Here is a 139,788-nt window from a genome sequence, read left to right as displayed (position 1 = left end):
AACGGTCTAGAAATGTGGTAAGAGGTAACCAATAAAGGTCCACATTATGACGTGGTTTACAAGAAGAAGCAAAGGCAACATCAAGTCTGTGAAAATGACATAAGGAGTTCCACCAATGTTGTATTGAAATGCTTGAGAGGGATTTACAGTTGGAAGAAATGTGTTGGAATGCGAGTGCTAGCATGAGATCATAAAGTCCATGTGAATGCGGAGGAAGATCTAAAGAATCTGAGAGACTGCCCAGAAAGAGATGAATGTGTGAACAAGAAATAGAAAGTGTGAAAATGCGAGAGAGATAAGACCATATTTTATTCCAAAAGGAAGATACAGGAGGACAGAGAAAAAATAGATGGAAGAGATCAGCATGTAAAGAACCACAGGTCCAACACTTAGAATCAGAGGAGGAAGAGAACCGAGATAGAGAAAGACGAGAGATATAAAGTCTATCGTATAGAAAAAATAAAGATTGAGTGAGAGAAGCAGAGCGAGAAATCTTCAAAGATCTAGACCAAATCTTGTCCCAAAGAGTAACAGACCAAGTACAATCAAAATCATGTTCCCAAGAAAGTTCCACTTTGGTGTTAGTGCATTCCGGGTTGGGAGAAGAAAAGAACTTATAAATTAAAGACGCTTTAGGAAGAGCAAAAAGAATAACTAGAAAGGGAGATTGAGGAGTTATTGAAGCCACAGAAGAAAGAGAGTAATAACGATCAAGAATGGTCTCCATGAGAATAGTAAATGTATGTAAGAAAGAGTGAGGGCATTGGAATAAAAGTTGAAAATTGAGGAAAAGAACGGGGTGAAACACCGTCAAAAAGATGATTAACCCACATAATACCTTTTAATCTCCAAGATGTCCAACAAAGGGATCTATTATTAATAAGTATAAGAGAATGATACCAAATTGGAGTATTTAGAAATGATTCTCACGAAATGTCACGTGGAAAAAGCAAAGGTTTTAAAAGAGAAGAAGCATGTTTAAACAGAGGAAGGGAGGTATAAGGAGTTTGGGTAGAGAAACTCAATATTTCTTTAAAAGTAAAGGGTAGCAACAAAGTCCGTTCAACATCGAGCCAAAGAGGAAAGTATGGGGAAGTGTCGGAAGAAAGCCATCGGGAAGCTTGTCGCAGAGAAAAAGATTTATGATAAAGACGAAAGTCTGGAAAATTGACACCACTATTCAATTTGGACCTACGAAGAGCAGCCAAAGAAATTCTAGATGTTTTACCTTTCCGGAGAAATTTGGAAAGAGAAGAATCAATGGGTTTAAAATAAAGAGCAGGAATATGAACAGGTAACATAGAAAGGGTTTTAAGAAGAATAGGGGCAATCATCATTTTTATAGAATCAAGCCAACCCCACCAAGAAAGGGAAGGAGGATTCCATGAGGAAAATAGTTTCTCAATTCGGGATAACATAACAGACATATTAAGTGTAATGGAAGAAGAAATAGATTTGGAAAATAAAATTCCAAGATATTTGATCTTTGTGCTATTCCAAGCAAAGCCAGACAAGGAGAACATATGTGGAAGACAACTATTGGTCAGGGTTAGCATTTTGGTCTTATCGGAATTAATCTTATAACCCGAGACGGAAGAAAAAGCGTCAAATTCGGACAGTAGGGGGGGAAGAGACAATTCTGGGTTGGAAATAAACAAAAGGATGTCATCTGCATATGCAGAAAGTTTCAAGTGATCATCACCGTAGGGGAAGCCAGATATAGATTTATTATTCCGAATAGAAGTGAGAAACGGTTCGAGAGCTAGAATAAAGGGAAGCGCAGAGAGTGGGCAGCCCTGACGTACACCTCTGTGGAGAGTGAAGGAGGAAGAAAGCTGACCATTCACAAGGACTGAGGATTTGGGAGCAGAGTATAACAAGGAAATAAGAGAAATGAATTTGGGGCTGAAACCATGCCAGCGTAAGGAAGCAAACAAGAAGGACCAATCTACTCTATCGAAGGCCTTCTCCGCATCAACAGAAATAGCAGCTAAAGGAATAGAAAGTGAAGAGGCCTTATTTAAAACATTAGGAAAGAGCCGGGAATTGTCAGAGGTAAGTCTACCCTTAACAAAACCGCATTGTTCCTTGCCAATAAGATTAGGCATAAGGGGATCTAAACGCAAGGCAAGTAATTTGGCAAAAAGCTTATAGTCAACATTAACTAATGAGATTGGACTGTAATTTTTACAATACTTGCTGTCACGGCCATCTTTTGGAATCAAACAAATGGTAGCATCTTGAAAAGTGCCTTCAGCCCTGCCAGAAGGATAAAACGACTGGAAAAGTGACAGAAGTTTGGATAATAAAAGATCAGTAAAATGCAAATAAAACTCGACAGGAAAACCATCAGGGCCTGGTGTTTTACCTTTCGTAAGGGATGATAAAGCAGTAAAAAGCTCATGTAAGGAGAGATCCAGTTCAAGAGCAAGAAAGTTAAGATGGGAAGTAGTAGGTGTGGGCACTTTCTCAAAATAAGATTGGATATGGGAGGAGGAAGGAGGAGATTCTGGAGTATAGAGCTGTTGGTAAAACAATTGGATTTGATCAAGTATATCTTTATCTTTATGAAGAAGAATATTATCAGAAGAGTAGATGGATTCTATAAGAGTGCGTTCCCTATGAGATTTAAGATAGTTAGCTAAGATTTTACCTGATTTATTGCGACCACCATAATAACGGGCGCTACTGCGAAGAAGAATAGAATATGCATTATCAGTCGTGAGTTTGTTAAAGTCAAGTTTAGCACGGAGAAGATCTGGTGACATACATTTATCAGAAGAGGTGTAAAATTGATGTTCTAATTGTTTTATATGTGTTAGGGAAAGTTTACGTTTCTGAAGAAACTGTCTCTTCTTTTTGGAAACAAAATAAATAATAAAACCCCTTGCAGTAGCTTTATAGGAATCCCAAAGAATATAAGGAGGAGTATTAGGGTCAGAATTAAGTTGAAAGAAATCATTAGGAAAGGAGCGAAATAAGGAAGAAAAGTTAGGATCGGAAAGGAGAGCACAATTGAAACGCCAACGAGAAGATTTGGGATGAGGCGGGAGCAAATCAAGGTCTGTTACAATGGGAGCATGATCAGAAATAACTATAAGTTCAATCGAAGAAGAAAGTACGTTCTGAGATAAGGATTGAGAGAGAAAAATATAGTCCAGTCGAGAGAAAGAAGCATGAGGAGGTGAAAAAAAAGAATAGTCTAAAGTGTCAGGATGTAAGAGTCTCCAGGAATCAGTGAGATGTGTCCGCGAAATAGTATCGAGAAATTGTTTATGAGATTGGTGGGGAGTAAAACGAACCGTGGATTTGCGGTCAAGAAATGGGTCCATAATTTCATTACAATCTCCACCTAAGAGGAATAAGTCATTTTTATGTTGAATACATTTATTCGTAACTAAAGGCCAAAAAGTACAATCAGGTTGGGTAGGGCCATAGACATTAAAAACAGTTAAAGCAATTGAGTTAATTAATAGATTAACAAGCACCCATCTGCCATCGTCATCTTTTTCTTCTGACAAAACTTTACATTTCAACTTTTTATGAAGAAGGATGGCAACTCCATTCTTCTTGTTATTAGAGGGAGAGAAAAGAACTGTTCCGACCCAGCTCCGTTTTAATTTAAGGGATTCAAGTTCATTAAGGTGAGTCTCTTGTAGAAGGACGATATCAGGGTTATAAGAAGCTAAATGAGAGAGAACTCTCTGCCATTTTATAGGATTAACAAAACCCTTTACATTCCAGGAAATATCTCTAAATGTTAAATAGGAAGAGGTCAATTATAACAAAAAGTGCTAAACAATATGTATACAGTATAGAATCAAAAAAAGAAACAAATAGGAAAAATAAATGTGATAACATTGGAAGGTGCAAAAAAGAGGATAAATAACATATAGCTGAAAAGAGAAAAGAATAAGAAAGGGAAGGAAACAAGCAAATACCTGCAATAAGAAGGAGGTAATGAAAAAGGGTAACAAAAAGGAGTATAGACAAAATAGAATTGGAAAGAGCAAGGATAGGTAGGAAAATGTTAAGGGAGAGAGAGGGAAGGAAAAAAGAAAGAACAAGAAGAGGCAGTACATACCCAAAGGGAAGACTGCAAATAACATACCTGGGGGGATTTTACAAAAGAACACTGGGGCAAGGACAACACTTAACAAGACGGACCGCCAGAAGGGTGAAGGTCCAACCACACCCGGACGGGAATGAGGGAAGGAGACCACATAAGATGCTGAGGGACACAGAAATGAACCTACAGAAGAAACAAAAAGAACTATTAACAACAGGAAAATACATTACAATGCATGCAACAAACAAGCAACATATGAAAAGTTAATGATAGGGCTGCAGTCACTAAAAAGAATCAACACCAAACAAGGATGAAACAGTGAAAACGATTAAGCTAAAACTTGCTGAAACGTGAAGACAAAAGAACGTCAACAGGATCACAAATAGAGATAAGACCACATTTGAGCACTCAATCAGCCACTCGAAGAAGAAGTGGAAGGAGAAGTATCCATGCCGTCATTGGAGTGCATATGAATGAAGTTCTTAAGTTCTCCAGGGTCTTGAAAAGTCCATGTACGATTCTGGTGAGTGACTTTAAAAATGCACGGATGGAATAAACTATAACGAGCTCCCAAAGTTCGGGTCCGGAGGCAGAGAAACTCCTTCCTTTTCACTGCAGTCACATTAGAGACATCTTGAGATAGATATACTCTTTGACCCAACAAGGATATCTGACGTTTGGCTCTAGCAGCAGAAAGAACCAATAGAAGATCTGTAAATCTCAAAAAAAAGGATAATGACACCTCTTGGTTTGGTTGAAGCAGCTGAGCGGGGGCCAAGTCGGTGAGCTCTTTGAATATTGAGAGAGGTGGAAGGCGACATGTCTAGTTTTGGGAGAAAAGATGTAAAAAATGTCACAGGATCATCACCCTCCAGAGTTTGCGGCAAGCCATAAATACGAAGGTTATTCCTTATATTCCTGTTTTCCACCTCCTCTGTATGCTGCTAAAGAGCAAGAACCGATTTTTCCAGAGAAGTAATGCTTTGAGCATTATCTTGTATTGATGAAACTTGTTGCTGCACAGATGTGATTCTGTTCTCCATAGTCGAACATTTCTCTTCAAGAAACTGCATCTTGTTATTACATTCCTCCACGAATGGTTGTAAGGCACGAATCTCATCCAGAAGTAGCTCCATAGAAATAGAAGATGATGACTTCTCTGGAGATGGAGGATCGTGTTTTAAACGTTTAGTAGATGTAGACATTGTAGGAGGAGAGGACTTACTTGATGAGGAGGAATGCCTTGGGGGAGTTCCAGCCATTTGGTTGACAGAGGAGGAAGAACCAGGAGCTGAGGAGGGAGTCGACACAGAAGCACTCTTATTGGGAACAAAAACAAATGTAGGATTACGCAATCTGCCCATGAGAATAAATTGCCAATAGCTGAGAGAGCAAGTATTTCTTACAAGGCAACCTGTGGTACAAATCCCAATAAAACACTATAAGTCCGGTAAATGGATGAGCCGTCCAGTATAGTGCAGTTCCAAGGAGAAGTACAACGTTCTCACAAATGCGGCAACAGCGACAAAAAGAGTCTTGTGTGAAGAAAAACTATGCAGAGCTGAGCTGAATGGCACACAATGCTGATAAACGTTAGACACTTCCCGAACATAGGAAAAAATGCCTCATAAAAATAAAATGAGGGCTACTTTGTTACTGAGAAACTCTGCACTATACTGCTGCAGCAAACATGAGTTGGACCTCAGCCTGAAGAGGAGCGAAGGCCGTGTGAAGAAACGTAGATCATCAAAATAAGGAGCTCAATAAGCAGGTGAGGAAAGAAGAAAATCGCCAGCAGAACCATTATCCTTATATGTATCGATATAACCGAATGGTGACAACAGCTAGTAAACAAATTCTTCTTATTAGAGGAGAAGGCAGCAAAACAAACAGGAAACCCTCTGTTCACGAAGAAGTCTTCCGAGAAATCATTGCAGCTAACAGGAACCATAGCACAGCATGTGTAATTATAAAGAGGCTTCCAGGATAGATGTTTTATCCATAAATAAAGTGTAGAGATGGAGCTGAAAGTTATGCATTTAATGGGAAGCAAAAACCCCAGGGTAACGCGACATAAAAGTCACCTGAGGAGCCGCGGGCATCGTCAGAGGAGATGCGCACATTCAAAATGGCGGGCGCAACCGGGAGAAAGTCAGCAGCATCAGACTTCATCAGGAAACAGTGCGTCCCCTGTCCAAAAGAGGTTCACACATAATAGAAGAATCTCCGGTTCAAGGAGAAGGCATTCTGGAGGTTCGCGGGGTCAGGAATCCGCGGTTACAGGACAGCAAACCTCCCGGCACGGCGTAGCAAACACGCTAGGAGTCCATCTTGTGCGATGCCGTAGCCACCTCAAAGGTGTCGTTATAGAAAGTGAAAGTTCCATTGGGATGTCATTCCCCTCGTAATATTTTTGTATCACTCGTTGAGTAAAACGTCTGCTCTGGGAAGTCAGCCTTATGAGCCTGGTGGAAAAGTATGAGAGCATTATCATCCATAGATAGATGAGTGCATGGTCATGCATGTATTTGAGTACTGATCTCCGCTATTTGGGGAGGTAGCCAGTGGTGTGAGTCAGCAGAATCAGTTCACCAGTCTACACCTTCAACATCGTTCACCCCTGGGTGCTTCAGATGGCATAGTTCTACAGTCTTTAGAACTTGCCTACTGTTCCAGTAGGGCCGCAGCAGCTTACCCACAGCATGGTTCCGCAGTGGATAAGGAATAAGGATGTAAAACCCACGTTGTTCATCTGAGGTATAAATGGTGTTCATCGACTAAGGTGATCATTCCCAGATCAGGACACATCTGTGGAGGCATTGAGAGGAGGGAGTGACACACAGACCACTGGCAGATACAGACCTGCCATTTATACCTATTAAGATGGCTGAGAGAAGTATAGTGGTTCACAGTGTCCAAAGCAGCAGTACCACTGCTGTCCAACATTGTAACCACACTTTATGTAATCCATGACCTGTCATACCCCCCTTCCTCTTCGGTTTGCCCTCACTATGTCATTAGACAAAGTCAGAACACTTTGTAACTCCAATTGTTCAATATAATTATCCCAGGCAACTGCAAATATGCATTGCAACTTCACTGTGCTACGTAGTGCCTCCCTCCTGAGAAGACTTTGTGTATGTTGTCTTGCTGGGAAGGCTACCTCTCCAAGCATCATGGAATCAACTATGCCAGACAGCCAGGAGTGTCCATTTCACTCCTCCTCTACTTTCAGTCAGAGCTGAATACTGGCATAATCACAAAGTGCATGACAGACTTTGTAAGGTAGATGTATGTGTAGCATTCAGGTTTTTAGAAAGACAGAGACTGCCCCAGGGACTGCCACCTCCCAGAGGCTTTATGCAGTAATATGATGGGGGCCATGTAACCCCCCCTCTGTAGGTCTTAATAGGCCCTGAGGACCACAACCTCACAGGGGCTTGAGGCATAAGCAAGAGGGGGCATACTGACTCCCCTCCTATATTCAAAAATGCCTCAGGGACAGCAACTCCCCAAGGCACAGAATTTGCCCTATTTCCCCCTCCCCAGGGCATGGCTACATTAAAAGTGGGAGGGTGGCTATGTGGCCCTCCCTTCTAGGACATTCTTGGCCCCGGGGAGCAAAACCTTCTTAGTGTAGGCCCTTCAAACAGAATGGAGGGGCAGTGCTGCTCCATTCCTAGAGCCACTAATAGCCCTGAAGACCGCCACCCCCTAGAGTTTGCTCCCAATTTCCTGTAGTGCCCACGCTCAGTAGATAGCAGTTTCTCTTCCACTTGGCAGGAGCTATGACAGCTCCCTCCAAGCAATATCAAACTGTAAATCTGCTCCCAGTGGGCAGAAGCAGGAAAACTGCTCCACTCTCTGTGAACAGTTTTTTCATCTGTTTTGCTGCTCTATGTGTGTGGGATCAATGCCAGCTCCTGCTGGAAGCAGGGAGCCAGCAGAGACCGCAGGGCCATTGAGGCTCCCCTCACGGTTGACAATGTAGCACACTTGGTGACCTGGGCGGTGTCCAGGGCACCCAGCATAAAGAGGTCTGGCCCTTGGGAATTGAGTCCTTGGGGCTGGGATTGACCTGGAGAGGGGAGCCTCAGAGTCCCCATACCCAATAAATAATAAAGAAGAGGCCGGGACGTCGATGTATTGAATGGTCTTCACACCTTTTAACAGGATGATGGAAGGCTTACCAAAAGGCTCCCCAGCGCGTTTCACACAGATTTTAGTGATGGGTTCTTGAAGCCAAAGAATATGAGAACAGTTTTCTGGCCAGGATTGTGGTGTGTGACCCCTGCAGATCCCGCAGCCACCTAGGGACTCCATCCCTCATTCCTACACATGCCAGGAGGCACAACTCTAGGCTCTTTCCAAACGGAGTGGAGCCTCTTATATCCCCTCTTCAAACGTGTTGTCGGGACAGTTTGTAGGCCAGTTTTAGCATGTATGACCCCCACAGACTATGCAGCCACCTGGGGACTCCATGCCACATCGCTACACGCCCCAGGATGTGCATCTGCAGCTTCTTCCCAAAGGGGGCAGGGCCTCCTATATGAACTCTGCAAACCTGCTCTGCAAAGACCCATACAGCCACTCACACACTCAGTCACCGGCCTATACACCTAGGGCCCGATGTAGGTCGGTCGGTAATGGCCGAAAATCGGTATTTTCGGCCGTTACCGATCGGTAAATAGGTGATTGGTATGTAGGGGGCATTATTTTACCGAATCGGTAAAATTACCGATTCAGTAATTTTACCGATTCGGTAAAAAAAAAAATCGGTAAATTTACCGAATCTGAGCCACCCATATGTAGGTGGGACTCTTCAGAGTCCCAGGAGCCTTACTGAATCGGTATTTTACCATCAAATCCAATTTGATGGTAAAATACTGATTCCGGTGTGCATGCACATGTGTGCATTCACACCTATGCCATGTGACAGACAGACCTGCCCTTAGGGCATGTATGCCTGCCACATGGCACCGAGCCTGTTTTGGGGGTGCCAGAGGGTGTCAAAGTGACACCCTCTTCTGAAAATCGGTATTTACCGATTCGGTAAATACCAAATCGGTAATGCCCATTCATTCCTATGGGCTTCAAAGCCCATGGGAATGAATGGACATTACCGATTCGGTATTTACCGAATCGGTAAATACCGAAATCATCCGATTCGGTATTCCAGCACATCTGGAATACCTACATGTCGACCCCATAGATTTACCGATTTTTAATTACCGAATCGGTAAAATTCGGTAATTTAAAATCGGTAAATCTATTTCACCTACATCTGGCCCCTACTCACCCACCCACTCACAGACATACAGCCAGTCACACACTCAGAAAAACACCCACACCCACTCACAGACACATACAGTCACTCACACATCTACTCATTGACCTGTACAGCCTCACATACACCCTCTCTCAAAGGTTACAGGTTACAGTTAGAATAAAAAAAACAAAAAACCTTTAAAAAATCACTAAACAACCATAGGTTACAGGGATGTTATTATAGAAATCACATAAACAAACATAGAAATTCACTAAAAGAAGCAAAGGTTACAGGGACATTAGAGCTAGAAAATATAATTTTAAAAACCTTAGAAATTCACTGAAAAAAACAAAGATTAATTGCACATTATGGTTAAGCTCAGATTTCACTCATACAAAATTATTGAAATTCAGCAGTTATAGTTACCTGAGCTAACTATATCTTACATCCCCACAATGCACTGCTTATGACCTCACATATCACATTACTCATGACATGGTCAGTGATATCACTGATAACATCTCAACTCACAGCACTGATGACATCATCCATAGAACCACTCACAAACCCACTCACAGATCCAAACAACTACTCTCACACCCAGTCACACACCCATACAACCATTCACTCGCACACCCACAAAATGACTCACATACCCACTCACGGATCTGTACAACCACTCACAGACCCAGGTACATGCCCATACAACCACTCACATTGCCACTTATGGACCCACCCGGCCCCTCATACCCACTGCCATACAACCACTCCACACCTACTCAGACATCCACTCTTAGACCGGTATACCATTCAGTCACAAACGTACACACCCATACTACCAATTACATACCCTATCACACACCCACACACTTCTTACACCCCTCTCAACCTCTCACACACCCACTCAACCCCTCACATGCCCACTCACTCACCCACACACCCACTCACACATCCATACAACCACTCACACAGATACTCAGAAACCTATTCACACACTCATGCAACCTTTCACACACCCATATAGTCAGTAACATACCAATAAAACCACACATACCCATACATCCACTCACACACCCACTTATACACCCATACATCCACTCCCACAGCCACCTACATACCCAGAAAACACTCACAAACCCATTCAAACACCCATACAGCCACTCACATAATGCCACTCACACACCCTCTGACAGGTCCATACAACCATTAGCACACCCAGTCACACACCCATACTGCTACTTAAAACCCCACTCACACACTGATACAATCAGTCATACAGCCACTCAGATGACATATGTTAGTAATAGTTTTACTCATTAGTAGGACAGAAGGAACAGTCATTTAACTTGCACAGTAGCTTAGTATCTATATTTAAGTCTGAGACACTTTTATGAAACATACTCACTGGATGATGTCATCAGTGATGTTATCAGTGATATCATTTGAGATATAATCAGTGGTGTCATCAGCAATGTCAATGACCATGTCATGAGTGACGTAAAATGTGAGGTCATAAGCAGTGCATTGCTGGGCGTAAGTTATAATTAGCTAAGTTAATTTCTGTTTTTCAGTGAATTTCCAAGTTTTTTAAAATTCTATTTCCTAACAAAAAAGCCCCTGTAACCTTTGGCTTTTTCAATGAATATTATTTCTCCAATAGGTAGTTATAGTATATTTATTCAAAAGGGTTTTTTCATTTGCCAATATCTTTGGCGCCGTTTGAGGAATCTTAGTGAAATTTTTAAAACTAATGGGATGCTCCGCTCAGCTCCTGTCTTGTTTGGGGTGATTTGGTGAGCGGGGGCCAAGAAAAAATCGGGGTCCCTGTGAACTGCTGAAAGGGTTGAGGTCCACAACAGAGCTTATATAGGGTTCTTTTTTCTTTATATACACAGCATCTCAAGTGTGCCAGGGTTCGAGAAGGAGGATGCTTCTCATCCTTCCTCAGTACTCCTTTTCTCAGGGTCCAGACTTCGTGGTGCTCCGTTTTCTCCCTCGTGGATTTAACTTTTCCTCGGAAGAAGAGAAGCACAATTTTGGTAAGTGTGTCTATCTGAATACCTCTACCAGGGACAGGGAGTGGGGGTACACCCTGTGCTAATCAAGGGCTATAGACGTTCGGTTTTCGAGGAGAGAGGGATGGAATAGACAGGGGTTATGAAGCAACTCGCCCGCTGTTGTAGACTTTCTCCCTCCTCCCAGCCCTCCCCAGGAGCCTTGCATGTACCTGTGGGAGCATGTAGTGTGGCCGGGTGAAGCATGGGTTTGTTGGCCTCCTAGCTCTCCCGGCGTCCCTGGACACTCGTCTCTCACAGATAAACCCAGCAGCGGAGTACTCTTGCCTGATGTTTCTTTCTCCTCCTCCTCCTCCGAAATCTGGGGATCAGCGTCTTCCAAACAACTACGTCTTCTGGAGTCCATTCTCTCCTATCTCAAAGACGGGCTTTCCTTTTCAGTGATTGTCCAGCAGTCAATGACAAATGGTCCGGGCAGGGTCCTCTGGTTGGAGCTCCCAATTAAAGGAACCTCCTCTGGAACAGGAAGGTTGCAACCCCTGTCGGGGGCTTCGATACACAGTCTCGCGAATCCTCCGGCTTAGGAAAACGGAGAGGATCCCCACTGTAAGGAATATGCCACCATTCCTCAGAGTCATCTGTTCCTATACTTGGGACAGGCTAAACATGACAGTCCCAAAACGTGTTTTCTCCATGTTAACTTCTGTATGAAAATTTAGACAAGGCTACATCCCGAACTGCTGAGCTGAATTACACCAAATTTGGTAAAATGGTAGTTTTTGGTCCAGACAGTGCTCTTTTTTTAAAATGGTGTTAATCCTTTTAGTAGTTTTTAAGAAATGTAAACATTTACAGATATTGGTATTTGAGAATTGTGAATTCTGATTGGCTGAACCCTCCTGATCTCGAGCTTGTTTCTAATTGGCTGCCAACATGTCAAACCAGAAAGTGTTGGCAGACATCTTGTTACTTGGTTGAACCCAGTCCCAAGCAAAAAGGTAAGAACATTAAAAAACAAGAAAAGGGGGCAGGGTAGAAACACTCTGACCCCCTATGCCTGGTCACAGGGACCCCAAGGGACAAAAAAAGCATTTTTAAAACATTTACTGTGGGGTTCGCGAGTCCCACCGAAAAAAAAGTGTGGTATCCCTCTCTTCAGTTCTTTTAAGCCCTGGGTGGGCCAAGTACCAGGGGCAATCCATATTTATGTAGTGGGATTCCACTGGTGCCCCCACAGCCCCTGGGAGCACAACCTCCCCAGGGCTTTGTTAATTATGCACGGGGGCATGCACCCCCTTTCTGCCCCGGAAACCGCCACCTACCTGGGCCTTTTTTATAAATATTCTTGGGGTTGGCTCCTGCCTCCCATGCCGCCCCAGGGACCACCACCTACCTGGGGCTTATATTTATTTTGGGAGGGGGGGCTTGTTGGCCCCCCAAGCCCTGGGGACCACCACCACCCTGGGGCTTCAATAATGTAAATTAAGTGTGGGAATATAAATATTCTTTGGGGGCTCCTGCCCCACCATGCCACTCCAGGGACCACAACCTCCCCAGGGCACAAATTATTTGCATGCAGATGACATCACATATTACATCCCTCATGACATGGTCAGTGACATCACTGATGACATCTCAAATGACATCACTGATGACATCACTGATGTCATCATCCCATAAATATCTGATGCACCTCCTCACACCATAATATAACCTTTGATACACCCACTCTAAAATACAGACTACCATTCTCAAAACCATAGACACACAAATAGCAGATAGTACATGCACGCTCACTGATTCATAGGTCTATACACACATCCACTCACTAACCCATGCAGTCACACATACACACAGTCACTCATCAATACAGCCAATTATATATGCACTCATACAACCATGCAGACACTCACACACCACCACTCACCCATAGAGTTACTCAAACACCTAGTCAGTCACCCAAAGAATCATTCACACTGCCATTTACTAACCTATACAGTTATATACACACACGCTTATCCATACAGCCACTCTCGCAATCACTCACCCTCACATTTAGTCACTTATATACTCCAACACTTATATATACTGCCTTTCAAGTATGTAGTTACTTACACAAATACCACTGAGACATCCATTCACTCACCCCCATCGAATATTCACACTCACTCACGCATACAGCCCCTTGCACATGCACTCATGAGCCAATACACCCATTGAATCACCCACTCATACATCCATGCAGGCTATCACACCCCCACAGACAGCCAGGCATGCATATAGGTACTCAGACCACCAATCATTAACCCATAGAGACACTCATGTAGTTACTCACCAACTCATACAGCCAATTACATACCAACTGACACACTGATACAGACATTAACACAGTTTAGTCATTCACCCCCGCATTCACTAAGACACGTTTAATCAATCACTTATACAGTTATTCATACACACACAAAATCATCCATTCAGACACTCATACATCCACTCATTCTTCAATACACCTTGGCGTGTATATATATCTATATATAAAATTCTTAAACTTTTTAAAAAGACTCAGTCACTGGAAGATGTCATCAGTGATGTCATTTGATATGTCATCAGTGATGTCATTGATCATGAATGATGTAATAAGTGGCATCATCAGAAGTGCATTGCAGGGGGTGAGTTATAGTTAGCTCACCTAACTATAATAGTCCGAATTTCTCAGGTTTTGTATGAGTAAAATGTCAGCCTAACTATAACGCCCCTGAAAGCTTTGTTTTAAAAAAAAAATCATTTCTAAGGTTTTATAAATGCTAATACCTAATTATAATGTCCCTGAAACCTGTGGTTTTGTCAGTGAATTTCTAAGGTTTTTTAAATGTTAATCCTTTCCTATAATGTCCCTGAAGCCTGTGTTTTTTTCAATGAATTTCGCCCTACATCCCACATAGCTACAACAGAGAGCCCCGCGAAAATCACTAAGGAGACATGTATGTTTGTTGTTGATTATGTATTTATGTTATAATAATTTCTTTATTGTATATTTGGATCAGAATTTTCACAAACTCACTATAAAAAATATCTCACCTATCACTCATCTCTAATTAGAGCACTCGAACATTAGACCTGCCACCTTTACCTGCAACAATCCAGCATAATAGGTGGGAGCACCCACCGTAAATGGACCCGTATAGGAACACAATGGGAGCTCCCGAGTGATCGCACTATACTTAGACATAGCATCTAGCAGCTGAGACATGCCATCATTTGGCCTATAATTTAATGTCAGTGTCTAAAATAACGAACCAACGTAAAGGGCAATATCACGTACATACTGGGGAGACAAAATTATATATGTCTGACAACAGTCTCGAACCGGGTAGATGTCGGAGGAATTAAACTTCATTTCCCGACAGTCAACACGATTCTGTAGTTCAGAATCGCGTAGCATGGGATTGTTGCTAGGAGACACACCGTAAGTCTTACCTTTAGGTTCTACTGAATGTCTGTCTGAAAGTTAAACATGAATATAGGAATGTTTACAAATATTGTATGTTTTAAAAATGGTTAAATATGCTGAAATGATTCACATGTATATATATAGAGACACGTTTTGAAAATACGGACTAACGAGACATACAAGTATTTCCTTGATGTTTATTTGCTCAGTCATGAAAGAAGGACTTATATGTGACGAAATTTAAACTGGTGGCTACTTGAAAAAGGCTAACGCCGAAACGCGTCGTCCTTGTTCTACGAGTGCACAATAAAGGATTTGTGCAAAGATCTTCTGGTGTGTCATCTCTGTGTCCTTCTACATAGTTGGATTTGGAACCTGTGCGAGATAAAGAGTAGCGGCTGCTGCTACCGACGGCACCAGCGTTGTTTGGTCGAGGACCGCTCGAGCAGCGGTTTTGAAGCATATATATATATATATATTCACTGAAAAAACCATAGGTTATAGACCATATATAGTTAGGGATTAGCATTTACAAAACCTTATTTTACTCGCACAAAACCTTTGAAATTCCATATATAGTTAGTTGCACTAACTATATATCGCGCACCCGCAATCCACTGCTAATGATGTCACATATTACATCATTCATGACATGGTCAGTGACATCACTGATGACATCACTGATGACATCTCAAATGACATCACTGATGACATCACTGATGATATCTCAAATGACATCACTGATCACATCACTGATGATATCATTTATGTGATAATACAATGAACATCTTCAGACTCTAATATAACCTTAGATACAATCAGTATAAACAGACACTCACAGACTGTCACTTATCCATGGAGTTACTCACACACCTAGTCAGTTATGCAAAAAATCAATCACACCTCCATTTCCTCAACTATACAGTTATACACACCTTACTTATTCAAACATATACTAACACATATTTACTGTCTTATACAATCCCTGATACAAGTTCACAATGATCCATACAGCCACTCACACATTCACTGGCTCTTATGCACAGTTATTTATATATGTCAACTCTCACATGGACTGTGTTTTACATATCTACTTACTTTGACATGTAGCACTGAGATATCCATTCACTCACCAATACACTCATGCACACAGTCAACCGTCCATACAGCTGTTTCCACATGCACTTTTGAACCCATACATTTAGTGAATCAACTGCTCACACATCTATGCACAGAGTCATGCACCTCCCAGCCACCCACACACATACTCAGTCTCCCATACAAATACTTGGGCAACCATTCAATAACCCATATAGTTACTCATATAGCTACTGATTTAAACATGCAGCAGTTTACAGAACAACATATATAATGATGCACAAATTAAGACAGTTTAGTCACTAACCCATGCACTCAGTGAGACACATTTAATCATTCTCTAATACAGTCAGTCATGCACCTACTAAATCCTTCATCCAGACACTTATACATCCACTCATTCTTCAATATGTAAGACATATTTTGACTTTACAGAAACATACAGTCACTGGGTGTTGTCATCAGTGATGTCATCAGTGATGTCATTTGAGATGTCATCAGTGATGTCATCAGTGATGTCACTGACCATGTCATGAATGATGTAATATGTGACATCATTAGCAGTGGATTGCGGGTGCGTGATATATAGTTAGTGCAACTAACTATATATGGCATTTCAATGGTTTTGTGCGAGTAAAATAAGGTTTTGAAAATGCTAATCCCTAACTATATATGGTCTATAACCTATGGTTTTTTCAGTGAATTTTCAAGGTTTTGTAAATGCAAATTCCTAACTATATATGGTCTATAACCTATGGTTTTTTCAGTGAATTTCATTGGTTTTTTTAAAAGCTAATATCTATAGCTGTAAAATATATTCTTTATTACGTGACGTATCACATAGCCCGTGAGACGCCTCATGACGCATCGCATAACCGTGACGTATCGTCTCTGCAGCGCAAACAAAACCCGTAACGTAAGCGCGCCGGAGCACGCTTACAGATATATATATATTTTTTTAACCTTAATTAGACAAAATCCACACGTGCACATATCTTGAGGCCTTGCAAAGGCACATCAAACAAACAGTCCCTACAATTTTGCCAAGTTTGGTGGAAATCTACTCCTTTAAATTTTATTTTACTGTTTCTCTTGATTTTCCCCTTGTTACGCTTACCGGAACGCTACCCGGTATGCAAACAAACGCTCCAAAAACACAATATGAGGGACTCCCGTTACGCTGCCGGTTAGCTGCCCGGTTAACGTACCGGGAAGCGCCTCTACCGCGAAAAATCGAATTTTTTTTTCTTTTGCCCCGCGGGGAACTTTAATAGCCCCCTCATCAATCCTAGGGGTTCAGGAGGGGTCTACCTTACCCCTTTCCTTCATTTACACCTTTATTTTTTCCACCTCTTGTCTCTCGATCCCACCGAGAGACAAGATGGCGGCCGCTCCGGACTGTTTACAATGTTAACAGCCAATCAGCTTCTCCTGAGACTCCCGTTACGCTGCCGGTTAGCTGCCCAGTTAGCTGCCCGGTTCGCGTACCGGGACGGGCCTTTACGGCGAAAAATCGCATTTTTTTTTTTTGCCCCGCGGGGCACTTTAATATATCCCTCATCAATCCTAGGGGGTCAGGAGGGGTCTACCTTGCCCCCTTTCCTTCATTTCCCCCTTCGTTTTTCACCACCTCTTGTCTCTCGATCCTACAGAGAGACAAGATGGCAGCTGCTCCGGACTGTTTACAATGTTGACAGCCAATCAGCTACTCCTCAGACTCCCGTTACGCTGCCGGTTAGCTGCCCGGTTAGCTGCCCGGTTAGCTGCCCGGTTCGCGTACCAAGACGCGTCTCCACGGAAGGGGTCTACCTTGCCCCCTTTCCTTTATTTCCCCCTTTGTTTTGGCCTCCTCTTGTCTCTCGATCCTACCGAGAGACAAGATGGCGGCCGCTCCGGACTGTTTAGAATGTTGACAGACACCGGAGAGCCAATCAGCTTCGCTTCGCAAAGTTCCGTTACGCGTAAAGTACGCGAACCGGAGCGCTGTCACAGATATATATCTTTTTTTTGAATGTTAATTTCTCAAAATCCACTGGAGCACATCTATTAAGACCTAGCAAAGGCACATCGGGCTAACAGTCCCTACAATTTTGCCAAGTTTCGTGCAAATCCATTCAGCCGTTCGAGCTAAAAGTGAGGCCAACCGCCCTATGGAAATTAACATGGGAAAAACGCGTTTTGGGACTCCCCTTTTTTCTCGGCCCCCCTTGACGAACCCCCCCCCAAATTTTTAGGGGCTGCTCAGAAACAAAATGTGCCATTTTTCTGAAAATTTCAGCCAATTCCGTCCACAAACGCCAAAGTTATTAGACATAGAATTTTCAAAAATCCCATAGAGAAAAAATCCTAACTATATATACCTACTGGCGACTGCCAGTAGGTAATATATACATATATATATATATATATACACGCATAAATATACATATATATATTTTTTTCTCCAAAACGCCCTTGTGCTCAAGAATGCACTCGACAATGCTCTCGCCCTTTGTGTATTGCTAGCCTTGCTGCAGCATGCTTTCTCTCTGTCCAGACTTTGCAATCATGCTCAGCGCGTTTCAAGGCATTCGCCCCTTAGTCATGAACTTCACACAAAGAGTCGGAAGGATCACCTGTTTGTTCATTTCATTTTTATTGTTGGATAAGACAGCCCTCAGTGGGTGTGGCTTGCAGTAAACACCACATAGAATGATGGTAATTGCAGTTCCACAGGTAAGTATTAGTATCACTCCTTTAGTAGGCCCCATGCCCCTGTGTCAAAAAATAAAAAGCTGTGTAAGGTCCTTTAGTAGGTAGGGACATCTTGTTATTGCATGCTTCATTTTGCAAGAGAACATTGTGACTAACGGAAAGGGATTTTTTCCTTCCATGGCCTTTTAACTTTTGAGAAATGGTGCACCTCTTGTTCCCGCGGCTCGGGAAGCCGTGTATCATTTTTTTCGACAAAGCGCCCTTGCGCTCAAGAATGCACTCGACAATGCTCTCGCCCTTTCGGTATTGTTAGCCTTGCTGCAGCACGCTTTCCATCTGTCCAGACTTTGCAATCATGCTCAACGCGTTTCAAGGCATTCGCCCCTTAGTCATGAGCTTCACACAAAGGCCCGGAAGGTTCACCTGTTTGTTCACTTCATTTTTATGGTTGAATGAGACAGCCTGCAGTGGGCGTGGCTTATAGTAAGTGCCACATAGCATGATGGTAATTGCAGTTCCACAGGTAAGTATTAGTGTCACTCCTTTAGTAGGCTTTGTGCCCCTGTGTCAAAAAATAAAAAGCTATGTAATGTCCTTTAGTTGGTAGGGACATCTCAGTATAATATAATAGTGATTACCCAAGTGGGCTGTGGTGTGACCAGAAAATATGAAATAATAATTTGTCCATGCCAAGAGAAGTTTCCCTCTAACAGAAATTGGACATAAAAAAGAAAGAAACAAGAATACTCAAAATTATAAAGTAAAAAATATCAGATAGTAAAAAATCCTTATCTGTGTTATGGTGAACACCAAATGGATGCTTTGTGAAGAAAATGGTAGGGAACCCAAAATAATTTGTCTGTTTGATCCGATGGGTCCCTTCCTGACAGTGCACTTTACTGCTGTGTAGATATATTCCTCGCAGCCTGCTCTAATCAATCAAGGACGGGTACCGACTACTGTTTCGTGTGTGAAAAGGTTTATTAGTGCAACTTGTCCACTATTCTGTTCTTTTCCTTGTGGGAAAAGGTTTATTAGTGCAACTTGTCCACGATTGCAAGTTTCGGCCAGGCCTTGGTTACATGCGTGCCAAAAATTCAAACACTTCCTTAAGCAGAACACATGTGATGACAGGGAAGTAATGGCCATTAACAAAAAACTATACACTGGCAAAGTCCCTATGGTTGACAACATTGCAACTAGTGATTTAATCATTTCCTGAGCTAAATTATAGGTTGTAAGCTTCTTAATATATAGATAAGATAAAAGCGTGCATATTATCGAAAGGCGTTCTTAAAGGTAATTATTGATATATGTACAGTGATAGAAGAAAAGAGAAAAGTGCAAAACAATCCAAATTCAATTAGTGTATGGTTGATTGTCATATATGCTGATGTAAACAGATGACATTGATAACAGTTCATATGTTAAAAATAAATTCAATAATGCTGATGGACTTGTCACAATTCATGCAGAATCTTCTTATTCATGCCGCATTTTTACATGTGAAAATTGTGTCCAAAGTGGGCAAAGTGATACATTCAAACACTAGCAATTATTCCTATAGACTGTATCACCAATATCAGTATCTTAATTACATAATAGAAATCAAAATCAAATCCAATTATCATTGCAACTTTCAATTATATAAGATTAAATTATATGACAGATACCTTCTGTACTAAGCAGTGTGTTATCTCCCCAATGTATTCTGTCTGTGCATTGTCTGCGTTTGTTAACCATACCCCTGAATTAAAATATGTAAATGTGTAAAAGATATAAAAAAGAAAAGTGTTAGCTAGCTGCCGGTATTATGTGAACTCTATCACTCTTTTCAAGCCATCCAAATAGGAATCTATGAACCTATAGAAAAGTCCTCACTGATAGTCAAACATTTCGGTGACATGGTGTCAACATTAAGGATGCATTGTGTCTCCAACTGTCTGAGCGAAGCTTCTCTTTTGCCTCCCCGCCTAAGATTGGGAACTGAATCAACCACAAAGTATTTCAGACAGTTGAGGTTGTTGTTGTGGTACTTCTTGAAATGTTGATCCACAGGATAGTTGTGGTCAGAATAAACAATTGCTCTGAGGTGTTGTAAAATTCTAACATTCACGTGCAATTTGGTACTTCCCACATACTGTAATTTGCAGGTCCATCTAAGATATATACAGCAAAGTCAGTTTTGCGTTGTAAAGATGAGCGATTTTGACAGGCCTGTCACAAAAGCCATTTACGTAATGAGAAGTATTGGTCGCATAGCGACATGCGTTGCACATGCTACAGTTATGAAAAACAGTCCTAGCTAAAAGCCAGTTTGTGGTCTGAGTAACCTCAGGGCTACTGCTCATCAAAGCATTACTCCTGATGGAAGCCCTCCTGAAAGTTATCGTAGGTTTTTTGGGAAGTTTAGATCCTATTGTAGGATCATTAAGAATAATGGGACACTGCGTTCTAAGAGTGGATCTGATTTGTTGTTGTTCTTTGCTAAATGATAAAATTAATCTAACATCGGTGTCATTATTAGCAGAATTACTTTCTATATTGTTAGTAGTCAGACTGTCCCTAAATATAATAGTTTCCCTACTGTCATGATTTGCCCTTGAGATTGTTTGGTCAAGGGTTTTTGTTGGATACCCACGGGCCAAAAATCTCAGTTCGGCCTTCTGTTGGCACTTCATTAAACTGTGTTCCTAGCTACAATTTCTTCGCAGTCTCAACATTTCACCATGGGGGATACTATCCTTAATATGCCTGGTATGAAAACCATTGGCATGTAATTTTGAGTTGCCAGCTGTTGATTTCCTATATAGATTGGTCTCAATTTTTTTGTTCACTGTATAGACCCATACATCCAAGCAGTCTCTTTCCTGTGTATTCAGATTTGCTGTAAATTTTAAGTTTAATGAATTGACATTGATTTTATCCATAAATTCAGCTGCACAATCTAGTGATCCACTCCATAAAAAATACATCACCTATATAGTGTAGACAACATATGCCATGCCCCTCCAAGTCAGCACCATGCTCTCCAATGAGTATATGCTCCTCCTACCAGCCCATGTGAAGACATGCATAACGGTGTAGGAAAAAGGCACCCATGGCAACTCAGTTGTTGCAAAACCTCATTGTTAAAGTTGAAGTCATTCTTTTCCAAGCACTATATATTCATAGATAAAAAAATTCACTGTGTTCATACAATCTTAGTAGTATGCTTCTAAAATAATGTCCGACTGTTCTCAGCCCATCATTTTGCCTGATGTTGGTGTAGAGTGATGATATGTGCAGTGTCATAAACAGATACTTATTTGTATATATATATATGTATATATATATATATATCCAACGTAAAAAGCACCCTTTTAGAGAACGCCCTCACGGTCCACATATCCACTTCAAATGGGGACGACAGCACCCTCAGCATGCAGCTTGCATCACAAATTCATTGCCAAACGCGTTTCGGGTTCTTGCACCCTTGTTCACTGGCTCCTTTTTACAAAACACTGCCACACAATGTAAGGTGAACGCCTGCTTTTATTAGTAGTTCCGCCCTGTTGGGCGTGTCTCCTTGCTTCGATGGGCTCGGCCGCTAGGCCTTCTGGTATAGGCAGTCCTTACAGTCACCCTTGTGGGGTGTGCAGAGGTTTCAAAATAAAAGTACTTAAAAGCCCCAGTGGGTTGATGTTAGCATAACTGCTGAGGCGTGCTGACTTTAATGCAGTCTCTCATTGTCGAGAGTGGTCCGTCCTGAATGCAGCGTCTCACAAACTGGCTGACGCTGTAGGTCCGCGTTTCAGCGGAGGTTCGTTCTCGCGACTGGGATCAGCCGCTAACTATCCAACGTAAAAAGCACCCTTTTAGAGAACGCCCTCACGGTCCACATATCCACTTCAAATGGGGACGACAGCACCCTCAGCATGCAGCTTGCATCACAAATTCATTGCCAAACGCGTTTCGGAATCTTGCACCCTTGTTCACTGGCTCCTTTTTACAAAACACTGCCACACAATGTAAGGTGAACGCCTGCTTTTATTAGTAGTTCCGCCCTGTTGGGCGTGTCTCCTTGCTTCGATGGGCTCGGCCGCTAGGCCTTCTGGTATAGGCAGTCCTTACAGTCACCCTTGTGGGGTGTGCAGAGGTTTCAAAATAAAAGTACTTAAAAGCCCCAGTGGGTTGATGTTAGCATAACTGCTGAGGCGTGCTGACTTGTGGATATGTGGACCGTGAGGGCGTTCTCTAAAAGGGTGCTTTTTACGTTGGATAGTTAGCGGCTGATCCCAGTCGCGAGAACGAACCTCCGCTGAAACGCGGACCTACAGCGTCAGCCAGTTTGTGAGACGCTGCATTCAGGACGGACCACTCTCGACAATGAGAGACTGCATTAAAGTCAGCACGCCTCAGCAGTTATGCTAACATCAACCCACTGGGGCTTTTAAGTACCTTTATTTTGAAACCTCTGCACACCCCACAAGGGTGACTGTAAGGACTGCCTATACCAGAAGGCCTAGCGGCCGAGCCCATCGAAGCAAGGAGACACGCCCAACAGGGCGGAACTACTAATAAAAGCAGGCGTTCACCTTACATTGTGTGGCAGTGTTTTGTAAAAAGGAGCCAGTGAACAAGGGTGCAAGAACCCGAAACGCGTTTGGCAATGAATTTGTGATGCAAGCTGCATGCTGAGGGTGCTGTCGTCCCCATTTGAAGTGGATATGTGGACCGTGAGGGCGTTCTCTAAAAGGGTGCTTTTTACGTTGGATATATATATATATATATATATATATATATATATATATATGTACGCTCGTGGAGAGGTCCAACTAGAGAACTGCAGCCGAACACAGGTGAACTGTTCCCCAAACAGATTTAATTAAATGTACAGGCAGTCACGCTCTACGGTAAATTAAAAGCATATGTCCACAATCCCAACGCGTTTCGAGTTTGCCTCTTCTTCCTGGGGCACTGCAGTCATCACACGCATATTTCGCTCCATCTCCAATTTAAGCAATGATGAAGGCCATGAATTAGCGAATCTGCTGCTTTCTGGGAGATGAAGTTTCAGTTTATATCCTGGATGGATGCGTGCTGAAATAAATGCCGGATAAAGCCCCTCTTGGGCCCCAGAGTGCCGACTGCCTTTATCCAACACCTGCGCTCCACACAGTGGCCCCGTCTTCCTTTTGGGGTGGTGCTAGTTCGGCGGCAGGACAACCACCAAATATGTACGCTCGTGGGGAGGTCCAACTAGAGAACTGCAGCCGAACACAGGTGAACTGTTCCCCAAACAGATTTAATTAAAGGTGCAGGCAGTCTCACTCTCCGGTACATTAAAAGCATATGTCCACAGTCCCAACGCATTTCGAGTTTGCCTCTTCTTCCTGGGGCACTGCAGTCATCACACGCATATTTCGCTCCATCTCCAATTTAAGCAATGATGAATGCCATGAATTAGCGAATCTGCTGCTTTCTGGGGGATGAAGTTTCAGTTTATATCCTGGATGCATGCGTGCTGAAATACATTCCAGATAAAGCCCCTCCTGGGCCCCAGAGTGCCAACTGCCTTTATCCAACACCTGCGCTCCGCACAGTGGCCCCCTCTTCCTTCTGGGGTGGTGCTTGTTCGGCGGCAGGACAACCGCCAAATATGTTCGCTCCTGGGGAGGTCCAACTAGAGAACTGCAGCCGAACACAGGTGAACTGTTCCCCAAACAGATTTAATTAAAGGTACAGGCAGTCACGCTCTGCGGTACATTAAAAGCATATGTCCACAGTCCCAACATGTTTCGAGTTTACCTCTTTTTCCTGGGGCACTGCAGTCATCACACTCATATTTCGCTCCATCTCCAATTTAAGCAATGATGAATGCCATGAATTAGCGAATCTGCTGCTTTCTGGGAGAGGAAGTTTCAGTTTATATCCTGGATGGATGCATGCTGAAATAAATGCTAGATAAAGCCCCTCTTGGGCCCCAGAGTGCCGGCTGCCTTTATCCAACACCTGCGCTCCACACAGTGGCACCCTCTTCCTTCTGGTGTGGTGCTAGTTTGGCGGCAGGACAACCGCCAAATATGTACGCTCGTGGGGTGGTACAACTAGAGAACTGCAGCCGAACACAGGTGAACTGTTCCCCAAACAGATTTAATTAAAGGTACAGGCAGTCACGCTCTCCGGTACATCAAAAGCATATGTCCAAGGTCCCAATGCGTTTCGAGTTTGCCTCTTCTTCCTGGGGCACTGCAGTCATCACATGCATATTTCGCTCCATCTTCAATTTAAGCAATGATGAATGCCCTGAATTAGCAAATCTGCTGCTTTCTGGGAGATGAAGTTTCAGTTTATATCCTGGATGGATGCGTGCTGAAATAAATGCCGGATAAAGCCCCTCTTGGGCCCCAGAGTGCCGGCTGCCTTTATCCAACACCTGTGCTCCACACAGTGGCCCCCTCTTCCTTTTAGGGTGGTGCTAGTTCGGCGGCAGGACTACCGCCAAATATGTACGTTCGTGGAGAGGTCCAACTAGAGAACTGCAGCCGAACACAGGTGAACTGTTCCCCAAACAGATTTAATTAAAGGTACAGGCAGTCACGCTCTCCGGTACATTAAAAGCATATGTGCACAGTCCCAATGCGTTTCGAGTTTGCCTCTTCTTCCTGGGGCACTGCAGTCATCACACGCATATTTCGCTCCATCTCCAATTTAAGCAATGATGAATGCCCTGAATTAGCAAATCTGCTGCTTTCTGGGAGATGAAGTTTCAGTTTATATCCTTGATGGATGCGTGCTGAAATAAATGCCAGATAAAGCCCCTCTTGGGCCCCAGAGTGCCGGCTGCCTTTATCCAACACTAGCACTCCACACAGTGGTCCCCTCTTCCTTCTGGGCTGGTGCTAGTTCGGCGGCAGGACAACCACCAAATATGTACGCTCGTGGGGAGGTCCAACTAGAGAACTGCAGCCGAACACAGGTGAACTGTTCCCCAAACAGATTTAATTAAAGGTACAGGCAGTCTCGCTCTCCGGTACATTAAAAGCATAAGTCCACAGTCCCAATGCGTTTCGAGTTTGCCTCTTCTTCCTGGGGCACTGCAGTCATCACACGCATATTTCGCTCCATCTCCAATTTAAGCAATGATGAATGCCATTAATTAGCAAATCTGCTGCTTTCTGGGAGATGAAGTTGTCATATAGATACTTCTTTATTAATACCGCCCTCATCGCAGCAACAGATGACATTCGAACTCTACTGGACAATGGAGACACAGTCGCCCTCATCCTCCTCGACCTCTCCGCAGCCTTCGACACAGTCTGTCACAGCACCCTGGTACAACGCCTCAGAAACATCGGAATCCAAGGAAAACCACTGGAATGGATCACCTCGTTACTGACCGGAAGAACCCAGAGAGTCCGCCTCCCACCATTCAAGTCAGAGGCCACTGAAGTCATCTGCGGCATAGCACAAGGATCCTCACTCAGCCCCACCCTCTTCAACGTATACATGAGCCCCCTCGCGGCCATCGCACGCCAACACAACCTCAACATCATCTCCTACGCTGATGACACTCAACTGATCCTATCACTCACCAGAGACCCTAACACTGCCAAAACCAACCTACATGAAGGAATGAAAGAAGTAGCCGAGTGGATGAAGCATAGCCGTCTGAAACTGAACTCAGACAAAACAGAAGTCCTCATCTTAGGCTCCTCCCCCTCCGCCTGGGATGACTCTTGGTGGCCAGAGGCCCTTGGAAAAGCACCCATCCTGACGGACCACGCACGGAACCTGGGCGTCATCCTGGATTACACACTCTCTATGAACAGACAGGCCAACGCCGTTTCATCATCTTGCATCAACATTCTTCGCATGCTCAAAAAAACATTTCGCTGGATCCCCACCGAAACTAGAAAAACGGTCACCCACGCACTGGTCACGAGCCGCCCGGACTACGGAAACACCCTATACGCCGGTACCACCGCAAAACTCTAGAAAAAACTCCAGCACATCCAGAACGCTTCAGCCAGACTCATACTAGACATCCCGCGTAAAGACCACATCTCTGGTCACCTGAAAAACCTCCACTGGCTCCCCGTCAATAAGAGAATTACTTTCCGCCTCCTAACCCACGCACACAAAGCACTTTACGAACTCGGACCCGAATGCCTCAACACACGACTTTCCTTCTACACCCCCTCCCGCCAGCTACGATCCTTCAACCAAGCCCTTGCTATTGTACCTCGCATCAACAAAACCACCATGGGAGGTAGATCCTTCTCCTACCTAGCAGCTAAAACCTGGAACTCACTTCCCACTCACCTTCGCCTCACTCAGAACCACCTAGCATTCAGAAAGCAACTTAAAACTTGGATATTCGACAAGTAATTCCCCACCCTTCTTCGAGCGCCTTGAGACCCTCTGGGTATGTAGCGCGCTATATAAATCATTTGACTTTGACTTTGACTTTGTTAAGTTAGCATGAGCTTATTACATGTTTAAACGCCATTTTTCCTTCGCCTTCAGTTTGCACACAACACATACTTGTTGTTGTAGTTTTCAACCTAGAAGAGTGATGCGATTTATTTGAGAATAATATGTTATTACTCTGATATCAGTTGTGCTTGGTACACTGTCTGAACAGTGAGTGCTGAACCCTCTAAGAATAACTCGATACAAGGTTGTTGGGAGGTCTGATCTTCGCACCACATTAGACATAACATTAATACAGTCGCTGCCAACATTGGGCTCTAAGCCGGTTTAAGATAGAGTTACAGGGAATGCAAGAACACACTTGATGATGCTTCGCATGCAGAGAGCTGGTGGCAGATGATGTGATCCTCTCCTCCTGAGATTTAGAGGTATGGGCCCGCCCTGCTAAAACCCAAAAGAGACCTTCATAGATATAATATAATATGCTAAATAGGGAGGTGAGAAATAGGTTTTGTTAATTCCTATTCATTTCAGCATTATAATATGCTATCACCGTTTGCGTACTATGGACTAGTAACTATGCTGATAACTTTGATTCTTATAATCTGTTTGCTTGTATTATATAAGATACTGCGTTTGAGAATATTGCATTGATTAATAAATATTTCAAATATGCACGTGTCCTCTTTTACTCCACGTTCTGGTTTGAAATGATTATAGAGCGAAAGAGTGTTCATGTTCTGGTTTGTCTAAGTCATTGGGAGTTTGTTATGACCAATGAGACACTGTAGCTAGCTCGGTAAGGGGATTTTGGATACTGAGGTGAGTTTTGGGTCACCCTAAGTCACTGAGGTTCTAGATCTCTATGCAGAGTTCTGTAGGAGAACGGAATCCATGCTACATGGCGCCCGTACGTTGGTGGTCTTATATCATGACACTCGAGTAGTATATCATTCAATCCTTAACCCCTTCATTGCCGTTTCCAGAAAACGGTGGTGTCGGAGAACCTACCTATTTTTGAAATAGGTCTTTTCAAGCTTCAATCTATCTAAAACGGTTTCCTTGAATTAATACCCAGTTGTGCTACAAAGTGCTCTTTGTTTTTTCACGTTCCTGTGCAGTCATGGCACAAGCCGTGGACATTCCGCAGCATAGTCGCATTGCGGTGCGGGATAATTTGCGGGCTTATAATGTTCCTTTGGAAGGCTTGGCTGTGATAATGGTGGTTAGTGCGGAACATGCTTATCCATACGAATTGTTTTATTCATGGGTGACTTTTCCGGCGGTGGACGCTAATTCTGGAGTGTTCCACACATACACTGCCACTGCTGTACCTGCTGAGTATACTCCGTACAGGGCACAGGAAGTTCCTATTGATGTATGGCAGCATGGAGTTTGGTTTGGTGGCGCCCTACCCCATTCTTTAACCGCTCCGAGGTTAGGTCCTTTGTCCATTCCAGGCGCAAGTTGGCCTGTTTTGGCTGGATTTACTCCTCACCCTCTACACGGCAATTGTAACTTAGGTGAACTTAGGCGACTTCATGTTGTCGCTATTGCCGTGATTAGAGCGCTAGTGCATTACACAAGCCGTAATATTCAGGGTGCAGCACCTGGAGGTGCGGCGCTTCCGGCAGGGCAGGCTGGTTTGAAAATCAGTCCTGTCATGGTAAATTCCGTAATGGGCAAGAAGCCCCAGGATAAGGATGATTTTACTTTCTGGCTTGCTGAGAAATTTGACCAGCTGGAAGCTGTGTTTCCTAATACGACTCCTGGTGAGAAACACCGGATTCTTACGCTTAGTTTGCCGAAAGATTTGGCCCCTGAGCTTGTTGACTGTGAGACCTGGGGTAAGACTTTTGCCCCGGTCTATGCGCGGTGCTACGGCACCCCGCCTATGTCCGTGCTGTCTTCGGTCCTTAAAAGTGTTCAAGATGATCATGGACCGGAATCTGCGGTTGAGTTGGGTATGTGCCTGTGTGGCACCTTTGATGTAGTTTGCGATCTGATCCTTGCAAATGTAAAGGGGATGCAGTGAACTTCCAGGTGGCTAACGCTTTGGCGGTGCTTCCCGATGCAGAGAAACCCCGGCAGTTAGCGAGAATAATTGTGGCGGCTTATAAAACAGTGGGTCGCAATTCAAAGGGTATAAAGCCTTTTTCTGTTAAGGAGAAAAAGCAGCCCCAGGGACAAACTTCGGAAATGTAAGTTCAGCCCAAGTCCAAGAAACAAAATTGGCCTAAAAAACAGAAGCAGGGTAAGCAACAGCAACAACAACAAACACAGGTTTCTCGTCCAGGGTCTCCGTTGCCTGCGCAGTCGGAACGTGTTTGTGATTTGCACGACCGCACGATGATTAAATCACCTGAACATTGTCAGGCTTCTGACCAAAACTCTCCTCGTTCCTTTCAGGACTCATCGGCCCGACAACCGGTGGAGGAGGGGGCGGCAGGGGTCGGGGTGGACAACAAGGACGTGGTCAGCCCCGCCCGCGAAACGGTGGAGAGCAGCAAGAAGGCACTGCGCCCAAGAGACCACAGTTTGCCAAGAAGAAAGTCGCCACCTTAACAGCGCATCGATATGCCCCAGATAGTGAGAACGCGGCTTCGGAATCTGACGTGGGCTCTGACCTTGCTGGACAGCGCGGCGGAGATTACCATAGTGAAAGAGGCCCTCCGTCCACTACTGAAGGTGACAGCGACTGACACTTATATTGTGATTGAAACAGCTCATACAAGAGTTGCTCCCCCTGATAGACTTTTTGAAATTGTCCTGTTAATTGAAGGTGACATACAGCGAACTGTAAAAGGGGTATTTTGGGAAAATCTTTCATCTACGTATGACATTTTGCTTTCGGAGGCTGACTGGCCCCCACCTTTTGTTCTCGCAGCTCCGCGAGGGGAAGAGGTGATCCTCCCCAGTTTCGCGAACACTGTTTCGAGAGTGGAAGCGCTGCATTTTGCAGAAGAGTGGGCTCTGGCGCTTGCACCGGCTGTGTACCGCAATCAATGTGGCTGGGATAAATTGTCTTCAAGCCACGAGATTCCTTTACGGTCTCAGCCGCAGCCTCAACCTCAATATCCCATTCGACGTGAAGCCAAAGCTTCAGTCGCGGCTATCCTTGAACAATTGGAATATCAAGGTGTAATTGAAACGTGTGTGTCACCGATGAATAACCCCCTTTTTACTGTTAACAAGCCAGACGGATCATATCGTTTGGTTTTAGATTACCGGCATTTAAACTCGCATTGCCGTAAATGTGCAGTACAGAATACTCACGGCTCTGCCCTAGTGAATAGTCTTGAGCGTAAGCGGTTCAAAACCACGCTTGACATTTCCAATGGTTTTTATGCCCATAGATTGGAAGGTCTAAGTTCCCAATGGACCTCCTTCACATGCGGCGGTGTGCAAAAAATGTTTCGATGTCTCCCTATGGGCTATAAGAATAGTCCTGGGGTTTTTTCCGCCCGCATTGTCTCTCTTTTGGAGAGGATCGACCCGGTTGCTTGTTCGTATGTGGATGACATTTATCTCACAGACGACGAACTTTGGGAGCATCTGTGTTGAGTTAATAGCATAATTTGTAACTTTGCAGACATGGGTTACAAGTTTAACTTTGCAAAATCGCACATTGCAGAGTACACAGTGTTGTTTCTGGGCTACGAGCTTAACAAGGAAGGAAAGGGATTGGCTCCTCATTTCCTGGAGAAATGCGCTCAGTTGCGCTCTCCGACAACACTGAAAAAATTACAATCTTTACTGGGCTTCTTAAATTTCGGGAGAACATACATTCCGGAATACGCCCAGTGTATCAAGCCTTTGTATGCTTTGATACAACCATCTTTTTCCAAATCATGCTGGCTGCCTGAGAATTCAGCTATTCTGCAGTCTTTGCAAGCTGATCTGCTAGCTTCTGAATATTTACTGACTCGTGATAACCAGACCAACCTGGTGATAAGGATTATCCCTGGGACGGTGGGTTTCACGTACCTAACTTTTAATGAAGGAGATACAGTACCTATTGCTTACAAGTCACACTTGTACACTTCGGCTGAAATGCGATTTTCCACTGTGGAGAAAGTTTTGACGGCTGTGCAGATGGAAAATCTTAAGGAACATGCCCTGTCACAGGGAAAACGCATGTTGGTTGTTACCCCGTGTCCTGCCTTGGAGGCAGTTACTAAAGCCAGTGTACCAAATCCCAAAGCTTTGCACCCTCGGTGGATTCAATGGGCTGCATCCTTGACATCCCAGGATGTCACGTTAATTTTTGATGCCACTTTACGGTCGCAGGAGTACTTACAGTATGAATTTGTTCATCCTGCTCCTTTAGCAATGCGCCGTTGGAGGATTTCCATTGCATCATTTACAATGATGGTTCGCCGCAGGTTGCGCATGGCTCTAAACATGCCTACGTTTCCGCGTGCGCCATTGTGGTCGGTGCCACGGTGAACGATGAGTTCAAGTCCAGTGTCGTGCACACGCAGACGCTTGGGGACTGCACCGCACAATTAGCAGAACGTGCTCTGATGCTTGCATTAGAGTACGCTGATCCTTGTGTGACTACTTTGATCGTAAGTGATTCTTACTACTGTGTCCAGTCTTACAATGAGAACTTGTTCTTTTGGATTCAGAATGAATTTCGTGATTCCAAGGGTAGCACAATAAAACATAAAATGATCTGTGTCCGAGTGGCTGAACTTAAGGAAAAGTTATAACTTGTGTTTGTGATTCATACTCTAGGCCACCAGCGTGTGGGAGTCCACGCTGTCGGTAATTCGCTTGCTGATGAGGTGGCCAAGTCTGCAGTATCAAAATACTTAGTTGCAGCTGTTACAAAAGTTAAATAGATGATGACATCTTGGCGGCTGTAGCTGCCACTGAGAAGGGAGGTAAATATCCTGCGGGGTTCCCTTCGAAGTACACATACCACTTAAGTCCTGATAAGGTTCCTTACGTGAAAATTCCTGGTGTTGGTGAACGTTTGGTTCCCAACATGGATCGCAGAGCTACTTTGATTACAGCGGCGCATGAAGGTGTGGCGTCTGCGCATGCGGGCGTCTCAGCCACTGTAACTCAGCTACAACAAAGGTTCTGGTGGCGGGGACTGTACAAACAGACGCGCGATTATGTCCTTCAATGTGACATTTGCCAGCAGATTAAGCCTTCGACTGCTGCGCGTCCGCCTCAGACACAGTTGTACATATCTAATAAACCGCTAGGTTGCGTTTATTTAGATCACTGCGGTCCTTTTTCTTCTGCTACTGCGTATAAGTACATCTTAGTAGCAGTTGATTCATGCACACGCTTTGTGTGGGTATGGCTCCATCGCAGTGCTGATTCACGGACTGTCATGAGAGATTTGCGTGTCTTTGTAGGGATTTTTGCCTGTGGTACCTTCCATTCGGATCAGGGTCTGGCTTTTGCCTCTAAGGCATATAAGGATGCTATGGTTTCGTTGGGGGTCCAAGTCAAGTTTTCGTCTCCGTACAGACCTGAGGGTAACAGTGTAGTGGAACAAATGAACCGTGACTTAAAGCAATCTTTGACAGCTCGAGTTATAGGCACTGGCAGAAACTGCTTGGCCCATCTCAATGGCGTGCAGCGTGCACTTAATAATCTCCCTAGAAGGTCTCTGGGTGGGCGGACCCCATACGAAATGCTCTTTGTTATCAAGATGTATGTACCTGACCTCGACGGTCTAGACTGCAAGGCCCAGGCCGCGGCCTTTGACGTAGATGAACATTGCAATGTTTTACAGAATCTACAAAAGACCAGAGACAGTCTAGCTAAGGAACATTTGCCCTCCACATCGGATGTTGCGTTGCAGATCCCGGTAGTTGGCTGGCTACCCCAAGTTGGAGAACTGGTTCGAGAGAAGATCGATCACAAGAAAGAATTTGGTCCTTCATATCGTGCACCGGTTCGAGTTCTTGGAGTGAAGGGCACGAGAACAGTCATATTGCCACCGCTTCCAGGTCGTAAGGAAAACAGATTTATCTCAATTGACAATGTCAAGACACACAGGGTGGCCGATTCTTCATAGCATGACACCGGCAGTATCCTGTCCTACCATGATGAGACATTCTGTGTTGGCTATTACTTCTAGTGCTGAGCCAGCGGTGACCCTCGAGATGCCTGTGGTTTCCAATCCTTTATTGAACACTTTTCCTGTTAATGACAATGATGACCTGAATTATACCTATCCAACTGATTTATCAATGCCCGATTTACAGACTCGTTTGGCCACAGAATCCAGATTTTCTTTTGACTCTAGTTCAAAAACATTAGAAAAAACCCTCACGTTTAGCAACATATGTCACCTTATTTAAAACACAGTTTTTAATTACCCCTTGGACATATATTTGGCTGGTTCTTTTTTCAATTTATCTTTTTATGTCAATTGGTTTTGTGTTTTATTTTTTCCGTCTGATTGATGGACACTATGTCAAAGAGAGAACAGGAATTCGTCACTTTAATGGAACTTTGGCCCCACTTTCCTCGTCACATTCAGCACACAGACTGAAAAGAGAGTTGAATACAGTTAACATCGCTGCTTGGCCTGTCCTCGATGGGATTGTGTGGGATGCGGTTAGATTTCAAATCCATGGGCCAACTGAAGTGATTAATGTTCCAAATGTGCTTAGAGTGAATATGGGGGATGTAGTGAAACAAAACATACGTTCTGATGATTGGGATATGCAGGCCGTGGAAGCATTATTCTCTGATTTGAAATATTATGCTGCCTTTGATGCTGAGGATTTATACTTAGATTCTGTTAATTATGGTGATTTGTTTTGTTTTCAACATTATGGAAATCATTTTCTGCACAAAACAAGTTCCAGGAGGGTTAATGTAAATTACACACATTGGGAACATTGCCCAGCTCCATTACAAGGCAGCTTTAGTACATTTAGTACTTATTTTAAAGACTTTAATCAATCAATTCCTAAGTCATTTTATTTTAAAATGACACAAAATTCCATGTCCAAAGTTAGACTTACCGATACTAAATTGCTGTATTCGAAGTCCTTTATAGACAAGTTAGCTGTAGATGGCTACGAGCTATGGAAGGAAATAACTGACCTTAAATAGGTTTGGGGTACCAAAAATTGGCAGGTACAAGGCACTGAGGCTTTGCACCGTGCATGTCTCATCCCGAATCACATGTTGTTCCTAAATTCTACCATTTCACAAACTACATGCTTTGGATTGGCAACTTCTAAATAAATTAAATACACCAACTATCCCCGAATTGGAAGAATATTCAGGTTGGAGTAATTACACAAAATTGTCCATTCGTGATTTACAAACACTATTGCACAATTCGTCCATTAACGTATCCAGTTTGGATCCATAGGGTTGGCTGATGTGGCATAGAAGCTCTGATTCTTGCCAACGTCGTTTTCTGGGTTTGACTGAAGGTTTTACACAAGTCAGACCTGATCCCCGTTTTGAAGCTGATCATACTGTTACAACTTACTCAGAGGGCAAATTGTGTCAGAATTGGCTACAACATTCCACATTAGCTGCAGTTAAACTACATCTGTCCCAGTTGAGTGATAATGTGGATTTAAATGATTTTATAAAAGGCCCAGCTAAGGGTAGAACTAAATGCTGGATTTATGCGGTTTACAATGAGATTTGGAAATTTTCACAAATTGAGGCTGTTAAACGACTAAGGGCTATTGGCCAAGCTAATTTGGAAAAAGTGCTTGCAGTTGTCGATAACAGTATTAACATGCTTTCTTCCCGAATTTACATGTTGAATAACATTGTTTCTTCTGTTGTTGACATTGTGAATGATGAGGTGTCTGTATTATACCATGGTCAAAATCAATTGCGATCTGTAATGCAGTTTGCATGGACACTACAGACTCTTAAGGCGGGCCGTGTGCCCTGGAGTTACATGAACGTGTCTTCCCTTTTTGCCCCATTTAATTTGACTGACAAGCAGCGCATGCTTTCAATGCGTGATGCATCATTTTCCATGTTACATATTGAAAGGTTAGAATCTTTACCGTTTTCTGTAGCTGAAGCCACTGCTGCAACGTGGCTTATCCATGGATTAATTATATTACCATTTGCTTTGTACAAATTCACTAATTGTATGCGGTATATTGCAATAGGGCGATATGAACCACTCGGAAGCACATTCCTCCACGAGGCATGGTCTCTACCATACACATAAAGATGTATAAAAGATGGAAAGGAAGTGAATCTTAATGGTGAAGAATGCACGCAGTCGCCTGACTGTTCACTAATATGCAGACACATCCAGTTACACGGTTCTTGTAATCAGGACTGACCTAATTTAGCCTGTGTTTTGAAAGGTACACCAGTTCCAGCGATAGTTCCCACATTTACATTATTGACAAATGGTAGTTATTTGCTTTTGAATAACTGCTGTGGTTTAATTATCGGTATCGCTTATGTGGTAACTGTATCTGAACGTGTGGTGTGTTGCAAAAATGTTCTATATCCTCCCACACATGGGAATTCAGATGTTTCCATCTGGCCGCGCATCCCAACCTTGAAAGCGGAGTTCAATGGTATGAGTAGAATAAGAGCCCTTTTGTCTCAAAAAGAAGTGGCCCTGAGCTCGGCCTGTGAAACTTATGTCCTTCACATAGCTAACACATACACAGAGGTGCAGGCACTTTTAAATACTGACTTGCCGTTTCATTTCTGCGAACTGGTTCATCAAATCCTTAATGCCTCCTCCACGTCTGGACTCGCTCATTTTTTTAAATTAGTTAGCAGTGGTCTCGTGACTACCTTTGAAAAAATATTCGGTGTCATCCCCGCATTCTTCCATTCTATATTTTCTTGTTTGTTGGATTCCCTGTTTTGCTGGCTTTGGCTGCAGGCATTTTGATATTGTTTTGCTTTATAAAACATGGATGTCCATCCTGCGCAGGAAGCCGTTCCTCTCCTCCTGACACTGTTTCGTAACCAGATGCTTGATTACTATGGCACCCTGCCACTTGCGACGTTAAGCACGGCTTTTGGATTATCGTTTTGATTTTCCTATTTCACATGTGTCCAGCCTGTGTTTCATTGCCAGAGCTGCGATTTCGACTGGGCCATTGATTTGTGTCTCTGTTTGACGGTATCTCCTGACGTCGATTTTAATCACCTGATGAGCCCCGTAGTTGCTCACAAGTTAGTTTGTTTTGGCGAAAGGATTATGGCCTTGGCAGCGATGCATGGACTAATGGGTCAGTGGGACATACCTGCAGCGGCGCATGAGTTTCTGGCACATAGCGTTCTTGAGAACCCACCAAGTTGTCCTCTGATGTTGCTAGAGGATCCGGTGCTGGAGGAGCAGGTATGTTCTTTCCCATTACTTAATTGGATGGCCGAACTGTTTTCGCCAAACTAGCACCACCCCAGAAGGAAGAGGGGGCCACTGTGTGGAGCGCAGGTGTTGGATAAAGGCAGCCGGCACTCTGGGGCCCAAGAGGGGCTTTATCTGGCATTTATTTCAGCACGCATCCATCCAGGATATAAACTGAAACTTCATCTCCCAGAAAGCAGCAGATTCGCTAATTCATGGCATTCATCATTGCTTAAATTGGAGATGGAGCGAAATATGCGTGTGATGACTGCAGTGCCCCAGGAAGAAGAGGCAAACTCGAAACGCGTTGGGACTGTGGACATATGCTTTTAATGTACCGGAGAGCGTGACTGCCTGTACCTTTAATTAAATCTGTTTGGGGAACAGTTCACCTGTGTTCGGCTGCAGTTCTCTAGATGGACCTTCCCACAAGCGTACATATTTGGCGGTTGTCCTGCCGCCGAACTAGCACCACCCCAGAAGGAAGAGGGGGCCACTGTGTGGAGCGCAGGTGTTGGATAAAGGCAGCCGGCACTCTGGGGCCCAAGAGGGGCTTTATCTGGCATTTATTTAGGCATGCGTCCATCCAGGATACAAACTGAAACTTCATCTCCCAGAAAGCAGCAGATTCGCTAACTCATGGCATTCATCATTGCTTAAATTGGAGATAGAGCGAAATATGCGTGTGATGACTGCAGTGCCCCAGGAAGAAGAGGCAAACTTGAAACGCGTTGGGACTGTGGACATATGCTTTTAATGTACCGGAGAGCATGACTGCCTGTACCTTTAATTAAATCTGTTTGGGGAACAGTTCACCTGTGTTCGGCTGCAGTTCTCTAGTTGGACCTCCCCACGAGCGTACATATTTGGCGGTTGTCCTGCCGCCGAACTAGCACCACCCCAGAAGGAAGAGGGGCCCACTGTGTGGAGCGCAGGTGTTGGATAAAGTCAGCCGGCACTCTGGGGCCCAAGAGGGGCTTTATCTGGCATTTATTTCAGCACGCATCCATCCAGGATATAAACTGAAACTTCATCTCCCAGAAAGCAGCAGATTCGCTAATTCATGGCATTCATCATTGCTTAAATTGGAGATGGAGCGAAATATGCGTGTGATGACTGCAGTGCCCCAGGAAGAAGAGGCAAACTCGAAACGCGTTGGGACTGTGGACATATGCTTTTAATGTACCGGAGAGCATGACTGCCTGTACCTTTAATTAAATCTGTTTGGGGAACAGTTCACCTGTGTTCGGCTGCAGTTCTCTAGTTGGACCTCCCCACGAGCGTACATTTATATATATTCACTGAAAAAAGCATAGGTTTGACACCAATTATAGTTAGCTGGAAACTTTACTGACATAAAACCATTGAAATTCCCACGTTATAGTTAGTTGGACTCACTAAAACTTGCGCGCCTCCAATGCACTGCTGATGACGTCACATATTACATCACTCATGACATCACTGATGACACCATCCAGTGAATGTGTGTCTTTCTGAAAAATAAATATGTTTTATATATGTATATGTAAAGGTCGATGGAAGAATAAATGTTTAAATAAGTGTCTAAAAAGATATTTAAAAAAAAATAATTGATTGGTTAACTGGCTTATTAAGTGTATCTTAGTGAATACATATATTAGCGAGTAATGTTTAAATATTTAAATATATGTATCAGTGTTTCACTTTGTGTATAAGTGGTTGCATGGGTTGGTGAGTAGCTACATGTGTGTGTATATGGGTCATTAAATGTTTTTTTTAGTATCAGTATGAGTGTCTGTATGGTTTGGTGGGGTTATTACTTAGCACATAGATGCATCAATGACTGACTCACTGTTTGTATGTATTTTGAAGACAGCATATGTGCAGGACTGTATGGGTGGATGAGGTTGTATATGTGTGTGTTAGTGAGTGAATGGCTGTCCCACTAGTGTCTTTATCAGTAACAAGATATGTTTTAATCTAGTATATGTGAGTATTGATGTATATAAGTGAGTATATGAGAGAGTGAGAGATTGTAAGAGTTCCTGTTTAAATAAGTATGTGTTTCTGTAAGTGATTGTTTAAGTGAGTAAGTATGTGTAAGTTTCCTTAGAAGTAAGGTGGTAGGTTGTGTACAGTTGTATATGCAAATAAATGGATGTTCAATAGTTTATTTGCATGTGTGAGTAACTTTTGGATGACTGTCGGTGTGTAACAGGATGTATAGGTGTATCACTACATATGATGAGTGAGTATATGTATGAGTGACTATATAGAACTGTTGGTGAATGAGTGGATGTGTATATAGATGGTATAATTTCTGAATTGGTTGTTGTAACTGGTATGGGTATCTCCATTTTTTTGAAAATGTTAGTTTCTATTTTTGAATATGTGTTTCAAGGGTTACATTACACTGAAAGAATATCTGCCACTTTCTCACAAGGATGTTGTCATCAGTGATGTCATGAGTGATGTCACTGACCATGTCATGAGTGATGCAATATGTGACGTCATCAGCTTTGCATTGCAGGCGCGCAAGTTTTAGTGAGTCCAACTAACTATAACGTGGGAATTTCAATGGTTTTATGTCAGTAAAATTTGAGGCTAACTATAACTGGTGTCAAACCTATGGTTTTTTCAGTGAATTTATTAGGTTTTTTAAATGCTAATTCCTAACTACAACTGGTGTGAAACCTATGGTTTTTTCAGTGAATTTCTTAGGTTTTTAAATGCTAATTCCTAACTATAACTGGTGTGAAACCTATGGTTTTTTCAGTGAATTTCAAAGTTTTTTTTAATGATAATTCCTAACTATAAGTCTCACTTTATAAGTAAGACTGTTAGCGCTCTAGTTGTTCTTTAGAACACTCTGGTACATTCTGTCATTGGGCTATAGTTGCGCTACATCTGGCTGATATTTGGGCTACATTTGTATTTTTTTGTCTCTGGTGGCCATCTTTGGGCTACATTGGGCTACATTTGGGCTACATTTGGGCTCTAACATATATATAGCCCAATGTAGCCCAATATATATTTTTTCAAAGTTAATTTTCTTAAAAACCACCTGAGCATATATCTTGAGACATAGCAAAGGCACATCAGGCTACCAGTCCCTACAATTTTGCCAATTTTTTTTTTGTATATTGTTTTTTTTTTTGCCTCGGAGCGCTCCCGGTGCGCGCCCCGGTGAGCGCCCCAGAAAGCGTAGTATTATGGAGCGCCCCGGGGCTCGTACCGGGGAGCGTCCCGTTAGCGCCAATGTCGCGAACGAAAACATGATTGTGACGTATCGCGTAGCCGCGTCCGCATGATACACATGGCGTAATTATCGCTTTGGGACCCCCCTTTTACCTCAGCCCCCACTTGACGAATCCCCCCCAAACTTTCAGGGAAGGAGCGGGCCATTTTCTTGGACAACTTTGCGAAGATTCGTCCACCGGCACCAAAGTTATTCCCAATAGAATGTTGCGGATTTCCTATGGAAAGTAGATCCTAACTATAACTACCTACTGGCGACCGCCAGTAGGTAATATATATATATATATTTATATATATATATATTTATATATATATATGTATATATATTTATATTTATATATATATATATATATATATTCACTGAAAAACACAAAGGCTACAGGGATGTTATAGTTATGAAGTATAATTTTAAAAACCTTAGAAATTCACAGAAAAAAAAGTTCACAGGGACTTTATACTTAGGCGCAGATTTCACTCGTACAAAACCATATAAATTCATGAGTTATAGTTACCTGAGCTAAATATAACTTACGCCATCAATGCACTGCTTATGACCTCACATATTACATCACTCATGTTATGGTCAGTGACATCACTGATGACATCACTGATTGCATCCTGATGACATCACTGATGACATCTTCCAGTTATTATGAGTATTTTCTGAAGGTTTTTGTGTATTAAACATATATACTAAGGTATCACAAAAGTTAAATTAATCTACTTTATCTATTACTAATGGGTGATTCTATTTTAAAGCATAGATTATGTGAGTGTCTGTGTAACTATATCTCCATGTGTGACTGTGTGAGGTAAGCGAAACTCCTCCCACCACTCTAAATGCACACCAGGTCTATTCAGCCCTGCGGTGAGTCACCGAGCAAGGCAGGCACACCTCAAACCCCCCTCCACTAACTGTCTAGAGTGAATGCACAGCCCAGCTCCTATCACTCAACCACCAGATGCTGAATACACAAACAGCCAGAGGCACACAGAATGGTAAAGTAAGAAAATGTCCACTTTCTAAAAGTGGCATTTTCAAAAACTGAATTTAAAAACCACCATTACCAAAAGGTACATTAATATATTCTGGGTTCAGAGAGTCTAAACTCAATTTTCTATCTTGTCCTTCCTACGACTTACACATGCAAAATTGTTACAGTGCGTCCCCAATGATAAGCCTATGGGACAGATAGCCTTTCAATAGTGAAAAACTAAATATACAGCATTTCACTATCAGGACCTGTCACACACATCAGTACATGTCCTACCTTTCACATACACTGCACCCTGCCCATGGCATACCATGGGCCTACCTTAGGGGTGCCTTACATGTAAGGAAAGGGAAGGGTCCGGCCTCAGAAATAAGTGTACTTGCCAGGACAACATGACAATTTCCATCTGTTTGCGCAGATACTACAGTGGTAAGTCTAAGACACATTGCAGGGCTTCTCATGTGCTGCCACAACCGGAGCTGAAAGCCCATTGTTAGCATTTGATTTACAGGCCCTGGCACACACACTGTGTACTTTACAAGGGACATTCCAGTAAATCAAATATGGCAATCATGGATAACCATTCATTGTCAAAATTTTGTACAGAGAGTATATGCACTTTAGCACTGATCAGCAGTGATAAAGTTCCCAGAATCCTATAGGCAACAAATACAGGGTTAGAAAAATTGGAAGCAAAAGGCAAAAAGTTTGGATATGACCTTGTGGAAAGGGCAATTTCCACCCGGCTAATATGTCAGATTTCTACGCCTCCCCAGGGGAGCTGTAAGGGAGGCAGACCGAGGAGAAAAACCTTTAATTCTCCTTGTTTTTCCTTTCTATATCTATGAGAAATATGAAAACATCTTTGTGCAGGACAGTGTACCTTCCTGCACAAAAACAATCACCCCTACAATGCAGGCACCATTGCACCACGACAAAAGGGTGCCTGCGTTGGCGCATGGCAGCCCATTGTGCTGCAGCACAGGGGAAAAGGACAGGAATGTACCACAACTCATTGATATGGTGCATTCCTGCCATTTTCATTTGATGCAGGGCAGCACAGCAAGATTCCTTGTGGCGCTGCCCTGTACCAAACATCATAAATGAGGCCCAAAGTTTGGGGATGAACCTGCAGAAAAGGTCAGGTCCAACAGGTACACATCACTTTCCACAGCACTATAAGAGCAGAAATTGAAAATCTCAAAATTGTGCACAAGTTCCTGAAAGCACTGCACCCAGCCTGCTCTGTTCGACACTCGAAAAAAGCAATTAATGTGTTAATTTATGCAGAGTCACAAAATGTTCCATAGGCAGTCTTTTTTTATTAGCAGCAACAGCAAGATGCTTAGATGTAAATATGGTCAATGCCACTGTCATCTTCAGTACCAGAATTGAGCTAAAAAGTTATATAAACATACCTTTTCTTAAGCTGGTAGCATAAAATTACACAGAAATCATTCTTGTCCAAAGTCCTCACGTTGCTCCACTGGTTATAGGAAAGAAACATGAATAAACCTATTTGAGATATCCTAAACATATGTTATACCTTTATTGTATGCTTGGGAAGGAAGAATTGGTAAAGTACATTCTTTCTGAAAACAAAAACCTATTTCAAAGACAAACGTGTCCCAAACAAACTGATATCAATATTAAAGCATGTTGTATTCTCATTAGTAACAACCATTGGTTATTATCAGTCTTCAACTTTTCTGACCATAAAACATCAAACAGATATTTTTCAAGTTTTACATTTCATACCATATTCTTACTTTTTACCCATGGCTTTTTTAAACTCTGTGTTTTTCAGATGAGCGGGTTACATGGAGTAACAGCAATATATTACAAAGACATGTATTTGTTATTGTACTCTGAATAAGCTGATGTTGGTCGTAGGTATGTAAAACTGATAGACCCATAGTATAAAAGAACCACAGTGAGGTGAGAGGCACACGTGGAGAAAGCCTTTTGTCTTCCCTCTGTGGACTGTATTTTTAAGATCGAAGAGAGGATGCTGATGTAAGACGCAGTAATGGATTGGATTGGATTGGATGTGGTTTTTGTATAGCACGATAGCGTCCCGCAGGCGTCCTAGCGCTTAGGAGTGGGAGGTGTATGTGGCAGGGGGTTGAGTTATTTACTGAAGAGAAGGGTTTTTAGTTTTTTTCCGAAAAGGCAGGATGTTAGGCTCTGAGCGGAGGGAGAGTGGAAGGGAGTTCTAGAGTTTTGCCGCATTTACTGAAAACATTCAGCCTCCACTCCTCACTCTTTTAATCCTGGGGTTGATGGCCTGGAAGGCATGGGCCGACCTAAGCTGTCTGCTGGGATGGTAGGGGGTGATCAGGGTGTGGTTCAGAGTTGCTCCTTTCCTCCAGTAAGCACAGTGGGCAATACACATGCTTTTGAGTGGATTCTTTCCCTCACTGGAAGCCAGTGGAGATCTTTTAGTTCGGATTTCACAGATTGGCAGCGAGGGATGCGCAGGAGATTGCGGGCAGCGCAGTTGTGAATCACCTGGAGTGTTCTTAGAGTTAGTTGGGGGCTCCTAGGTAGAGGGCGTTCCCGAAGTCCAGCCGGGAGAGGATTAGGCCCTGGACCATGATCTGTCTTGCCTTGAAAGGAAGGAGCAGAAGGATCTTTTGGATGAGCCTCAGAATGCCCATGCAGGTAGCAGATAGTTTGACTGCCTGGTAGCTGAATGTAAGTGTATTGTCCATCCAGATTCCTAGGCTCTTAATGGTGTCCTTGGTTATGGGGGGGGGGCCCAGGGATGGTGGCCATATAGAGTCAATGGATTTCTGCGGGGGTTACCCAGTACCATTAGCTCTGTCTTATCTCTGTTCAATTTTAAGTAAGACTGGGTCATCCAGGCGCACACTGCCTCCATGCAGCCCCTCAGATCACTCGGTTGGGTAGAGGGGTGATTAAGGGTCACCACCAACTGGGTGTCGTCAGCGTAAGACGCAATTTGAACGCCAAATGGGCGGACGATCTCGGCGAGGGGGCGCATGTATATGTTGAACAGTGTGGGGCTCAGGGAGGAGCCCTGAGGAACCCCACAACTGAGTGGTTTACTGGGCGATGTGACATTGCCCTCGCAGACTCGGAAAGAGCGCTGTGACAGAAATGATTGAAGCCAGGCCACTGCCATGGAGGTGATTCCTAGTTCTGAGATTCTGTGCAGTAGGATGTCGTGGTTTACGGTGTCGAAGGCGGCACTGAGGTCCAATAAAATGATGGCCGCAGTGCAGCCCTGATCCGCGATCGTTCTAGCTTCTTCCGTCACAGCAAGGAGCTCGGTTTCTGTTCCAAGCAAGGGGCAAAACCCAGTTTGTGACACATCCAGTAAGTTGTTCGCTTCCAGGGATTCTATGAAGGACTGGTTTACGTGTTTTTCTGCAATTTTGCTTATCCATGGCAGCAAGGAGATCGGGCGGTAGTTCCTAGGGTTCTTTTGATCTAGATTGGCCTTTTTCAGAAAAGGCTCTAACTGTAGCCTGTTTCCACCTGGGTGGTACAATACCTGAGGTTAAGGAGTTGTTAATCAGGTCTAATATGGTGGGCAGAATGGCGGGGATTACTGTCCTGAGGGACTGAACTGGAGCTGGGTCACTGGGAGATCCGGAGTTCACCTGGAACATGATGGTTTTCAGGGTGGTGGGCTCCAGTGGTGGGAAATTCTCCAGGGTGGCAGGTGGAGGCGAGCTTGTTTCCTTGTGGCCTGTTTAGAAATACAGAGTTTGGGGGAAGGATGAGTAGATCATCGCTATTTTGTTGTGGAAGTATTTGGCCTGCTCGATGCAGCGGGTCTGAGCACTAAGAGGATCTGGTAGTTTGTCCGGAAGTTTGAGCAGAGTTTTTGAGATTCGATATATCTCCCAAGGTTTTGACGCTGCTTCGTTTATTTTGTTTTCATAAAAAATGGATTGGGCATTTTTTTATGCTATTTTTATAGTATTTTATAGAGGTTCGGTATGCATTTTTGCTTGCTTGTAGGTAGTCAATACGCCATTTACTTTAGAGTTTTTTGCATTCCTTTTTCAGGTTACATAAGTCCTGGGAGTACCAAGGTGCGTTTCTTGGTCTTTGTTTGGGTTCAATGTCTTTGATTGGGATAATGCAGTCTAAAGATTCGGTGATCCATTTATTAAAGTTGTCGTTACTAACGACAGGGTCAGGGTTGCCTACTGGGGCGGAGGCTTCCAGAGTAGATGCCCACTGGTTAGGATTAAGTTTTGACCACTTGCGGTCTCTCCGGGATGCAAGGGATGGTGCGGGACGTGAGCCTGGCGGTGACCAGGTAAATGAGATCAAAGAGTGATAAGACCAGGGGAGAGGAATGGGTGAGCTAACTGTGAGGCGGGTACAATTGCTGAAAATTGGATCTAGGAGGTGTCTCATGGAATGGGTGGGTTCCAGCATTCGCTGGGAAAGTTCTAGTGCCTCAAGACTGTTGAGTAATTCGGCAGCTGCAGGGTCCTGGGGATCATCTAAATGGACATTGAGATCACCCAGCAGGGTGTAGTTTGGTAGATTGCAGACTCCGCTGGCTATAGCGGGTGCCAGGTTATTGATAAAGTTACTTGGGGTGCCGGGAGGCCGGTAGACGAGAGTCCCTGAAAAGGTGCATGTGGGAGAGAAATCTAGCGAGAATGGGAGATATTCGCAGCTAGACAGGTTGATAGGGGAGCTGAGGCAATTATATCAGCTTTTATATATGATAGCTATGCCGCTGCCTTTTCCTGATGAGTGATCAGCCCGGAGAATTTGGTATCCTGCGGGAAGTGCTTGGATAATATCAGGGTCAGAGTCCGTATGTAGCCATGTTTCTGTAAGGAACACGGCATCTGGTTCTTTATCAGATAGCAGCAAGGAAATCTCCAGGGCGTGCTAAGGGAGGGATCTACAGTTTGCGAGAAACATGTGATATGATGGGGAAGGCTTTTGTGGGCAGCTTTGATATGCACAGTGTTGGCAAAGAAAGTGTTTTGTGGTGGGGTCCGAAGATGCGAGGCAATGGACAGGGGTAGGGCCTCGCAGTTGAGGTAAGGTGCTAGGGCTGTAGGTGATGGTATATGTTTGGCCAGGGGTCGTGGCCCCTGGTCCCGGTCCATCGTGGACGGGCGCAGATGGGCTTGTCTTTGGCGCGCCTTCGGAGCCCTGCCGGCGCCACCACAGCGCCCGTCCACTGCGCCTCCTGGGAAAGGGAACCATTTTGTAGTGGCGAGGGCGTGAGGGCGGGAGGAGCCAAGCACTAGTCTGCTTGCTCCTGCTCCTCACCCAAGATGGCGGGTCCGGAAGTTGTAATGCGGGCAGAAATGGGCCGGGAGCTCTGTGCGAGTCCTTAAGGGGGGAGCAAGATCCGCTATGACACAGCAGCAATTTTAAAATAAGTGCAAATTGTTTTGACTCTTACAATGTGCAATTTTTAAAAACGAAATAACAGTTTCAAAGTGCAGGTTAAGGACGAAATAATAATTTTTTTAATCAGGCAGCAAGTTTTAAGCCTAAAGTCCTGGCTTCCGCCTCAGGACTGTCAGCGTTCACACCACACACACTCGCAATTCTTTCCTATTGGAGGACCAAGCACGTAGGAAAGCATCTCAATACTTAGAGTACTTGTGCATGAAAGTTTCAATAAAGCTGTTGCATCACATAAGAAGTGGTTGATAGTGTGGGACCCACAGAAGGAAAGCCTAGAAATGAGTACAGTCTGTGGTATTACATCTAGAAGTCCAACAAACCACATTCCTGCAGCTAACAAGGCACATACATTCTTATTCATAATGGTCCAGTAGCGTAGTGAATTGCAAATGGCCACATAGCGATCAAAAGCCATGGCTGCAAGGAGATTGAGTTCTGTAAACAGCACACCATTAAAACCATACATTTGGAGAATACATTCTGAATTAGAAACGTATGTGCCACCTACAAAAATGCTGTCCAGCATTTTTAGAAAAACAATTGTTGTGCAAATGATCTCTAGACATGACAAATTTGTGAGGAAGAAATACATAGGCATTTGCAAGTGTGTATTAGAAGAGATAATAGTTACAATAAGCAGGTTTCCGACCAGAGTTACAAGGTAAATCATCGGAAAGCAAACAGAAAGAGCAAATTGAAGCTCTTGACGACCTCCAATTTCCAGAATAATAAATGTGTTTTTTCCAGGTCTGATTTTCTTCTTTCATTTGTCTAGTGTTGGACTCCTGCAGGTGGGCATAATAGTATTAGCTGCAAACAAAGAGACATCTTGTGAATATGCAATGCATTGTGCTGAGAGGATTGGGTAAATAATAGACTCAAGTTACATTTCTGGAAGAGAACAAGTGTTGAAGTGTCAATGACAAATGCACGCCCAACCCGTGTTAAAGAATGCCATTGATACTCTGCTGAGATTTCATCATATTTTGTTATGAACTAAGTGATTAGATTTACATGATTTATGTTTGGGTAAGGAGTCAAAATATCAAAGTTAGAATATCAACCCACAATTAGATCAAGCTGACAATATCATAGGGACAGAATATCGATGTTAAGAATATCGTTGACCAGAATATCGGTGACCAGAATATCGACCTTAAGGTAAGTAATATAGTTTTTTTTTTATATCGAAGTTAGGAATTTCGAAGCAAGTAATATTGTAGCAAAAACTGTTGCTGTTAATAATGTTGCTATTTATATTTGTGTTTTGTCTTTAGTATGTATTTTATAATGTATTTTATTATTTCTAAATATATGTAGTAAATGTTTAGAAATTAGTATTTTTTTAAGTAAATTTTGCGTTTTAGTATTAGAGCGGGTTGTGGGTTTATAGGGGAATAGGGTGGGAAGTAATTTATTTATAATTAATTAATTATTATATTTTGCGTTTTCGTATCAGAGCAGGTTGTGATACGGGAATAGGGTGGGTAGTAATTTAATTATAATTATTTAATTACTATGTTTTATTTATGGTTATTGATTATTAATTTATTTTTAATTAATTACTAATTGTCATTAATTTTTATTAATTGAATAATTTAATATTATATTAATTACAAATAATGTATTACATATATTTATTTATTGTCATTGTTAATTAACGTATTGTTAATTAATTAATAATTGCTCATTAATTTTCATTAATTGATTAACTGATAATTAATATTAATTATGTTAATTTTTATGTGCAGTGAGTTGTGGGTTTAAAGGGGAATAAGGTGGGAAGTTATTTATTAATTATAAATAATTAATATTTTTTTGATTAATTATTAATTGGTAGTTAATTGTTATTAATTGAATACTTTATAATTCTATTAATTATAATTAGGTCATTATTATGTATTACTTGTTTTATTTGTTAATTCATGTATTATTAATTGGTAATTAATTCTTATTAATAGATAATGGCAAATTAATTTAATTGTGTTCTTTTTTATATGTAGTGGGTTGTGTGATTTGGGGAATAGGGTGGGAAGTATTTTAATTGTATTTAAGTAATTAATAATTTAATTTTATTGGTATTTATTATAATTTCTAAGGTAATTAATTTGAATATGTGTTTTTTTCTTCACAAAGTATTTAATTAATAAGTATGTTAATTTAACCCCTACGCTCTCCAACACTTTCCCTACTGTTGAACTCCCTGGAGTGAGAATGGTAATTTTTACCCCTACGCTAGCCAACACTTTCCTTACTGTTGCATTCACTGGAGTGTGAATAGTAATTTTTACTCCTCCGCTATCCAACACTTTCCCTACTGTCGCACTACCTGGAGTGGGAATAGTAATTTTTACCCCCAAGCAATCCAACACTTTCCTTACTGTTGCATTCACTGGCATGTGAATAGTAATTTTTACCCACCCACTATCCAACACTTTTCCTATTGCTTCACTCTCTGGAGTGGGAATAGTAATTTTAACCCCTATGCTATCCAACACTTTCCCTACTGTTGCACTCTCTGGAGTGGGGATAGTTATTTGAACCCCTTCGCTATCCAACACTTTCCCTACTGTTGCACTCCTCGGAGTGGGAGTAGTCATTTTTACCCCTACGCTATCCAACACTTTCCTTACTGTTGCATTCACTGGAGTTTGAATAGTAATTTTTACCCCTCCGCTATCCAACACTTTCCCTACTGTTGCACTCACTGGACTGGGAATAGTAATTTTAACCCCTACGCTATCCAACACGTTACCTACTGTTGCACTGCCTTGAGTGGGAATAGTAATTTTTACCCCTACGCAATCCAACACTTTCCTTACTGTTGCACTCCCTGGAGTAGGAAAAGTAAGTTTTTACCCACCCGCTATCCAACACTTTCCCTACTGTTGCACTCACTGGAGTGGGAATAGTAATTTTTACCCACCCGCTATCCAACACTTTTCTTACTGGTGCACTCTCTGGAGTGGGAACAGTAATTTTAACCCATACACTTACCAACAATTTCCCTACTGTTGAACTCACTGGAGTGGGAATAGAAATTTTAACCCCTATGCTATCCAACACTTTCCCTACTGTTGCACTCCCTGGAGTGGGAATAGTAATTTTACCCACCCACTATCCAACACTTTCCCTACTGTTGTACTCCCTGGAGTGGGAATAGTAATTTTTACCCCGACGCTATCCAATACTTTCCCTACTGTTGCACTCTCTGGAGTGGGAATAGTACATTGTACCCCTACGCTACCCAACACTTTCCCTACTGTTGCACTACCTGGAGTGTTAATAGTAATTTTTACCCACCCGCTATCCTATATTTTCCCTACTGTTGCACTCACTGGAGTGGGAATAGTTATTTTTACCCACCCGCTATCCAACACTTTTCCTATTGGTGCACTCTCTGGAGTGCGAATAGTAATTTTAACCCCTAAGCTATCCAACACTTATCCTAATGTTGCACTCACTGGGGTGGGAATAGTAATTTTAACTACTACGCTATCCAACAATTTCCCTACTGTTGCACTACTGGAGTGGGAATAGTAATTTTAACCCACCCGCTATCCAACACTTTCCCTACTGTTGAACTCACTGGAGTGGGAATAGTCATTTTTACCGTTCTGCTATCCAACACTTTCCCTACTGTTGCACTCTCTTGAGTGGGAATAGTAAGTTTTACCCCAACGCAATCCAACACTTTATCTACTGTTGCACTCTCTGGAGTGGGAATAGTAAATTTTACCCCTACGCTATCCAACACTCTCCCTACCGTTCCACTCTGTAGAGTGGGAATATCAATTATAACCTCTATGCTATCCAACACTTTCCCTAATGTTGCACTCACTGGGGTAGGAATAGTAATTTTTATCCCAACACTACTAAACATTTTCCTTAATATTGCACTATTTTGACTTGAAATAGTAATTTTATTTTGTCTGCTATCTAATAATTTTTATATTATTTTTGTTAAAGTGTTATACAATTAATATTAAAAAGAGTAAATTATTTTTTGCAATTTGTTATCTATATGTATTTAATTTGTATTTATATTATTGTTTATTGTGTAGAGATTTTAAAAAGAATTATGTCATTAAAATAATTATTAAGAATAATTAGTAAGTAAGTATATATTATATATTATTATTATATGTATATGTTTAATTTATTTTAACATTATGGGGCTCATTCCGATTCCGTTCGGAAATCGAACCGACCGACATGGACCGGGAACCGATTCCGACTGACACCTACAGGCGCCCTACGACCCGTGCAGTACAATGCAATGCATGTGAAACCAGACCGACTCACACAGAATACAAGTTGTACGATCGAGCTGTACTGAAACCAGTGATTCGCCTGGAAACAGGATGCGATTCGCACCGACCGACATGCACCAGGAATGTACTCGACTGACACGTACCCGCGATGTCCGACCTGCTCAGTAAAATGCAATAAGTGTGAAACCAGACCGACTCGCACAGAGCCCAAGCCGCATCACTGACACGCACAGAAAACAGGGACCTGAAGCAATAAAGAATTCCGCGATCAACGCGCATGAAACACAGAAGAAAGTCAGCATGAACGACTCAGAGAAGCCCGCACGAGCCAACAACAGCATCCGACTTGGTCAGAAGAACATCTCCTTCATGCCTAAAAACACAAAGGAAAAAACACAAAAAAAAGACTAAACAAGCAATTACAAAGTCAATAAAAATTTTTTAAAAACTTGGAACAAAGACACACTCACAACTCCACCTATATAAAGGCCAACAGTCACTACCATGATCCTTTGCAAATGCAACAGATCAGCCAGCAGAGAACACCATCAGACATCAACCACAGACATACTCACAACTCACCCATCACACAACCTTCACACCATTAGCAACTCTCCAAAAGCACTCTCCCATACACCCAGCAAAACTGACCCTCACCCACCCTCACTTGCACCCTCACACACACATCTCTCCCCACCATCACCCATCGCCATGCCCCAAAGAAGAATCCAAAGTTCACAGATAGTGAGTTAAAAGGCCTGGTAGATGAAATCTTCAGAGTAGAGCCACATTTGTTTGGTACATTGGTCCAAAGGACCCCCATGTCACAGAAAACTAAGATGTGGGTGAAACTGTGGACAAGGTCAACGCACAAGCATCAACGTTGCGCACAAAGGATGACATCCAGAACAGGTGGTATGATGTTTGCAGGAGGGTCAAGAAGCTCCTCGAGAAGGAACACGCCTTGAGTCAGCGCACAGCTGGTGGCCCCCCTGCTAAACCAGTAAACTTCAGTACCTGGGAGGAGAAGGTGCAGGACATCCTAACACCAGAGAGCGTCCATGGTCTAGCAGACATACCAGAGCCTGGTGAGTTCACAACCAATATACTCAATAATGTGTGGCAATACATACACATCACTGTCAAGGGGACAGCAAAACCATGCACCGTTAGCAAAGCCATAGTAACCAAAAGATTATCATCCCAAGATGTGTATGCTAGTCAGACAAACACAATACCTGCCATCTCATAGTGATATTTAACTGTGTCATGACATGTACAAACCTACCAACAAATAGAGCAAGGCAGTGGAAGAGATCTAAATAAACACTGTAAGACATTTTGCCACCACAAACACACCACCTCACAGTGAAGCTGACTGACAGGAAGGAATAGTGTGTATGCTGGTGAAGTGAGTGTAGCCAAAAGCATGATGGGGTTTGTAGTCACAAATAATGCACCCCCTCCCAAGTGGCCCATTAGGACCTCTCTGAACCATGCTGACATCACAGGGAGTGGAAAATAACTGACAAGATAGCTGACACAAGCCGACAGGCTTATCTCAGAAGCAGTGCATAAAGCATGTGTGAACACATACAGTAATACAGTGAAAACGCTACAAATGGACACCACACCAGTTTAGAAAAATAAGTAATCTTTATCTGTACCAAAACACAACCAAACGAAAACAATCCACGAAACAGAATCATAAAATATCCTAAAAAACAGGTTATTCACTCAAATATAGCTTGTAGCAACAAATACCTCTACTTGGAGTTACAACCACGTCATGACCGGTGACAGATCCCAAAGTATGGTGCCGACCGAGAGGAGCGCAGCATCTGGCCCACACAGAACAGTACCTTGGAACGGTGAAAGCAAAGGGGAGGTGCAGCCTCTGTTCCTTACTGCAGCGCAGGGGAGATGAGATGACGGTTCCTTACTGCATCAGGGAGATGATGTCATGATGGCGCCGAAATCACTCTTCGGCCCCGCGATGGAGCAGTCAGCTTCCGAGTCGATGCGGCATGGCAGCAGGCATCAGGCCTATGTCGCAAGTCAGAGCACCGCTCACAGCTTCGGTGCAGGTTACTGCGTCTCTTGCCGGTGTCAGTGTTGCAATTCTCTTCTGTAGCAGCTGAAACAACAGTTCCAAATGAAGGGAGACAGAAGAAGTGAAGTCTTTGTGTTCCCTAGACTTCAGAACAGGAGGCAAGCTCAGTTTCAAGCCCTTGGAGATTTTTTCTTCAAGCAGGTGACAAAGCAAAACAGCAAAGTCCTTTTTCTCCTTTCCTTGGCAGCAAGTAGCCACTGCAGGCCAACCCCAGACAGCAAACAGCACAGGGGCAGTATTCCTCCCCAGTTTCTCTGGCTCTTCTTCTTGGCAAAGGTTTCCTCTTGATTTTGCAGAAGTGATCTAAAAGTTTGGGGTCTGGGCCCCTCTTATTAGACACAAACATACTTTGTTCTCCGAAGGTGTCTGTACCTGGCCAAAACAAGTTCTGTCCTCACTGGTGCAGCTTCCTGGCTGGAGGTGAAGACAGCATTGTTGAAAGCAGACCACGCCCATTCAGGTGAAAAGGAAATATCTTCCCCCAACTCTAAATGCAGCGCAGGTCTATTCAACCCAGCCCTGACTCTACAGTTTTCTGGACCCACAGTCCCTCTCCATCCCCTGTCATTGAAAAGCCAGACATGCAATGCACAAACCTTGCAGAGGCACACTGGATGGTTAGGCAAGAAATGTCCTGCTTTCTAAAAGTAGTATTTTCAAACTCCGAATGTAAAAATCACCCTTAATAAAAGATTCATTTTAACATTCTGAGTACAGGCATATCAAACTTCATTTTCCACCTTGTTCCCAGGGGCAGATATGTTTATAATATGTTATAAACAAATGCCCTATTCTGTCCTATGGGTGCAGTTAGTCTTGTAAAAGTGAAAAACTAAATAGCACTAATTGTCATAGCTCATTTATTAAGCACTATCAGTTTCTTGGTTCTCGGCAGGCAGAATTTCGACCAGGCCACTCCACGGAGTTAGTTATTCTGGCAGTCATGGATGATCTTAGGAGGGGAGCCGATAAAAACACCTTCCAGACCCTTGTGCTTTTGGCCAGCGGCTTTTTACATGGTCGATCATGATCTCCTGATCAATCGTGTCAGCAATGCTGGCATCCAGGGTCTGGCTCTCAGGTGGATCTCCTCTTTTTTACACAAGTGATTTCAGGCGGTCCGCCTGGCTAATTTCTGGGCCAACAAAATGAGGCTGACCTGTGGTGTTCCTCAGGGCTCCACTCTGTCGCCCCTTTTGTTTAACTTATATATGCAACCCCTGATTGGGTCATTACTCAACAGCTCAGCCACAACCTTCAATTATGCTGATGACCTTTAGTTGGTGTTCGACATTGACTCATCCAATACATCAATTACCAACTTTCAATCCACCATGCCTTTCATCTGTGAATGGATGTACACCAATCAGTTGAAGCTTAATCCTGATAAAAAGGAGCTGATCCTGACCAGAGGCGCCGCCAATCACTGGGATTCAAATTGTTGGCCCCTACTTTTGGGCACCCCTCCTTGCCCAGTGGATACTGTAAAAAGCCTTGGGGTCATAATCTGCAACGACCTGTTCTTAAAACCTCAAATTAGCACAGTGGTATCTTCCTGCTTTTTCCATCTATGCAGAATTAGGAAGGTCTGCAGATTTCTAACCACCGAGGCTCTCACTCTTGTCACTCTGGCCTTGGTCATCTCCTGCATTGACTATGCGAACTCTATTTCGGGGTCCCAGCATACCAACTACGTTGATTACAGCTGGTACAAAACCTAGCAGCTAGGCTCATTTTCCATCAACCTAAGCATCAACATGTCAGCCCTCTGATGAAGAGCCTCCACTGGCTCCCTGTGTCCAAACGCTTTGTATTTAAACTGGGATGCACCATTTTTAAAGCCCTTGCTGGTCAGGGCCCTGCGTTTATCTCTTCTAGGATCCAACGGTATGTCCCTGTTCGCGAACTTCGCTCCTCCCACCTTAATCTGCTCACAATTCCCACTTTTAAACACAAAAAACATGGTGGCCTTAGATTTTTCTTCCTGGCCCCCCAATTTTGGAACTCCCTTCCAATCAGGAAACAACCTTTACAACACAACTTTTACAATGCACTACCATTGCAACGCATTCATTACAAAGCAACATCCCTTACAACGCATTCTATTACAACGCAATCATCACCACGCATGACACTACAACGCATACAATTACAACTTCTGTCATTACAACACAGTCATTACAATGCATACCATTACAACGCATACCATTACAACGCATAGTATCCAACACTTACTCTACTGTTGCACCCCCTGGAGTTAGAATAATAATTTTTACCCCTACACTATCCAACACTTACCCTACTGTTGCACCCCCTGGAGTTAGAATTGTAATTTTTACCCCGACACTATCCAGCACTTACCCTACTGTTGCACCCCCAGGAGTTAGAATAGTAATTTTTACCCCTACACTATCCAATACTTACCATACATGCCATGTAATGGTATGCATTGTAATGGTATGCGTTGTAAAGGTAGTATGCCTTGTAATGGAATGCATTGTAAAGGTAGTTTTAGAAAATTCGATGTAATGGCATGCGTTGCAATGGAATGCGTTGTAAAGGATGTTGCGTTGTAAAAAATGTGTTGTACAGGTATGCGTTGTAAAAGTATGCGTTGTAACGTCATGCATTCCTTCCAATCGGACTGAGATCCACTACCTCTTATACCCAATTCAGAACAATTCTCAAAACCCTCCTGTTTTCACAAGTATATGAGTTAAGCTCTTCCCATCTTTTGCTTCCGCTCTTCTGCTTTTAGCACCATGAATCCGCCTGGTGTAAGCGCGCTTTACAAATAAGTTTAACATAACATAACAACCATTCATTATCAGGACATGTTACACATATCAGAACATGTCTTACTTTCTACATACAATGCACCCTGCCCACAAGGGTACCTTGGGCCTACCTTAGCGGTGACTAATATGTAGAGAAGGGAAGGTTTAGGGACTGGCAAGTGCGTGCACGTGCCAAGTTGACATGGCAGTCCCAGACTACAATGAATGTAGTAGCGTCATTCCAATCGGGAATGACGACCTCAAATGCACACAACGTGGAGAAATTTCCTTTATGCTTTATGGTTTCAATATAAAGTTTTTATTTAAACATTCAATTTCGTTGATTGTAATCATTAGTTTTTCACAAAGTTCAGAAATCAAAATTATACTTGGCCCAATGCAGTTCGGGCATTATGCCCTTCGTCAGGGGCATTGATTTTCTTCTAAAACTGTTGAGGGTTTGAAGAGTAATTAATATGGTCAGCTCGGTACATGTAAACCCACGAAATTTAACCTGAAGTGTAAATGTGCCTGCATCAGGTTGAAAAAGGTTAACTGTGCCATCAGGGTTTGAGGTCGTCATTCCCGACTGGAATGACGCTACTACATTCATTACTTTAGCCTCCATGACTCAAAAGGAGGAACTCATCTAGCACCTAATCACTTTCAGTACTGTTTTAGAATCACAAGTTACCATGAGTGCGACGGTTCATTCTTTAAGTCCCAGACTACACACAGGCTCTGCTGTGGCAAGCCTGAGTCACTTTTTACAAGCTGCTTCTGTAGGTAGCACAATCAGCGCTGCAGGCCCACCAGCAGCAGTTTATTTACAGGCCCTGGGCACACATAATGCACTGTTCTAGGGTCTCATAAGTAAATCAAATAAGCTAATCATGGAATCACCAATCCATAACAATACTTTACAAAGTGAGCAGTTGCACATTTGCACTGAACGGCAGTGGAAAAGTGCACAAAGCATCTAGACCTTCAAAAATGGAGTCCAACACACAGCAAAACACAGGGGGTATAGGCAGAAAATGGAAGGGAGGCCCAGGCCAATGGTGCCAGTTCTAACAGTATTGATTTAGTACAGCCATAGCTGGCAGGACTGGAGCAAGGTACACCAATGGAATTTCGGCCACTATTTAATTGGGTAGATTCTGGGGATGAGTGTATTCTCTTCTCTGTTGGTTGTGAGTGGATAGAGGGAGCTGCTAGGCATCTTTTCAACTATGGGTGAGCTCACTGAATAACAGAACGTACATTGTACAAGTAAAGTAGTGAAGTACCATTTTAATAAAGAATACGCTTCGATTTACGGCACATTGGAAGTTACATTTTGAGCAGATTTAATAGGATTAGGATGGAATGTACCTGTATTAAGGCGGGATGTATATCCATCATGTTTGTAATGGAGTACACATCTGCCAAACACTTATTGAGACCTACATTCTGTAGGTATGGACGTACAAAATGAAGCCCTGAAACAGCAGAACCAGGAGAAAATTGTAACTGATCTATTAGAACTTGCTGCAGCCTAAACATCAGAACCACAGTATGATGCCTCTTAGGAACTGTTCACATCACCAAACATGTGACTGTCCTATCAAGAGTGTAAGTTCAGATAAGTTGCAGGGAAAGGATTGTACAATAATTGTCTACTTTGTATTCAGCAAGATCCTAATTTGTTCAAATGGAAAACTTAAGATCATCTCACATGACTCTCATGCGTGAAGGTCCTCGGGGCTTTATCACCTCTCCCATGTTGTTTAATAATTTTATGCAGTTACTGAGAGTCTTTGTGACTGAGCTGGTAGTCTCCATTCATCAATATGTGGATGACACTCCTCTTTTTCGAAAGGCTTCCTACAGCACTGACATCAGTTCCCTAAAATCAGTATTCTGCAGCAGTCAACATTAAGAGCTGCCAGCTTTCCTAAATCATTAAAGGATGAGCTTGCCAGCTCCACTGTTCTACTAACAAACTATTTGCATCATAGTTATGCTGCATTGATCACCCTTGATTAGTTCCTGCTGCAAGCTAAGTCATTTTCAAAATCGGCTGTAACACTCGTAGCACAGTTCCATCGATGCAACCATATTTCTTAGCCAATAAGCACAGGCATCAGTCAGAAAAGGATGTTAATGTCCATGTCGATATATGTGCAACAACACCTGTTTGTTCAAAAACAGAAATTGATTAACTGTTGTCAAAATGTAATGATATGACCTCCCCATCAACTCAGAGTAGGAAATACATAACAGCTTTTTTCGCTCTCTCTCGCTCTCTCTTTCATCATTGCGGTGTTCAGATGTTGATGTTGTGGTGCTGGTAAATTATTGCAACTGTGTTTTATGTTGAATGTTGTGTCTTTTTGTTTAGTTTAGTACTTTTATTGAAGATAATAAATAGTAAGCATTACAGAAAATAAGCGATAAACCTTATGAAAAATTATAACATTAATGGATTCAGTTAAACCAAATGTTGCTTAACGACATAGGAATATGGAAACTAGGTGTAATAATAAATTAGAATAAAAAACATTCAAGGATAAATATGCAGTGTATAATTTATTTTACAAAAGGGAAGAGAGAAGAGGAAAAGAGAAAGAACGAAAAAGAAGAGAGAGAAGTAAAAGAAATATAATTAATTCCTAAGGAGATGATGAGTGTGAGGATAAGAAGGTAGTAAAAGGGAGCAAAAGTAAGACATAGTTGATTTGCTGAGATAAAGAAGAAGAAAAAAGAGTAGATATTCTATGTTCGTCACATATAAGATTCTACCAAGCCACAATGGATAGTTTAAAATTATCTTTCTAACATGATAAAATAATTTTAAAAGCAAGAGCAATAAATAGATATAATAAAACAGGTTTTGGAGATATGTTATGAAAGTCAGCAGACAATGTACCAAAAAAAACATTTTGGAAAGAAAGTGGAATATTACAAGAGAAAATCAACAAACATTTTGCCCAAATATTTTTCCAAAATATAGTAACTTTAGGACAATGATATAGGAGGTGAAACAAAGTACCATCAGATTCAAGACATGACAAGCAGGAGGAAGAAACAGATGAGTCAATTTTATGTAGGAAAAAAGGGTAATCACAGCTCTACTATGGATAGAAAATGAAGATTGGGTAATATTGGCAGCATTAGAGGATTTAAATAATTTATTCCATAATAAATAGATAATGATTGAGATAAATCCCTCTCCCATAAAATGTCAGTAGGTGATTTATTTCCTATAGTGAGAGGAGAGCAGTGAGATTTGTAAATAAAGGAGGCTTTAGGAGTTAAATCAGTAGGGAGATCACACAAAGGTGTCATAGGAATAAATGGTGTAACATCAGGTGGGAGGTTGTTGTAAATAAGTATGAAGTACAGGAATTAATTTATTATATTGTTGGAGACAAGAATCAAGAAGGCCATACTTCTCCTGCTATTGTGGGAAGGATAAAATAGAAATATGGTAAGTCAGATGATGAGCAAAAAAAATACCCTTTTCCTTCCAATTTGTGAAGTAAAATGATTTGTGGTGAAATTTAATACATTTAATATACCAAATAGAGGATGCAAGAAAGATTGATTAGAATCTGATCCTTGACTAAAAAGGGTGTGTAATAAATAGTGAGAATACTTGAGAATAGGGGTTTTAGCTATAAAGGTATAATTAGATATAGAAATCACATTTTGAGAAGAAAATTCATGTAATAAAGACGACTCAAAAACAACCCATTTCGGTATAGGAGAATCCTGTCAATCTTTAGACATGGCAAAAATTTGGCATATGAAAAATGATATAGCTTAAAGTCAGGAAATCTTACACCACCTTCAGTTTTCAGTCTAATGAATTTTGATAAGAGCACTTTTGTTATTACAAAGAAACTTAATACAGATGGAATTTATTTGGGAAAAATAATGATTAGGAATTTTAAAAGGTAACATAGAAAGTAGGAAAAGAACATGAGGGACAATTATCATTTTATTAGTATCTAATATACCCCACCAAAATATAAATAGGGCAGACCAATAAGATAATAACTTTTAGGTTTTAGGGCAGTGAAGTTATGAACAAGTGTGTCAGGTATAGTGGAAGTAAACCAAACTCCCAAATTTTTTATCTTTTGAGGGCACCATGTGAAATTAGTCTAATGAAACAAATAGGGCCAGATGTAGGAAGCCTAATTCCGGTCGGTAATGGCCGAAATTACCGAATTTCGGCCGTTACCGACCGCAATTAGTCTTTTCAGATGTAGGTGACCAAATTGTAGGATTCGGTAATTTACTGAATCGGTAACTTAAGAAATCGGTAAATTACAGAATTATTAGCATACCGATTCAGTAAATTACCGAATCCTTAATGTAGAGAGCACTCAAATGAGTGTTTTTTACATTAAGGATTCGTTATTTACCACCAACTATTAGTTGGTGGTAAATTCCGAATACCTTTTAAAAAGCAATTTTGTGCTTTTTATTCAGTGCCATGTGGCAGACATATATGTATGTCTGCCTGATGTGCACCCATGCACTATACAGGGTTGCAACAGGGTGTCAAAGTGACACCCTGCCACCCTTGTAGGTCTACCCCCTATTACTGATTCGGTATTTACCGAATCAGTAATTCTCATTCATTCCTATGGGCCTCCAGGCCCATAGGAATGAATGGGGAATTCCGATCCGGTAAATACCGAATTGGTATTTACCGAATTTTACCGATTCGGTAAAATTAACAGAATCATTAGCTACATATCCTTTACCGATTCTAAAATACCGAACCGGTAAAATTCGGTATTTTAGAATCGGTAAATGATATTTACCTACATCTGGCCTCAAATGATAACAAGAGGAATTTAGTGGCAGGATTTAAATTTTAGAAAAATTTAATTTATAACCAGAGATCTTGGAAAAAATAGTAATCTCTTGCAAAAAAAGGGTCGATGGACGTAGAGGGATTAGACATATAAATTAAAACATCATCTGCATAAGCAGAAAGTTTTACTTCTTGAGAGGTGACCTTAATATCAGTTATACCAGGATTGCATATGATTAGTTCAAGGAAAGGGTCTATGCATAGGAGAAAAGGTATTGGAGATAAGGGACAACCCTGTCCAGTACCTCTATGAAGTTTAAAAAAGAGGGAAAAATGGCCATTAGCAAACACACAGGCATGTGGGTCAGTATATAACAATTTGATTAAAGAGATACATTTATGACCAAACCAACGAAGGGTAGAGAACATAAATTGCCAATTGATAGATCAAATGCTTTATCAGCATCAGGTGACAAGAAGGATACTTTTTTGCTAAGAGCAAGAATATTAGAAAACATTCTGGAATTGTCAGATGCAAGTCTGCCCTTAATAAAACCTGTTTGATCTGGTTTAATTAGAAGATGGATGATGTCATTCAACCGGGAGGCAACAAATTTTGCAAAGATCTTAGAATCATAGTTAATGAACGAAATGGGTTGGCAATTTTTACATAAGAAAGGTTCTTTGTCAGGTTTGGGGTTAATAATTATAAGGGCTTCTAAAAATGAACCACTAGCCTTAGATTCAGACAAAAATGAAGTATGTAGCTCAAATAATCTGAGGGCAAAAATGGTAGAAAAAAATAAGAGAAGTTCAACGGTGAAGCCGTCAGTGCCAGGAGATGTGGCCTTCTTAAGGGATTTGAGAGCATCAGTAATTTCTAAAATGGAAATATCTTTTTCTAGGGAGGACAGAGTATCAGGAATGACAGGAGGATTAGAGAGTCCCTGGAAAAAAACTCATTATCATCTACAGAGGGGTTTGTATCCTCAGTATATAACTGTTGGTGATATGATTGAAAGGCATTAGTAATTTTGGGATCTGAGGACACCATCTCATTACTATGTTCCCATCAAATGGGACCAACAGTTTTCTTCTCTGATTTAATTTTTAAATAGTTAGCTAACATTTTACCAGCTTTATTTTGGCCACCATGATATTTAGACTTGATTTTAAGGAGGACATTACAAGCATCAGTCGTGCCAATTTTGTTCAAAGTAGATTTAGCTTTAATCAAATCTTGTAAACTCAAGGAAGATTTGGAGGTAAGGTATGCATGTTCTAGAGTTGTTATAAGTTTGAGGGAAGAGATATAGTTAGTATTTAATGCTTTTTTCTTCATGGCAGAGTAGGTGATTGTGAAGGCCCTGAAGGAATCTTTAAAAGCAGCCCAGTTGTTAGGAATAGAGGTATCTTTAGAATGATTAATTTGAAAAATTCATTAATATGAAGGTCGCTTCTGAGATAAATATTGGTCTGATAATAAAGCGTTATTAAAACATCATTGGCCCTATGGGACAGGAGCATGGTCGGAAATTTAAATAGAACCAATCTCCGATGATTGAATGGTGGGAAGAAAAGATTTGGAAACCAAAAGGTAGTCGATACGAGACATTGTATGATGTACATTCGAGGAAAATGTAAATTCACGTAGATCAGGGTTGCAAGTTTTCCATACATCAAAGAATGGACGAGAGGAGATGGCAGATTGAAAAGCTTTATGGGAATTGTCAGGTTTGAATATACATTTAGATTTTTTATCAGTAAAGGGATCTAATAAATCATTGAAGTCACCAGCAACAAGGATATTGGGATTGAAAAGAGAATAAAGTTTCACTTTGATACCATGCCAAAATTCGGATCAACTTTAATTGGTCCATAAATATTGAACAATGTTACTTGTTTTTGGAATATAATAATATCAATGAAAACCCTTCCCCTATTTGAATCACATTCCGTGGATACAATTTGAGTATTGAGAGATTTATTAAATACACTGGCAACACTACCTTTACGATTAACAGCAAGGGAAAAAATAACCTGGTTGACCCATTGACGTTTAAGTTTGAGAGATTCAATATCATTGCAATGTGTTTCCTGTAAGAAAGCTACATGAGAATGAAGTTTAGACAAATGAGATAGTACCTTTTGACCCTTTACGGGGTGACCGAGACCATGGACATGGGACCTGGGTCCCTTGCTCACTTTGCCACTGGATTCAGGCTAGCCTGGCTGATGACAGCTGATTAGCCAGAAACCGGTTCCAGGATGCTTTTTTCCGGTCCAGGGAAGACATGGCCTGGCAGTTCGGGCTTGACTGTTCCCATGAGGCACAGGGTCAGACTGATTTGTATATGGCCATGTCCTGAACTGGGGTGGTGGAGTGAGCTAAAGCCAGACCTGTTGACTGGGGGTGAGTGTTTGATTTGCTCCAATGCTCTGTCCATCATCCCCTTTGGTATTGCTTTGTTAATGATTTAGGTCAGAGTTGCCTTTGACAGACATTGTCATAGTCTCATGACCCAACAACCTCTGGTCGTGGTTCCCAACACCATAATTACGATGCGACTGCACATGGTGCGATCGTGCACTTACATTTCTCTATGGGAGCTTGTGCTGCAGTTGGAAACCGGCTGCAGCACAAGCTCCCATGGAGAAATGGGAGTTTGTGCAAATCCCTGCAACATGGCAGGTACCTCAAAGTGCCTGTCATACAGTGCAGGAATTTACATGGGGACACCTGGAAGCTGCAGAGGCAAGGAGACCTGCCAGGTGCCCCCAAAATTGCTTTCTGGCAGCTTTTCCATTTCAGACTGAAAACTAGAGGAGGAAAGGCCCTGGCAGTTCTGGGGTCCAAAGCCTGGAATTTCCTTCCCCCTCCCCTTCGCCAAATAGGAAAAGAAACAGACTTCAGAAAGGCCCTAAAAACCTGGATATATAATCTATCCAGCACCATGTGTAAGTCCCTAATAAGGGTGGGCGTAAAATCCGTTTCGCGGGCGGTTTGCCGATTTTCCTCGATTTCGCGAAATCGCGGTAAAATCCGCGAATCAGCGGGGACGAATTTTCAGCCAAGCAGGGGTAACAGCAGCAGGTTCAAAAGTTGAACCTAATTTCTTTGTAACCTTTTACAAAAGGGTTACAAACAAATTAACTTCAACTTGGACACCTGCTGCTAATTGCTTCCTGGCGCCTTGTTGCCTACTTTGAACTATTCTCTGACCCTGCTCTGACCCTTGAAGCAGGGTCAGAGAATAGTTACAAGTAGGCAACGAGGCACCTGTCCAAGAAATTAAACCTCATCAGGAAGCACTTACAGATATAAAAAACAGGAAGAAGGGAGAGGATGGCAAAAACACCCATTTTGAGTTGTCAGGAGGGGTTAAACTAAAAGAGACCTTTACAGCACAATTTTCATATGCATTTTGCTAAAAATAAAAAGCTGTATGTTCTGTAGGGGCAACTTAGGAATCTGGCCTCTCTTTCTTTCTCTCGTTCTCTATCTCCCGCTCTCTTTCCCTCTCTTTATCTATCTATCTATCTATCTATCTATCTATCTATCTATCTATCTATCTATCTATCTATCTATCTATCTATCTATCTATCTATCTATCTATCTATCTATCTATCTCTCTATCTCTCTCTCCCTCTCCCATAAACGACTGCATGGGTAACTTCGCTATGCAAGCGGCTCGCGAAGATGCAAAAAGCCCCGCAAACACGCAAAAAACCCCGCGAACACGCAACAAACCCAGCGAACATGCAAAAAAACAAAAATCCGCAAATTCGCACAAATTCGCGAATTTTGCGGATCGCGAATTAGCAAATCCGCAAATTTGAGGATCGCGAATTCACAAAATTTGCCCATGCTTAGTCCCTAATCTAACTAGACAGTTCCCTTCTGCACCAGCCAGGTTGCTCCCCTGTTTCTGCCTGCTAAAGCTCCAAGATGCTCCCTGGAGTGCAAACCGCGCTATACAAGACACCTTTACATTACATTACATTACATTTGGGAAAGGCCGGCATGGAAAGGCTGTCTGAAACCAACATCATAATTCTGATGGCAGAAACGCGGGCCGTACTAAAGGGATAACGTTGCAGAGCCGACTGCACGACGGGTCTTTGAGCCTGTCAAAGCCAGTCGTTCAGACTGGCCGGTTTACACTCCAACCGCATTCATTGTATGAGGCGGTTGGACTGTAAACCTCAGATGTCGGTCAGAAAGCCTCCGACCTGCTGTCAGAGGCTTTCCAACCAATAATATAATAGGGCCCTAAATGTAGGTATGAAGAATTTGTTATTCCCACAAATCATTATTCCATATCTACTATTCCGCTGCTAGAAATGTATGGTTTGAATTTACAATTGCACTTTCTCTCAGGTTGTGCCCCTTCATATGCATTGTTTTTTTCAGTATTGTTAAAAGGTTGTTTTCGACGCAACTTTGTATTAAGCTGAGCTTGTAGTAAAATAGTTATTGCCCGCAAAATCCTGTGTACATATTTCCACACGGTCGGTGCAGCAATTAGGATTATTTGACCGCCTCTTCAAGAAGTACACAACTAAATCATGGAGTCTCCCCTAAAACCCCTGCAAACTAGTGCAGTGGAACTATGGTGGTAGTGGTTTGGAAATGTTCTGCACATCCAAAGACAATGGGTACGTAAATATTACGCAAAGTAACATGTGCTCAATGGGCCAGAAACTCAATTCCAGCAAGCTAGTTTGAAACATAGATACAAAGACACTCCTTTATACAGCTCAAATGCATTCATAAACCCAGAGCACTACAAAAAGTATTGTGTTGGTTTTCTGTTGAGACAGTCTTCTTAAGTACGAATATATTGTAAGCATGGGTGGATTTTGCGAATACGCAATCCGTGAATTTGCGGATTTGAGAATTCGCGAATTTGTGCGAATTTGCGGATTTTTTTTGCGTGTTCGCGGGGCACATGGCTTGTTCGCAGGGCGCTTTGCGTGTTTGCGGGGTTTTTTTTTCGTGTGAGACCGTGATGCGCCCTCTGGTTCATCACTGCCACCCTCTCGTTTTTTGTGCCCTTCTGCCCTCTGCCCCACTCGTTTTTGTGCCATTCTGCCCCTTGCCCCACTCGTTGTTGTGCCCTTCTGCCCTCTGCCCCAGTCTTTGTTGTGTCCTTCTGCCCTCTGCCCCACTCGTTGCTGTGCCCTTCTGCCCTCTGCCCCACTCTGTGACCTTCTGCCCTCTGCCCCACTCCTGTTCTATTTTAGAATGGCGCCAGCAAGCTGCCAGCACCATTCTAAAATAGTTACTAAGTTAGCTTCATCAGGAAGCACTAATAGATAAAATAAAGCAGGTGCTCGAGCACCTGCTTTATTTTATCTATTAGTGCTTCCTGTTGAAGCTAACTTAGTAACTATTTTAGGATGGCGCTGGCAGCTTGCCGGCGCCATCCTAAAATAGTTACAATAAGTTCCAGCTTGAAGGCTTGAACTTTTGCCCCCTGGATCCGCCGCTCGCGAACTTGCGCATTTTCGGTAAATTCACGGATCGCAGATTTACCGAAAATCCACAAAATCCGCACGGATTTTGCGCTCACGCTTAATATATTGCTACAATTACTATATATTTGATTTCTTTAACAATAGAATTAGAACTGTCTCAACAGCAGATCAACAAAGGACTTTTCGTAGTGCTCTTGGTCTATTTATGCACATGCAACTAGGTTCCCTACATGGGCTATAAAACTCAGACAGTTTTGCCATGAATGCCACGCACACAGTAAGACACACATATTCCCCTGGGTAGAGGGGGAAAACACTAACATAGTAGAATACACAAGGACATACATTTGGACCAAAGGTGCAGGGCAAAAGAAGGATAGAAGAGAGGCACTGTTAGAACTGTGGACCATCTTTGAGGTGGTCCAGACAGACAATCCCTTCCCAGAGCATGCAAGAAAGGCATCTGTACATCCCCACCATATACAGGAACAGAGGTGCTCTCTCTGATGCCTACGATCCCAGCTGCTCTTGCAATAGTATACACCGATCCGGCGGTGTGGAAGCTAAAGAGCCTCCAAACCGGGGATAAAGCTGCTAGATATAGGACTAGGAGGCCACCAGACTGGCAAGCCTCATCCCAGCTCAGCGCTAGGGTTCACCAAAGTTCGATCAACCCATCAAGCCTCAGGGGCACCGGAAGCATGCACTTCAACCTATCTAGAGGAATGCTCGCAGGTGACTGGGAAGATAATAGCTGTTCTGAATATCAGCATAGTTAGCAAAAGTGAGGGTGAGGGCTTTGGTCCCTTGGGATCTGACAGAATGTGTGGGGCTACATTTTAGGCCCAACAGACTGAAAGGGGATAAAAAACCTATCCCAAAGACCTCCAAGATGCCAGAGAAATCACACATCCTACTACCTACTCCGAGCCAGTCAGAAGAAGACTGGGTGGTCATGATGATAGCAAACAAAACACCATACAATACCTTATAGACATGGGGTGATGGCATCATGCCTACGGGAAGGGGTAGTCCCCGTATCAAAGTACACTGCAATTATTCATGGAGTCTCAGGTACATTGTCCAGGATTCACCTTCACAGAAACCATCGAGCTGGAAAGGGGGAATAATTTGAGGGAACAGTTGTTTTTTCACTCATTCCCGACCAATATATTGGCGCAAACTAAAAAAGTCCATCCAGTTTGCCGATACCGGGAATATAGTCTGATCCTCTCCCAGAGGTTCCTCCCCAGAGCACAGATCAGCAAAACACTCCCACACCTCATGCATACTGACAAGGGTGGTGCCATCCAACCATACCCCATTCACTGGGACAGTCCTGGAATATACAGGGAGTTTCTTTGAGCTATTCGAATTTAGCCATAGCAACTCTTAGTTGAGACAACCAAAAGGACAAGAATGTTCATACTCAGTAGTGTAAGCAGGGATCAGGAGATCTGGGACTGTGACATGCACATGCCTATTGAGTCCTCTGAAACTAGGTGGGGAGCTGAGCCAAGGGGCATAGGGGCAGTCAGACGGTGCATGCTCCTGGGATTACCAAGCTCGGCCTCTACTGCCACCTTGGCATATCTACTGGTAAGGACGTGTGTTAGAACATCATCCTTTTAGCCTGTGTGTAGGAGAGTAGGATCTGCTCTTATGGTTACCCCCACTTTTTCCGCTCTTGTTTCACTGTTCTTTGACTTTAGTCTGGCTGGGGCCCTGCTATTCAGGAACCCAGCCTAGCTGGTTCCTCTCTTTAAAATGGATTCCATGTATCTTAGGTACATTACAGATTGGATCTGGAGAGCCCTTATAAGTCCCTAGTATATGGTATACTATGTACCAAAGGCATAGGTACCCCAGATACCTACCAGGGGCTGAAGCATGTATTATGCCACCTCTGGAAAGCCCTCCAAAATGACACCACAGGTCTGCTACTGCAGCCTGAGTGAGGTGGTGTACGCACCCCTTACTGAGATATAGGTTCACTATATCTCACCTTATACTGCACATAGAAACCTATCAATCACCCCTATGGCAGGCTTGAGGGCAGGGTGCTTGGTTATATGTGTGAGGGTGCCCAGGCATGAGCTGAGCCCCTCTGCAGCCTTTGAAATCTATACTCTGGGGTTGTCAGTAGTGCAGCCTGACCATATACTCTTAAGAGACAGGCCGATGTGTATTGGGCTGGGTGGGAGCACTCTCAGAGTGCTTTGAAGTCCTGCACTGGGGGAAAATGTGTTATCCTTGTGCATAGTCCAGTTCAAACCGGTTCAGGGGCTTCCAACCCCTGCTATGGCATGAAACTGGACAAAGGAAATGTGTGTAGCCACCCCTCTTTCCAAACCCTCCCATAGGTGGGTCCCTAGAGTTAGTCCAACCCCTTTCTTAGGTATAAGTAAGGAACCCCTGGCAACAGGAAATTATACATCCCTGGGCAAAACTCTGAAGCTGAATCCTGGAACTTTGACGCTCCTCTCAAGACTAGAGGACTGAAGAAATCTCCCTTGGGGTCAAGGAGAGACTCGCCTGCTTTGCAGGCACCAACAAAGTTTGCCGGTCAGCATCTCTGAAGCTCCTGCCGGACTCTGAAGTATTTGCAGCCCAGGAAGAGGATTTCCAGACTTCTCACAGGTCGACCCGAGTCCCCAGCAAAGCTGAGACCCGCAACCCTAGTAAGTAACTTGGAACCGGAACTCCTGGTCACTGTGCACATTTGCAAGTGCATTGACTTCCCAACGTCTCTTGGGTTACTTGTTGCCCAAGCCCAGAGCACCATCTGTACTGAAGATTGTGGGCCTACACTCCACAAGTGTTCCATGAGCCAGCTTCTTGAATTTCCGCTGGAGACTCCTTCGCGATCCCTGATCCGTCAACTGGTGGGTCCCTGTGAAGGCAACTCTGATTTTCTTCGGGCTTCCCTGGTTGCTTCAGATGTGCCGCGCTCCCCACTGTGTGGTGAGTCCCTCAGACCTTGCTGGTCTGCACCAAAGCATTTCTTCTCTTTCTGCATAGATTGCTGTTGCAAAGGCTTGGTGTGTCCAATCCGGGCACCGATGCTGCAGCACTCGACATCCTTCGTGGGACAGCACGAATCCAGGTCCTGGTTGTCCTCAATGCCTCCTGGTCCGCGTGGCTGAAGAGTCAAGCTTCACCTTCTTCACCTGAAATCACCCGACATCGGTGGGCAGTCGACTATCGTGCCCCTGGTCACTGGCTAGTGACCCAGACTCTGTCCCCTCTGCTTTCAGGTTCTTCTCATTTTCGATCCAGGCTTGGATCTCTTCGGACACTTCGCATCTTCCTGGCAGCAGCACTTCTTCGCTGGCTTCCATTGAAAACGATGACGCGACCCAACACCATTTGACACCTATGTACCCAGCTTCCCTGGGTGAGGTAACACGATAACTCTGGTGCTCCTGTGGGTGTTGACCCTAGAACTTCCTAAGTCCAAAAAGGTTTGGTCCTAGCTCACCTCTAAGTGTCCCTAATCTTTAAAAATCTAACTGCGACTTTCCCCATAGAAGCTAATGGGAGCTCGCAGCTGTGTTCTCAAACTGCACACGGCCCCCGTGGGTCTCCTGTGTCACTACCTTGGGTGGTTCTTGGGGTCCCAGTGATTCTACAGGCTCTAGGCCTTGTGTCTAGTCACGTTGTGGTTCTTATACCACAATTTAGTATATGGTTTGGTACGCCCCTAGCCTAACTGTATATTCTCAAGGATTTTCAACATCATATTGTTCTTAAACAAAATGCTATACCAGTAGTCCACAAGGTTAGGAAAGTTCCTAACATGATATTAGAACCATTACGATGTGAACTTAAAAGACTTGTTATGCAAGGTGTTATCGAGGAAATTGAATCCTCCGAATGGTTGGCCCCAGTGGTTTTGGCACCTAAGGATGGAGGGAAGAGTATTAGGATGTGTGTTGCCTTGAGAAACCTCAACAACTGGATATGGGTGGATCGTCAACCTCTTCCTAATATCTCTGAATCGATCAATATGCTTGGTGGTGCAAGGGTCTTTAGTGTGTTGGACTTATCCTCAGCATACCACCACGTTCCCCTCCATCCAGACTCCAGGGGCCTCATTTATGAAAAGTGACGCATCGCTGCGAGAAAACAGCGATGCGTCACTTTTCATTGCGACCTCCTTGCGACCCCAATGATGCGTCATATTTACAATATGACGCATCATTGCGCAAGGAATTACAGATATGTCAATATTTCTGACATATCTGTAAGCGCAAAAGTGACGCATTGCTTGAGTGTGTTACAAAAGTGACGCAACTCCAGCAATGCGTCCTTTCACATGGGGAAAGCCCCATGTGAAAGGGCTTGCGTCAGTCTTACGCCTGCTGTGAGGAAGGCGCAAGATTTTGACGCAACAGCGTCTTAAAAAGGACGCAGTGAAATCTCATAGATTTCAATGCGTCACTATTACGAGGCTTTTTGCGGGGGAACGCCCCCTCTGCATACATTATACCTGACGCAGGTATAATGTAGCGCAGGGGTTTACAAAGTGACGCATCTGCTTAGATGCGTCACTTTGTAGATAATGCGCAACAGGAGGCATGTTTTACACCGCCGATGCATCACAAAAAGTGACGCACCGGCGGCGTAAAAGTGACGCACGGCCTCATAAATGAGGCCACAGATATCTAAAGTCTTTCGTACCACCACTGGGGGCTTTCCGCTTCATCAGGATGCCATTTGGATTAGCCTCTGCGGCTGCCTGTTTCCAACACATTATGATAATGGTTCTAAAAGATGTTCATAACATTATGTTCTTTCAGGACGATATTTTAGTTTATGGAAAAGACAATTCTGAGCATGACACTGTTTTAAGACTCACTTTACAAATGCTAGCTGAAAAAGGTTTAACAGTAAATCGAGCAAAGTGCAGAATTGGTGTATCTTCTGTCACATATTTAGGCCATGTCACATCTGGGGAGGGCATCCAACCAAAACTTGATCTAACAAAGAGTATCGTTGATGCTCCTATCCCAATAGAAAAAGAAAAAGTAAGGTCTTTTCTGGGTCTCGCTGAGTTTTACTCAAAATGTATTCAACATTTTGCCTCAATTGTTGAACCTATCAGAATTCTTCTCATAAAGGGAACACACTTTGATTGGTCACCTCAATGTGCATCAGCTTTCAGTTCCATTAAGTCTGCTATCAGTAAACTGCCTACCCTAGGCCATTTTGATTCCAAGGAGAAGACTTTCTTCACCACAGATGACAGTCTGTGTGGCCTTGGAGCCGTGCTTTCACAAGTGGATTGTAGTGATGAGAAAGTTCCTGGAACTCCCTCCCGACCGACCTGCGCCTGACCCAAGACCACCTCTCCTTCAGGAAGAAGCTGAAGACCTGGCTGTTCGAGCAGTAGCGGCACCCCCCCTCCCCCAGCGCCTTGAGACCCTATGGGTATGTAGCGCGCTCTATAAATGTCATTGATTGATTGATTGATTGATTGCATTTGCTTCAAGAGCTTTAAAGAAGCCTGAACAAAAATACTCATGTATTGAGAGAGAGGGTTTGGAAATTGTGTGGGCTATAAAGCATTTTACATTTTATCTGTGGGCAATTCCTTTCCTAGTAAGATCTGATCATCGCTCTTTAGTACAAGTATTCTCTTGCACAGAAAGTGAAAGGCTTACTCCAAGACTTAAACGTTGGAGTAAGAGTTTAGAAGAATACAATTTTTGAGTGGAGTATCTTCCTGGTGCTGCTAACAAAGCAGCGCATTGCTTGTCTAGATTACTCATTGAATGTTCTGAGGGTGTACTTGATCTTGACACTGTTAATGTCAATTGGGTCATGGAGTCTACTGCCCAAGAGAGTGAGTGGGAAAGCTGCAGGTTAGCTGATCCCTTCCTTCCTTCTGTGATACGTTTTGTTATTGAAGGTTGGCCAGACAATAGCAAGCTAGACTCTCATTTACTTCCTTTTTGGTCCATCAGAAATAAACTCAATCTTTGTCAGGGCCAACTCATTCGTGGAGAAAGAGTGATTCAACCTGAAGGTCTTAACTAATAAACCTGGCTCATGAGGGACATCTGGGAAGAAGTCTCACGAAGTCCAGACTTCGGGAGAGATATTGGTGGCCAAAGATGGATAGTCAGGTTGAAAAGTTGGTTAGTGAGTGTTATGATTATGCTTCTTGTGACAAGTCCCGCGTTATTAACACGCCTCCTATGTCTCCTGTCGAGGTACCATGTGAATCTTGGATCAAGATGGGATTGGATTTAATGGGCCCCTTTGAGTTGTTAAACCCAGCAGACAGATTTGTGATTCTCTTGGTTGATTATTCATCTAAATGAGTCACCACTAGATGTGTGAGTTCGGTTAGTACAAGAGTAGTGATTGATTTTCTTAAGGATGAATTTGCTGCTGAAGGTATTCCCAAATTCCTAATCACGGACAATGGGGTACAATTTGTTTCTCAGGAAATGCATTAATTTTTAAATGACTATGGTATTGTACACCAGAGAACCGCCCTCTATGTTCCTCAGGCCAATGGCCTGGCAGAGCGCATGAATAGAGTAGTTAAAGCATATGTACAAAGGCAATTGAGTTAAGAGTTCCTCATAGGGGATTTTAAGGGACACCTGGTGGGCTCACCACACAGCGGTCAACAGTATTTTGCAAAAATCACCTTTTCAAGTGCTTAGAGGGAGAGTTGCATTATCCAAACTCAATTCTGGATGGTTACATTCCATTGAAGGTCCTGTTTTGAATGAGGAAGAGGTGAGTGACAAAATTAAGTCCTACCAGAGTAAGTACAAACAGAGGTTTGATGTTAAAAAAATCAACCAAAGTTACATCATGTAAAGTCGGTGAGTGGGTGCTCATTAAAAGACCACGATGGCACATGAAGGGTGTCCGTGAATATATGGGACCTTATGTCGTCACCGCAGTGTACAGAAATGTGGTTACTTAGCGCCGGGAAACCTCCGGGTAGCTGCGCGCTCAATAAATGCAATTATAATAATAATAATAATTACTGTGCATGATGGTGGAAAATGGAGCATGCCTTGGTTGGTGAAGTTCCAGGGTGATAAGTCTATGCCTCCTTCTTGCCCAGATATCTCACCAGCTTCCAATTTGCCCACAAGTTCTGGTCCCTCACCCCGTCCTTCCAGACCTCACCAAAAAGGTATGATGATTATGAGATGTTCTTAATTGAATTGTTTTAATTCTTTACCTGAATTTGCTCATTTTCATTCTTATTGTTAATGTTATTCTTTTTGAAATGTTTTAGTATTCTTTTCCTGATAACATGGTGAGTTTTGAGTTATGATGTTTCAGAACTATAAGTTGTTCTTTTATTTCATCTTCTACTTCTCCTTCTCTTTTTTTTCTTTCTTCTCTTGTTTGATTTCTCTGTAAAGGGGATGTGTTGTATTCTTTCAAGTATTGTGCATGCGCCTGTTTAGTTCCATCTCCATGACAGCTTCTGTCTGCGACAGTTTACCCGGAGAGTTGACAAGGCTGGCAGAGGGAGTTGGTGGCTCAAGCTAGAAGCAATAAAGAAGTACTAAACTTACCTGACTGACGCTTCTTAACAGTATCCCCATAGGCTGGCCCAGTAATGCAGCTGATAGACTGTGTCTGCCCTGAACTCTCAGTTGAAGATTGAATAGGCGGCCCTTATTCAGAGAATTTCAGGGCATGAATGACTGCAAACTGCCAACTGATTAGCCTGAATTCAACATACAGTTAAAATGTTGATTCTATAGATTTGATCCACTGAGGATCATACTTACTAGGGAAGCACTACATAGTTGGCTTAGGCTGTGTGGTCCTGAACATTGATAAACCGAGTAACCATGCAAGCTAGTATCAATCACCAAAAACTATTAGCCACAATGGTTTGGCTTAAGGGTGGCGAGGGCCGGCTTGCAAAAAGACAAGCAGGGAAACAAATTGATGTGCTGCTAGTGTAGATGGCATGTTTAAAACAGTGGACTCTACTTTAGAGGGCAGCTCTGACAAGTTCACTATAATTTTTCTGCAAATTTTGACACAAAATCAACTCTTGAAATTAAAGTAGGAACTGTGGCAATTGTCTTTAACCTTTTACATGCTGATCATAGACAGTTAAAATTAATCTGTACAGTCCTCAATGCAACCTTCCTTGCAGGAGCTTGGGACCAAAGTGAAGGGGTTGTCAAATTTCTATGAAACAGGACGAAGACAACAAAGGGTGTTTACTATGAAATATTATGCAGCTGGTGTGTGTTCCTGAAAAAGCTGGGTGTCTCAAACAAGGCAATTCCTAGAGAACTGGTTAATAGATAACATATATAGCAGAGCTGGTATTCAGACAAAATATTGTGACATGGAAAAGTCAATGTCAAAAATATTGATGTTAAGAATTTAGATTATAATGTAAGTAATATCAATTTTTGAAATTTAGAAGTCATTAAAATAATTTTCAAAAATATAGTTGTTTAAAATATAGTTTTTTCATTATTGTTATGTATTTTAGCTTGTATTTTGAATGAATATGATGTAGTTCTTTGTATACTTACTGTTTATGTTTTTTCAAATATGTGTTACGTTTTAGTAGTTATTATATTTCATTGAATTACATTTCGAGTTGTGGGTGTTATAGGGTATAGGGTTATTTTGAATTGATTATTCAATAATTGTTGATTATTAATAATGAATGAATTAATTAATGATAACAAATTGTCAATTGTGAATATTTTGTGGGGGGCATGTTGTGGTGTAGTTGGGGAGATGTGTGGGCAGTAATTTATTTGTTATTAATGAATATTGTTTTTTTAAATAAATATTAATAATTACTTATGACAATTGTTTATTTTTTGGGGGTTAGTGGCTTTTGGGGTTATAGGGTGGGAAGTTATTTTTTAAAATTAATTAATAATTATTTAGTAATTGAAATGAATCAATTGAAGTGTGTTTAACTTTATCCCCCGGATAAAAAAAGCCAGAATGGGAGGCCGCTCCTTTCGTGTACTGGCAGCCAACAAATGGAACTCTCTTCCAATGAATATCAGGCTAGCGGACACTGAAACTAAATTTGGGAAACTATTAAAGACCTACCTGTATACCCTCTAGTATCCAGCCTCTCACTCTCATCTGCCTCTCTCTCCACACGCCGGGATGGCGTCACCATGCGCTTTACAAACCCCTTTATTATTATTATTATTTAATTAATTTGTGTTAGGTGTGGGTTATATGGGTAACAGGTGGGGAGTACATTAATTTCAATACATGGATTATTAGTTTATAAATACTATAAACTATTTAATTAACAGTTAATTGTTTTAATTATTTATTACATTTTTGGGGGTTGGAATTTAGGTGTGGGTTATGGGGCTTGTAGGATTAAAGGGTGGGACGTTATTTCATTTTAATACATTTATATTCACTTTTTAATAAATATTATTTGTTTAATTGATAATTTATTATGTTAATTGTGTTATAAAATTATTTTCTAAAGATTGCAGAGGTGGGTTGTGGGTTTTGTATAGGTATAGGGTTGGAAGTATAATAATGTAAAGAATTAATATGTTTTATTATGATGAATCAATATGTTTCAATTGTGTAAATTATTATGTGTTATGTGTTTTGTGGGGGTGTATTGTGGGAAGTACATTAATTATAATTATACTATAATTAATATTTAATAAATTATAATTTGGTTGTTTTATATATATTTGTATTAATACTGTAAATATTTTGTGCATGTTGAGAGGGTGTATTGTGGTAAGTAAGTACATTAAATGTATTGAATAATTTGTTTTGTGGGAAATGTTATTTGAATGAAAATTATTTTTGAATTTATCATAATATGTGTAGGAAATTGTGTTGTGTTTTTGACATTGTAATATGCTTTTTTATTACCTAAATTAGATATTTTTGTTTCTTTTTGGTGTTGTACCAATTTGAGAGGGAAGTGTACATTTTACCCCTCTGCAATGCAACACTTCCCCATCTGTTGCATTTATTGGAGGGGGATAGTCAATGTAACCCTTCCGCTTTCCAACACTTTGCCTACTGTTGCACTTATTGGAGTGGGAATAGTAAAATTTAAACCCTCCGTAATCCAACACTTTTCCTACTATGTACTTGTTGGAGGGAGGATAGTAAATGTTACCCTTCTACTATCCAACACTTTACCTACTGTTGCACTGGCTGGAGTAGGAATAGTCAATTTAACCCCTCTCCAATCCAACACTTTACCTACTGTTGTAGTGGCTGGCAATGGTAATAGTAAATGTACCCCCTCTGCTATCCAACACTGTCCCTACTCTTGTACGTAGTGGAGTTGGAAAAGTAAATGGTACTGTTGCTCAATACAACACCTTCCCTACTGTTGTTATTTTATTGGAGTGGGAGTCAAGTCAAGTCAAGTCAAGAGATTTATATAGCGCGCTACATACCCAGAGGGTCTCAAGGCGCTTGAAGAAGGGAGGGGAATTACTTCTCGAATATCCATGTTTTAAGTTGCTTTCTGAATGCTAGGTGGTTCTGAGTAAGGGGAAGGTGAGTGGGAAGTGAGTTCCAGGTTTTAGCTGCCAGGTAGGAGAAGGATCTCCCTCCCATGGTGGTTTTGTTGATGCGAGGTACAGTGGCAAGGGCTTGGTTTGAGGAGCGTAGCTGGCGGGAGGGGGTGTAGAAGGACAGTCGTGTGTTGAGGCATTCGGGTCCAATTTCGTAAAGTGCTTTGTGTGCGTGGGTTAGAAGACGGAAAGTAATCCTCTTATTGATGGGGAGCCAGTGGAGGTTTTTCAGGTGCCCAGAGATGTGTTCTTTACGCGGGATGTCTAATATGAGCCTAGCTGAAGCGTTCTGGATGCGTTGGAGTTTTTTCAGGAGTTTTGCGGTGGTACCGGCGTATAGGGTGTTTCCGTAGTCCAGGCGGCTCGTGACCAGTGCGTGGGTGACTGTTTTTCTAGTTTCGGTGGGGATCCAACGAAATGTTTTTTTGAGCATACGAAGAATGTTGAAGCAGGATGAAGAAACGGCGTTGACTTGTCTGTTCATCGAGAGTGAGGAATCTAGGATGACTCCCAGGTTCCGTGCGTGGTCCGTCGGGATGGGTGCTTTTCCAAGGGCCTCCGGCCACCAAGAGTCATCCCAGGCAGAGGGGGAGGTGCCTAGGATGAGGACTTCTGTTTTGTCTGAGTTCAGTTTCAGACGGCTGTGCTTCATCCATTCGGCAACTTCTTTCATTCCTTCATGCAGGTTGGTTTTGGCAGTGTTAGGGTCTCTGGTGAGAGATAGGATCAGTTGAGTGTCATCTGCGTAGGAGATGATGTTGAGGTTGTGTTGGCGTGCGATGGTCGCGAGGGGGCTCATGTATATGTTGAAGAGGGTGGGGCTGAGTGAAGATCCTTGTGGTACGCCGCAGATGACTTCAGAGGCCTCTGACTTGAATGGTGGAAGGCGGACTCTCTGGGTTCTTCCGGTGAGGAACGAGGTGATCCATTCCAGTGCTTTTCCTTGGATTCCGACGTTTCTGAGGCGCTGTAGAAGGGTGCTATGACAGACTGTGTCGAAGGCTGCGGAGAGGTCGAGGAGGATGAGGGCGACTGTGTCTCCATTGTCCAGTAGAGTTCGAATGTCGTCTGTTGCAGCGATGAGGGCGGTTTCAGTGCTGTGTTTGGCTCGGAAGCCGGATTGTGAGGAGTCGAGGGATTTGTTGGTTTCGAGGAATGCGGCGAGCTGGTTGTTGACCGCTTTCTCAATGACTTTGGCCGGGAATGGAAGGAGCGAGATAGGGCGGTAGTTTTTGAGTTCGGTGGGGTCAGCTGTGGGTTTCTTCAGAAGGGCGCTGAGTTCGGTGTGTTTCCAACTTTCCGGGAAGGTTGCGGAGTTGAGGGAGCAATTGATGACGTCTCGGAGGTGTGGTGCTATAATGGAGTCTGCTTTGTTAAAGATGTGGTGAGGGCATGGGTCTGTGGGGGATCCTGAGTGGATAGAGTTCATCAGACGGATGGTGTCTTCAGTGGAGATAGGGTTCCAGTCATTGAGGGTGTTCAAGGGGGGTGGGGGTCCTGCAGAGGGTTGCGTGGGTTGGTCTTCGGGTCGGTTGTCGAAGCTGTTGTGGATGTCTGCAATTTTGTTGTGGAAGAATGAGGCTAGGGAGTCGCAGAGGGCTTGAGAGGGGGTGATGTCGTTGGAGTTGGCTGAGGGGTTGGTAAATTCCTTGACGATGTTGAATAATTCCTTGCTGTTGTGGGCGTTGCTATCTAGTCGGTCCTTGAAGGCGGCTTTCTTGGCATTCCGGATAAGTTGGTGGTGAATGCGGGTGGCGTTTTTGAAGGCGTCTTTGGTGTTGGTGTTTGGGTCTTTTTTCCAGGCCTTCTCAAGGGAGCGACAGAGTTTCTTGGATTTCTTAAGATCATCGTTGAACCAGGAGGCCTTCTTGCTGCCTAGTTTGGTTTGTAATTTTTTCAGTGGTGCTAGGATGTCGGCACTGTTGGATAACCATTGGGTGAAGTTAGTGGCTGCTTGGTCGGGATTTGAGGAGTGTGTGGGGGGGTATTGAAGAAGCGATGAGGAGATCTGGTCGATGGTGACTTTGTTCCAGTTTCTTCGCAGAATTGGTTGGGGATGGTTGTTGAATGTGGACTTGTTGTAGGTAAAGTGAACGCAGCTGTGGTCAGTCCAGAGGAGAGCTGTGGTGTGGCTGAAGGAGACGTGTTTGCTGGAGGTGAAGATAGGGTCGAGTGTGTGACCTGCGATGTGGGAGGGGGTAGTGACAAGTTGTTTAAGTCCGAGGTTGGCGAGGTTGTCCAAGAGGGAGGTGGTGTTGCGGTCGTTGTTCTTTTCAAGGTGAAAGTTGAGGTCTCCCAAAAGGATGTAATCCTTGGAGGGGAGCGCGTGTGGAGTGCTGAAGTCCGTGATGTCTTCACTAAATTGTGCGTGGGGTCCTGGTGGCCTGTAGAAGAGGGTGCCTCTGAGTGTGGTCTTGGGGTCGATGTGGATCTGGAAGTGAAGGTGTTCAGTGTTGGCGAGATTGGCGTCTGAGCTGGTTGAGATGCGGATGGATTTCTTATGGACGATAGTGATGCCTCCTCCTGTTAGGTCGGTCCGGTCCTTACGGATGATTTTATATCCTTCCGGGATGGCAATGGTGATGTCTGGGGCTGAGGAGGCGTTCATCCATGTTTCTGTTAGGAAGGCGACGTCCGGAGAGGTGGTGTCTAGTAGATTCCAGAGGTCGATGGCGTGCCTGTGGACTGAGCGGGTGTTGAGCAGGATGCATTTTAGGTGGTTGGGGTTGGATATCTGTTGTGTGTTCGTAGATGAGGAGTTGTTCTTGGTGCCGTCGAACTTGCAGGAGTTGCAAGAGAAGGGTCCATGGGTGTGTCCAGGAGCGGCTTGGACGCAGTTGGGGGAGCGGCCGGGGTTAAGGGCTAGGAGGGTGGTGGCATCATAAGTAATGCGGGAGGGGAGGGTGGTATGGGGGCCAGGGGGTCTGGCGCTGGGCGCGGTCCAGGCGCGGACGGGCGTAGACGGGCTTACCTTTGGCGCGAATGGGGCGCGATCACTGCACGTGAACGCTGCGCGCAAAAGCCACTGTCATAAGTGGATAGTTGAAGGGGAGGGGCGAGGCAGGCTCAGCTGGGAGGCGGGAGCGTGATTGGAGGGACGGGCTAGGACGTCACAGGAAGCAAATGGCTGCAACAACAACAAACACTTAACGCAGGGAGAGGTTGGGGCGAGCAGTGGGGCGCTATGACCAAAATATATATTTTAGACAAGAAATGGCTGACATAGAGTAGCGCTATGAGCACAGCACATTAAGAGTGACAAGCGGCGCTATGAAATTGGGCACAGAGCAATCACAAAGCAGCAAAGCAGCGCTGAGGACAGAGCGAGTCAAATGCACAATGCGGCGCTATGGTAGTCCAGCTGGAAGAATGCAGATATTACAAGCAGCGTGGGAGAAGCGCTACGATACCCAGCAGGAGAACAGAGGGTAGCAACCGGATCTGCACGAGTCAGGACGTACATTATACCATTCTGTACAGTTTCCCTACTGTTGTAGTGGCTCAAATGGCTATAGTAAATAAAACCTATCTGAAAATAAATATATTTACTACTACTGTATTTATTGGAGGGATATTTGTAAATATTGTCAAGTTTTTAAAATTTTTGCATTGCATGATGTGGTAATTTTACGTTTTTCTTCTATATTTATTATAATACTTTAGATAGTTTTCAATGAAATGTGGTGGGAATAGTATATATATTAATTGTTATACATATATAGATTTTTAATGTTATAATTTAGCTTATTGTCTGTTTGTTTATTTAAAATTATAATATTTGTAGTTATTGGTGTTTAGTTTATTTAGAATTAGACCACAAGAAACATGGCATCTGACCTGGCTGCGGTTGTATGGAGTTTGAGGAAAGAAAGCTTAGAGTAAATGACCATGCTATATTGAAAGTGTGAAGAGGGTGAAGGACTTAAATTGGTGTGAATGGGGGTGGGTTCCAAAGGTATTTGAGCATTTTCAAGACGGAGCTCCATGGTATACTGGTAATCACTTGTCAACAGATTCCTGAATGGCCCATGGGTACAACTATTGGATTAGGAGTAAAACATTCATGGTTGGCCCTCACCTCACAACACACCCAATGGGAAATAATAGTTCACAAATTGTAGGATTAAAGGTGACTAGGTAGTTCAACAAACCTTGCGGATTTGAAATGATTTTCCACTCTGAGAGTGTAATCAATTTATCTGGTGACCGATTTGGTTCAATATATGAAACTAAAGATCATGCAGTGGATATAGTACAAGGTATTTGCAGTAGATATTTCCAGGCACTGTTGAGTTTGAGTGTGTGACACAGTGTGGATAGTTACCAGAACCACAAGGCCGGTACTCAAATATATCGCAAGCAACAAGGATATAATTTTCTGATTTGGAAAATAAGGGATCTAGAAACACATAATAAGTTCTTTATAGTAATATCTTACTTAAAACACAGAATAAATTGCATTGCATGTTTGCAGGAGACTAACCTCACAGCTGCTAAATTGGACAAATTTAGAAGAAGGTTGAGGAGCTAATTAATAGGTACAGCCTATTCAGCATACTAATGAGGGGCGATGGCTTGGTTTGCACCCGGAGATCCTTATTAGATCAGCGGGCCGTTGATCTATCAGGAAGCAAGATATGTTTTAATTGAGAAGTCCTTAGATTGTACTGACTTGACCCTGGCTAGCATTTATTTCCCAAACACAAATGAGTCACAGTCTGGCTTCATTAGAGACTCATTGGACGTGTGTGCTGGAAGTGACTTGTTTATTCAGTGGCGACTACAAAATAGGGGTGCACATAAATATAGATACATCAGTGCCTCCCTGTGTGGAGATGGATGTAATGCAGCTTCAAGCCAGTTTACCTTTTGGCTTGGGAGGTGTCAATTATGTGATTATATGAAGGTAAATTCACCCGACTGGAAAAGGACTATATTTTAACTAAAATTTACAGAAGACACAGACTAGGCTCTAGATATTTCCTAATAGACTCAGACAGTAAAGACATGGAGTATTTCAGTGAAACCCTGCCTGACCACAATCCTCTGTGGCCATGAACAGTAACTGGTAGAGCAAGGCCTCTGATACTTACATGGCACAGCAACGTGCTGCACTTTTGGATGCCCCCTTTAAGTAAGCCATTAGAAAACAGATTTCACATTGCTGTACTGAAAATAAGGGGCGGGAATAGATGGATTCAGTGAGTGGGATATATTTAAGGTTGGGAAACAGGGTGTGTGTTTCGAAAACATCTGTGGGACTAAGATAGTCCTTAATCAACAGCTGATGGCACTAGAACAAAAGATGTGATTATGGGTAAATGAGTAGGTGACTGATACTGAGAGTCTCAGGAAAAGACAGGAGAGTAAATAGGAATATCTGGAACTGAATGAATTGACCCTGCTCCCAGGCAGGGCGCCCCCACGCCGCTGCTCGTCACCTGACCACCTTGGGCTCCTGCCTCTTTGCTGCCTCCTTGTTCCTGGGTTATCCTCCCCTTCAGCCCTTGCTGGCTGGGCTTTCTCCTTCCCCTCCGTCCTGTGCGCCGTTTCCCCCCACTGCTTCCAATCCAACCCTTCCCGCCGCTGCTTCCCTGCGGCCCTGCCCCCCTGCACACCCATTCGCCTCTCCGCTCCCGCCTCCCAGCTGCTCCTCCCTCCCAAGTCACCTCATATGCAGGCGTGAAGCGGGCGTGCGCAGCGGGCACACTGCTGGTGCACCGAAGGCGCGCCTAAGGCAAGACCGACTGCGCCCGTTCGCGCCTGGAACACGCCAGCCCCGGAACCCCTGGACCCCGTAAACGCCGTGACCCCCATCCACTAAAACACCAGCACCCTCCATGCACTCATCACCAGCCGAAACCACACCTGCTTCCAGGCCGCCCTGAAACGGACCCACGGATCCTTCTCCTGCCACACCTGCAGCTTCACCTGCGACAGAATCACCAAACCCACAAGGACTGGACCCAACCATATCCGCTGCATACTCCTCAACACCTGCTCCGCATGCAAACACACCGTCGAGCTCTGGGATCTGCTCGACACCTCTGCCCCAGACGTGGCCTTCCTGACCGAGACCTGGTGGAACGACTCCTTGGCGCCCGACATCACCATAGCCATCCCGGACGGCTACAAGATCACCCGCAGGGATCGCGCCAACGGAATCAGAGGAGGAATAGCCATCATCCACAAGTCCACCCTCAAGGTCGCCACCCACGCAGACGACACCCTCAACACCGCTGAACACCTGCACTTCCGGATCCACACCGACCCCAACACCACCATCAGAGGAACACTCATCTACAGACCCCCGGATCCCGGGCACAGTTCAGCGACTCCATCGCTGACCTCACCAGCACCCAAGCACTCGTCTCCATGGACTACATCCTCCTCGGGGACCTGAACTTCCACCTCAAGAACAACAACAACGCCAACTCCACCACCCTGATCGACAACCTCGCCAACCTCGTCCTCAGAGAACCCTCACCACACCCACCCACGCTGCCGGCCACACGCTGGACCCTGCTTCTCCACAGGCCCCCAAGGTCGCCTTTGACCACACCACCGAACTCCACTGGACCGACCACCGCTGCATCCATTTCACCTTCAAGAAACCAACCACGCACCACCGCACCCAACAGCTGCCCCGCCGCTGCTGGAGCAAAGTCACCGAAGACCAGCTGATCACCTTCCTCACTAAGAACCCACCCACCGACCCCACCAACCCAGACGCCGCAGCCCGCAACCTCAGACAGAGGATCGACGACTGCGCCAACACCCTCGCCCCCCTCAAGAAACCCTCTAACAGCCTCACCAACAAGAGAGCCACCTGGTTCACTGACGAGCTCCAGACCTCCAAACGTGCATGCCGGAATCTGGAGAAGACATGGCTCCACGAACGCACACCGGACAACCACGCAGCCCACAAGTCGCCACCCGCAGACATCACCACCTCATCAGATCAGCCAAGAGATCCTCCTTCAAAGACCGCTTGGATAACAACGCACACAACAGCAAAGAGCTCTTCAGCATCATTAAAGGAATTCTCCAACCCCAGCGCCAACGCCAACGACATCCTGCCCTCACAAGAACTGTGCAACTCACTAGCCATCTTCTTCCACCGCAAGATCGCTGACATCCACGACAGCTTCAACACCACGACCGCCCAACCCCGACTACGCTAGACTCCACCTCCCCTGCGAACACCACCAGCACCAACTGCCTGACCTCCTGGTCCAACGTCAACGATGACGAGACACGCAAGGTCATGAACTCCATCTACTCAGGATCTCCGTCAGACCTGTGCCCACACCACGTATTCAACAAAGCAAACGCAGCCATCACACCCCAACTACGGAAGATAATCAACATCTCCTTTGAAACAGCGACATTCCCAGAAAGCTGGAAGCATGCCGAAATCAATGCCCTCCTCAAGAAGCCCAAAGCGGACCCCAAGGACCTCAAAAACATCTGACTCATCTCCCTGCTCCCGTTCCCGGCAAAGGTCATCGAGAAAATCGTCCACATACAACTGGCCCGCCACCTGGAAGACAACAACATCTTGGACCCGTCCCAGTCCGGAATCAGATGAAACCACAGCACAGAGACAGCCATAATCGCCACCACAGAAGACATCAGGCGCCAACTAGACAACGGCGAAACATCAGCCCTCATCCTCCTGGACCTGTCAGCCGCCTTCGACATGGTCTGCCATCGCAACCTAAAGACACGCCTCCTAGAAGCCGGAATCCAAGAGAAGGCCCTTGATTGGACCACATCCGTCCTCTCCGGCCGAGCCCAGAGCGTCCGCCTCTCACCCTTCCGATCCGAATCCACCGACATCATCTGCGGCATCCCCCAGGGCTCATCCCTCAGCCAGATGCTGTTCAACATCTACATGGCCCCCCTTGACAAGTGGCCCGCCATCACGACCTCAACATCATATCCTACGCCGACGACACCCAGCTCATCCTCTCCCTCACCAAGGACCCACACACCACCAAAACCAACCTCCACAAGGGAATGGAGGCTGTCACCGACTGGATGAGGTGCAGCCGTCTGAAGCTGGACTCGGACAAGAGGAGGTCCTCATCCTCGGACCCACCCCCTCAGCCTGGGACGACTCCTGGTGGCCGGCCAAACTGGGAACAGCACCAACACCCACCGACCATGCAGGCAATATAGGATTCATCCTCGACTCCTCCCTCTCCATGTCTAAACAGGTCAACGCCGTCTCCTCCTCCTGCTACAACAACCTCCGCATGCTCTGCAGGATCTGCAAGTGGATCCCGACCGAAACAAGAAGAACGGTGACACAGTCCCTCGTCATCAGCAGACTGGACTACGGCAACGCACTCTACGCAGGAATCCCAGCCAAACAGCTACGACGACTACAGTGCATCCAAACCGCCTCTGCCCGACTGATCGTCAATGTCCCCAGCCGCAGCCACATCGCCCCCTACCAGGGAGACCTACACTGGCTCCCCGTCAACAAGAGGATCACCTTCAAACTCCTCACCCACGCACACAAAGCACTCCACAACGCCGGACCAGCCGACCTGAACAGCAGACTCAGCTTCCACACCCCCACCCGCCAGCACTATTCCGCCAGCCTCGCCACTGTCCCCCGCATCCAACGAACAACCTTCGGCAGCAGATCATTCTCCTACCTTGCCGCCAACACCTGGAACCCCCTCCCTACCCACATACGGCAGACCCAAGACCTACTCGCTTTCAGAAGACTCCTCAAGACCTGGCTCTTCGAGCAGTAGCAGCACCCCCCCTCCCCTCCCCTCAGCACCTTGGGACCCTCACGGGTAAGTACCGCACTTTACAAGTACTCTGATTGATTGATTGATTGATTCAATGGAATTATAAAGAATTTGTGTCAAAACAATATGGGGAGATGGAGAAGGTTGAATGCCTCCTCTCTTAATTGGTTCAATTCCAATCGCAAGTCGTAGTGTATGCTATTAGATTACACAGTGGTGAGAACATGCATGCACATTCAGAAATAAATGAGACCTTGGCTCTGTAGGCTAAAGAATTATACTATTCCTTGAAGAGCAGAATAAGACTGGCTTAGAACAATTCTAACATAGACAAATATGCCAGAACTATCTGAGGAACTGAAAATAGGGTAAGAATCTCCATCTCCCAGGAGGAGAATAAATTGCCACTAGAGGTATTAGCTAGGGGTAAGATGCTTTGCCGGAATGGTCTTCATCCAGATTTCCATAATGTATGAAAAGAAGTATTGCCTCCTGGATTATTGATTATCTTTTAATTCTTCACAAGAACCTTACTTGGCTTTACCAGGGAGGTGACAATACTGGTGCTAGCAAAGGAGGGGATGGATTTATTTACCCTACTAAAGTCAGAATTTAAAATATAAGGGGAACTCAGAGTGAATAGATTAGTGCTATATTTCAGTTTCTTGGTTTACCTAGATCAGTGTGGGTTGATACCACGATATAGCATCAAATTAAATTTGAAGACACTTTTCCTTCTTCTAGATCGTACGTAACATAAATTCCCACACTCAGCAGTATCTTCTCTAGAGAAAGAGAAATCATTTGACACCCTATGGCAGATGTATTCATTTGCTGAACTCTAGTAACTGGAACCAAGATAAACGATTTTTAAGTGAATACAACTGCAATATAATAACCCTGTACTTAGGGTCAAAATGGGTAGGCGTTTTCGCAGCCCTGGGTAATCCAAAGGGGCACAAAACAGGTGTGCCCACTTTCAACACTAATATTTGCATTAGCGATGGAGCCTTTGAATATCTTTTGCTGTGACATGGCGCATCAGGCTACTGGCCAGGGCAAGAGTAGGGGTTAATCTGTAAAATAATAAGTGTTGGTGCCCAAAGTTCTGAGGAGAGGAGAAGCACACCTTCACACTGCTGCATGTCATCATTCCAAATACCAAGGCTGCTTAGTCCTTAATCCATCTCAGAACTCTTTAATTTACTGCTAGACATTCTCTGCCATTTTATCTTACTCCTGTTGGTCCCTGCTTTCTTCATTTGCAATGGTTTTTTTATCTTTCTTTTACTCCTGTATTCTGCTTTGTTTGTTTTTCCATATCTTATTCTCTGGAAATGTCTGATGAGGCAAATGAAGTGTCAGTCCCCAAAAATAAGTGCTGGTTGCCCCCGCCGGCAACCGTAGGCTCAAATACCTCTTTGTTTGCTATGGAGATAACAATTACATCCTCAGCCACGATTCCCATATCCTCTCAAGTGAGACAGAAAAGTAATCTGCTAGACACCAGGGAAAGTTTCTGTGTGTGTGAACTGGAGTTCAGCTGATGGTTTGTGTGCATTGCCATTTGGCTGGCGCAGTGTGTAGACTGGTGCTTGGCGGTGGGTGCAGGGGAACTTGCACTTGGCTGACAGTGCCTGCTGGCCTGCATTTGACTGTTGGTGCCTGTAGACTGGTGCTTGGTTGTTGGTTCATATCAACTGGTGCTTGGCTGGCTGTGCACGTGGATTGGTGCTTGGCTGGTAGTGTATTGTGGTGGGCCTGCAGCTGGCAGGTATAAAGGCATGTGAAGGGACTGTAAAGCGGCTGGTGCCTTTAGTGGCATTACCGGTCACAAACTGTAAGTCAGTGGTTCTCAGATCTAATGTTGAAATCATTTTACCAATGATTGTTGCTGATTTTATTTTGGAATGTAATTTCTGATTAAAGTTTTCTTTATGTACCATTTAATTATCCCTGTGCAAAATCTAACCAGTATGCCCGTGATTGACTAGTGGATGGGGTGCAATAATATTTCGTTTTTAAGCTTTTTGCCATCAATCCATACTCTCTCTGTAGTGAGCACCTTCCGCTCTCAAATATTTTTGGAAACTGGTCATTAAGAGAGTAATATGTGATGTATTTTGTGTGGATCGCAAAAGGTGTACTTACACCGATGCCCTTGTAAATTTGAATCACTGACAAAACATTGTTTCCTCACATTTCTATCTGGGAAAGTTGTGGATCACTGGGCAGGCACAAATTTCCCACCAACCAGCGCTAACCCAGTTCTCTGGATATAAATGGTACCTCACTTGTGTGGGTGGGCCAAATGCCAGTGACAGGGAGGGGCCTGAAACTTATTGTGTGGACATCAAAACACAAACCTGCTTTTGCAGGGGGGTTACATGCGTTTTTGGTCCTGTGCTCGATATCCATCTTGGGAAACGTATCAAACCCAAATAATTTTGAAAACTAGACACTCTGGGGAGTCCATGGAGGTGTGCTTTCATGGATCTTGCACATTTCTCATACCCAGAATACCCTGTAACCCTTACTTTTTGCTAGAAAAATCTGTTTTCCTCACATTTTTGTGTGGGATCACTGAGTCTGCGCAAATTTCCCACCAAACAGCTTTCCCCTTGGTTTCCATAAAAAAATCATACCTCACTTTTGTGTCTACATGTTTTTTACCCTTCCCTGTCACAGGCATTCGGCCCACACACACAAGTGAGGTATCATTTTACTTGGGAGACAGAGGAGAGCACTGGGTGGCTGGAAACTTGTGCCCACACAGTTGGGTGGATGGAAATGTGTGACTCTCCACAGATTCCAGAACTTTCCATCACAGAAATGGGAGGTAAATGTGTTTTTAGGCAACGTTTGAGGTTTGTAAATGATTCTGGAAAACAGAACAAGGTTAAAGCCACACATTAGTAGCCCATCATGGATTCCATCTCGGTGTCTAGTTTTAAAAAATGCACAGGTTTTACATGTTTCCCTAGATGCCCCTGAGCTATGAGCCCACAATTCACAGCTAGGAAAAAAGTGATGTGTCCACGTTGCATTTTGGGCTGTTTCCTGTAACGGGCACTAGGCCTAAGCACACAAGTGAGGTAGCATTTAGATCGGGAAACTAGAGGCAATGCTGAGTGGAAGGAAGTTTGTGGCTCCCCACAGATTCCAGAACTTTCAAACATAGAAATGTTCGTCCGCATGCTCTCATTTTTCATTTCTTTACCAGATTTTCACATTCAGCTCCTTGGGTTGGTTTTCACAGTCATCCTTGTACTTGAGCACCTCTTCAGTCAACTAACAAAAACATCATCATTTGCTTTCGATCATCGTGATCAGTATTTATCCACCAATCAGGCTTATTGGAGCCAGTACAAAAATCAAACTGCCCTGGTGTTTGTCAGGCTGGTCTTATAGTTATTTGAATATCTTTATTCGGCAAATTGATCACCATAAAAGAATACATATACATATACATTTCCAATTTACCAGTAAAAAAGATTATAAAATACAATAAAAAGCATGGGCACCTTATTCATTAGTTGGTAACAATAAATTCATCATCAGCCTGTAGGACCCCCCGGGTGCAGTTTCAGTAAGCGGGAGCGTGTCAACCACGCACTTCCCAAAAATTTAGCCACCCCACAAATCATAATGGCAGATGAAGAATCTGTAGAGAGTACGCGTAGTGCCTGGCTATGGCACCTCAACCCTAATTCTCTGCAGACGGGTTTCAACCAGAATTTCCGCGCCCCTTTGTAGGCTGGGCAGGCGAAAAACAAGTGAGCCACCGATTCCTTTGGTGCCGCACAGCCAGGGCATGCGCGCAAGAGGGCATCTGAGTTCGACCACCTCACCGTAAAGTCATGCACTGGGAGCGTCCCATATCGCAGTTTTAGGTACAACGCTCGATCCAGTGGTTTGGTTATCAAGTCGAGAAAGGGTTCCAATTTTCTCACACATTTAATTGACAAAAATTGATCAGTAAGTGAGCCCACATTCGTAACCCTCGTAGCGTTACTCTGTACCCAGTCCCAGTATAGTTTTTTAATCACATCTTTGGGTGGCGGTGATTGCGACTCCCATGCCTCTCTTAGACCCAAGTTGAGAGCCAGTTCTTTCAGTTTGTTTAGCCATCCTATTTTTTTACCCGTGTCCAATAAAAGTAGATCGTCCAACCCTTCTGCATACTTTGCGAGCTCCTCAGTTCTTCTTAAACGGGACCAGAAGAGCAACGGGCGTAGCCTCACCAAGTCCTTAAGTGTTCTTCTGCCCAGATCTAATCTTAGTGGGATCAATGGGGTGGAAGCGGGAAGAGCTACCACCTTCCTAAAGAAATTATTTTCCGCTGTCATCAGATCTGAAACCCCTTCGAACCCCCAAAGTTCGGAGCCATAAAGTGCCGCAGGAAGAATCTGTCCCTCATAGATGGCCATAGCTGGGGAGACCGGTTTACTTGAGGTAATATAAATTTTATTATCGATTGTGTCCCCTATCTTAGACCCCACCGACTCCGTGTACACGCTACAAGTACATGTATGTTCCCTCCCCTTCAAGCTATGAAGACGCAAATACATTTGCGTCCAACGTTAACATGTCCTTTTTCAAACCCACCATGAATGGGTCAAATAGTCCGTTCCTAAATATGCCATGCCAACGTCTTTATGTAATGAACTTCACACGTTTTCCAGCTCTGGCGAAGTAGGCCCTGAATCTCTGCCATCGAGCCTTTTCCTGCCTCCTGACTCTGAATCTCAAAACTGGGTTTTGCATCTGTACCCGTGACCTCTGCCTCACTCCCTGTGCAGCTAACGGTGCTTGGCTCAGCCTGTTGCCTGCCAAGACTGTATTCAACCTTCGAATTATCTGCTCCACTCCTCGAAAATACATTCCTGTCTAGTAGTTTCATGTCAACATCCTTCCAGCTGCAGAGCAAAGGGTTTGGCCTCACTGTCTCTATGCAAGTAATTCATGGCTCTGTTTCCATGGTAGGCCCATGCCCTCCCTCGCACCCCTCGCATCTCATGCAGACACGTAGACGCTCATACACGCACCCACAGCCAGTATAGAATAGCCTCTTGTCCGAGAGACCTTTTCCTTCCAGATAATACAGTTCCTTAAACATGAGATATTAGATACGATTTGGGATTAGGTTGATCTGACATCCAGACATCCGTCTCCACTTGAGGGCTAAATGTCAAGTCCCCCTTCACCCCTCAAGTTACACTTACATTACACGTCATACTGCTGCGCGCGCATCTCTGCCATGTATTTTTGCTGACACTGCCGGATTCACTCATGGATCCGCCTACTTGTGACATCATGTTTTATGACGTTCTTGTTCACGCCTTCATGCACGCCTATTGTAACGCCTTTTTGTATTACGTACATGCACTCTTATCTCTCTTTTCAGCTGTTACGCCTCCTGCATATGCCTTTACTGTAATGCATTGACTATATATATGAATGCCTGTCAATAATGTATTGTCGCATACTTGCATATTCGCATATTACCATTGACTTTGTCAGTCTGTCCCTTCCTGAACCTGCGTGGTGACGGAACGGTATGCCACCTTGGCTCGAGCCAATATGCTAATCACCCAATTCCTTTTATAGGAATAAAACCCCTTTTTGAGAAACCTCAAATATCACGGATTTTGCCTCTTATTTATTATGAGTTATTCTTATTGACTTTACCGCATAGAAATTCAGTACCAGGTAATTAATTTTACCACATAATTGGCGCCCGAACAGGGACCCCTCCCCCCTCTCACCCGCCGGAGGTGCTTTGCAGGCTTAGTCCCCTGCCACAGCCGGACGGAAACTACGCGTACCCGCAGGATTTCCTGTATCTCCCTCAGGCCAACGGAGGTGACTGAGGCCGCGATCGACACCCAGACGAGGCGGTGAGAAGTGCGGAGGATCCCGACCAGAGCCTAGCTGAGAGAGCAAGATCCGAGGTATACGGAGGCCCACCAGGTTCCGAAGTTCCGAAGTATCTGCGTCACGAGTCGAGTCCGAATCCAGTCCGAATCCAGTCGAGTCCAGTCCAGGGTTTCCGAGGCCTTCTGTTTCCGTGCTTCCCGGTGAGTACCGTTGCTGGGGACGCATCTAGACGTGCGCATTAGTTTGTGCCGGTCAAGACAGGTGTGGGTACACAGACCTGGTCTGCACTGTTTTAGACAGTGTATCTGTACTGTTTAGCAGTATATCCAGTCTGCACTGTTGAGCAGTGTATCTAGTATTATGCAGTTAGCTAGTTACATTCTAATTGTTATCGTTCATGTCAAAATGTTTTAATGTGTCTCAAAATGTCGTGGTATGAGTGATTGTTCGATCGTCATTATTGTGATTATTGTGTTCATTGTGTTCATATCTGAGTAAACATTAAGTAGTCAGATTTTAAGATGCCGTTGTTCTCCAAATTACGACAGGTAAAGACTAGAAAAGGGGTACTCGAGGAAGCTGTTCCCATCCCACCTAGGGACACTCCAGGGTACTTTATGTATCACAAACATGGCCTAGATGCCGTTTTATTTCTCGATTTATGGGTGGACTACACTAAAGATCTAGCAGAGAATCAGAGATGGCCCGCTGCAGGGACATGGGATTCAGAGTGTATCATAAGAGTAGAAGAAGCATTACGGAAAAAGAAAGCCAGACAGTCACAGAAGGATGCCATCGAATTATGGCGGAAAGAATCACATAGGCGTACAGAAAAAGCACTTAGAAAAGAAGAGAAAAGGAAAGAGGATCCAGACAAGGCCCAAGAAAACGTATTAGTTGAGGAAGGTATCCGAGTAAAAATAGAACAAGTAGACAGACAACTGAACACCCTTAGGAATGGTATGTATCCTCTCCTGGCCGAAGGTTTACCTAAGGCCACTCCGGAAGTACCAAAAGATCTACCACCTCCCATGCTCCCGACCAAAATGCATCCCAAAACAGCGAAGGACATTTTCCTTTCTTCCTATCTAGATGATGTGGCACCCGCATATGCTAATGCCGCACCGCCGCGTACACCCCCTCCTGGCGGCGCTCGACCCCGAGACAATCAGCTCCTACCCTCGCGACAAGCTACTCCTCCACCTCTTCCTCCCGTTCCGAATGTCCCTCCTGGTCTTCCTCCCGTTCTTCCAGCTCTTCCCGCACCCATTCCTCCCACTTTACACCCGAATAACCCCTTCGGAGGCAGTGCCTCAGGAGGCGCGTCCGGAGGAGCGATAGGTTTCCAGACACCTCCACAGGTACATAGATTGACTTACAGGGATCTAGCACAACAGCGTACACCTCGATCAGCCGATTTCGATATAATGAAAGGCCGTCTCGGGGATTGTAGATATGATCCAGTACCCGGTAGAAATGATGACAGACTAATACTAGCATCAGTACGACTAAGGCGGGTAACCAACTTTTTGTAGACCCTACCCGGAATGGTGGAACATCTAGACAGAATATATTGTTTTGTCCAAACAGGACAGGGACCTGAAAGTATTAAGGAAGCCATGGCTCACCAGAAAGTTGACATTCAAGCCAAGATATTACGGTTTTTTATAAACTGCTTAATAAGAGAACAAGATAGGCCGGGGATGGACCCGGAGGAAATGAAAGCACTTCATAGATGGGGTCAGAATATAGCAGACGGGAACCATGATAAACAGAATAGTATAAAAAACATGTATCAGAGAATTAGAAGTGAAGTAATAAAAATACATGGAACAAGATCGATAGAACCAGAAAATGAATCAGACAAGTTTGAGTCCTCAGAAGAGGAGCCATCAGAAGAAGCTACAGGACAAACACAATTACCAGTTAGAGAAACGATAGCATATGTAGGTAAAGGAAGACCCTTTAATAATTCAATGCGCCCAGTGCGTCCAGAAAGTAAAAGAATGTTCCAAGAAGCCATGTGTAATCCAAGAACTCCTGAACACTTATTTCAAGCTACTGATAACAGACTTCGAGAACGAATGGGGTACCATGTACTAGATTCTATGGATGAACAAGAATTAGCGAGGTTGGCAGTAGAATGGGCTGACAGTCCCGAGAAATATAGTGATGATGCGTTAGCACACACATTTTTGAACATGACACCAAGTGAGCAGCGTTTAGCTGGTACATACATGATACAACACCTACTCCTATTGTATAGGAGCCAACATTCCGATCCAGGCCCCCTGCCTGATATATTAGCAGAACTACTCATGAATAAATGGAGAGGTCTAGGTACCGATCTAATTAAAGTAATTCTGGAACAGAGGCACAGATATAGTGCCTTCCTATGTCCACAACCTGATTCAGCACACTCCATGGAAAGAAAAATGTATTACTTGGATAGACAGAATCCGTTGCGAGAAGTGCACCCAGTTCAGAATGCCGACAATACACTTAGACGTGTGTTTGTGTTCACACCCATAACCAAAATAGAATTATTGGAAATGAAAAAACTAGTACCTAGCCATGATAAAGATCCCGCAGGTTTCCACCGTGAATTAAAAGACATGTTACTCATGGGTGACTATACTTATCCCGACATTATGAAGATATTGAAAGTACTGCTGCCTCCTGGTATTTATGAGAAACTTAAAGAGAAAGAATGGGAAGTGGGAAATGCAAAGATTGATTTGACTGCATTAGAAAACGAAGAAAATACTAGAATTCCAGGCCAAGGGCTCGGGGATAAGGTTAAAGCATTACCAGGATTGTTAGTACAAGTGTTGCCACGTTTATTAAGTACGAAAAAGGAAGATTGGGGTGCAATTTCAGCCTGTAAACAGAAACACGATGAAGACACTAGTGATTTTTATACTCGATTTGAGAAATGTTTTGGTATTAATAGCGGCCTGAAACCAAGTAGCGAGTCATATCCACACCTTTTTGTAACAAAATTAGTTGAGAATTCACTGCCCCAGGTTAAGAACAGAGTACTGAAAGTCGAAAGCACCTGGCAAGCTAACACCCCTTCACAAATGTTACAAATGTTACAGTACCACCAGAATAGAATTAGAGAAGAACAAGAACATGAACAAAGACGTATGAAAGACACGAAAATGAAAATGTTAGTTGCCCAGTCATTTCCTGCTGATGGTCACAAAAAGGGTGCGACTCAGCCTAGTAATTCGACGGCTCCTGTTAAAGGGACATGTAACTATTGTAAACAGCCAGGTCATTATGTAAATGATTGTGCAGTTCTGAAACACAATATCTCCACGGGTAAGACCAAGGAGAGACCGCGCGTACCTAGACAAGATCAGGCCCAGCAACAAGTACCACAGAATATACAACATATTCCGCCTATGCCAGCTTCATCACAAACTGTAGCAGTGCCACAGCAACAGCCTATTACTGCAACACAGAACACAACACAACAGATGTACCAATACGCACAGAATGACTACCCTGATTATCAGCGGTACACATGAAACAGCCTAGAGAGGGAGTTTGGCTTGCCCCTTATTGAAGTTCCCGTAGATCAAGAGGGTCCTTATGTACACAGTCAAGTGTTAGGAAAAGACAGAAAGTTTTTAATTGACACAGGGGCAAGCAGGACCACAATCAGTCACAATGAGGTTCCAGGGGCACCCCTCTCAGGCTCACAGAATGTTTCCCTTGGATTTTCAGGAAAGCCTATTATTAATGAAGTATCACAGCCACTTCCCCTTGCAGTTGGTCCTTTGACACGGACTACAGATTTATTGCTTACAAAAGCATGTCCAGAAAACTTATTAGGAATAAAGACACTGAAAGCTCTAGGAGCTATAATATGCTGTTCTCCGGAAGGAGTACGCTTATTCTTGCGAGATTTTAAAGGCCATTATGTATTAAGAGACATGGATCCCCGGTTACAGAGTGTACCTGCACACTTGTGGGCGAAAGGCCCCACTGATGTAGGTTGTATGCACATTACACCATATCGAGTCACACTCAAAGCAGGAGTGGTATTACCACGAATTCGACAATACAAGTTACCTCCAGATGCTGTAGTGGCTTTGCTGAGAATGTCGATTCTCCAATTAACATGCAGAGAGAATCTTGATTTCATTAAAGACAACGGAGGCTGACATTATGCAATAACTTTTATTGCTGCTCAAGATATGCAGCCCTTTAAAGTGTAACCATTACATCATAAATAAGACATTCTACAGGACATGGACAAGTGTCCTAGCAACCAGTAAACATCCTCTTAGAGCTGCGAAGGAAAGGACTTGAGACTCAAAATCTTCCAACGTCCACTTAAAAGGTTCATAAAGAAGTCGAATCTGAAAAGGAAAAACACAAGGAATAACACTTGTATCGGAAGGGAGAAAAATATAAGACATATTAAACAAATTTTAAGAATATAGTAAGACAACATCCACCAGGGAGTGGTGGGAGGGATAATGTCAGCCTCCGTTGTCTTTAATGAAATCAAGATTCTCTCTGCATGTTAATTGGAGAATCGACATTTCATTACAAGACCGGAGGCTACATTATGCAAGTTCAAAGCTTCTTAAAGCAACATTACTCACATGTTCGACAGGTTTAAGGTAAAACTTAACAAAAGTTGATGCATTAGACCAATCTGCTGCTTTCAGGATATCAGAAAGGGATCCCCCACCCCAGAATACCTTGCTTGCCATAGCGCCACGAGAGGAGTGTGCGCCGAACTTTGATAAATCTACTCCAGCTTCAAACATGACAGTTCTTACCCACCTGGCAATTGTCGCGGAAGAGACCGCCTTATAAGGTTTGATAAAAGAAATTAACAATTGATTTTCATTACAAGGTCTAAAAATACTCATTTTCTGATCATACGCTTTCATGCAATTAACAACACACAGTTTTGGAGAATCTAAAAAATAAGGGTAAAATATGTTTTCAGACATGGTCTTGGTTCTTTTCCAAATCTCGAATAATACTCCATCAGGAGAGTAAAATCTGTTACAAATTTCTAAAGCCTTAACATCAGATACTCTCCTGAAGGAGATTAAACAAAGTAAGGTAGCTAGTTTAATCGACAATTGTTTTCTCGTAAGGAAACAATTGTCCGGCCAAGATGAAAAAAGATTAAAAATAACATTAACATTCCACAAGGAACTATATCTGGGCCTAGGAGGACGTTTAAGTCTTATGCCTTTCATTACTCTACGAATCAAAGGATCGGTACCAATAGAAAAGTCGTTCAGTAAGGAGTGACCTGCAGAAATTGCTGACCTATAGCAGTTGACTGTTCTATAACAAAGGTTTGAGTTAAAAAGGTCCGCTAAAAAATTAGCAACATCCACTACAGGTGCTTCCACGGGATCCAAATTCCGTTCCATGCACCAACCACACCATCTTTTCCAAGCACTGGTATATTTTCTCCTCGTTCCGGGAGACCATGATTCATCCAAAAGGTTCTTAGCTTGCCCTGAAAGGCCTGAGTATCTTGTAGAACCCCTGAAATCTTCCAAACAAGAAGGTTCATGTTTCCTTCTAAGAGAAGAGGATGAAAATCTCCTTCTAGACCCAGAAGGAGATCCAAGTTCCCTGGGATAAAACGGGGAATTTCCATGGTCAACTCCATCACACTCGGAAACCAGACCTGGGAGTTCCAAAAGGGAGTAACTAGGACGATTCGGGACTGTTCTGAACGAACCTTCAGTAAGACTCTCTGGATTAGGGAGAAAGGGGGGAAGGCATAACAATTGAGATTGCTCCACGGTTGGAGAAGAGCGTCCACTGCCAAGGCAAATGGGTCTGGTCTCCAGCTGAAGTAGCGATCTATTTGGAAGGAGAGTCTGCTGGCAAATAGGTCTACTTCGAAAGGACCCCAAAGGTCTTGAATTTTCTTGAAAATAAGGGGATTCAACTTCCAATCGCTTGCGTCTCTGAGGAATCTCGAGTTCCAATCCGCCCTGGTATTCAGGTGGCCCGGAAGGAATTCCGCTCTCAGCGCAATCTTCTGGTCCCAGCAGAAGTACCAAATTTTCTTGGCCAGATCTGCTAGAAGAACAGACTTCGCTCCCCCTAAACGATTGATGTAGGAGACGGCTGTGAAGTTGTCTAATTTGATTAGGACTACGCTGTTCATTAAAATTGATTTGAAACTCATAAGAGCATTCAAACACGCCATCATCTCTAAACAGTTTATGTGTAGAAATAGTTCCTCCTGGGACCATTTCCCACCAGTTTCCAAATTTCCCAACCTGGCACCCCAGCCGGAGTTGCTCGCATCGGATTCCAAGATATGGTCCGGTGTATTCCCGAATATGGCTTTCCCGTTCCAACTGTCTAGGTTGTTCCGCCACCAAAGGAGGTCGGACCGAGCTTCTGGAGATAAGGGAATGTGGTCTGAATACCATAGGCCTTTCCTCAGGCCCGTGGATTTCAACCTCTGAAGGGCTCTGTAGTGAAGCGGTCCTGGAGAGATCGCTTGGATAGATGATGATAAGAGGCCCACTATTCTTGCTAGTTCCCTCAAGCTGACCAAATCTTTTGATAAAACATAAGAGACTTCTTTCTTTATTTTGGTCAGTTTCTTCGAGGGAAGTTGGAGTTGGGCTAAGGACGTGTTCACCTGAAAACCTAGAAATTCTAGATCTTGAGAAGGAGTCATGACGGATTTTTCTACATTGATAATGAAGCCTAAAGACTCCAGGAGGTCTACCGTCCACCTCATGTGGAGAAGAAGTTCTTCTTGACTCTGGGACATCAATAGAATATCGTCTAGATATATAATCAAACAAACTCCTCTTCTCCTTAGAGATGCAACGACCGGTCTTAGAATCTTGGTGAAACACCAAGGGGCCGAAGAAAGGCCGAAAGGAAGGCATCGAAACTGGTAGGTTACGCCTTTCCATAAAAACCTCAGATATTTTTGGGAGTCGATATCCATAGGGACAGTGAAATAGGCGTCTTTCAGGTCTAGCTTGATGAGCCAATCTCTCTTCTGAAGAATATCTCTCAAAAGGTGGATACCTTCCATCTTGAAATGTCTGTATACGAGAAAGGAATTCAAGTGTCTGAGATTTATTACGGGGCGCCAACCTTTGTCTTTTTTCTTCACAAGGAAAATTGTGCTTACAAAGCCGGGGCCCGGGTTGGATACAATGAAAATTGCCCCTTTTTTCAACATCATGCGAATCTCCTCGTCTACTAAGGGTGACTGATCTCGGTTTAGAACTAGTTCCCTGGGGGGTGAGGTCTGGAGAGGGAAGGAGACGAAGTCTATCTTGAAACCTTTGACTGTTTCTAGAACCCATGCATCGTTTGTTATTGATAGCCAATTCTGGCAGAAAGTAGCAAGTCTGCCCCCTACCTTTGGAAGGGAAGAACCAGAAGGAGGGGTTCTTACCTTGATTTCCTTGTCCTTGGAACTTGGCCCGGTTGTTTCCGCCTCCACGATTGCGGTAGTTGCGTCCTCTCTGAGGGAAGAATGAGTTGTTTCCTCTAAAGTATCTTCCACGCTGGTTCTGGTTGTAGAAGGACCTGTTAAAACCTCGGCTGACAGCTGGCCCTCCTCTGTCAGCCCTTCCAAAAATTTGCCTGCCCCCAAACATCCTTCTCATGTTACTCTGAGCTCTGCTAAAAGCAGAGAAAGTAGATACATATTTACCAAGAACTTTGATAAATGAGTCCCCGAAGAGGAGACCATTAGGGTCACCCTCTACGTCCTTATCGGCTAGGTCCCCCAACTTGGGATTCATCCTAATGAGGATTCCTCTACGTCTCTCGGACGTGAGGCTAGCGTTGGCGTTTCCTAGGAGGCATAAGGCACGTTGGCTCCAACCCCTCAAGAGTTCGGTGTCAACCGGAGTGCCATTAATAGAGGATTCCTCTGCAAGGTCTAGGATTCTCGCCAGAGGGCCTAAGGTGTCTAGCAATTTATCCTGACACTGTTTTAGACAACGTTCGACACCCTTGCGAGGGTCTCTACCGGTCTTAAACAGGAAGGTAAGTAACTCAGGATCTAGGATAGGTGTCAAACCCGCTTTGTTGTCGAGGAATGGTCTAGGACATTCCGACTTCATTAGGTTTCGAGAGTCCCTTTCAAGGGGTTTCCTGATCCAAAGCTTAATAAATTTAGCTACGTGGTCAAGGGGCCACCAGTCGGAACCCCTAGGATGAGTAATATTCGAAGGGTTGAACATCTCCGCCCCAGAGGGGTCTTTAATAGAGTATGAGGTGGAGGGTTGAGACAAATCCTCATCCAATAGATCGTCAAGTTTTTCTGACGGATCAAAGACGTATTCGTCAGCATCAAAAACGTCGTCAGGGGACATATATTCGTCATCGTCATCATCACAAAGGATGACATCTTTTGTGCCGCGAGGGACACCTTGTCTAATTGTGCCGCGAAGGACACCTGTATTTTTTGCGCCATTGAGGACGCTAGATCTGTTTGTGCCGCTTGGGACACCTTGCTCATTGGTATCACGTGGGTTACCATTAGTCTCGAGATGTTTGGATTTCCTTATAGCCTTTGCGCCCCTGGCAGGGAGAGGGTCTTCCTCATCTGAGGAGATAGAGTCCTCAAGAGGAGTATCCCTCTTTCTTTTAGATAATGCTGCCTAAACTGCCTCCTTTAGGGAGGATTTCAGCTGGGTCTTAAAAAGACTCATAAGGGAATTTTCAGTGAGAGGGGCCTCACAGGCATCGTTGGACCTCTCAGTCATCTCACAGCGTTTTTTTTTTTTTTTTTTTTTTTAAAGGATAATAACATGTACCTCAAGGGGGCTCTCTATTTGGTGATTAAATCCCAGAGTCCGCGTAGGCAGTAGGAGGCGACCGTTATGTGATCGCAAGGTCGCTTTGCGTAGTGCGTTGGCATGGAAACGCACAGCGCGAGGAGCGGAGAAAGCCTAGAAACGAGCTTTCGCTTCGGCCCAAATTTCCGCATTGTTTGGCATTGAGCCGCTCATTTTGGTGAGCGGGTCACCGAAGGGGAGCGCAAAACGGAAGCGGAAGAGGTTCCGATCTTCATTGAGCACCGGAGAATCTCCTCGGAACTCTGTCAGGTAAGCGCTTACTCTGAATGCGCTGTCAACGTCTCCCCCCCCCCCCGGAACCCGCGAAGTTACCTCCAGATGCTGTAGTGGCTTTGCTGAGAATCATTGACGAGCTCATTGCACAAGGAGTGGTCGTGGAAACCGACTCCAATGTATGCAATTCTCCTATCATCCCAGTTCTTAAACGTACTGATCCAAATGCACCACCTGTTTATCGATTAGTTATTGATCTGCGCGAATTGAATAAATGCATTGTACCACAGTATCCTGTGGTTCCAGATATCTCTTCATTACTGACGGCTATTGATTCAGAAGTGTCGTTCTTTACTGTAATTGACCTCAAGAACGCCTTCTTTAGTGTCCCAATTGATCCAGAAAGCCAATACTTGTTCGGATTCAGTTTAAATGGACGAAGTTTCAAATTTTCACGCGCACCTCAAGGATTCACAGAAAGTCCCAGCATCTATAGCCAAGCACTGAAAAGACAACTTGACAGTATCCATATGCCTGTTAACACCGCCCTACTCCAGTATGTCGATGATCTGCTGATCACCGCACGAAGCGAACCCGAATGTGAAAAAGCATCACTGACGGTTTTCAATTTCCTGGCTGACAAGGGGCACAAGGTTTCCCCTTCAAAGCTACAATTCTGTGTTCAGCAAGTTGTGTACCTGGGTCACTTGCTGTCCAAAGTGGGGAGACAGCTCACTCCAGATCGCATTCAGTTAATTGTAAACATGTCACCACCGAAAACACAAAAGGAGGTGCGGGCTTTCATAGGCCTCACCTCGTACTGCAGACAATGGATTCCCCAATATGCATTTCTAGCAAAGCCACTCATCCAGTTGACAACTCAGGAGGCAGCGACATCGACTGTCCTCCCTTGGACTCAGGAACATACACAAGCTTTTGAAGACTTAAAGAAAGCCTTATGCCAAGCACCAGTTTTAGCAACACCATGTTACAGTAAGCCTTTTACACTTTTTGTTACAGAACGTGAAGGCACTGCCTTGTCAGTCCTCACTCAGGAACAAGCAGGTTCACACAAACCGTGTGCTTACTTTTCTAGCACATTAGATCCAGTAGCCCAAGCTTTACCTGCATGTTTGAAATCGGTCGCAGCGACAGCTTTAGCGATCAGACAGAGCGATTCCATAGTATTAGGGCATCAATTAACAGTACAAGTTCCACATGCCGTGGAAGTTCTTTTAAATCGTACCCAGACCCAACACTTGACCATAGCAAAACTGACAGGTTATGAATTGACATTGTTTCAACCACACATAGAAATCAGACGCTGTAGCACATTGAATCCTGCCACACTATTGCCATTAAGCGGTGTAGACCCACTGAAGCATGATTGTATCGAAGTCATTACTATTACGACGAAACCCAGACAAGACTTGAGAGATGTCCCATTACCAGACCCAGACCTGACACTTTATGTGGAAGGTTCATGTATGAGAACAGGTACAGGAGAATTAGTGGCAGCTTACGCAGTCACAACAGACACCGAAGTTATAGAAACAAATTGTATCGACACCCTGTCAGCTCAAGCAGCAGAGCTCATCGCTCTGACACAAGCCTGTATTCAAGCCAAAAATAAGAGAGTTAACATATACACTGATTCACGTTATGCATTCGGAGTCGTTCACGATTTCGGAGTCCTCTGGCGAGAGAGAGGTTATTTGACTTCTCACGGTGCCAACATTCAACACGGTGCCCTCATTCAAGCCTTGTTAGATGCAATACATCTACCTACTGCGATATCTATTATGAAGTGTAAGGCACATACAAAGGTTACCGACACGATCTCCCAGGGTAACGACCTGGCAGACCGAACAGCTAAACAAACTGCCCAGAATCGAATGCATGCAACTGAGTTGACAAAGACAATAGTTCCGACACCATCACACTGCATGACAGTCAAGGATCCCGCGCGTGATGTAATTGACATACAGACACATGCCACACCAGATGAAATAAAGAAGTGGACTGAACTAGGAGGGATCCAAACAGATCAGGGATGGATGACGAAGGGAAAATCTATATGGTTTCTCCCCGATTCTATGGTTCAAGTCATCATTAATACTATACATAGCCCAGCACACCTAGGAGAAAAGGCAATGCTAGATAGCATTCAACACATATGGTACAATAAGAACTTACGAGCAGCAGCGAAACAAAAAGTGCGTACTTGCATGATTTGTTGTCAGTTCAATCCAGGTAAAAGCATCCCTGTAGAGAAAGGTGGATTTCAGCCTCCCGATCACCCTTTTGAAGTCCTCCAGATGGATTATATCCAGATGGAACGTTGCCGAGGATTTAAGTATGTCCTCGTAGTCGTATGTGCCCTTTCCCGATGGACAGAAGCATACCCAGTCCCAGATTATACTGCTCCGACCACAGCCAACAATTGGTTCGCGAGTTCTTCCCACGGTATGGTTTGCCCCGTATCGTGTACTCAGATAACGGTCAGCCATTCTCATCCGAGCTTGTGAAACACATAACACTCCTGTTAGGGTATCAGTGGAAGTTCCACTGTGTCCGGCATCCCAAGGCAGCAGGTCTCGTGGAGCGCCATAATCAGACTCTAAAGATCCGACTTTCCAAAATATGTAGAGAGAAAGGCGTTGACTGGATAGTAGCCTTACCAGTTGCCCTCTTCTATATGAGGATGGTTGCGCATTCTCGAACCGGGCTATCCCCGTATGAAGTGGTCTTCGGTAGGCCACCAAATATGTGGGGGACGCCTATACCTCGTAAAATCACAGATGTTGATTGTGTCATGCTGACAGATTACCTTGCCTCCTTGATGTCTGCACTACAATCTTGTCGTTCACAGGTAGCTGCGGCTTTTCCCGACAACACCGATGTGAAGCCCCACGAGGTGGTCCCGGGGGATTTTGTCTTCGTGCGCAACTTCGATCGGAGAAGTCCGTTGGAGCCCCGCTGGCAAACCCCGAAATTGGTTCTTCTAACAACGAGGACAGCTGTAAAGGTTGAGGGCAGGAAAGGGTGGCTGCATTCCAGCCACGTCAAGAAATTCCACGGACTCCCTTCGGACTTGGACTCTAAGCCCTGCCCTCCTACACAAACTGATTCAAAACTTCCTTTGGTTGAGAAAACCGCCTCTGAAGAATATAGACTAAAGCTACGGTCTAGCAAGTCAGACAGTTTAATTGTTTAAGTCCTCCCCTAGGTGAATTGGTTAAATTAGTTTCTGACATGTATCCCCTAGACCGAGATAGAGAGAGAAATAGACAGAGACAACTCAAGAAACGTGCATATTGTAAATCACTCCGTAGTCACTGTATAGTGACATTATTAATTATGTTTTTCCTAAGCCTTCTTGTTATTGCTGCAAGTATATTATTACACGTGCACTACCCTATTTTCAAGCGTGCACAATCTGCTTACAATGTCACTGCCGAACATTCTTTTAGCGACTTACCTCCACATGAACTCTCTTACAGACTTGCGCTGCGCAACAACACATTCATTAGTATGTTACATCACTCCCATCAGACTAACAATGCTACAAACTGTTGGATATGTGGCCGACTCCCTCCCTACCAGAAATACAAGGGAGTTCTGCCCCTTTTTCCGTACCCGTTCACTCACAATGGCTCCTGTGGGGCATGGTTTAGGTTGATTAATTCCTTAGATTCTGACATTGCGGTCTACAATGGGAATTGGGTTTGGGGAAACCTGAACTCAGTTCTACTCAAAGTCTGTTACCCTGACAAGAAGGGACTTCCCACTAGAACAGGAACTGATCTAGAAAATGAAGTATATGGATTAGGTAATTACACAATTAATCTCATGATTCTTACTGTTGAATCCGAAGTTGCACCAGTATTGCCTGCTATGTCAGTGTTACCAGTCAAAGGTGAATTATGTATCAGAAAGAATTGTTCCATAGACTTAGGTCATAGTAAATGCACTACTGTGATCGAATTCAGTGATCAAGGCAAATCCACGTTTAGAGCTACACGTCATTCCTACTTTGTTTGTGGTCATATCGCATACATACGTTTGCCTCCAGATTGGGATGGTACCTGTTACATTGCATTCCTTCTCCCACCTGTTTTCCTAGCTCCTCCTGATTATCACAGAAATACCAATCTAGTAAACAATAGACTCCGAAGAGACCTCCCGATTGTCGACTACACTGAAACGGCATGGGAGCAATACACAGATTTCAATAAAGGTTTCTTCCCCTACTTAGGTGCTGTTTTTAATAGTAAACTGAAACGCAAATTAACTAGAACACTTGAAGCAGTAGTGAATGAAACTACCTCCGCTTTAGGCAACTTAACAGAGGAGCAGTCCGCCATGCGGGTTGTTGTTCTTCAAAATCGTCTCGTCATTGACGTCATCCTAGCTGATGGGGGTGGAGCTTGTAAGGTCATCGGGTCAAGTTGCTGTGTTTTCATTCCAGAAAACGCGCCAACGGTATATAAAGCTATAACACGTCTCCATAAAATTGCAAGTCTGATACATCAGAATCCAGGCACCTGGACTTGGTCCGGTTGGTTCTGGACTACGTTGACCGCTTGGGGATGGAAGATCCTATCCTTCCTAGGCATTGGCCTTCTCATAGTATTCAGTTGCTGCCTATGTTTACAATGTGGACCGGCGATTTGCGGCTTCTGCGCCACATCATGTATTCCGCATCCAAATACAAAACGTCAAAAGAAGAAAGAAGAGCAAATGAGGTTACATGAACAGATTGATCGATTCATGCAAATCGATATATCATGAAGGGTCCGTAGGGGACAAGGAGGGAATGAGGTAATATAAATTTTATTATCGATTGTGTCCCCTATCTTAGACCCCACCGACTCCGTGTACACGCTACAAGTACATGTATGTTCCCTCCCCTTCAAGCTATGAAGACGCAAATACATTTGCGTCCAACGTTAACATGTCCTTTTTCAAACCCACCATGAATGGGTCAAATAGTCCGTTCCTAAATATGCCATGCCAACGTCTTTATGTAATGAACTTCACACGTTTTCCAGCTCTGGCGAAGTAGGCCCTGAATCTCTGCCATCGAGCCTTTTCCTGCCTCCTGACTCTGAATCTCAAAACTGGGTTTTGCATCTGTACCCGTGACCTCTGCCTCACTCCCTGTGCAGCTAACGGTGCTTGGCTCAGCCTGTTGCCTGCCAAGACTGTATTCAACCTTCGAATTATCTGCTCCACTCCTCGAAAATACATTCCTGTCTAGTAGTTTCATGTCAACATCCTTCCAGCTGCAGAGCAAAGGGTTTGGCCTCACTGTCTCTATGCAAGTAATTCATGGCTCTGTTTCCATGGTAGGCCCATGCCCTCCCTCGCACCCCTCGCATCTCATGCAGACACGTAGACGCTCATACACGCACCCACAGCCAGTATAGAATAGCCTCTTGTCCGAGAGACCTTTTCCTTCCAGATAATACAGTTCCTTAAACATGAGATATTAGATACGATTTGGGATTAGGTTGATCTGACATCCAGACATCCGTCTCCACTTGAGGGCTAAATGTCAAGTCCCCCTTCACCCCTCAAGTTACACGTACATTACACGTCATACTGCTGCGCGCGCATCTCTGCCATGTATTTTTGCTGACACTGCCGGATTCACTCATGGATCCGCCTACTTGTGACATCATGTTTTATGACGTTCTTGTTCACGCCTTCATGCACGCCTATTGTAACGCCTTTTTGTATTACGTACATGCACTCTTATCTCTCTTTTCAGCTGTTACGCCTCCTGCATATGCCTTTACTGTAATGCATTGACTATATATATGAATGCCTGTCAATAATGTATTGTCGCATTCTTGCATATTCGCATATTACCATTGACTTTGTCAGTCTGTCCCTTCCCGAACCTGCGTGGTGACGGAACGGTATGCCACCTTGGCTCGAGCCAATATGCTAATCACCCAATTCCTTTTATAGGAATAAAACCCCTTTTTGAGAAACCTCAAATATCACGGATTTTTCCTCTTATTTATTATGAGTTATTCTTATTGACTTTACCGCATAGAAATTCAGTACCAGGTAATTAATTTTACCACATACTGCTTGATTCACGGAGCTCCCTCAGCGTCACCCCGGATACTCTTCGGTGGCTAAGTAACATTTTTGCAAGATGGTCCTTCCAGGTCATGCGGCTGTTTATCCGGACACCAAGATAGTCAAAAGATTCGACCAGCTCGAGGGGAGCATTATTGAGCACAAAATTGTTTTTAAATCTTTTTGAAGAGGCAAAAGCCATCAATTTGGTTTTCAATGTATTGATGGTTAAGCCTCGGGTAGTGCAGAAGGAGCTAAAACGATTCAGGAGTTTTTGTAAGCCCACCGGGGATTTGGAAATTAATAGGGTGTCATCAGCGAAGAGGAGTGTGGGGATTCTCTCCCCCGCCAGGGATGGGGCATCCATCTCCACCCCCTTCAGATGGTCCACCACTCCATTTACGAATAGGGAGAAGAGGGTCGGAGCCATGACGCAGCCCTGACGTACTCCTCTCCGCACTGGGATCCTATCTGTTAGTTGTCCCTGGGATCCCCATCTAACCCTCGCATAATTCCCCTCGTGCAGCTTTACGATTAGGTTCAGAAGTCCACTGGGAAAACCCATCTCTCCAAGTATTTCCCAAAGTTTTGTACGAGGGACCAGGTCGAACGCAGTCTTGAGATCTATGAAGGCCATATACAAACTGCCTTTCTTGATGGTAACCGCCTTCCAATAGATGGCAAAAAAACGAAAGACCTGGTCCATCGTGCCTACCTTCCTTCTGAAACCCGCTTGTAAGTGGGAGAGGATGCTGTCCTCCTCTATCCAATCGCCTACTCTTGAGATGATGACCCTGCCGACCACTTTCTGGATTATGTCTATCAAACTGATAGGTCTGTAGTTCGCAGGGTCATCTCTTACCCCCTTCTTGAACACAGTAACTACCTCGGCCCCTTTCCAGGAGTCTGGTACCTGGTGTCCCCTCATGATCAGATTCATTATTATAGCAATTAATTTGGCCCAGGCCTCTGGCTCCACCATCAACAGATCTCCAGGAATCCCATCCTGCCCGGCTGCTTTCTTAGGGGTTAGATGTCTAATTGCCATCACTACTTCTGAGGTCGAAAATAAAAGGGCGTTATCCCCTAGGTGGTCCCCTTCACCCAGACTATTCACCCCTGGGCTAGATGTTTCCTCCAAGTCTCCATATAGGGATGAAAAATGAGTAAACCATTGCTGGCTAGTTATATGAGCAGCCAATGGTTGCGATTTTCTCTGCCTTGTCCTATTAATCATATCCCAAAAAAGGTTCGGGTTCCTACTGCTCACAGCCTTGGGGAGATCCTGCCAATGCTGTTCCTCCCACTCCCGTTTGGCCAATGATAATGTTTTCAGATAATCCTTCCTGGCCGCTCTAACCAGTAAAGGGTCCCCTGAAAGCAGAGCTTTTGTCAGATTTTTCCTTTTGCTCTTACAGTGATCTGTATACCATGGTTTACAAAGAGTAGAGGGTATAACGGGACCCCTGTTACTTTTCCCTTTCGAGATAAAAAATTGGCCAACTTGATCTATTGTGGCTTTATAGACAGAGTCAAGGGAGGGATGTTGGGGACTATTAATCCGATTTTCAGCCTCCCAGGCCTCTAAATTAGAAGACAAACCCTCCACTAGGGATTTAATGATTTCTATATCATCCTCCTTGAGGTTAGCCTTATCCCATTTCAGTCTACGGTTATTGTTATATGGGATAACCTCTTTAGTTATTTTTAAGGTGTCATTTGCCCGCCTGTCATTAAAAACACCCCAGTTGAACTTACAACACAGGGGATTGTGATCACTATCCTGACTTGGGAAGACCTCCATATCAATAAGGTCTGCCCAGAATCCAACATCCATTAGGATGTAATCGATTCGGGACGGCCCGAGAGTCTATTAAAGGTCAGTGCCCCTGTCTGATCGGATATAGTCCTGCCATTAAGGGCTCTTAGTTTGTGGTCCCTTGTCAGTGCATTAATTTGAATGGCCCTAGGTGACCATTTCCTAATAGGGGGCAGGGATAGAGTTGGTATAGACCATTTTGAATCCTCCTCTTCAATTCCTAAGGGGTCATCTCCGAGGAGGGGTTCAAACGTACAATTAAAATCACCCCCCACAAGGATTTTAGCTGAACAGGGGCAATTGGCTAAGGCCAAGTCCAGAGTTGTTAAAGTCAAAGAGGAAGAGTCACCCGGTGCCCCTCTAGCATAGACATTAAAAAGGTCAAGCCTAGCGACGTCCTCCCGTCCTCTTGCTGAAAGGTGGAGTATTTCATTACACTCCACATTATGGCATGTGACCACCCAGTCCAATTCTATTTTTATCCAAACCATGAGACCACCCGCTGGTCTACACTTTCCCTTGCTTACAGCGGGCACAAAGTGTGTGGTGTACCCCGATTTATGTAGCGGTAATAGACTCCATGTTTCCTGAAACAGGCAAACATCAAACTGCTCAATGAGTGTATGCCACTCCAGGATTTCTAGCTTCCTCTTTAGCCCAGCAATATTCCAAGAAAGGAGGTTTATTACCCGCCGTTCTCTGGGCATAGAAGTGTAACCCACCTCAGTCGCACTCTCGTTATCCACCCTGGTCATAGGGCTCCCCCCCTCCTGATCCAATGGAATGGTGGTTGCAAGGCAACCAGCCATACTAGTCAAAGGCCCAGCTAGCCTAGAATCCTCAATAATGTTGTTGTTGGTGGCCAAGTGGGCTGTAAGTAGACTAACTTCTCCTGTATCTATACTACCACAGAGTAGTCGAGGGTCCTCCTCCCCAGGGAGTTCATTTAACCCACCCCCGTGCCCCAAACTTCAATCACAGTCTTCCAGCCCTGACAGCTGAGAGAACCGATTGTAAGTATCCAACGGGGTAAAGGGTCTCAGGTGATTCATCCTAGAGCCCTGGTTCATCATATGTCTATAAGGAACCATGGACCAAGCGGAGTGTAGGTCAGGCACCCTGGTGAACTGATGCCCATACTGGGGATAATTGTTAATATAGGGTAGTGTAAGGGGCGGCCTATAAGACTGTGGTCTGTTTGAATGTTTAGAGATAGTAGCTTCTGACCTGGGGTAAAAGTATGTTAAAGCTCGAGGGGTGATACAGGTTTCCCCATTCCCAGGTGGCCAGTTTAAGATATAATCAACAGCCCGAGGGTCTCTAAAATTGACCACCACAAGGTCCCCCTCTATATTTTTAGTTCTACTCCCCAGCCAGTTGATCCGTCTTACATGAACTATGTCCCCATCTATATTAGGCGCTATTGGCCTGTGCAACCTCTACCAGTGGATGATTTTATTCTTGAGATCAGCATATCCCTCCTTCTTATTTTCTGTTAACTGAGGGACCCCCGTTAAAATCACCACATAGAGCACTGCTTCTGGAGGAATCTCTACTTGTGGGACCCTTTTATGAGGTGTTCTGCTATTTCCACCATCCCCGTGTACGTTCTGGTTGTTGTTTGTCGAGGCCTTTAAGGTCGATTTATTGGAAGCAGCACCCAATTCAATTGCTGGTGCCTTTAGTTGTTTAAGCGACGGTGTATTATGAGGTGGGGGGTCAGCTCTACCCTGAGGCTGGCAAGTTTGCTTAGTCAAAGCTGGGGCAGATGAAATTTTAGATTTCTTTTGAGGTGTGGTGGGTGTGGGCCCTGTCAAGGATGTGGGATGCACCACCCCACTTCCTTTGTTTTTGGCGAGAGTAGACATACTAGTTATGGCAGCTTCCAATATGGTCAGTCTAATTTCCACCTTTTTAATGGACTCATTGATAGGTAGAAGGAGGGATCTCAACAAAAATTCCAAGTTCCCTGTCACTGTGGGGGGAAGTAGGGGTGTAGTAACGGTTGGGGTGGCACTATCGTTGTTATCTGGAGCCACATCTTGTGTGGCTACTACAGATGGACAAGGAACCGGTAGAGCCACTACCTGTGTTGTATAATCCTGCTCCACTACTGGGGAAATCTCAGTTATAATGGGGGTTTTTATCCCTTTACCAAAATCAGTATGCGGGGTTTTGGCTTTACCCGGTACCACCCTTTGTTTCTTCCTTTTTTTACTAGGGGGAGGGCGGTGGGTCTGGGCTACAGGTAAGAACTTAGCTTTCTGCTTCCTAGATTTAGATGTGACAATAACGCGGCTACAACTAGGGGTGGGTGAAACAATTATAATATTATCCGAGGGCAAACAGGGAGTGGCTACAAAATCACGAAACAATAAGGGGACTCCGTCTTGACTTACGTTATCCTCACTCAAGTCAGTCGAATCCCCCTCCCGGTTCAATACAAGCAGACTATCAGTAAGGGGTCTATGTTTCATATTCTCAACTGAGCGACGCCGCTCTGCCCTACGCTCTGCTAAAATAGAGTCCTTTTCTCCCTCACTCTTCTTAGGAAAATAATTCTCCAGTGAGCCATTGCGTAGTCTGGATTTTTTACCCGGAGTTACATCTTCTGTTGCCATATCCATCTTGTGGCGAGACACTAACCTCCGAACTGCAAGTGGAAAGAGGTCAGGCCCTGCCCGGCCTCCTCCGGCCCCGGACGGCCACAGACGGTCCCGCCCTTGTCCCGGGCTTCTCCCGGTCGCTCCCGCTCGCTCCCGCGAAGCGGGGATACTTCTCTCCTAGTAATACTACTGCTGTGCTGTCATTCGGTGATAGGCGGGGGGGGCGTGGCCAGCGGGGAGAGCAGCCCAGGTGTTGCTGGTTGGGCGCGCAGGGGCTCCTGGTCACTGGAGTCCCCTGCCTTGCTCGCAGCCCCGCTGGAACACTTGCCTGACCCCGCGCTCCTCCTTTGATCCTTGGTGCAGCCCTCCGATGGTCGACGCGCTGCGGGACCCGCGAAGCGGGTCCGGCGAGTCGTAGGTGGTGTAGAAGAGGGGAAGGTCCGCTAAGCAGCAGGTCCGCTGCGCTCCACAAGGCAGGCAGAAAACAATCCAAAAGGTGTCCCACAGGCGCTGGGAAGAAGGCTACTTTTGACTCCGTGTGCGGGGGGGCGTGGCCAGCGGTGAGAGCAGCCCAGGTGTTGCTGGTTGGGCGCGCAGGGGCTCCTGGTCACTGGAGTCCCCTGCCTTGCTCGCAGCCCCGCTGGAACACTTGCCTGACCCCGCGCTCCTCCTTTGATCCTTGGTGCAGCCCTCCGACGGTCGACGCGCTGCGGGACCCGCGAAGCGGGTCCGGCGAGTCGTAGGTGGTGTAGAAGAGGGGAAGGTCCGCTAAGCAGCAGGTCCGCTGCGCTCCACAAGGCAGGCAGAAAACAATCCAAAAGGTGGTCTTATAGTGTATTTGATAGCGTTTAACAACACTCTTTCACGTGCCAATTTTAAATGTGAGATGTGAGACATTTCAAGAAATGCTGATGGGCAAGCCACCTTTGAGAGCTGTGCAAATTATATTGCAATATGTGATACTCTGGAGTTAGAATAATTAGTTACAGAACTCAGTATTGCAGCTTACTGTGATAGCAATTTAGCTATGATAGATAATATAACTTGGTTTGCCTACGAGAACATGTTATTTTTTGGCAAAAAAGTAACATTTTTTGCCTCATGTGACTATTGACACAATTCACAGTCACAACATCCCTAGCATTATGTTGCAAACATAACTATACAAGTTCAATTCTCGATTAGTTTGTAGAGACACAAATATATAATTTTGGTTAGTATTGTGGCATTCAGGATGTGTTATAATTATTTATATACTAAAGACTAATAAAGAATTGGTACATTCAGCATTACACAAAAAAATTGGTAGAGCTTCTAAGAAACAGTGTATAAAGTATTGTATTTGCCAATGAAAATGTACAGTAGAATTGATTAATGTCATGCACCACTACTTCTCTTAGCATTGAACAGCCTTCAAACTGCAATACCTGCAAAGGTATTGAAATAAACCCATGAATAATCCAAGAGACACTAGTCTTTTCATATAGAGATACATTTATTAGTTCAAATTCTAGTACTGAGTCCAAGTGATATTGTTACGCAAATAAACCTCTGTGTTGCTTTGCACTTTTTTGCAATCTGTAAGGTTTCTACCCTGTTTTTTAAAAAATATTCTATTATCCCTATCAATCATCCTAAATTATATTAACAAAGTCCCTAATTCTTACATTAGAATAACATGATTGCCATGATTATTGGACCAGTGCTATGACTGTGAGCATTATCAGATCTCTTTTAGAACTCTCCTTCTTCTGTGGTCCTGCAAGATAAGCTCCATCTAAAAAGTACTGCAACAATTCAAGACCTTCATGACCAAGTGTCAGTTACATTTTTTTAAACAAAACACAAGCATTTTGTTATTAAAACAACTAATGTGGACTTTATTCTTTGATATTTACAAAGGTAGCTGATGCATAAGCTACTTCTCTAATTAATGGAAATAGCACACTTCTCCCTAGTTTCCACACCTTTGTCGATCAGTGTATGAAGATATTTGACCACAGACAAGGATCAAAATGCCTATGTGGGTTTATTACACCTAAATAAGTAAAGAGAGAAATTGTTTCATGCATTGCATATTTTCTCCAATTAAGGGCAATACCTAATTCGACCAGTGAGGCTTCAACTGCAGCACCCTGTAATGGCCCTTGTGACAACATTCCTGGTGAGGCTCTGATTGATTTCCCTCCCCCCAGATGAAAGCACAAAGGTAGCTTATGTCAAGCCACCCTGAACTTTCAAACTCTGAAAAGAACAGTGAGGAACCTAACCAGATTAGAACTACATGCTGGACCTTGACCGCAGAGGATAGAGACATTAGATAAAAGAAAGACCTGGGTGACAATTCTGAATTGGTTGGATATATGACAGGCCTTCACATTGATTGGTCCAAATCCTGCTTGTTCCTGCTCCAGTGGATATCAGAGCACAGCAGGGGAGCTGTGACTAACTATGAAGTCTAATGCAGTGGCCCAGCTGCAGAGGCTGATGAGCTGGCTGGAGACCACCCCAAATGTGGAAAGGGTGGAGGCAAACTGCACCCTCGAGGGTACGCGCATCCTAACCTGGCTATGGCACAATGCTTGTAATAATACACCAGAAACTATATTGATGCCAGTGTCATGCCAATATTGGTACAAATATGTACATGGTATGGGCAGACACCTATCGTATGCCCGCTAATTGTCAGTTTGGCTGCTGCTGATGATAAATGACCTCATAAACCGGAGCATCATGCACTTTTGGAGGGAGGTGGAGGTATTGCTGTGTTGAGGTGATCTGATGACATTTCAATCTTTGAGGGATGAACAGGGGATACAGTGGCTCGCTTTCCATAATATAAGATCATGTGCTATGCACATACCACTGTTTTGGGGGCAGGAGTCCACAGAACAAAAGACATTGCTCTCACTGCAAATTATACTGACACACAATGACGTCAGGAAGGCTGTCACTGTGATATGCAGTGCCCTAAATGCAAGACTACACGACAGAACTACCGGCTGGGGCCAAGTGGGAAGCCAACACTAGCTTTGCTGTGTCTGACTAGCAATGTGCATAAGCTAAAATACACGTGAAGGTCGTATCCAGGGATCCACATGTCTATTACACACAATTCAACTATCTACATCAGACCTCCCTGACACTGAAGCGCATTAACCGGATATTTCCTGGGGCTCTTTTAGGGTGCCCAAGATGTCGGCATCAGATTTTTACCACATGTTGTGGGCCTGGCAGATACTTCACCAGGTCTGGAGGAATATGACAGGCCTGTTGTTCGAAGTAGTAGATCGTGTGATGCCCCTTACCCCTGAATCCTGTCTCCTTGGCCTATGACCCACAAATAAAGGTGATAAGCACACCAACAGCTTCATTGATCTGGCCTTGGTGCTTTTGAAGTGACAGATAGTGATGTGGTGAAAGGCCAGTACAGCATCGGACATCTGGAGCTGGCTCCATAAACTCATGCAATGGACTGAACAGAGGTTGATACCATTGCCAAGATATGACTTATGGGTGGCAGGGGACCCAACTGCACTGTTTGGGACACATATGTTATGAAACCACAGGCCAGGAGTGATGAAACGCCACCAAGGAGGAACCTGTCCTTAGTCGTGATAGTTGTACACAATGATCTCGGAGGTACAAAGTTCTGCAGATTATGGTATTTGTATTGTGAATCATCAAACCTGAGACGCAATGCTATCCGTGAAGTGTACCCAAATGTGACTTACACGTATAATTATTACACAGTTTGTCTATGTGCTCTGGTTATCTTTCTATACCAAAAGTTGAAGTAGCACCTATGCCCAGTGGAGTGTTCTGCCCCATCATGTGTGGCCCCATCGTGTGTGGTGTAAGCCCAGTCATAATAATTGATTCCTGTACTTCACTTTTATGTAAATCCAGTAAAAAGATCTTTAAAAAATTGGCTCTCTGCCTACCTGTGGCACTCTATCAACCAATGGTTAAAACCAAGGGCCTCTCTATTTTGATCCTCAGTCTAATGGAGGTAGGCCTTCATAAGGAGGCTTTGCCTTGGTTGGCGTCCCTCCTCTCAAGTCAGAGTACGGGTATTAGCGCTCCCACCATGGCGTTCTAACCAATTGCCATTCTCTTTGCAACATCCTGTGCTTCAACTGCCCTCCGCCTGTGTTCAGCACATTCTTCACTCCAGCCTATCTGGAAATCAGGTGTGTATGAGTAGTAACTTAAAAGGCTCGGTGGTAACAATATGGAGATATGATTTGTGGCCAGAAATGGCTGTGAAACCAGGAATTTAGTCCAATGAGATGGGTAGTCATCCTTTGCCAGTTCCCAAGATTAAGAACCTTGGAGTTTGCTTTGGTATGTTGCTGCCTTTAGGGGAAACAAATGGCCTCTTTGACCTCTGCATTTTTTCAGCAGACATGACTGTTAATAAAGACCCTTCCTTTTATTCCTTAACATCTGCTTGCTCTTCTAGTGGGTGTAACAAATCTGTTAATAACTATGTTGATGTTTTCTACTTTGGACTTGCCTTCTGATATTATTCAGAGATTGTGGCTGACAACAGGATATCATGCTTAGGTTGGTATTTCAACCTTCATAACTGTGATTTGGTCTCTGATGTTTCCCAGCTTCCCATTGGGCAATGGATCAATTACAAGGCTATTTGTTTTACCCACCAAGCCTATGAGAAGAGACGGAAGAGTCTTCATGCCAGACTTTCTTAACATTGCTGCCTCTCTCCCTCCCAATCTCTTTGGTCAGGTCTTTACCCCTTGTTAATGCTCTTATGTTCCAACAAGTGCTCTAAGCTTGTTGATGTGGCCTTTTCTCCTCTTGCCCAACAGCTGTAGAACAGTCTCCTGATAGCTATTCAACAACTTGATCATCAAGGAAGGTTGGGTAAGGGGCTTAAATCCCATCATTGTTTTTGCTGCATTCCCTCCTAAGCAGTGGTAGCGATTCGATGTCTTCATTCGAGTATCACATGCACACATACTTACACAAACATTTGAATACAGCAGTGTTATTTGTCCTTAATATTGCTTTCTAAATTGTATCCTATGTATCATTCAATTAGATTCAGAAAGGAAGCAGAAGGAAGACCCATACATGCTTAGCACACAATGTTTACAGATCTTTTACTTCTAGAGTTCATATTTTCACAAATGTTCACCAATTATTTGACATTCAGTATATCAGTTACACAGGGCATCGAAGCAGCAATTTACATGCCATAAACATAAACGCTCTTTAAAAATTAAAGGCAGATTTTCAAAGGGGTCAATACATACAGTTGAATAACACTCACAGCCTTCATGCTTCACAGACCTCAGATTACAGCATAAAAAACATAAAACACATCAGCTGCCCAGAAGAAGCCACAAATAATAGTCAATCCTAAGAGATCAGAGAATCGTTCAAAGCAGCTCTTCTGCTGGATCATTTTAGGTTGAAACTATTGATAATAAAGGTATGTACCTTTACAGCAGGGACAACGCAACAAACTAATAATGCCTGAACACTCTAAGGCCAGGTCAAGACTATCCCCAGTGTAAGCGGGGAGCTTTTAAGACAAAGCCATCTAGCTCTGGAAGCTTGTAACATAGAGTTATCTCAGCAGATTTCTGGGTGTATTCATCAGTAAGTCTTAGTGCCGGTAGGTGGGCGAGTTTAAACTCTTAGCTGCCTATGCCTCTCAGTTCGCTGAGTGTGGGAACGGACGGTCTGAAGGTACACTCAAAGTGAGATGTGCGGTAAATGAGGATAAAAAAACCGAATAAAATATCGTATCAATACATGAACTTGGGTTCTCCATACTAAGGCCCTTAGCACGAATGGCCTGGTAATTGTGAGATTTATCACACTTGATAAAATCAGTCTTGTACCGCAATTTTCCAGTAAATACCAAGGGGCAGATTTACAAGCCCCTTACGCCACTTTTGCGTCACATTTTTCCATGTTAAAATTGACGCAAAAGTAGTGCAGGGGGCTTGTAAATCTGCCCAATAGGTCTGACCCACCGATGTTTATACCACAACTGATATTAACAATTTGTTGGTTACAGAGGTTAACGTACACATCCTTTGTAACTGGGCAGCTCGTAATGAGGGCCCTATCTATTGATTTTTGTAGCAGGCTTATCAATCCGTCAAGCTATATTTCACATCAGGCTACCCTGGAAAGGCTTCAGACAGGACCACTCAAATATAAGACTGAATTCATCCCATCCCTACATGACTTATCAAAGGTTTATCCTACACAGCAATGCATACATTTCCTCATTGGACAATGTCTGTGAAAGACTGGGAGGACATGGACAATATAAGACACATGATGTAGGTGTGTGATGGGAAACTTCATGAACTGGGAGCCTTTGTGAGCACTAAGTATGAGCGTAAAATCCGTTCCGCTCACGGAATTTGCGGATTTTCGGCAAATTCGCGATCCGCGAATTCTCTCGAATTTGCCGAAAATACGCAAATTCGCACGCAGCGGATTTTTTTGCTTGGTCGCGCTTGACAAATACAATATTGCGGCGCGCGGCGTTCACTTACCGTCATTCAGCGTTTGAAGAGTTGTTTTTCTCCATGTTTACGTGTGTGCTGCGCCATTTTGGATCTTGCTGCGTGATCCCGCGGGAGTTTGTCGACCGCGATTACGTTATCGCGGCTCGCCACCTTGCACAGCGAGAGTTTGTCATTGCGAGTACGTCATAAAGGCTCGTGATCACGTATCGCGGGAGTAAACAATTGCGAACTCGTAGATGCGGCGGGCAGCAACAATCTCGCTCTCACGAAATTGCAAAATTTGCAATTCTGCACAAGAAATCCACCAGCAGGCAGCATAAACTTTCTGAAAATGATGATTTTTAATTTTTATCAGAATAACTCCTCAGGTTGACATTTGCCTGCACTGGTGGGAGGAAGGAAGTGCCCCACAGTCTCCAACTTCCTGTTCCTGTCCAGCAGGCTCCTCCCAGTGCTTTGTTCATGTCCTGGTCACTTTGATTTGGATCTTGACCTGGAAGGATTACTTTTTGTGGATGCTGCTGGAAATTTGGATTTGAGGCCTTTTTGACTTTCTTTGGATCACTTTTGGATTAGAAATTTCACAAGTAAGTTGATGTTGATTGTTTGAGGGCATGGATGGCATTGGATTGTGGTGATTTGTGTGTGTTTTTTGATTTTTTGGCTGTTGTTGGGGCCTTTTGCCCAGGGGTACTCAGTGGTGCATGGACTGAGTCTTTCTGTGGGGTGCCTTGAATTTCAACATGATTGAGGGCATGGATGGCATTGGATTGTGGTGATTTTTGTGCGTTTTTCGATTTTTTGGCTATTGTTGGGGCCTTTTGCACAGGGGTACTCAGTGGTGCATGGACTGAGTCTTTCTGTGGGGTCTCTTGAATGTAAACATCATGGAGGGCATGGATGGCATTGGATTGTTGGGGCCTTTTGCCCAGGGGTACTCAGTGGTGCATGGACTGAGTCTTTCTGTGGAGTCTCTTGAATGGAAACATCATGGATTGTGGTGATTTTTGTGTGTTTTTCGTTTTTTTGGCTGTTGTTGGGGCCTGTCCATGTGGGTGGAGGCCTTTTTGAGGCATGGTCCAGGCAGGGCCTGGCCATGTGGGTGGGGGTCTAGGGGCCATTTTGAAGCCAGGCAGTGTGCTTTGTTGTGCCATAGGCCTGTACCCAGTCTGCCATGCTTTCATCCATTATGCCCAGGGGTACTCAGTGGTGCATGGACCGAGTCTTTCTGTGGGGTGTCTTAAATTTCAACATGATTGAGGGCATGGATGGCATTGGATTGTGGTGATTTTTATGTGTTTTTCAATTTTTTGGCTGTTGTTGGGGCCTGTCCATGTGGGTGGGGGCAATTTTGTGGCCTGGTCCAGGCAGGGCCTGGCCATGTGGGTGGGGGTCCAGGGGCCATTTTGAAGCCAGGCAGTGTGCTTTGTTGTGCCATAGGCCTGCACCCAGTCTGCCATGCTTTCATCCATTATGCCCAGGGGTACTCAGTGGTGCATGGACCAAGTCTTTCTGTGGGGTGTCTTGAATTTCAACATGATTGAGGGCATGGATGGCATTGGATTGTGGTGATTTTTGTGTTTTTTTTTCGATTTTTTGGCTGTTGTTGGGGCCTTTTGCCCAGGGGTACTCAGTGGTGCATGGACTGAGTCATTCTGTGGGGTCTCTTGAATGGAAACATCATGGAGGGCATGGATGGCATTGGATTGTGGTGATTTTTGTGTGTTTTTCGATTGTTTGGCTGTTGTTGGGGCCTTTTGCACAGGGGTACTCAGTGGTGCATGGACTGAGTCTTTCTGTGGGGTCTCTTGAATGTAAACATCATGGAGGGCATGGATGGCATTGGATTGTGGTGTTTTTTGTGTGTTTTTCGATTTTTTGGCTGTTGTTGGGGCCTTTTGCCCAGGGGTATTCAGTGGTGCATGGACTGAGTCTTTCTGTGGGGTCTCTTGAATGGAAACATCATGGGGGTATGGATGGCATTGGATTGTGGTGATTTTTGTGTGTTTTCCGTTTTTTTGGCTGTTGTTGGGGCCTGTCCATGTGGGTGGGGGCGATTTTGAAGCCTGGTCCAGGCAGGGCCTGGCCATGTGGGTGGGGGTCTAGGGGCCATTTTGAAGCCAGGCAGTGTGCTTTGTTGTGCCATAGGCCTGCACCCAGTCTGCCATGCTTTCATCCATTATGCCTAGAGGTACTCTGTCAGTGGTGCATTTTATTGGTCTTTCCATTTTGGGGGGTGGGTATAATAAAAATGCTTACTTGCAAACTATTAATTGAAGCGCTACATATGCAACATTTATTTAACTGATGATCCTCTGGCTTCGTTTGCTTTTAGGTACGAATCATCAGCCTCATCGTTCCTCATCAGTGCCAGGAACAAGTCCTGCTGCGGTGCATGCAGCACAACGTCACGTGTGGCCACAGACAACTCTGCAACTTGTGCAATTGCGGCCTGCTGTTCTGACATCTGAAGAAGATGGCCCCAAAAAAAGTTGCTCGTAGCTCCTCTAGCAAGAAAGTTGCCAGTAAGGAGCAGAAGAAGCAAGTGGTGCCACTTACCAAGGAGACTGGTGTGCCGACCATCGCATTTTTTGGGAAAAAAATGTACGCCTGCAGCAGCAGCGGGGTCTGCTGGAGACCAAGCTGGGAGCAGCACCTCCGCTCCATTGGGCTCAGTGCCACCACCACCACGCCAACTTAGGTCCAAGCCCTTGAGTGCTGCAGAGGCAGCCAGTATAGTTGTTCAATCACCATCGACCAGTGATGTTGGCTCATCGCAAGAAAGTAGCAGCATCCCTCAATCAACACAGGTTGTTGTAACTCATCTGACGAGTGTTCAACAACCACAGGCGCAACAACAACCACAAGTGCTGCAAGTACAAGCCCAAGTATATGTGGAAGGAGAGGCGCCGCAAGGAGAGGCGCAAGCAGAGGTGCCTGGAGCGGCACAAGTGCCCACAATAGTTGTTCCTCCCGAAGTAGGGGCACATCAGGAAATCAAAATTCAAGCCGAGGTATCTGAGGGAGCCACTCTTCCTGATGATTCATTGTCTTCCAGATCCCCAGCAAGGAAAAGATCAAGGATTGTGTCTACATCTTCTTCAAGCCCCCTTCCTTCTGATGATATGGATGAAAATTGGGAACCACCAGCGCCCTCTGAGAGTGAGGCACACCATGATCTGACAAAGGTAGCTAAGCGTAAAAGGAAGGTCCCCGAAAGTCTCATAGTTATGGAGTGTGATGATGACGCTGAACAAGAAGTGGCGTATACTCCTGCTGATGAAGACTCTCACAACTACGACGCAGTCATCATAAACGTCACTCCAGGCTCAGCGGGCATGCAGCAAACAGACATTTTTACCCTATCCCGAAATGCTGCTGAGCGTGATGTTGGCGACGTGGGAATGGGACCACCACCAATGCAGTTAACTAGTACACCACCACCTACCGCTTCCATATTTTCTCACCAGAAGGGACCTCCATCCACCTCGACCTCCATTTCCTCAATTAGTGGTGCTGTAAGTGCACAACGTAGTAAATTTTGGCAACACACATCCTTCACTTCATCTGGCATTAGCATTCCCAGTATCGCCTCCTCTGCCCCCCACAGACATTTGAAGTCCGCAGTTTGGGACTTCTTTAGTGTTAGCCCAACAAGGGAAAACATAGCCATTTGTACCATTTGTAAGGTTCAAGTTAGTCGTGGTAAGCTTGGTACCAACTATAATACCGGAGGCCAGAGATGTCATCTTGAGAGACAGCACACTGTCAAATGGCATGCGCACCTAAAGGAGATCAAGGCAGCCGAATTGCAAGTCAACAAATTGTATCCGTTGATGTTTCATCTGATGATGACGAGGAGGAAGAAGCGTCAAACATTTCTTCACTTACACCCAGTACCCCTGTCAGCAGCACACCCCCTGCAAGATATATGAGCCACACTAAGAGTGTGGGAGAGAGTGAGACACCAATCCGAAAAAGTTCAACATCACCAAGCATAACTGGGTCGAAGAAGTCATCATCATCATCCCGTAAAATGGTCCAGCCCACCATTAGAAGCATGTTGTTTTCAGATGCTCCATTTGAACGGAACCACCCAACGGCGCGTCTGTATAACACTAAGCTGGCTAAAATGCTAGCGCTTGACCTTCTCCCTTTTTCTTTTGTGGAAGGGGTGGGTTTTCTTGAATTAGTGGCAACGCTCTGCCCTAAATGGAAGGTTCCTAGCCGGTTCTATTTTGCCAGAGATGCGGTTCCAGCACTACATGAAGATGTGCTGGAGGTGATTGGGGCAGCTTTGCAGAAGAGTGCTGTTCACACTATACATCTGACAACAGACATGTGGACCAGTTGCCAATCCGTTGATTACATGTGCATTACTGCACACTGGGTCTCTTTTTCAGGGGTTAAAGCAAAGGTTAACGCATGTGTTGACACGGACAAAGTTTATAAAGCTGCTCTGAAACATGCAGCACTAGCCATGTTTGCCATGGAGAAAAATCATACAGGAGAAAACATTTTGCATGAGTTTAACACAAAGGTCTTTCAATGGCTGTCCCCAAGAAAATGCATGATTGGTTATGTTTCCACGGATAATGGCGCCAATGTAGTTAAGGCCATGGATAAGGGTAGCTATTTCAGAGTGCCGTGTTTTGCGCTCTGTATAAACCTGATTGTTAAAAAATTCTTGAGTGAAGAAAGTCCAGTGTGCGAGTTACTGACCACCTGCCGAAGAATGTACACACATTTCAACAATTCTTTTAAGGCCCGGAAGCAGCTGAGGTGCCTGCAATATGAACGTAAAGTGCCAGTGAAAGCACTCATCCAGGAGGTGGTAACACGTTGGAACTCAACTCATGCTTGAGCGTCTGTATGAGCAGTATGCGGTAGTCGATCAGTATTTCTTTACACTGGGTACACCTATGATTGACTTGAGGATACAGGTGGAGCAATGGCAGCTAGTTAAAAGCCTGACAGACATGCTTCATCCTTTTGAGGTCTTCACACGTGCAGTCAGCAGGAAGGACTGTAATTTGGGAAAAGCTATCCCATTGTTGCGCATGCTATAGCACCAACTGAAGGCGTCTTCTACGTTTCAAAAAGAAGGAAAGCAAGAAGCATTTGAGTTGGTGGAGAAGTTATTACAGCGCCTACTTTGCGATGAACGTCTTCAAAAGATCCACACAGAACAGCATTACATTTTTGCTACTATTCTGGATCCACGGTACAAAAAGGCAGTGGCAGGCAGAGTCTTCTTTTCTTTTGATGACGCAGATGTTACAAAGTACAAACATTGGCTAGCTGTGTCAGCCAGTCGGTTTGAAAGAGAACAGCAGGAAATTGAAGGAAAAGGCAGTACATAAGCATCGGCAGGCCATCCGTCCAAAAAATCCACTTCTGCATCTGTTGCTGTGGCAGAAGTGAGTGATTTTCCCTCTCAGCCGTTAACGACACCAGCAACCGCATCATCTGCACCAGACTCAACAGTAACATTGTGTGAAGAAGAGGATTGGATAACTCAGCTTGGGTTTGCTTCTCAAAAGGTCCCAGAAAAAAGTAAGCAAAGTGGAGGAACCCTGGAGAACCTTGAGTCGATTGTGCAGGACTATCTGAATGACTCAACAGAGGTCTATGTTCATGATGAACCATTGGCGTATTGACATGGGAAAATAAATGTGTGGCCAGAGATCACCAACCTGGCTATAAATTACTTGTCTTGCCCACTCGCAAGCGTGTCTTCTGAACGTGTTTTCAGTGCTGCTGGTGGCATTGTAACTTCCAAAAGGACCCGCCTCTCGCCAAAATATGTGGAGAGGTTAACAATGATCAAGATGAATCCGCACCTCATACCACCAGATTACAAAATACGAGAATGCACGCAGTAAGAAGACGAGGAGGACACTAACTTAGATGAGGGAAGTTCTTCTCTGTTAACTGACCTACTCCGGTCTGAATTCGCAGAGTTTGAGGACGAGCTCTTCTTCCCTGACACCGAGCCCTGAAAATGAGTCAATGAATCACTAACTTTCTTTTTCGTCCTTATTCACTTTTATTCCTGTGTGTCTGTCTTTCTTTGTTTTGCAAAATCTATATAAAAAAACGTTAATCACCTAATCACAAAAACAAGCCCATCAGCAGAACTGTCTTCACTTATTTGCTTATTGATTTGAATGTGCCGCAGTCTGCATTCCTCAGGTTCACAAGTTCACAAGAACATGCTCCTCTATCCTCCTCCTCCAGACTCATATTTCCCTCAAAGCAGATGGCTGGATTACGCCCAATGAAGAAAGACTCTGCACTTGTGGGGGTGTTCTACTTCTTTGTGGGTGAGTTGACGGGTCTGGGGCATTGCTGTGAAGGTCTAATACCGGATAAAAGTGGTTTGGAGAAAATCGGAGCAGAAAAAGTTTTTGCGCTTTTGATCACTTGCCTGTCTTCGGGGTGCTGTTTGGGGGGCTTTTAGGTTTTTGGGGGTGGGTTTTGGGGTCTGGGAGCACTGCTGGCACAGTCTAATGTTGATTGCATTTGTTTTTCAGGAAATCCATGGTGGAAAAGGGGAGTTAGGGCCTAGCTGCACAGCATATTTGGACTGAATTGAAAGTAGGCCCATTTTTGCTTTTTGCCTGTTTGGGGGTGTTCTGCTTTTTTGCGGGTGGCTGCAGGGGTCTGGGGGCATAGCTCGGAAGGTCTAATATCGGAATCAAGTGTTTTGGACCAAATCCATGGTGAAAAAGTTTTTGCCTTTTTGCTTACTTGTCTGTCTTTGGGGTGCTTCCAGGTTTTTGTGGGTGGGTTTTGGGGTCTGGGAGCAATGCTGGGTATGGATACTTTTGATTGCAAGTGTTTGAAGAAAATCCATGGTGGCAAAGGGGAGTTAGGGCCTAGCTGCACAGCGCTCGTGGAGTGATTTTGGAAATTTGCCTGAAAATTTCTAAGTCCCCATTTTTGTAGTTTTGCTTTTTGGCTGTTTGGGGGTCTTCTACTTGTTTTCGCCTGGGTTGACGGCTCTGGGGCCATTGCTGGGAAGGTCTAATACCGGATAAAAGTGGTTTGGAGAAAATCGGAGGTAAAAAAGTGTTTGCGTTTTTGCTCACTTGCTTGTCTTTGGGGTGCTGTTAGGGGGATTCCTGGTGTTTGGGGGTGGGTTTGGGGGTCTGGGAGCACTGCTGGCACAATCTAATGTTGATTGCATTTGTTTTTCATGACATCCATGGTGGAAAAGTGGAGTTATGACCTAGCTGCACAGCGCGTTTGGACAGAATTGAAAGAAGGCCGAAAATATTTTAAGAATGAGATTTTCCATTTTTGCTTTTTGCCTGTTTGGGGGTGTTGTGCTTTTTTGCGGGTGGGTTGGCAGGTCTTGGGGCATTGCTGGGAAGGTCTAATACCGGATAAAAGTGGTTTGGAGAAAATCCATGCTGAAAAGCGTTTTGGCACTTTTTGTAACTCAGGGTTCGTTAGGGTTAGCAGCAGTATTGCATGTGTTTGGGGGGTTTCTAGATTTTTGCAACTGGGTTCGGGGGTCTTAGAGCACTCGTGGGAATGTGCAATTTTGGTTGCAAGTGGTTTGAAGAAAATCCATGGTGGGAAAGGGGGGATTTGGCCTAGTTAAAGAAAGCGTTTGCCACTATTCTTAACTTAGGGCTCGTTAGGGTTAGCAGTATTGTATTGCATGTGTTTGGGCGGGGGTTCTAGATTTTTACCACTGGGTGGGGTCTTGAAAAAATTGTTGTAATGTCTAATTTTGATTGCAAGTCGTTTGAAGATAATCCATGGTGGGAAAGGGGGGTTTTGGGCATACTTTCTGAGTGCGTTTTGACACGATTTGAAATTAGGCCTCTGCGAGGTAGCAGCAGTATTCTGCATGTTTTTGGGAGGGTAATGTGGGGTGTTCTAGATTTTGGGGATTGTCATCTCTGAAAGTGACAGTATAATTTTTGCACTACACAGGGTGCCTTACTTATTTTTTTCTCCGAGGTGTCTTTAACACTTACTGTTGTGTTTTTCCATCATCAATTACAGGCAGGCTTTTACCCTGTGCCATCGATGTACTACTCAGGCTTACAATTAGCGATCCGCAAATCCGCATCAGGCAGGCAGTGGACAGTGTGTCTGGTCACCAAGATTGATCGACGGAGCATCCGATGGAATCAAGGAGTACCCCCAATAGGAGGAATGGCTGGATGCATCAACTTCACAAATTCAACGGGACAACTACAAAAAACAGTAACAGTATCCAAAATTTTCCTTATCTTTTAAACGATATTGTTGTGAACTTGAACTTACTTCTACGAGTGTGACTCTGTGCGTTTGTTTGATCTCTGCTTCAAATTCATCCCTCCAGCTATTTGATACGTCTTTGCTATGTTTAACACTAATTTAATGTTTATTCTCTCTGAGGGCAGAGAGGCAAGTGAAATTGCGTAATGACTGCAGCCCTTTACTGTCAACTTGTTTCTTCGTAGTTACTAGTAAGTTGCAGTAAGTAGTAGTACTACTTTTCAGTAACCTAACCATCCATTTAGTACTTCTGGCATGCAGTAGTGCACTTCCTTTATGTCCCTTTAAAGATTTATCAATATCTTCTAATCCAAAGATTTGTTTCTCTTCATTTGTTGTTTGACTGTCCATGCTGTGTTTTTTTTCCTCTTTACCAAACTTTCCCAAAACCCCCCATTCCCATCCAATTTTCAAACTCTAACCCTCTTCCCCCGGGCTGTGTGGTATTTCATTGAGGTGTGACTGATAACAACAATACATTCCACACACTTGCTGGGGAGGATAAGGTCAAAGCAACCAGAAGTTCATGTGCGCCATCGTGGATTGATAAGAACATCCTCCTCCTACATGACGTGAACAATCAAAATGCTTAATGCTTACCTTACGTTGGCACTGCTTAGGCTACAATTTAGGGCATTGTTCTGTACCGTACTATCTATTGTACTATTTCTAATGCTACGCTCAGGCCACTCAATGTTTAATTTCCTCTTTTTTTCATTTGGTGATACTGCCAGTGTGTACCACTACTGCTACCAGCACAACAATGATATTGCATCCGTCGAGGATTCAAGTCAACAACCAATCTTATTCACAAACCGTGATTCACAAATCACAGGTAAGATAAGCATATTGGAGAGGTAGTAGAATAATGGGCTAGGACTAAGTTGGGAGGAGAGCAGAGACTGACAGTACTAATAGTAAAGTACAGTAGTAGGGCTACTGAATTGACTAACTCGGTTACTTGCATTTTGGTACATTTCAGGACAAGATGTTTTAATTCATGCTGGTAAGTTTGAAAAACCAAATGTCCAGTAACCACCGCCAACCCCCACACAAAATAATATGAGCGCGTATACTGTGTTTTGGAATGAAAAATATAATTATTAAGAAATATAAATTATGGATGTTGTTGTCACAAAAACAAAATAAATTACCCCTACTCACCCCCCCTCCCTAACCAAACCAATGTCCAAAAATCAAAAAGTCCCCTTTCCTACAAACCCAATTCCCACCACCCAACAGTCTTTAAAAAAGGGGCAATGGACAGTCACTTCCTCCAGTGGCGTAGTTTGGCATGCTGTTGCTGCATGTCCTGCTGCTCTTTGCGGAGGTCCCGGAGCTGGCGCTGGTGTTTTTGTGCACAACCGCTCCAGGTAGTCCACTCACTTTCGGAGGCCGCGCACACGTGCCATCCAGGCTCTGGGGGGGGCAGCTGTTTTTTTTGCTGTTGTGCGGCGGCGGCGGGAGGCTGTTGGGCCACAGCTCCGTTTGGCTGGAGGCTTGTGGCTGGTGGACCCGGGGGCACTGGAGGAGGATGTACTGGTGGTTGTTGTACTGTCCTCATGCTCCCGAGCCCACAACCGGCGATACTCTACACAAATAGCCTCCAGCTTACGGGCCCCGGCCCGGACAGCCATCTCCTTACGGGTGAGCTTTTTTGGAGTAGCATCTATGAAGTAAGAAAGAAAAATACTGTAGCCAATAGTCTTTAACATAAAGTCAAAATAATTCAACAGAAAGTTGACACTCAGTAACACCAGCATCAGTAACACCAGCAAGTAGCAAACACAGTATAACATTTTGAAGATAACCGACCAGGTTTTTTTTGATTGTCGATCCACAACTGGCGCCTTCCGTATGCGATGGTATTTATAATTTCTAACCACTATTTTGAGGGTGCCCCAGATAGGAGGAAGAACCTAAACCTCCAATTAGGACCAAGATCCAAACACAATTGATACAACAGGTATCTGTGCACACGTCACCTTTTACAGAGTAAATGCTGTAGGTAATCAAACAACACAACCAATAGACAAACAATGTGGAAGTAGTCTTGATAGAAGTTTTTCTTCAATTCAGATTTTATCCACCACGCCCAGCCGACACGTGTTTCATCAGGGCTAGTAGCCCACGACTTCATCAGGGCTCCCGCGGGCAGCGGTTCCAAAGCTATTGCCACAATGGCTATGTGCTCTCAGCCGGTTCTAATTCCGACCCGGCTACCGGGTACTGTCGAGGTTCTCGCTGATTCGTCTCAGCCGTCCGTGTGATAGTTAATGCCAAAGATGCGACACACCATAGGAGTATCCGTGTGAGCGGCAGGTTAAGCCGTACTGCTTTCCAGCATCTCCGCGTGTAAATGCGGAAGTCATTTACAGTTTACACGCGGAGACGCTGGAAAGCTGAGATGGCTGAACTAATCAAACACTGGACTGGCTGGACTGTTCCCATGAGGCACAGGGTCAGATTCATTTGCATCTGGCCATGTCTGAACTGGGGTGGCAGAGTGGGCTAAAGAATGGTGATGGATTAAACCCAGATCTGTTGACTGGGTGTGAGTGTTTGATTGGTTCAAATGCTCCGTCCATCACACCCCCTTTTGTACCACTTTGTTCGCCATAAGTTAGGCAGGGTATGCTCAGATGTGAGTCCCTTGCTCACTTTGCCGCTGGATTCAAGCAAGCCGGGCTGAAGATGGCTGAAATGCCAGAAACCGGTCCTCGTAAGCTTGTTTCCGGTCCAGGGAAGGCATGGCTTGGCAGTTCGGGCTGGACTGTTCCCATGAGGCACAGGGTCAGACTGATTTGCATCTGGCCATGTCTGAACTGGGGTGGCAGTATGGGCTAAAGAATGGTGATGGATTAAACCCAGATCTGTTGACTGGGTGTGAGTGTTTGATTGGTTCAAATGCTCCGTACATCACCACATCCTTTTGTACCAATGATAGGCATTACAACACCAAATGAAAGAGGTTTGCTGAGTTATGGTGTTACTGTCCCTTTTCAGAAATACTGAATATGTCTTCATAAACATGCAACATTCATGCTTGGAAGTACTGCACATTACAATTATAAAGACCCCAGTTGGGAAGCACAGGTACGCCTCCTTTAACCCCTTCGGTGCTCATGACAGAACGGTTCCATCATGAGCGTCGGTTGGCCTGTGCTTATGACGGAACCGTTCCGTCATGAGTCCGTTGGCCCAATAGAACCTTCAGCACAGCGCGAAAATTCGCGCCGCGCTGAAGGGGTTAAGACGGAATAGCAGACCTGATGAGAAGTCAAGTTTTATTTCTTCACTGCCCTCAGTCTGCTCCATTTCTGTTGCAGAATAAAACGCAGGGGGTGAAGGGGCGGAAATGACAAACTTAAAAACAGGCACTCTCTAGCTATTTTGGCAGCAAGAACATACATTTGTATATGAAAACAGCACTTCTTGCTAATCCCTTTCTTAAGCACTGTATGGGCCCGAGCATTAAAAAAGGCATACATCTTCATTTTCAGGTTTACTACCCATCAAGCATAAAGATGTATGACTTCAAAACAGCTTTCTAGAAATACTTCTGGAGAATCAATCAATCAACCAACATATGTGTAGCACAGAACTGTCACCCCTAGTAGTATCTGGGCGCTGTGGATGCAACTTCTCTTCGAAGAGCGAGGTCACAAATGAGCAGAAAGAGGAAAAATAAAGAACAGTAAGTGGAAAAATAAAGGTCATAAATGTGCAGAAAGAGGAAATATAATGGTCAGTAATAAGCAGAAAGAGGAAAACACAGTGGACAGAAATGAGCAGAAAGAGGAAAAATAAAGGTCAGAAATTAGCAGAAAGAGGAAAAATAAGGGCAGAATGAGCTGAGAGAGTCAGAAATAGAGGGCAGGAAAAGCCAGCCAAACAAGGAGAAAGCCAACAGAAAGAACGCTGAAAACACAGAAAATGAGCAGAGGAGGCACACACATATTTAAGCAGAGGGTAGGAGACTGTGAGCAAAGTGGGCAGGATAACTGTCACCGGGGGAGCTGGCACGAGGACCTTCTCAATGGGGTTGTGCTGCTGCCTCCATTAAGTAGGTTCTGGGGGAGAGAGGGGTGCTGGGTGGCAGGAGGAGGGAAACGACGGGAGGAGGAAAATGGTGAGAAGAAGGAAGACACAAAGAGAAAAAGTCAAAATAGAGGGCAGAAAAATGGACAGAAATGGCAAAACAAAGTTATGTTTAATGGTATGTTAAAAGTATTTATTAAGCCTGCGTACACCAAATGGTTTCATGGCACTAAAAACAAGAGGAGAGGCTGTGTCAGCAGGACAGTTAGCTTACTCATATTCCTGGGAAAACAGCATGGTCTTGAGTTGTTTTCTGAACTGGGCATAGGAAGTCACAGACCTCAGTCCTTTACGAAGCGAGTTCCAGAACTGTGGGGCCAAGACTGAGAATCTGAGTCCCCGATGTTTTTTACGTTTGAAAGCGGGAGTAGTTAGCAAATTCAGATAAGAAGAGCGCAATTCCTGAGAAGGGATATAGCACTGAATCCTTGAAGAGATGAATGCTGGGCCGATCCCGGTAAGGGCTTTAAAGATGGTACAGCCCAGCTTAAAAGCACAGCGTTTGGGGGCGTGGCTTGGACACGACGGAAAATGGCGGATCCAGCGTGCGCTCCGCTCTCAAGCGGGACTCGGATTCGTCTTTTGAGCCTCTTTTCTGCCGCTTTCTACACCTAAGTGCTGGCCATCGAGGTGAGTCTCTGGACCGCATTGGGTCCGCTTTCTTGCCTGCAGTTCCACGTTTCGTAATGCGGTAATTTTTATTGCATCTGCGACGCGGGCGGCGGCCATTTAAGGTCACAGCGCTCGTGTCTCCTCATTGATGCTCCGTCCATCACCACCCCCTTTTTCTCCTACTATTAATTTATTCTAAGGAACTTTACAATTGGCAGCCTGCTCCATGGACTAATATTGCAAAATGTTTTTGGATGGCAGTAGTGTGTAAGTCCTGCATGAAACTTCAAGTCAAGTCAAGTCAAAGATCTTTATTCGGAATAAAACAGCCATAAAAGTGCATAACAAATACAATGGCAATGAATACAAAAATAAACAACTAAAATTTAGTCTATCTAATTCTACAACAATGCAGGTACATATTAAAAGAGGACAATATATGTAATTTAAAAATTAGATCATTTAAAACTAGCGACAACTATAAAATATGGGACAAAGACAAAGGTAAAATCAGGATAGATGTATGTGCAAATTACAGATGTGCAAATTGTTAAGCGATACAAAGTGCAAAGTGCAATGTACAAATTTTATCAGTCAATGTGCAAAGTGGCTCGTGAGCGAACGGCGGCTTTAAGGAAACAACTCACTCTAAATATGATTTTATCTGATCCTAACATTAATAAATTCCTCAACGCTATCTTAAAATCCAACAGGTCATGTTTCCGACAGTATGACATTAAATAATGACAGTAAACAGTTTATAAAAACCACAAAAGAACATAAAGTGCATGAGACTTTGTTTATTAATCGGGTTACACGGACAGCTTAATGTTTCCAAATGTTTGTTATAACCCAAAGGAAAGTTTAGCAGATTTACGATGCTCCCGTCCCGGAAACGGAACAGTAAACTCCTGTTCCATCTACCAAGATTTAAACGTAGGTATTTCTGGGGCGGGGCAGGGTAACAAGCAGGGGGCTCCAAATGGCCCATATACTTTGCAACTGTACATCATTCCTTTCCCGCTCTTCTCTATAAAGGTTATACAGAGCCCTTTGAATCAGAAACTTATGTGAGCGGTCTATGAGATTGGGAGATGTAAACAAGTGTCCTTGCCCTACACTTATTAGACATTCATTGACGGCTTTCAACCATGGTATACAATGTGCCCTGTCACATTTTAAACAATCTGAAATTATGTCACGTGTCAATGAAGCTGCAGGGTTCTGCCATATCTTTAGCCAGAAAAGGGCCGGTCTTGATCTGACAAAGTCCTCTATATAAGGGATATTTAATTCACTGTGGCATATGTAGTTTGAGGCACAGATGACTCCACCCAGCACCTTCCGACAGAATCTATTTTCTTCAGTCTGGATATGAAGACAATTTGTATGTCCCCATACCTCTGCGCCATAGGTACCTGTTGGAATGCATTGGGTGTGATAGATCTTTAATAAAGGCGTGATCACATCAGCATGATTAGGTTGGCGGAGGGAAATTATTGAGTTGATCGCTTTACCTAATTTATTCCTCGCATAGGAGACATCTGGTTGCCAAGAACCAGTGTTAGAGAACAACAGCCCCAAGTATGGGAAAGTGCAGGTGCTTTTTAAAACATTTTCCCCTGACATGATCTCAATAATTTTATACTTTTTTGGACCACAGGTCATATTAAGTGATTTTTTAAAATTTGTGGTTAAACCTAAATCAGCCATAAAAGTAACAAAACCTGAAATTAAGATATGCAGTGCCTTTGGGGTGCGTCCCATTAGAACCGCATCGTCTGCGTAAAGAAGGGTAGGTATGGGAGTGCCATTTACATACGGTACATCTTTTGTTAGGGTACTCAGGGAACTACTCAGCTCAATGATGAATAGGATAAAAAGCAGAGGGACCAGAACACAACCCTGTCTGACCCCCCTGCCGATTAAAATATCACTGGAAACTTCGCCCGTGTGGTTAATGCGCACACGGGCTCTTAGGTTGCTATGGAGGTAAGATAAAAACTAAACTAAATAATCATCTAAACCATAATTAAGTAGGACGGACCATAAACGGGAGCGATTTACAAAATCAAAGGAAGAATTCAAAACCATGAAACCAAAATATAAGGGGGATTTTTTAGCGATGGTATATTTAGCCATTATTAAATTCAGGTTCAGGCTTTGTTCCACTGTACCCACATTGCTTCGGAAACCTAGCTGGCTTGGGTGTAAAATGGTACTTTCCTCCGCCCTGGTTCTAATTCTTTTAAAAATTACCCTACCTAAGACTTTCAGAGTGTTATCAATTAATGATATTGGGCGGTAGCACCCAGGATCTAGCCTATCGCCTTTTTTAAAAATGGGTACAATAGTACTGCTGGACCATGTTTCAGGGATAGATTCATAAGTTAGATTGTTAAAAACATTACACAGCAACGGGGCCCAAAAGTCAATTTCACTTTTTAATTGGTCAATAGAAAGGCCGTCAGGGCCAGGGGCTTTATTACCGGCACTTTCTGCAATGGCATCCTCTACCTCAAGCAATGTAATATTCAAAGGTGCTGGAGGGGGAACAGTTTCTGCGGGGTTGCCAGATACGGCATAGATCTTCGAGAAATGGTCAACCCACACGGGCCCTGTGATGTTACAATTGATTGGTGTTATGTTTGAACCAAGAGATCTTAGGTTCTTAACCTCCCTCCAAAACCCTGGGGTGTCCTTTAGGGCAGCCATACGGGAAAGGGATTCCCAGTGATCCTTAACTAATTCATTGGATCTGGTACGTAAGGTGAGTTTGTACCTTGCTCTCAAAAACCTTACCCGGGAAGTATCCCGCGGTTTGGCCATGAGAGCAGCCCTTAAGTCCCGGTTTGCTATGAGCAAGAGGCATCAAACCATCTTGGGGCTTCCTCATTTTTCCTAGATGCTGGTTTAGAGATCTCGCTTTTTATTGCGGAGCAGAGTTCACAGAATGATTTAATCATATTGCCCCGCAGCTGTCAATAGCAAGACAGTCCGAGATCAATACTGGATGTTTCTTAATCACACTGGCCAATACACCCTTGTTGTCTACCCCCCTCCAGACAACCCTTAATCTGTCTGTCGAGGCTTCCAGGTTTGTTGCCCCGATTACACTATATGATATTTTCCCCCTAATGATTTCAGGTAAATCACAATTGGGTAGTGATCACTATATACGTTACACACTACCTCTGCCTTTAATAAAACATCCGCAAGGGAGGGAGAGACAAATATATAGTCGATCGTTGTTGCGCTGCCATGACCGACTCCGTGTGGCAGTAGTGTGTAAGTCCTGCATGTAACTTCAGCGAGTGCCTCCACATGTTTATCTGGACGCTATTTAACTATTGACAAGCTTTTTTCAATTTATGGAGTGTCATAATTGGCTTGCTGGGCATGTGCAATGATTTAAGTATGCACTGTTTCTGATTTCACTCCTCCTATATTGGTGATGTGGGCGGCCGCCATTTTTGGTCGCTGAGCTAATGTTTCTGTGTTCTTTTATTGCTTTGCCATTGCTATTACATCGTTGATGCAATACTCATATTTACAATTTTATATTTTGTGCAGTGCTTTCTGCACTAGACAAGGTCTCAGCCTTGTTTTTCAAGTACCAAGTGCCTCCTCACGACTGACATTTTGATCTACTTGTGCTTGTCTTTTCTTACGCTAATGCTGAAGGAAGAAACCTCTATCATCGCTGTTTTTTCTTTCTGAGGAACTGTAATTGTGCATTTCGAGCTCCTAGCTACTTGTATCCGCACTTCAAGCTCCATTCCCATTGGATTCTGTATTGACTTACCTACTCAGTTGTCTTTTTTCGTAACTCCTTCACGTTATAATGGCCAACGATTCCCACTCTGCCAGATCATCTGTAACGGGCACTAAACCAAAGAGACATAAAAATGACCCACCGTCTCCTATCCACTCCTCTCAGAACCCTGTTCTGGATTCTATCTTAGATGAAGTTCGGGGTCTTCAACCATTTATGTCTGCAACACATGAAAAACTAAAACAAATTGGGGAGCGATGGATTGGTATGGAGGGCAAAGTATTACAACTGGAACAACGTGTTAGTGACCTACAGGACATATCTACAAACGTTCCAATACTAGAGCAAGAAATTCATAAACTGAAACTCCACACAGAAGACCTTGAAAATTGAAATCGTAGAAAAAACTTACGCCTTTATGGCCTTCCGGAAAATGTTGAAGGGTTAAATATGGTACTGTTTCCTCAGAAATTCCTTCCAGAGCTTTTAGGTCTTCCGTCTTCAGCCACTCCACTCAACATACAAAGAGCTCATCGCTTGGGGCGCCTCAACACCAATGCTACAAAACCTCGTGGCATCATCATGCTCTTTCTGGAGTTTACTGAACTATTGAGTATCTTGAAGGCAGCTAAACTCAAACGCTGTCTTATTTGTTCTGGTCATAATATCTTCATCTTGCAGGACATCTCCAATGCAACTAACGCACGTCTTAAGGAATTCCTCGTTGTGCGTCCTCAGATGAGACATCTTAATATTCAATACGGAATACTCCATTCCTGCCTTTGCAAGATTACCCATGATGGGCGTTCACGTTCTTTTGATGATCCAGAAAAACTCAAACTTTTTCTTCACAACCTTTCTTCCAATGGAATGGATACTAACACCTGATTTCTTCTTTCTCTCTCTAGGTTTTCATGATTGCCTCTTCCAACTAATTTGTTATGTTGTCCTTACTTTTCTCTGACATGTATTGCTTCATTCTCTTTTTGTTTCTAATTAATTTGAGGTTCTCTAGCTACTATCTCCTTATTCTTATTTCTGAGGTCCGCTTTGAATAGCGTCATTTTGTTCCCTCTCCATTGTTTTCCTCTTTTCCTACAGATCTGGTTGTTTTGCCTTGATCTGTTTGGTTGTTTCTGTCCTTTATTTCTTTTCTGTTTTCAATTATTTTCCTCATCTCTTTTTCTCCCCTTGCTTCTTCTTTTAATCTTCTTATCTTTTCCTACCTTCTCGTTGATTTTTCTTGAGCTGTTCACTTTACTCAACTTGATGTTTGTGTATATTGGTACTGTGTGTTTTTTGCGATGTTTACTGTATATGCTTCTCATGTGTGTTGTTTTATTTTTTGTAGATGTACTCCTGCTGTGTATCACATCCACTCGTGTCTTACCCTCCTAACCCCTTCAATATGTGTAAGTTTGTCACATGGAACGTTTGTGATCTTGGACACCCCGTCAAAAGACAAAAGGTAAATCTCATTTATCCAAGCTTGATTCTCAGGTTTCTTTTCTCCAAGAAACTCATTGTACTGATGCAGAATCACTTAAGTTGAAAAGGCATTGGGTGGGCAAATTGTTTATTCTCCTGCATCTAGTAAAAAAGGGGGTGTTGCCATATGATTTCATAAGTCATTTTTTGTACAAATTTTGTCTACGCAGAGTGATGATGATGGATGTTGGATAATGGCAAAGGTTGTTATGCACAACAAGACTCTAGTCTTGTTGAATATCTATGGCCCTGTTAAACCAGATCTGCTGTTTTGAAATAACATTAAAATTGTCCTTATATTGTTGTTGCTGGTGATTTTAACCATTGGATAGACCCTTTCTCTGATAGATTATCTAAGTGTAAGTTTACCCCTGATAAATCTCATAAAACATTTCAATCGGCCATTACCTCTCGTCCACTCTATGATGTTTGGAAGACATGTAACCCTGACTCACTTGAATATACTTTTTATTCCAATATGCATCAAACTCGTTCTATGATTGATTGTGTTCTGGTTAGTAAGCCTCTGCTCCCTTCTATTCAATCCTCAGAAATTGGATCAATTTTTATCTCTGATCATGCTCCCGTCCATGCTGTACTCGATCTTTCACTCACTTCCCTTCATTTTAGTCGCTAGAAACGTAATGGTTTTTTATTATCTGACACTGTTTATAGTAAAGAAGCCACCACTTATATGAATGAATATTTCCACTTTAATAGTCCATTGGACACATCCGTTTCTAATATTTGGGATGCTTGCAAAGCCTTTTTGCGTGCCTTCACTATTTCATATGTTTCGAATAAAAAGAAGGCCATGCGGAAAAAATATACTGCCCAACTACAACATCTCAAATTACTAGAACATACTTACTTCACTTCCAAATCTCCTTCTACTCTCCACGAATTAATTAAGGCCAAATCTGAACTCAATAAATTAGCAACGATTGAAGCTTGTAATATTTTTCTCAAAATTAAATCCAAATATCATGGTGGTCAAAATAAAGCAGGTAAAATGCTTGCCAATTATTTGAAAATTAAATCTGAACGTAAAAATATTGGTCCCATCCTTAATGAATCTACTAAAAAAAATGGTGTCGTCAGATGAAGATATCGCAGAGGTTTTTCATGAGTATTATAGCTCTATTTTTTCTGATGACACATTTCCCTCTAATCAAAATGTAGATACCTTTTTCTCTGGCCTCCCTTCCCCGTCTCTCCCTGATGAGTTTGATGCATTGGAAAAGGAGGTCACATCACAGGAGATAATTACTGCTATTAAATCTTTAAAAAAATGCAAAGCCCCTGGCCCTGATGGTCTACCCGTTGAATTATATGCTACATTTGCTTCGATTTTTGTCCCTCACCTTTTAGTACTTTTTAATTCTTTTATTAAGGATGCCAAAGCCTCTGGCTCTTTTATGGATGCCTTAATTATCATCATCCCCAAACCAGATAAAGACCATTCTCATTGTAAACATGTTTGTCCTATATCTTTAATCAATTATGATTGTAACATATTTGCCAAGATTCTTGCGACAAGACTTGAAACAATTATTCCTTTATTGGTCAAAACTGACCAAGTTGGATTTGTGAAAGGTAGATTGGCATCAGATAATGCACGAATGTTCCCAAATATTATTTCTTACGGAAAAAAATACAAATTCCCGCAGCAGCATTGTCACTGGATGGCGAAAAGGCCTTTGATCTCATTAACTGGCAATTTATGTGTCAGACTATTCAATGGTTTGGCTTTGGTCCCACTTTTATTTCTCATAATAAATTATTATACTCCTGTCCTCGAGCTAGTATTTTTGTTAATAATCATTTTTCTAAATTTTTCTCGTTATCCAGAGGTACAAGACAGGGATGCCCGCTCTCACCTTTACTTTTTGTTTTATGCCTTGAACCTTTCCTGGAGCGTCTCCGTATTAACTCACATATCTCTGGTTTTATTCATAACTCCATTGAAACCAAAATATCTGCTTATGCAGATGATATCTTAATTTACATGTGGAAACCCTACTGAATCTCTCCTGCCTTTTCTGGAAGAAGTCCATTTATGCTCCAGCATTTCCGGTTATAAATTAAACCTCTCAAAGACAGACGTTTTACCCTTAAACTCCATATGTTATCAGTTTATGTTTGATGATACTAATTTTACTTGGTGTCCTTCAAAAATTAAATATCTTGGTAATTGGTTTTCCACCTCATTGCCCGCCACACTTAAATTTACGTTTAACACTTTACTCACTAAAATTCAATCGCTTCTTCACACTTGGTCCCCCTATATCTTTCCTGGTGGGGTAGGTTAGATACCATTAAAATGATGATTGTTCCTCATGTTATCTACACATTATCTATGTTAACTTTTCGAATTCCCATCTCCTTTTTCTCTCAAATTAACTCCACCTGTATAACATTTTTATGGATCAAGAAACACCTGCGAATTTCAAAATGTACTTTTTATGTCTAAATGCACTTTCCTGTCAAATAATCCTATTTTAAAATATTCCCGGAGTTTATTATATAATACATTTTCTAATGGTTTCCCTCCCTTTCAATGTTTTTTATCCTCCACAATTTGGCAGAACAAATATCTCAAATATAAAGGTAAATCATTTTACTACAAATTCTGAAAAGAGAAGGGAATTATTTTTGTTTACCAATTGGTTTCTCAAAATTCATTTTTCTACTTTACATGTACAATACCATTTACCTGACTCCTGTTTTCAAGAATATATCATAATTTCCAGTGCCTTACAATCACAAATAAATACTTTTGACCTTCCAGCTGTTGCACCTTCTCTTCATCTCCTCTATGCTGGTCCTGTTCTAATGATACTGGCACATTGAAACATCAACTTTATTATTGCTCTAATGTATTTATGTTTTGGAAATCTGTTTGGTTTATATGCATGAACATTTTTAAGTGTGATCTTACATTATCATTACAAAATGTATTTCTATGTTCTTCTTCACCTGATGTTGATGACTCATCTTCTGTTACCATGTTATTTGATCTTTTTATTGCATCAGCTTTCAAAGTTATCTTATCATCCTGGAAAGATAATTCTAAACTATCTTCATTAACATGGTGGAATTTTATTTGTGACGAACATAGAATCGCTACTGGTTCCTCCATTTCTATCTCACAAAAAATTAAATCTGATCTACTTTGGTTTACCTTTTCATCATATCTCTCTACTCATACTCGTATACACTAATTCCTTCTTCTTTCTCTCTTTTCTTTCATTTTATTTTTCTGCAAATATTTGGGCCTTTCATACCCTTGTGTTTCTCCTTGTTTCTTTTCTATCTTTCCTTTCTCTATCTTCTTCTTTCCTCCCTCTTAATTCCCTAATGTTATGCTTGTATTAAACCATTATAATATTTATTTTACCTATGTTTTATAACACGCTGTGTACATTATGACTTTTTCATTTTATTGTCTTTATTTTTTCTTTTATTTCTTGTCCTTGAAAATCCAATAAAAACTTCTTAAAAAACAAAAAAGCGTTTGGCCACCGGATGCCAGTTGAGACGCTTCATAATAGGGTTGACATGATGGTGTCTGGTTTGACGATAGACTAGCCTAGCTGCCCGGTTTTGTACCATCTGCAAGAAATAAGTTGATGTGCAGGATTGCAAACATATAGTGAGTTGGCATAATCAATTCGGGAGATTACTAATGCTAAAGTAACTAGAGTCAAGGCCTCAGTGGTCATGAATCTACTGATCTTCCGGATTCTACGTTGGTGGAAAAAACAAGCAGAGAACAATGAGCCGATCTGAGCTTTTATGCACAGATCGTTGCTAATTATAACCCCTAAGCTCTTTACAGAGCCTACTGGGCATGGAGGACTACGCAAGAGTGGAGGCCAAAAATTAGAGTTCCACCGGTTGGCTGTTCCTCCTTTTAGAATCAGCTTAGTTTTGTCAGGGTTTAGTTTCAATTGACTGGCATACATCCATTCGCTAATAAAGCTCATGGTAAATTGAAAATTGGATACTGAAGAGGTGAAAGAGTCGAGGTCAAACACCAGCTGAAGGTCATCAGCATAGTTAAAAGTTTCAACCCTTCTTTTATGCTGAGACCAAATCAATGGTAGCAAATACAAATTGAAAAGAAGGGGCGAAAGGGAAGAGCCCTGGGGGACCCCACAAGTCAATTTTATTTTTTTGGAAGAGAAATTGGCAAGGTGGACTGGTTGAAATCTGTTACAGAGGAAAGAAGAGATCCACTTCAACGCCAGACCCTGGATTCCGGAATTACTGACACGGTCGATCCGGAGGCCAGAGTGTAAGAAAAAGTCAAAACAGAGCAGAAAAAGTCAAAACAAAGGGCAGAAAGAGTGAAAACAGGGAAGAAAATGTCAGAACGGAGGGCAGCAAATCAGTAGAAAAAGGTTGAATAGAAAAGAGAAAGGCAAAACAGCAGGGAAAAACGTAGCAGACTGAGGGCAAGCTGGACAGGAGAATAGTCACAGGGGGAGCTGCAAGAGGAAATGCTCAATGGGGTTGCACTGCGGGATCCATTAAGTAGGTCAGGCGAGGCGCTGGGTGGTGAGAGGAGAGAAACGGTGAGAAGAGGAAAACGGAAGGAAGAGGGAAGAAAAGAGCAGAAAAAGTCAAAACAGAGGTCAGAAAAACAAGCAGACAAAGGTAAAGCAGAGGGCAGAAAAAGGCAAAACAGAGAGCAGGAAACGAGAAAAAAATGCAGAACGGATCATAAAAAGACAACTCAGAGGGCAAAAACTAGCAGAGGAGGCACAAACAGAAG

The 139,788-nt window shown here is 43.7% G+C and overlaps 1 pseudogene; it reads right to left on the bottom strand.

The window, feature by feature from the left end:
• Positions 1 to 42,386: 42,386 nt before the first annotated feature.
• On the bottom strand, positions 42,387 to 133,524 carry LOC147700847 (olfactory receptor 5V1-like; annotated as a pseudogene).
• Between the last annotated feature and the right edge of the window lie 6,264 nt (positions 133,525 to 139,788).

Source organism: Lissotriton vulgaris, chromosome 7 (genome assembly GCF_964263255.1).
Source record: "Lissotriton vulgaris chromosome 7, aLisVul1.2, whole genome shotgun sequence".
NCBI classification, from domain to species: Eukaryota; Metazoa; Chordata; class Amphibia; order Caudata; family Salamandridae; genus Lissotriton; species Lissotriton vulgaris.
The sequence above is the reverse complement of the archived record's forward strand: the minus strand, read 5'-3'. Positions and strand labels throughout refer to the sequence as shown.